This window comes from Vombatus ursinus, unplaced genomic scaffold (genome assembly GCF_900497805.2).
Source record: "Vombatus ursinus unplaced genomic scaffold, bare-nosed wombat genome assembly UNPS02000582.1, whole genome shotgun sequence".
In the NCBI taxonomy this organism is placed as follows: domain Eukaryota; kingdom Metazoa; phylum Chordata; class Mammalia; order Diprotodontia; family Vombatidae; genus Vombatus; species Vombatus ursinus.
Genome location: NW_020940360.1, coordinates 38797840 through 38942018, shown reverse-complemented (window position 1 = coordinate 38942018; position 144179 = coordinate 38797840). Strand labels below are relative to the sequence as shown.

Genomic DNA, 144179 nt, shown 5'->3' with positions numbered 1-144179 from the left:
CATTTCACCTCCCTGGACCTCAGTTTCTTCAACTCTAAAATGAAAGGGTTGGAAGAAATGAATTCAGAGGCCCGTGCCTTCCATAGTTGACCTCCCTTGATTCTGTGAGGATGATTCTTACATGGTTTGTTGTGGAAAATTCACCTTAACAAAGCAATATTACTACGAACACCTTCTAAGAAGTAAATGTTATCACATACACCATTTATTTGCAAACATCATGGGATTTTTTTTCCCATCCCATCCCATTTCTTCCCATCCCATACAAAACTTCCCCACCAAAAAGTCACCTAAAATTGTCCTAGTCTTAGGTGTTAGCAACATGAGTTAAGTACTATATGAAGCCAGAAACAAATGCAATGTGTCACTGTGTGTATCACTGAGTGTTGTGTTAAATCCAAGTTTTCTTATTACCTGCTTTCTGAATACATTAGTAGACAAGGACCTTCAGAGGGAGCAGTAATTAACCCTACAAAGGATGGACAAGATCCAAAAAAGAAAAAATAGACATTTTTATTACATAAAAGTAAGGAGCTAAGATAAAAAGGGAACCTGTCAATTGGGAGGAAAATCTTCGTATCATATATCTGATAAAAGTTTGATATCCAAACCAGGTATCAAACTAACTCAATATATAAGAACCAAAGACATTCCCTAATAAATAAATGGTCAATAGAGATGAACAAAACAAGAAAACAATTACAAACTATCTACCATATAGAAAACTATTCCACAACACTAATCAAAAGATATGCAAATCAAAACAAATCTGAGGTTTTTCTCTCATGCTCAGCAAACTAACAGATGACAAAAGCTGAAAACAGGTCATTTTAGGGGGGTTTCTGGGAGATAGGGACAATAACAATATACTATGAATGGAGCTTTTAATTGGACCATTCTGAAAAACAATATGGAATGATGTAAGAAAAATCATGGAGTAGCTAGATGGTGCAATGAATACAGTGCCAGGCCTGAAAGTCAGGAACAGCCATCTTCAAACCTAGACAAGTCACTTAACCCTGTATGCCTGAGTTTCCTCAACTGCAAAATGAGCTGGAGAAGGAAATGGCAAACCACTCCTATATATCCACCAAGAGAGTCCAACACCATAGAAACAACTAAACAACAACAAAGAAAAATCATTAAACTATTCACATCCTTAAATCCAGAAACCTCACCCTCAGGGGTATGCCCCTAAGGTAGCCAAATATAGAAAGTTCCATATATGCCAATTCAATTCAACTAGGATTTATTGAGCACTTAACTATGTCCTAAGTATTGCTTTGGGCAATGGAGACACAAAGACAAAACTTAGAACCAGGGAGAGGAAGAAACAATGTGTATACAAACAACTACAGGATAAATACAAAGTAAACACAAAGTAATTTAGACAGAGGAGAAACTGGAGAGCATTCCAAGAATGGGGCAAGTAGCTTTTGTTATACCACAGATACAGGAGATGGGATGTTATGGAAGAGAAAAGGCTAGAAGGCCAATGTGACTGGAACAGGGAGAGTAATTCAGGATGAGCCTGAAATAATAGTTTGGGGCCATATTCTGAAGGGCTTTAACTGCCTAAAAGAGGAGTGTGCATTCCTTAAGAAAGCCATAAGCAATAGCACAGTGCTTCTACTTCTCACATTCTCTTAACCCTTTGTAGTCTGGCTTCTGACCTTGTCTAACAGAAACTGCCCTTTCAAAAGTTACTAATGATATCGTAATTGCCACATCTAATCTTAATTAATCATCCTTTTTTTTAATCGTCATCCTCCTTGACCTCTTTATAGCCTTTGACACAATCACTTTCGAGAACTCAACACCATTTCCCTAGGTTTCTAGGATACTACTCTCTACTGATTCTCTTTGTACCTATATGACTGCTCCTTTTCTGTCTCTTTTGCTGCTTCATCCAGGTCTCATCCACTAACAGTGGGTGTCCTAAAGGTTCTCTCCTCCATCCTCCCCTCTCCTCCCTCCTCCATATATGTATCTGGGGGGGTGAATAGGGTGTCCAGGGAGGACTGACACCTCTGGCATGAGCACTTGCCAAGCCCTTTTCACGCTGCTCATCCACTTTTGCTGTCTACCTTTTCACTCAACTCTCACTTGTGGCTCCAAGAAGCTGTAGTACTCACAGTGGCCACACTCTGGTAAAACCACCTTAGATGGGCTAAATCAGGTCGACGGTAACCTGTCGGTTGAGTTGGGGGACGTCTACCCCAAGAATGTGAAGGCTTCCCCCAGCGGAATGGGCAGATAAGAACAATTTGTTGCAGTGGCCATGAAGGCGACTGAAGAAGGTGCTGTAGAGCTCTTAGAGCTTGGTAAGGCATTAAATTCACCAAGGTTTTGCATCCCGGGCCATTATCAGTCTTCTTGACTTTTGTCCTGCCACTGGACTTCCATGACTCAGGAAGTGAGATTGAGGCTGAAGACTCTGTGCAACTTTGCCTCACTTAAATCCAATTCGTATGCAAGTCAAGACATCACCCATGATGTCACTGGTCCTTTTTGAAAACGAAGGACTCAAAAACATGTGTATATATTTCACCTGGTGATCTCACTATCTCCTATGGATTCAATTATCATCTCTATACTAATGATTCTCAAATCAACTTATCCAGTCTAATCTCCTCTACTAACCTTTATGCTCTCATCTCCAAAAGGCCAATTGAATATCTCAAACTGAATGTCCCTAAGATTTCTTAAGCTCAACATGTCCAAAACTTAACTTGTTATCTTTCCCCAAAAACTTCTTCCTAAACTCCCTATTACTGAATCCTCCCAGTCCCCCAGGCTCAAAACCTAGCTGTCACCCCTGATGCTTCAACCTCTTTCTTTCCCCCTGCCCCACCTCCATTCTGTTGATTTTACCTTTGGAACATTTCTTACACGTCCCTCCCCACCTCCTCTGACACTGTCACCATCCTGGTGCAAGCTGTCATCACCTCCTGCCTGGACTACTGCAATAGTCTGCTGGTTGGTGTGCCTCTCCCCACTCTAGTCCATCATCCACATTTTTACTGTCAAAAGGATCTTCCTAAATGGCAGGTGTGACTCTGTAATACTCCGTCAAACTCCCTCAAACTCCAGTGGCCCCCTATCATTTCCAGGATGAAATGTAAAATCTTCTCTTTGGGGTTCAAAGACTTTCATAATCTGCCCCTTCAACTTTCTAGTATTTTCGAATTTTGCACTCCCATTCCTACTCCATATTCTGATCCACTGACACTGGCCTCTCTGTTGTTCCTCACTCAGGAGGAACTCCATACTCCCAGGCATTTTTCTCAGCTCTCTCCAATGCTTGCACTTCTCTCCTTCCTCATCTCTGCCCCCTAGCTTCCTCCAAATGCCAGCTCAAATCCCATCTTCTAGAGCAAATCTTTCCTGATTCCCCTTTAATTCTAGTGACTTCCCTCAGTAGACCACTTCCAAGATCACTTGTCTTTTTTTTCTTTATATCCTCATCCCTTAGGGCAGTGCCTGACACATTGTACTTGTTTCCTTCTTGATTAAAACCTAGAGGCAAGAAAGAGCGCTCAAGTTTCTGTAACATGGGAGTAACATGGTCAGACCTGTCCTTTAGGAACAAAAATATCCAACATTGATAGATAACTGAAGCAAACTATAAAATTGAATATGATGGGATGACATTAATCCTAACCCAAGTATTTGTTCAAATAACCTGAATGTTTTCTTGAAATGTGTTTTCCAACTGGCTTTACAGACTACAGCATCACTTTTTGTTGTTAAAAAGCCAAGAAACAAAGTGGGTGTCCCTCAATTTGAGAAGAGTCAGGAAGAACTGAGTTCAAATCTGGTCTCAAATACTTACTAGCTGTGTGATCCTGTGTCACTTAACCTGTTTGCCTCAGTTTCCTTATCTACAAAATCAGCTGAAGAAAATGGCAAACCACTCCTGTACCTTTGCCAAGAAAACCCCACATGGGGTCACAAAGAGTCAGACACAACTGAAAGGACTAAACAATCACAACAACAAAAAACAAATTGTGTTATGCAAATGTAATGAACTATTATTTTCCTGTAAGAAACAAGAAATTAGAAACTTAAAGAAACAGTAAAATTTGTGTGAACTGATGCAGAATAAATAATTAACATATATAATGACTACAATAATGAAGCTAAAGATTGTAAAAACTAACCTTAGCCCCCAAGAAGAGACAAAGAAATGTACTTCCCTCCCTTCCTTTGAAACATGGGAAACTGTGGGTGTGGAATGTTGTAAATGCTTTCAGATGTGGTCCCTGTGGATATTACTTAGGCATATTTCTTTGTTATTATTGTAGGGAAGGTTGACTGAATTGGGGAAGGGGTACATCTGGAAATGACTGATGTAAAAACAAAACAAAAAAAGGAATCTATAAAACTTTTTAAAAAATAGAACAAATCAGTGCTCTTCTTTTCCCCCTCACCCCTCCAAAAAAATGGAGTAGCAGAAGCTGTAGCTTTAAGAACAGCTAATGGTGGTATGACTTGACCTCTAAAATGATTGCTAGACTGATGGTGACTACTGCTTCTGACAATCCTGCTGTGGGCTCCTAGCTATCTGAAGAGACCAGCCTCTCCACTACAGCCAATCTGTAGCTAAAGGTACAGGGGCCTCAGATGACTCTGCTTTCTTGGCCCTACATGACAAGCTTGTACTTGAAGTGTCCCTTGGCATGGTTTGCGTTGTTGAGTTTCTTAGCTGGCTCAGGGATCTCTGTGTCAGCGCCAGCTCTAGCTCCTGTAGACTGAACAGGAACAGCTAAGAGAAACTATTTGGAGAGTAAACAAGTTAGCACCAATCCAACCACATTTCTCTCATTAGAATGTAAGCTCCTTGAGGAAAGGAACTAGGTTGTTTTTTTGTTTTGCTTTGCTGTTTCATTGTAGCTACAGTCTTGGTACATGGTCAACCTTTAATAAATTCTTGTTAATTGACCTCAAAGGGTTAGAAGTCAGCACCTCCCAGAAGAAGAAATTTTACATTTACACTTATCCACACAAAGATACTTCTACTTATGATTTGTGCTTGGAATTAAAAAGATCTGAATTCTAATCCTGACTACACTACTTAGTAGCTGTATAACACTGATTAAGACACCAACTCACCTGTTATGTACTAGTGGGCTAGGCATTAGGAATATTCTATACCAAAAAGAATAAACCAATCATTGCTTTCAAGGAGCCTACCATTTAGAGGTGAGGTGTATACACAAATAACTATAATGGCAGTACTACTAGTAATAATAATGATAATGATAATGACAACAGCTAGCATTTATATACAGTTTTGAGGGCAGCTAGGTGGCCAAGTGGATAGAGCTCTGGGCCTGGAGTCAAGAAGACTCATCTTCCTGAGTTCAAATCTGGCCTCAGACACTTACTAGTTGTGTGACCCTTGGCAAATCACTTAATCTTGTTTGCCTCGGTTTCCTCATCTGTAAAATAAGCTGGAGAAAGAAATGGCAAACTATTCCCAACACAAAGAATTGGACACCATGAACAACAATATACAGTTCTGGGGTTTGCAAATATATTCATTATCTCATTTGGTCCCCATAATAACCCTGGGAGGTAGGTACTATTACTATCCCCATTTTAGAGATGAGGAAAGTGAGGGTGAGAAAACGTAAGTGATTTGCCCTTGATCACACAGCTTATAAGTTAAAGTATCTGAGGCAGGATGAGAACTCAGGTCTTCCTGACCCAGTCCAGCACTATCCATTGTACATCTAGCTGCCTCTAATTATAATATAAAACAGACTATAAGTGCATAAGCAAGGTATATTACTAGAGTCATAGTCTTAGTTTGCTGCCTTCTTTTGGAACAGAGGCAACCCTCAAAGGCCGCGCCATTATAAGCCTCCCTCTAACACATATTGCAAAATTGCTCTATCAAGCTGGAAAGTGCTTAAAAGATAGGTAGGTACTCAAAAGAGGTATGAATAATATGGGCATGATGATGGACTGCATGTCAGTCATCCAAGGTCCAAGTCAGCTACATTTGGAGAGAGGATCCTCACCAGAAGATTAGCACCATGGCTACAGAGGAAAGAATACTACAACTGAAGTCTGAGGATCTGGGCTGTAATCCTCCATTGCTATTTAATAACTGTGAATTCAGACAATTCACTTCTATGGCCCTTAATTTCTTAATCAGTAAAATGAGGCAGTTGAACTAAATGACCTCTAAGGTCCCTTCTTATTCTAAATCTACAATTCTATCATATGATTTATTTATTGTCATAGCAACTCTCAGATATAAAGTATGAGGCTGAAGAAGGGTTCAAGTCCTACTTCCATACTTTGTGACCCAGGTCAAGTCATCTTGGTGGCCTGAGTGAAACAGACTAGTCTACAATTAAAATCAAGTTATAGAACAGTTGCTGATCTGCATTGGTGGAGGGAATTTTCTCACCAAAAGGTCCCTTTAAATCAATGAAATCACATATCTGATTTAAAAGGGAGTGAGGGGAGGACTATCACTGAGACTTGGTGAGATGGGACCCACCTATGAATGGAATATGTAGTACACAAGCTGACAACACATCTTTGGCCTTGGATAGGTAACCTAAGGTCCCTGGGTCTGTTTTCTCATCTGAAAATAAAAGGGAGGGGGGCCTAGACTAGCTGGTCTCAAAGGTCCACATTGTAGTTCTAGATCAGATTTGATCTGCAACAGCGGAGGGAATATATATATATATATATATATATATATATATTAATATTATAAAATTTATAAAACATATTTACAATTCAATATATATAATAAAATTAAGGATCTTTGAAGTAATAAAGTATATAAGAGATCTAAAAGAGGTATAAGTAAATGGTACGCAAAGTCCAAGGGATGAATTTCTAATAGGGAATATCAAAGAAGGCTTCTTGGAGCAGGTGCTAATTGAGTTGGGTCCAGTTTGGCTCAAGTATAGGGAATGTGGAGAGAAGCAAATATAAAGAAGTAGAGTACTGCCAGATGGTAGAGATCCTTGGATGTCAGGCTAAGGAAAATTGGATTATATTCAAGAGGCAATAGGAAGTCCCTGAAAGTTTTTGAGCAGACAAGCGATGAGATCAAACTTGGACTGAGGAAGAATAATATAGCAGCAATATAAAGATGGACAGCAGACAGGAGAGTATGGAATATGGAAGCCTTCAGGAGGTTACAGTACAGATAGGAATTCATGAGAGCCTATCCTGGGAAGTTAACAATGGGAACGGAAAAAGTAGAATGGATATAAAAGCAGTGGTAGAATTGACAATCATGTATCCTATAGGTTGTACAAATATCATTAGTTCCATTTACAAGTAAGAAACTGAGACTCAGAGATACTAGTGTATGATCACATGATTAGTAAGCGAAGGGATTAAAACTCAAACTTCTGACAAGAGGATCAGTGTCCTTTCCACTACAACATGCTGACTTTCTGGTAAGGTTTATCTACAAAAGTTTGTCTACATGGTGACAATTATTTTTTCAGTCACAACTCACAAATACTGTCTATTAATACAAGAAAGGATTGCAATCTGCACCAGTAAAAGGAATACCCACAGTGAGGAAAATGAGTCCTTGAAGTACTATAGCACAATTGCTAGGACTTAGCATGGACTCCAGTTTTCCCATCTGAAAATTGATCTCTAAGGTCTTGGACAGCTCCATTAAGCATAATACTTGACTTGATATCTCTGGATCATAAAGGTACATTTTATTTTTTCTTATAAGGTGCTTTAAATTACACTTCAAAGATTCTCCTAAATGATTTTCATCATATTTGGAGGTGAGGGGGAGAGAAAGGGCAGAGAAAACAAACCTTTCAGAAAAAAAAATCCCCCCTTTTCTTCTTCCTGGAAGAAAGGAGGTAGGAAGACTAAACTGATTTACTAGCAAGATATATGGGAAAGTGTCATGAAGAAAAAGTAACAGACACATTAAGTTTTTCATTTCATTAGAGTTATGAAGTTATCCACTGGCCAGAAGAGCTGTGACAATTTTTAATTTCTAAAGAAAAATGAGTTTTTCTTATCTAGATACTTACATACTCTTTTTCAATAAGAAGAATTCCATACCCTCTACCCTGCAGAATGTCTATTTTTACTCTCAGTCCTTTTATAAAAGTCATGGACTAATAAATTCATTGCTCTTTAGGGTAGTATAAGCATTCCTACCCTATTTTGCAGATAGAAAAAGTAAGAAAAACAGGCTGTACTTTTCCTATAATCAGGCACTTAGGAAATAAAAATTGGGAACCCTGGTCTCTTAGTGCCAAAACCAAGATTCTACACATTATCTTATACTGCTTCTCAATTATTCATGCTCAGTTTACTCCTAATAAGGAGGTAGAGGTGCTTGAAGCCCATTCCTTACAGAGTATCTTGTCGGCAACTGCTGGGATTCAGATTGTTTTGTATCTGTAACTATAGTGCCTCTCCATTCAGTTACATGGTTCTTCTGACTTGCTGCTACTTGGGATTCTACCTTTTTCAACACCACACCCTTGTAGTGAATGAAATACAGGCTGAAGAAACAAAAAATAAACTATCCTTACAAATTAGGTGAAGAAAGCTTCTGGTGATTTCAGGGTCCTCACCCACTTATGTGGCCAGTGCCACCTTTCTCCCCCTCCCACCCGCCACTCCCCATCATCATTCAACTGCAATAGTTTAAGAACTATGGGGCTCAAATTCTGGTGTCTACTTCCCACACAGCAGGTGTCTACCCTCTGAGATTACATTGCATTAACACTGCATATACGTATATGTCCAATAAATTAAAGTTCTTTACATGTTATTTCAACCATTAAAATGTGAGCTCTCTGAGGGCAGGGATCGAGGCTCGTTTGTTTTTTCCTTTCTTTATCTCCCCAGCACGTGTCCTGACTCGGAAGTTAGCTTAATAAATGCTAATTATATGACTGAACCCTATTAAAATGTAGATAGGTCTGGGTGGTTAACACCTTAAGCTAACAATAGTCTTTTGTAAACTAGTAGAAAACTATTTTAGGGAAATGAGTTTGTGAGAAAGGTCAAAAGGTCTCCAAGTGTCTGAAGAGATGGGGGGGGGGGAGAGAAAAGTGATATAACTGAGAAAGTTTACCGCCCATGTTGCCTAGGGTTTCAAATTTTCCAGAAGCACATTCTGTTCTTCATGTGTATGTGTTTGTGTGTGTGTTTGCTGTCACAATAACTTGAGAAGAAAGCATCCACAACACCAGTTATTACCATTTTGTGTAGCCAGCCATGGATACTAATTGGAGCACACTCCAGTGCATCACCACTTTTCGGCACATAAGGGGAAAAGGATAGATATGGAATAGAAAAAGGCAAAAGCCACAAGGCCTCTGACTTGGCTGAGTACATGACCCTGGAAGTATCCTGGCTAAAGGTGCTCAGAAAGTCTTTAAAACTTTCCAGAGGATCTTTGGATAATCCACAGAAACCGCACTCTACCTGAGGTTGGGAACCCCAATAAATATCCCATGGAAACAGGCTGTCTTCCCTTTTCTTTCTAAAAAAAATTCTTTCCTTTTTGAAAATTTCATCTAGCTCTTAAATGTGGGATATGTACCCTTATATTCATGGCAAACTTACTGAGTTCTGTGCTAGATATTATTATTTGAAAGGTAACTGAAGAAAGCAAAATGTTCAGTCAGAAAAAATTCAGCATCACACTTTCAAAAGACAAAGCCTAGATATTCCAAAGCTCAAATTGGTTATACCCTCAAAACCTTTTTAGTTAACTGCTATGAATGAAGTGCTCCAGGAAATACATACTTTGGAATATGTCATTAACAATAATGGACTTGGAAGTTACATTTTAGCCCTGTTTCATGACTTGCTGAGCTTAAATCTGCACTTTCCCCCTCTGACATTACATTGATATTTACTAGTTGTACAAATGAAGCCTGGCACTGTACTAAGTTTTATGGATCAAGAGTGAACAACATTAAGGCAAGATCCTTGTCCTCATGTAACCTGAGTCCAATTTAGGCTAGAAAGAGCTTCTAACACATAAATAACAACATATAAACAGTAAATATTTAGGTTTCTAGTCTGTCTGTAGGTATGATATGTGTTCATATATATGTACACAAATCGGAATGAGAGAAAATAAATTTGACAGGTAAATGTTGATCATAACTAGAAGGGGAGGGGTGTCAAAGAGATTAAAATAGGACTAAATGAGGTTCCTTCCCTTATCCTTCTATTCCTGGAGGAACCTGCGTTCAAAATCCCTCTCTCTGGAGTCCCCAGGCACAGACTGCTACCTTAAGAGAGAGGACTTTATTTAAAACTGAGTTAGGGAACAGCCCCACAAAAGGTTATTGGATTGAATGCTATCAACATTGGCTACACTTGTAATCTCTGTAACTCAACTCCTAGAGATCCCCAGCCAAAGAATGCTCTAGAATACACTCATCTTTTAGCATAATGTGGAAACTCCAGCCCTGCAAGTTTCCCAAACAACTATTTACCTCTTCCCTGCTCTTTTTTCCTAATGAACTTCCAAGAATTTTTTTAAAAGAGAGAGGGGAAAAAAAGGATAGATCATTCTTGCACAAAACATTCCTAATTTTACACACCCATTTGTCCTCTGGATATACTGTAGCTATTCTAATTAGTAAGCAGGGACTTTTGCAGTTTCAGGACCTATGCATGACTCTTAGAACAACACCATACTATTGCTATTTCAGGATGACAGATTCCAGGTTAACCTTAGTGCCACGACATTTTATCTCATTTCTGCAGTCTTCCACTTATGTATCCAGAAGTCAGAGTTATTAAAGTCAATTGGGAAAAACTGTAAAGATGAAGGCAAAAAAAATTTTCACATCTTTAGTTCTCTACCTGGCAGACTTTTACTTTTTGCTCAAGCAAGCTAATTAACAGGGCAAAGACGAGCTCACTGATTTTTTTTTTTTGGCTGAAGCAGCATAATTTTCATTAACTTTATTAAATGGCGAAAAAAAGGAGGGTCAAAGAGCAAAACAGGAAAGGGCACCCCTTCCTTTTTGTCTTTTCAATCCCTGTTGCCAGCTATTCCCAGCAGGCAGAGCTGAGGTGCAACACTTTGTATATTTAGTGGTTCGGGCTTCGGAACTCGCCGTGACCTTGGGGTAAGTAAATCACTTTAATCCTGACTCCTCAGCTCTCCACTTCACAGGACGTCTACAACAACCCCTTGTTAAATGATTGTGGAAAAATGATGGCTGCAAGGTGGCGTGGGTTTTTTTTTTTTTCGCCTTTTTTCAAAATTGAAAAGACTCTTTGCTGTTGGTTCTTAGTTTTAATGCTCTTCAACGCCCCCTCTGCAGGGAGGAAAACTGTAAGCGGCCAAGCAGCTCAGGGACAGATTCGAAGACACAGTAGGAAGGTTGCAAGCTACTGACTCCTCGCCACTGCATTCCCTGTATGTAGCCCGGGAAAGCAGACAGATGGACTGACGGACAAGCAGACTGAGGAGCATACAAAGACACCCCCCCCAATCTACCACACACACACTCACACACACGCACGCACACGCGCACACACACGTGTGATGAGATCATTCTGCTGGCTGCGGGGCCGGGCACGAACAGCGGGCAGATCCCGGTGCGGCGCCTCACCTGTCTTGAACACCATCGCCTTGTCGTCTTTGGAGTCGAAGGTCTCCAGCATGGACACGAAGAGCACCCCGCACGCGTTCTGGATGCCGAACACCGACCCGTTGCACCACATGGCCGCCAGCATCACCACCCAGCCCCAGCCGCCCTCGGGGGGCTCGGGCATGGCCCGGCTCGGGGACCCCGTCACCTCCTTGTCCGCAGGCACCTCGGGTCCCTCGGCGGGCTGAGAGTAGACGCCCCCCTGAGGCGGGGGGCTGGGCTTCATCCCGTGCCCCGGGAAGGGCTCCTCTTGGGCCCGCATCATCGCCCCCGCAGGACGGAGACCCTCCTTTCCCCACCCCCCTCCCCCCCCGCGGGCGTCTTCCCTCCCCTCCTCCCCCGCGGCTCGGGCGCGTGGGGAGGCGCGAGCTCCGGCGGGCTGGGCGGTCGGCCGGAACGCTCGGGACCCTGCGGCAGGCGAGCAAAGGCCAAGGTAAAGGCAGGGGGGACCGAGAGGAGGGGGAGGGAGAGAAGGCAGACGAGGGTGGCGCGAGCGCAGGCTCGAGGGCGGCTCTCGGGGCTCGCGCTCCTCAGGGTTCCAGCCCTGAGCGCTGGACAGGCCCCCCCATGCTTCCCCAGCTATCTGCTCCAGAGCCCCTGCGCCCTAGTGCCAGTCCTCTAATAGAGCGCCCGCCCCTCCCCCTCTCGAGGGGGCGTGGTCAGAGGCGGGGCGCGGCCCCTTCGCTTCTCTCTTATTGGACAATCCCGAGAGAGGGAGTGGGCCTGGCGACCCGGGGGGCGTCTCACTTGGCCTCGTGTGGCCGAGTGAGGGTTTCAGAAACACATAGTTACCTCTCCCCACTACCCCCCACCTCCAGAGGAAACCATCAGTCTCCTCCTCGGCTTCCTGTACAATCGGCGGGCCCACAACTCGAGTCTCTCGAGGGCTTCAAGAAGCAGAAAGGAGGCATCGAATTCAATGGAGGGCTCCTCGTCCACTCGCGCGCACAGACCACCCGAGCGACAAAAGCGCGCGCGAAAGCACAGGCGGTCCCAAACACGCGCGTCTACCTCACACACACACGTCACGTACACACCACCTCGCTCTGACACACTCATACAGTGTCACACACCACCATCGTCAAGATCGTTTTCTGTCCCACTCAGCCCTCTTCTGTCACGCTCGAAGGCAAACCTGTCCACGTTCATGGGGTCCCCACCCCCTCAGGTACACACCCCTACAACAACACCGCGTATATACAGCTCGGGCTGCCTTCATAGTCACAACCGTGCACACACACATACACCTGAGAAAGTTGGCACCTGAACACTGAAGGAGTGAAGTCAGTAGCCTCAGGGAATATTCCCATTTCTTCACCAAGGAAAATTAGGAGGACACGGAATTACTTCCTAGTCTGCTCCTTGTTTCATGCTGACTGCCAAAAATTGTGGACCTTTAAAAAAAAAAAAAGCAGTGCATAGGGTATCAGAGCATAAGGGCAGCGGGACTGGCCTTTGATCAAGGGATGACTTACCATCAGCAACATTAAGTAGCATAATGTTTTTCTGACCCTTTAACTAAAGGTTACCTACACAGTGTTTCAATAGTATTTTGTGATGGAATGATGGGGGTTGTTTTTGGTTGAGCTGTGGTTTTTTTTTAAGCTCTTACTAAATAATACTGATTAGAATGAATCAAAATGAGTTATGCCACCTGTCTACTAATAAAGAGGTGGTAAGGATGAAAGCTTTGCCCTTGAATAAGTACCCTATTCAGCTGGCTTCTGCTCAAGTGCTATTGTAATGTGAATAAACATCTGTCCCACTGGTGCATTGAAGAGAATAATTTTTACAGATACATAGGCTATATTGTGTACTAAAGGTTTAACCAAGCAGATGTTACTGCAATGATCAGCACAAAGTTCACGCTCAATAAATGTAACTGAGTGACAAAAAAGATTGTTAAATGAATACAGAAGGAAGATAGTTGAGGCAATATGGTATAGTGGAAATGGCACTAAAGTTTTAAAAAAAAATCTTAGTTGCTGTACCACTAAACTATTTGTATGGCCCGAAGCACCATCTGGCTTAACTTTTCTGGGACTCAGTTTCCTCATCTGTAAAGCCAAAGTGTTAGATGAGATGATATCTCCAAGGTTCCTTTTAGCTCTAAAATTATAGGGTTCAATGAACAACTTTGAGTTTTGTTTTGTTTTGTTTTACAGGTTTAAGACTGGAAGAGCTGTACTGAAACTCCTTTCTCCTTCAGTCTCAGACTTCTTTAAATCAAAAAATGGATAAGGTCATTCACAGCTTCCTGGGCCATCGACAGTCATCCTGACTTTTGTCTTGCCACTGGACTTTGATCACTCTGAAGGAGAAAGTGAGGCCGACAACTTTGTGAAGTTCTGCTTCATTTAAATCTAATTCATTCAAAAGTCAAGAGATCATCTTCATGATGTCATTGATCTTCCGAGAACAAAGGATGAACAATAACAACTATACCATATGACGTTGGGCAAGTCATTAGAACTCACTGAACTTCAGTTTCTTCATCTATATAATGGAGTTAGACTATTAGATAACTTCTGGATCCAATTTACTATGATTCTTAGGACAAGAATTACAGAATATACTATAGGAAAAATGTACTAGGAATTTCAGAAAATGAAAACCTAATTCACAAAGAACTTAACCTGCATCAATGTGATAAAGTTGACATATATATATAGTCTCATTTTCATATATTTAACATCTTTATTCCAAGACTACAAAATCTTATTTTTGTGCAATCATTTTAAAAAAGGATTCTATTCTCAAACTGCTTTCCTGTTTACAGGTAGACTTTGACCCCAATCTTTATAATGCTTTATTTTCAAACTGGGTTGTCTCATTATGGCATTGAAGGCACCCTGGAATCTCAAAAGTTATGCCAGCTAAGCAGAGTCTCCGGAATGTCCTGCCAATCTCAAAAAACTTTGAGTACAAGTGTAGCAATGAACTTTACGCTTGTTTTCCAAGGACTCAGCCTCGCTGAGTTTGGAGAAACTCATTACCACAAGATAGCCAGTATCACTAACCACCAGATGATAGATTTGGTGAGGGGAGGGGGGCAGAGTAGCACCTTCCCCTTCTCCAGTCCATTCTCTAAACAATTGCCAAAATGATATTGCTGAAGCACAAGACTGGCCATGTCATTGATCTATTCAATAAACTCCAGTGGCTCTTATTACCTCTAGGGTCAAATACAAACTCCTGTTTGGCACTTAAAACTCTTCACATCATTTCAGCCTATCACAGTTGTTTAGTATACATTACTTCTCTTATTCACAGTGGTTCTAACCAATAAAGTTATTATGCACCATTCCCCTTTACTCACTTTATGATCCAGCAAAACTGTCCTGCTTGCTGCTCCTCACACATGAAATTCTATCAGTTGTGTAAACACAAAATTCTTAGTTCAGAAAAAAAAGATACACAGCTATTTGAGTGTAGGTATTTAAAAGAAACTTTTCTTTTTTATGTATTTATCCCTTAGGACAAATTTTATTTACTCCTCTATTACTCTTTCTCTAAGTAGTGATTAGGGATAGAAACAGACACCACTTCACCAAAACCTGATACAAGGTCTCTTTAGCTTTTGTAATTTGATCTGGTAAGGTTAAGTTCTTCCAGGGCAAAATGCTCTAGGCTTTAAGGTCTTAGTCTGAAGAGTAAGCATATATAACACATTTTACTAGTAATGATGGCTTAACCTCAATTGTTCTAAAATTCTAAACTTATTTACCTTTATCCACTTCCTCAAAATATCCTCAAATATCTTAGTTGGGGGAATAGAAAATGTTACAGATTTCTATGCTATTTGGTTCTTGGCTATAATTTACAGTGAAGTTGCACAAATTTATGTTTTACATTTTTTCTGCTGGTATACAAGAGGGAAAAACACTAAAATAAAAGTGAATTTCTTGTTTTCAGTGTTTTGATGAAAAAAATCTATTTGCTTCTAAATCTTAGTTACTGAAATGAATGAAGCAAGAGATAGTGGGGTCTGGATGTCAAGAAAATATAGATTCTATTTCCACACCTGCTATACTACTTCACCTCTTGCCTCTTTTTCTTCATCTGAATGTCAGAAGGTATTTTCATCTGTCTACTCATCGTGGTGTGTACAGTAATGAGTCAATGTTCATAAACTCCTTTAAGAGCATCAGATAAAAGGTTTTATACACATGTAAGTAGGTATAATTATCTATTAAGTCTGAATGACAATGATACTTTATATAGGCTTATTCATCTAGAGTTTATATTAATCTTATTATTTATTAACTAAAAGATCCTTAGTTGACTCTTTACTGAGATATGCCAAATGTCCTTATTTAGGACAATCTAGATTTTAGCTAAATATTAACTATTTTCCACTTGGAGACTGAAAAAACTTCTTAGAGAGAAGTTCTCCCATTCTAGTCCACTTAAATATAATTATAAAACTTCTTTAACAGTACTATATGTCTAATTACAGGTTCGTAAGACTGTCAAGTCTTTATTTTTAATAATATTTTATTTTCCCCCAAATTACATATTAAAACAATTTTTAACATTTAGAATTTTTTTTAGGTTTTGAGTTCCAAATTTTATCCCTACCTTTGCCCATGCCCCCCTCCCCAAACAGTAAGCAATCTGATATAGGTAATACATATGCAATCATGTAAAACATTTCCATATTATTCATTTTGTACAAGAAGACTCAAACAATAACAAAAAAAAGAAAGTGAAAAATAGTATTCTTCAGTCCATATTCGGACAACATTAGTTCTTTCTCTGGAAGTGGATAGCATGTTTCATCATGAGTCCTTTGGGATTGTCTTGGATCATTGTATCACTGAGAACAACTAAGTCATTTACAATTCTTCAATGTTGCTCTCCTGGTTCTGCTCACTTCCCTCTTTCACTCTGTATCAGTTTATGTAAGTCTTTGCAGGTTTTTCTGAAATCATCCTGCTTGTCATTTCTTATAACACAATAATGTTCCATCACAATCATATAGCACAGCTTATTCAGCCATTTCCCCAGTTGATGGACATCCCCTCAATTTCCAATTCTTGGCCATCAGAAAAAGAGTTGCTATAAATATTTTTGTACAAATAGGTCCTTTTCCTTTTTTTTAATCTCTTTGGGATACAGACCTAGCAGTGGTATCAAAGGGTATGCATAATCTTATAGCCCTTTGGGCATAGTTCCAAATTATTCTTCATAATGCTTTGATCAGTTCACAGCTCCACCAACAGTGCATTATTGTCCCAGTTTTCCCATATCGCCTCCAACATTTATCATTTTCCTTTTTTGTCATATTAGCCAATCTGATAGGTATAAGGTAGTATCTCAAAGTTGTTTAATTTGCATTTCTCCAATCAATAGTGACTTAGAGCATTTTTTCATGTGACTATAGACAGATTTGATATCTTTGTCTGGAAACTCCTGTTCATATCCTTTTGACTATTTATCAGCTGGGGAATGATTTGTATGACTAGCAAGTCTTTAATCAATCCAACCTATAGTATACTTGGTACTACTTTAAAATAAATATGCCTTAGTTTTCCTTAATTAACATTTTAGTTGGAAATTTGAGGGGTGTAGAAGAGAAGGAACTTTTTTTTAATAATATACTAGCATAATCCATAACTTTTCTCCTTGAAAAAGTGATATATCCTGAGATCTTGGATCTGCTGTTGATTTGTGGGAACTGAGAAATTTGTCAGTTTATAAAAATGCATCTACCCTTTGATCCAGCAATACCACTACTAGGTCCGTATCCCAAAGAGATCATAATAAAGGGAAAAGGACCTATATGTACAAAACTATTTATAGCAATTCTTTTTGTGGTGGCAAAGAAGTGGAAATTGAGGTGATGCCCATCAACTGGGGAATGGCTGAACAAGTTGTGGTATATGAATGTAATGAAATGTTATTCTTCTATAAGAAATGATGAGCAGGCAAATTTCAGAAGAAACTGGAAAGACATACATGAAGTGATGCTGAGTGAAGACAGCAAAAGCAGAAGAACGTTGTACACAGTAACATAAATGTGGTGCAATGACCAACTTTGATAGACTTAGCTCTTCTCAACAATACAATGATTGAAGACAATTCCAAAAGACTCATGATGGAAAGTGCTATCCACATCCAGGGAATGAACTATGAAGTCTGAATGCAGATTGAAGCACACTATTTTCTCTCTTTCTTTTTTTCTTTCTCATGGTTTTCCTTTTTGTTCTGACTCTTCTTTTATAACATGACTAATGTGGAAATATGTTTAATATGATTCTATATGTATAGCCTATATCAGACTGCAAGGGGAGGGGAAGGAAGGAGAAAAAAAAATTGAAACTCAAAATATTATAAAAGTGAATGTTGAAAACTATCCTTACATGTAATTGGAAAAAAATAAAATACTTTTAGGTGGGAAAAATAAAAATAAAAATGCATCTCAGTTTATCAGTTTACAAAATTGATATAATCCTACTAACTCTCTTCATAGGACATTGAAATATGAATGAACCACAAACTCTTTAACCTTGTAAAAAGCAAGAAGAGTGCATTTAGTTCATATAATATGCTGTCATGAAAAGATGCTATATGAAAATTATACTTCTTATTTTTGTTCTATATTTGATCTATGATTACTCTAGTAAAAATTTGCACAGATAGGAAAGTACACATATAGCTCGGTACTTATTGATATTCTTCTCTCATCTTTTTTTCTAAACATGTTTTTCCTAAACATTGGTATTCTCTCTTCTTTTAAGATATACTGAGAATCAATTCCCTTAATACCCTTAAAATTGTGTCAACTTCAGCACAGACTTCCTCTGCATATATTTGATCTTATCCATTTACCATTCTCATACTATTATTTTAGTACCATTTCTATTCCTTATGACACATATAGTACTATTATGGTAGAGAACAATTGCGTTGCCTTTGGCTACCGTATATCTTGATTAAGTATCTACTTGCTGAGGCAATTTTTGGGTCTAGTAGTGATTTATTTACATATGTTAAGCTCCCTTATAAAACGGTGATAGTCTGTGTTTAAATCTGTTCTTAAGTCAGTTTCTCATTTTTCTGTGTCAACATTATGTTTAATTAGATCAGGTTGAAGGTGCCTTAATTACATGCTACATCTTCTTAACTGTATTCTTTCCTCTAGAGTAGTATTAATTTGAATCTTTGCTCTAAGTCAAAGATCTGACCATATAAAGATAGCTAATTTGGATCAGTGACCAGATATTTCTTGTCTAGTAGAATAAAATAAATTTATTTTTGGTGTAATGTTATTCAGTATCTCTTATGAACTCTCTCATCTTGAATGATGCATTCATTATATGTAGGTATAAGGCTTCTCTATAGTTTACAAATATTTAACCTTTCCCTTTTCTTACTCCTAAACCAGGTTTTCCAATATTTTTGTTCTCACTTTTGCCCACATTTGCACTGTCACTGAGCATTAATGTATATATTAATTTAATTTGGAAGAATTATGAAATTCTTCATAGAATCTCCCAACTTCTTCCCGACTGTTACAGTAGCTGTCCATACACGTACTTCAATTATCTTCAAGACTGGGGGGAGGGGTATTTTTTTTCCAAATGCTTATCACAAATACTATGATACAAAATAAACTAGTACCCTCTTGAAGTGGTCATTTCTTCTTGCCTTTGAACACACAATAATACCAACTCCTTTATTTTTTCTTCCAAGGAAAATTTGTGAGTCATTCTTCCATTTAGCTTCAATGTCTTTATGTCTTCTGGTTTCACATATAGAGTACATGTCAAGATTAAAATAATTTCATTCTTCCAGTAGAATATGCACTCACTGGCCTATTGGGTAAGGATTTCACATTTAGAGTACCAACAGTCAAACTAATCTTTAAAGAAAGTCAAGAAACTGGGTAATTCTTAGAACCCTACTCTTACTTTCTTGCCACTGTCACAATCACTGTAGTGGTGGAAAGGGTCCATACAGGACTGAGAGTCGTTTTGTATTTTTCTTTGATTCATACATTTCTTTAGTTGAAAATTTACTACCAATGGACCAGCCTATTCATGGTGGGCCTCTTTGTGCTTATTTTTTTTTTCAGAGAGCAGACAGTCTGTTGCCAATATAATATTTGAAGCTTTTCTAGCCTGAAGGAACCTATCAGAGTTTATACTCCACTGATATAAGTTTTTTTCTTTTTTTAATTAATTTATTTTGATTTATCAACAATCATTTCCATAAGCTTTTGAGTTTTAAATTTTTCTCCCCCACCCTTCCCACCTCCCTCCCCAAGACAGCTGGCAATCTGATATAAGCTATACATATACATTCCTATTGAACACATTTTCACATTACTCATGTTGTAAGGAAGACTTAGAACCAATAGGAGGAACCACCAGAAAAAGGAAACAAAACACAACAGAAGAAAAAAAATAGTAAATAGTATGTTTGGATCTGCATTCAAACTCCATAGTTCTTTCTTTGGATATGGATAGCATTTTCTCATCATGAGGCCTTTGGAGATGTCTTAGATCCTTGTATTGCTGAGAAGGGTTAAGTCTATCAATATTAGTCATCGCACAGCGTGGCTGTTACTAGTTACAATGTTCACTCAGCATCAGACCATACAAGTCTTTCCAGGGTTTTCTGAAGTCTGCCTGTTCATCATTTCTTATAGCACAATAATATTCCATTACATTCATATACCACAATTTGCTCAGCCATTCCCCAATTGATGGGCATCCTCTCAATTTCCAATTCTTTGCCACCACAAAAAGACCTGATATAAATATTTTTGTACATGTGGGTCCTTTTCCCATTTGTATGATCTCTTTGGGATATAGCCCTAGAAGTGCTATTGCAGGGTCAAAGGGTATGCAATTTTATAGCCCTTTGGGCATAGTTCCAAATTGCTCTCCAAAATGGCTGGATCATTTCACAACTCCACCAATAATGCATTACTGTTCTAATTTTCCCATATCTTCTCCAACATTTATCATTTTCCTGTTTTGTCATGTTGGCCAATCTGATAGGTGTGATGTGGTACCTCACAGTTGTTTTGATTTGCATTTCTCTAATCAATGGTGATTTAGAGCATCCACTGATATAAGTTGTGAAAGCCCATGTCACCTCCATATCAAAAGGAAGCACAACAGTAGGACTTTGTACAGGGAACATTTGTTAAACAGGAAAAAGAATAACACAGCTATAGTTAGGTGGCGCAGTGGATAGGTCACTGGCCCTGGAGTCAGGAGGACCTAAGTTCAAATCTAGCCTCAGACACGAGATACTCACTAGCTGTGTGACCTTCAGCAAGTCACTTAACTCTGATTGCCTTGGGAAAAAAAAAATAACACAGCTATAAAAAAAAAAATGTTAGAATTGAGATGTTAGCTATGAGAGCCTTGCTTAGAATTCAAATGGCTGCTGCTAAAAGACCAACACTTTTACTTTCTTTCATAAGACTGAAAGATGAGCTCATTTAGTCCCCATGATTTCAGGTGTAGTTAAGCCTAAAACATCCCAAGAGAATGAAAATGTATCATGATTTTATGTTTTGTTTTTGTTTTGGGCTAGGCAATGGGGTTAAGTGACTTGCCCAGGGTCACACAGCTAGTAAGTGTTATGTGTCTGAGGCCGGATTTGAACTCAGGTCCTCCTGAATTCAGGGCCAGTGCTTTATCCACCACGCCACCTAGCTGCCCCAAAATATCATGATTTTAAAGAATTCCAGAGAAGCTAAAGTCATTGCATCTGCCAACCCCTGGATAAATGGTAAGGATTGACTGAGAGAGTTTTAGTTTAGACTTAACATGTATGGGAAAGAGTGCCTACCAGATCAACATTTAGATACCAGTCTTATTATTTTTCACTTTTATTAGTTTATAGTTCATATTTCATATGAAGGATGGTAATAGTGATAAAATTTTGGTCCCAGTTAGCATTTCTTTTTTCTCATTCATTTGGTATTTTATTTTTCACCAATTACATGTAAAAACAATTTTTAACATTCATTTTTAAAATTTTGAGTTCCAAATTCTCTTCCTCCCTCCCAGCCCCCTAATTGAGAAGGCAAGCAATTTGGTATAAGTTATACATGTATAGTCATACAAAACATATTTCCATATTAGTCATGTTGTTAAAAAAATAGACAAAAAAACCCAACTCACGAAAAATAAAGTAAAAAAAGTATGCTTCAATCTGTATTCAGACTCTCTTAGTTCTTTCTCAGAGGATGGATAGCATTTTTCATTATAAGTCCTTCAGAGTTCTCTTGGATCATTGTATTGATGAGAATAGCTAGGTCATTCACAGCTGATCATCTTAAATATTGCTGTTATTGTGTACAATATTCTCCTGGTTCTGCTCACTTTATTCAGCATCAGTTCGTGTAAGTCTTTCCAGGTTTTTCTGAGAGCATCCTCTCATCATTTCTTACAGCACAATAGTATTCCATCACAATCATATATCATAACTTATTCAGCTATTCCCCAATTGATGGGCATCCCCTCAATTTCCAACTCAGCATTTCTAACTACAGATATAAGCAAATTAATCAACCCCAAAGACTGAAACTGGTTGTGTCTTAGAAAATGGTGTTTAATTTAAAACTTCCCTCTTTCCTTTTTTTCTTGAAAAATTATCGTTCACAGTTCTTTTGCAGTCTCTTGCTCTGTCAGCATTTTGGTGCCAAATGTTACAGTTTGTATGCATCAAGAAGAAAGTGAGAGACCAGCTGGCTGGGTAGCTTTACTTTGGCAAAGGAAGCAACACAGTATAGTGGGAAAAACACTGAATTTGGAGTCAGAAGACCTAGTTTTAAATCCCCACCTCTCCTACTTACATGTGTGACCTTAAGAAAATTGATTTAGCTCTCTGGACCTCAGGTTCTCATCATAAGATGAGGAATTTGGACTAAAGTTCCTTAAAGGATCATAATTTAGTTCTTAGCTTTGCAAGCTCAAGAACTTTTTACCCAGAGATGATCAAGATCTGAGAGAACGAATTTACCCTGCTTAAGTTAACAAAAAAGTAATTCATAAAGCAAAAATAACAATTTATTTATTTACACTGAGAAATAAAACTTCCAAATGGACTTAAGTGGCTGTATCACCTGTTTACAGAAGAAGGAATTGGTAACTCAATTTGGGAAATCAAATTAATATAAGAAATTAATTTGGTTAGCATGAGGACAGGGCAAAGGAAGTAGATCACCTTAAAAGGTAGTCAATCAATCAATCAAAAATTGTTCATTAAACCTCTAGGTGGCACAGTGGATAAAGTGCCAAGCCTGGAATTGGGAAGACTCATTTTCATGAGTTCAAATCTGGCCTCAGACACATACTAGCTGTGTTACCCTGGGCAAGTCACTTAACCTATTTGCCTCAGTTTCCTCATTTGTAAAATAAACTGAGAAGGAAATGACAGACCAGCCTAGTATTTTTGCTAAGAAAACCCCAAATGGGGTCATGAAGAGGCAAACAGGACTGAAAAATGACAAACAACAACATGTGCCAGGAACATGTGCCAGGGATACATAGACAAATGAAAAATAGTCCCTACCCAGAAGGAGCTCACATTCTTGTGGAGAAGACAAGATATACATATATAGCTAAATACAAAATGATTTCAAGGTAACCTTGGAGAGGTTACATCTCTGGAAAACCAGGAAAGGGATACTTGAGCTTAATCTTGAAGGAAAAGCAGGGTTTCCTAGAGGCAGAAAGATGAGAAGGATAGCATTCCAGGCATAGGGGATAGCCAATAGAAAGGCATAGAGATGAGAGATGGAGTGTCATGTGTGAGGAACAGCAAGAAGGCCAGTATAGCTGAATTGTAGAGTGTATTGAGGGAGTAATATAGTAATACGTAATAATGAAATAATCAAGCTATGATAATCTGTGGAACCTTTCTTTAATAGAGGGATATACGTGCTCTCTAGAATACTAGATCACAGATTGTGAGAGTTGGAAAGATCTTTGATCATCTACAGCTCCTTTACTTTATAGAAAGGGAAATTGAGGCCCAAAGATATTTGAATGACTTGTCTAACGCAAAACTGGTCAGGTTACCCACTCACGTGGACTCAAGCTCAAATCCTAGCTATGTGACTTACTGTATGATGTTGGGTAAGTCATTTAATCTCTCTGGACCTCAGTTTCCTAAACCATAAAATGAGAGGAGTTTTAATGCTTCTAAATCTGTGGTTCCCTGAACAGCACTAGACAAACACTAAACAATTCTTACTCTTGGGCACTTCACTTTCTAGACTCCATGCAGACACCCCCACTACATACTTCTATTATGACAATGCCATTTTATACATATACATATTAGCTTCTGCTAGTTCTTTTTTTACAACTCTGAGGTTTCACCTCTCACCCAGCAATTAGAAAAAGATGGCAAAATATGGGAAGGAAATGGTTCGTATTGGAGGGGATTATAGAAGGACGGGCACACTAATACACTATGTAACATCATTTCCTCTTATAAAATGTTATCAGTTTCTGATGTTGAATCATTTGACAATGCCAAAGACGTTGGTGGAAAGAACTTTCTTTTCTGGATCTTAAATAGATGTGGCTGTAGTACCTGTGGGGACAGATACCAGACTACATCTCTCTTTACAGGGAAGTTGCTTCCTGGGATGATGGCTGAGATCACTGGACTGGAAGGGTTGTTATTCCCAAAACTTTTGGGCTCAGGATCCTGGGCTGTCTCTGTTAGGCCCTGAGACAAGATGGTAGCCAAAATGATGGTAGTAGTGTGACTTTTCTGGCACATGCTGCAATCTCTCTCTCCCTCAGGGTGCTTTGCTTCTTTAGTTAGGCTAGCTCGCCTGCCTTTGGTGTGGCAGTTGGTTGGCAGTTGCTGGGTATGGTAGGTCCCTTCTCCATACAATTTGCTTGCCCAGATGATGGCTGCATCAACTGATATGGAAAGGAATATGTTACTACTCCCAGAGCTCTTGTGCCTTATCTATCTATTGCTAGCAGTTGATCCTCAGCTGTTGCTGGTGATAGGGAGGAAAATGGGCCCTGTTTCTACAATGTTTTCTTTCCTTAATGATGTTTGGGCGGTGGGGAAAGGAGGATGGAAGCAGGACTAGTGATTTGGGAGATACTACTATCTCCAAGGCTCTTGTGGTCAGGTTCTTATTATGTCTCCATTGAGGTCTGAGGGGAGATGGCAGTCAAAAATAGTAGTAGGTGGTTCAATTGCCTAGCACGTGCTGCCTCCTATTTTTCCCCTAGGGTGCCTTGCTTCTTCAGCTACTCAGCTACTGCTCTTTCAGTAGAAGTAGGCTGATCTCTTTTTCATAGAAACTGCTTGCCTAGCTAATGGCTGTGGGGGCTGGACTGGAAGCAGGACCAGTGGTTTTTGATTTGCTGGACATTCTTATAACCTTCAATTCCAGAGGGTGACATTGTCTGAATTCCTATCTAGATACTTAGGTTCATTGGAACCTGCATTATGCTGTACCTTATTTATACCAAGTACCTCAAAAAGCAGAGATGGAGGTGGAGACAAGCATTTATTAAATACCCACTATGTGCCAGACACTGTGCTAAGGGCTTTACAAATATTAGCTCATTTGATTCTCAAAAGCATGACTGCTAAGAAAATATAGAGCTCATGTCCTCAGACCCATCATGAAAAGAAAATTTATATTTGCCAATTTATTTTCATTGCCAAGAATCAAGACCTTTTTCTGGAATTAGCTCATGGTTATATTTTTCCACGTTCTCTTATTCTTTATACAATTCCATTATTCTTCATAAAAATCTTAAAATCCAAAGAACATCAGATGTCATCTAATCCAACCTCAGATCCAATACACTAATTCCTTTCACAGTAACCCTGAAAGATAGTCTCCTTCAATATTTCCACTAAAAAAAGAGATCACTATTTACCTAGATAGCCATTTCCATTGTTGGGGATTCCTACTTGTTAAAAAAAAAGTTTAGGATTTGTTTTTCTCATATTAAGCTAAAATCTATCTTCTCGTATCTTTCACACTTGGTTGCTGATTCTGTCTTCTGACGCACTACTGAACAAGATAATTTTTTCTTCACATTTTTAAGACAGCTAGCTAAAATGTTCCCCCTTTTCTGCTACTCCCTTCTCAATGTTACTAGTTTCTCCACCATTTCTTCAAATGAGATGATGTTGAGATTCCTCACACTCAAATTAACCCTTCTCTGAACATATTAGTCTGCCAATTCTCTCTTACAATATGCCAGAATTTAACACAATAAGTGGCAACACTTCTCATTATTCTTGAGATGATAAATCTAGAGCTTTATTTCCTATACAAAGTACTACAAGACCTATTAAATGTGAAAAGAGTATTGACCTGGGAATCAGAAGATCTGAGTTCTAATCTCTGTTTTGCCACTAACTTACGATGACAAAATGAGAAGAGACAAACAAAAAGGGAAAGGAAGAGATCAAAAGGGGGTGAAAATGAATAATAGCTGGTATGACATTATTTGTCAATTAAAATGTGAAAAAAATGTGGTTGCAGGGTATGCTATTGGAAGGAAAGGGCAGCTAGCTGGTGCAATGACTAGAGCGCTGGGCCTGGAGTCAGGAAGACTCATCTTCATGAGTTCAAATCAGGCCTCACATACTTATTAGCTGTGTGACCCTAAGCAAGTCACTTAACTCCATTTGACTCAGTTTCCTCATCTGTAAAATGAGCTGGAGAAGGAAATGGCAGAGACTCCAACATCTTTGCTGGGAAAACCCAGTCAGGAAGAGTTAGACACAACTGAAAAATGACTGAACAACAACAATAATTGAAGGAAAGGAAAATCTGAAGTCAAACTTTGCTAATCACTACTTCACAGATGGCTGATTATGTTATTTGTGTTTGGAAGGGACTAACACATTTGGTCCCTTATTTTTAGGAGAATTACTTTTAAAAATGCCTTTATTTAGTGAATAAGTGAAGTCAGGGGCAGCTAGGTGGCGCAGTGGATAGAGCACCGGCCTTGAAGTCAGGAGGACCTCAGTTCAAATCTGGCCTCAGACCAAACACTTGACACCTACTAGCTGTGTGACCCTGAGCAAGTCACTTAACCCCAATTGCCTAAAAAAAAAAAAAAAAGAAGAAGAATAAGTGAAGTCAAATCACATGATCATTGATTTAGAATTGTAAGAAACCTTAGAGGTCATCTATTCCATTCCCCCTCATTATATAGATGAGGAAACTGAGGCCAGGAGAGGGTAGGCGATAGAGACCGGACTTGAATCCAAGTCATTGGACACCAAATCCAGGGCTCTTTCCCCTGCATCATGCTGGGACTAGTAAGATTATATTCCCCTCAACAAATTAATAAAAATATGAGCCATTCCCCGAATGATAAATGGTCAAAGGATATGAATAGGCAGTTGTCAGAGGAAGAAATTAAAGCTATCAATAGTCATATTAACAATGTTCTAAATCAGGGCAGCTAAGTGGCACAGTGGATAGCGCGCCAGACCTGGAATCAGGAGGACCTGAGTTCAAATCCAGCCTCAAACACTTGATACTAGTTGTGTGACCCTAGGCAAGTCACTTAACCTCAATTGCCTCACAAAAAAAAAGTTCTAAATCATTAACAGAGAAATGCAAATTAAAATAACTCTGCCTTACTACCTCACCCCCATCAAGTTGGCTAAGATGTCAGAAAAGGAAAATTGCAAATGCTGGAGGGGATATGGGAAAATAGGTACGCTAATGCACCACTGATTGAGCTGTGAACTAATCGAACCATCCTGGAGAGTTATTTGGAACTATGCCCAAAGGGTTATAAAACTGTACATACTCTTTGACCCAGCAATACCTGTACTAGGTCTATATCCCAAGGAGAGCAAAGAAAAGGAAAAAGGACCCATATGTACAAAAATATTTATAACAGCTCTTTCTGTGGTGGCAAAAAGTTGGAAATTGAGGGGATACTCATTAATTCAGCAATGACTGAACAAGTTATGATGTATGAATGTCATGGAATACTTTTTTACTGAAAAGAAATGATGATGCATTGTTTAAGAAAAAAACTAGGAAAACTTAGCTCAAATGATGAAAAGTGAAGTGAGTAGAACCAGGAGAATAATCTACACAGCAACCACAATAGTGTAAAGCTAATCAACTGTTGGTAATTCTCATCAATACAGTAATCCACTACAACTTGAAAGGACTTATGATGTAAAAATGTTACCACCTGTAGAAAGAAAACTGATCATCTCAGAGTGTAGATTGAAGCATATTTGTATTTCCTTTCTTTTCCTTGCCTTTTTTGATCATGGCTAATGCAGAAATATGTTTTGCATAACTTCATATTTATTTCTTGACTCCTCAGTGAGTGGAGGAGAGGGAGAGAGGGAGGGAGAGAACTTGGAATTGAAAATAAAAATTTAAGAAGATCTATTATTTTTTAAAAGAATGTACTCTCCTTTAGTTACAAGACAATATTAGCTCTGTAAAATGGAAGAGGTAGGAAGAATGGAGATTTTTAGAGCCTGAAGATGCCTCATAAGTGTCCAGTCCAACCACATCATCTAAAGATACAGGAACTGTGAAACAATGGCTAGTCTGTGACAGAATCAAGGCTTGAAGCTGGGCTTTCTGGCTCCTAGCTTGGTGCTCATTCCATGTCACACTCCAAGGCTTCTGAGCTTATGCAGCAGAGTGGATAGATTGCTCATTAAGATGCAGCTTCTGATATTTACAAGATTGTACGCCCAAGGAAAACAGCAAGTCAATCTTTCTGAGCCTCAGTTTCCTCATCCATAAAATGAATATGTTGCACTAAGTGGCCTCTAGAATTCCTTCCAGCTCTAAATCTCTGATCCTGTGAGGATCTTTAGTTTGAAATGTTATTTTGGGGTTGGAACTCCCTCTTATCACTTATAAATAATCTCTTGAGCACATAAGAGACATTCAACAAATACTTGGCGATGGATTGATTCTAAACCATCTGTTGTAGAGAGGATTCTATTAAAGGCTGAAATCATAGCTGGGAAGATACTATCATCCTCATCTCACCAGCAAGAAGCATTGTCAACCCTCTTGCATAATAGATGAGCATAGGCTTATGTCTAAATGAGGTAATAACAACATTAAAGCTTTCTAAGTGCACAGATAAAGTTTCCCCTACGTGACATATTTGAACATTCTGCTCAGAAGTCCACATTGCAGAGGCCTTTTCCTTTATCACTGAAATATTATAAAAAGAAATAATAGACTAGAATTATTTTTTTAGAAATGAAAAGACGCATATATTTCATTTTTGTATTGGTGGGAGCTTTAAAGATATATTAATCTTCATCTATAAAATTGAAATCAATTGACCCATAGTAGTAGAATAAAAGGGGGGTGGTGCAGCTAGGTGGTTTAGCTGTTAGGAGTTCAGGCCCGGGAGTCAGGAAGACTCATCTTCATGAGTTCAAATCTGGCCTCAGACACTTGTTAGCTGTGTGAACTTGGCAAGCCATTTAACCCTGTTTGCCTCAGTTTCTCATCTGTAAAATGAACTGGAGAAGGAAATAGCAAACCACTCCAGTATCTCTGCCAAGAAGATCCCAAATGGGGTCATGAAGAGTCAGACACAACTGAAACAACTGAACAAAAACAAAAACAAAGTAAGAGCTTTAAGCTATTGTAGGAAGGCATATGGGGAGCTAAGACACCTGAGTTTCTTGTCCTGGCTCTACTACTAACTAGCTGTGTAACCTCAGACAGATCACTTCACCACTCTGGGCTCCTGTTTCCTCACCTATAAAATGTGATGGTTATCTCTAAGTTCCCTTCTGAGACATATGCTCTAGGATTCTACATTATTTTTCCAGTTGTGGGGATTTATTTGTGCCAAACCATCTTAGATTCTTTTATTCCCCCTTGAGGCCAAGGGGGTGTGGAATGGATCTTACAGACAAGGATAAATGTTAACCCAGTGTCTGTGGAATAGCTTTTTCCCAGCACCATAGTTTGACCAATTGCATTATCTGGCCTAATCTAATCTAAAAATAAACTCTTGTTTATATGGTATGGAATTTTACCCAAATTTCCTAGTGTTTTGAAGGCTACACTTTCTGAAAGTAGATCAAAAGTATTTTCAGAGACACTGATGCATGAGCTGCTAAAAAAAAAAACCCACACTCCCCCATATTTGCAAGGATTAAAGACAAGAGAAATGAACTTTGGTCTCTATTTGAGTGCAGTAATCTGAACTAGCTCTTTCAAATGGTAGGTGACACTAAAAAATATCTTCAGTCATTCAGCAGACTTTTATCCAGTGCCTCCTCTCTGCATACTTGTCCTATGTTGAGTGATGCACACAGAGAAACAAGATAGTGCGTGGAAAGAGTGCTCACTCTGGATTCACTGGACCTGAGAATGAATCATGACTCTGCCATTTGCTACCAGTGTGACATCAGGGAATTTACATACCTTTTACTTTCAGTTTCCTGATCTGCAAAATAAAAATGTTTAAATGATTTAACTTCTCTGGGCTTCAGTTTTCTCATCTTAAATGAGGGGTTACAAACTAAGCAACTTCCAGGGTCCCTTCCAACTCTGCATCTATGATCCTGTAATAATAATGACCCCCTTCTAGCTCTACAGTTCCTAATTAGAAGTAATACTGTGTTTGAATATAGGAACTATGTCCAGAGTGCCAGAAAATTACCCTTTTTAATAAAAAGAGAAGGAAAATCAAGATGAATTTACCCTCAAACTAGTTCATTTTTATTTGTAAAGAATATAGTTTTCAGAAACCTTAAAGCACCCTCATTTCACACAGGTAAATTATTTCAACTCTAACCCTTATTAGCTCTGAACAATAGTTGTAATCATAACAAGGATATGGTCGCATGAACACCTTGAAGTTTAAATGTTGCCACCTTACTGACTCACTGTAGGAATGACTGAGCAAATTGATAAATTCTTCTGAACCTTGGTTTTTGTCTGCATGTCAATCTGAGATTTCTGCCTTAACTTAACCAGTGATAAGGCGTTTGCTGATTGGCAAATGAAGGGCTTTTCTTAAAAAGCCTTTTTTAAAAAAAATTTCTTTTTATTGCACTTGCCTAGTTCTTGGTCACTTTATGATGGACAGAGCTGATGGAGTTCATAGGATCATGGGATGGGATTCAGAACCAGAAGAGACCCAAGAGATGACCTTGGTCAAAGATTCTTAACCTGGGATCTGTAAACTCATTTATTTAATATGTTTTGATAGCTGTTTCAATATAATTGGTTTCCTTTGTAATGCCATACATTTTATTTTGTGAATTTAAAACCATTATCCTGAGAAAGAGTCCATAAGCTTCACCAGACTGCCAAAGAGGTCCATTACACATAAACTCTTAAGAAACCCTGCTCTACTAGCTGTGTGACTCTGGGCAAGTCACAACCCCGACTGCCTCACCAACAAAAAAAAAAAGTTTTTTAAAAAAAGAAAGAAACCCTGCTTTAGTTCCTTTTATAGTTGAAAAAACTGGAGAGATCTAGAAAGTTAAAAAAGACATGCCCAAGATCATACAGTAAAAAGAAAAAAAAGAATATCTGAACCCAGGTTCAGATTCAAGCAGGTTCTCTGACATCAGATATGGTGTTTAGATTTGTTGTGATCATTTTTGGCCTCTTGGGACACAAAAGGTAATGAATTTGCTACAAATTAGCTGTTTAATAGCTACCACTGCTGAATAAGCAGAAAACAGGATGGGGGGGGAGTGCCATGTGACCATAGCTAAGTAAGCACCAGAGTATATAGTTATAATTTAACTAGTGGCTCTCATTTGTGATGACAACATTCTCTACAGAAAGGGAATGTTTGTTCAACACCATTATCTATTTTCTCCCCAGAGGGATTTGGAAGTACTTTGCAATTGGGAATTTGCATCCATTATGACAATGCAGCCATGTTTCAGGGCGACAGTCTCCATATAAAGAATGAATTGTACACAGATGTGGACGTCTAGTGATATTGTTACAGTATTTCATTTAACCACAAAGAGATTAAGTTGCCCAAGGTCACACAGGGAAATACACGGCCAGGATTGGAACTCTGAGTACCAAATTTCCAGTCTTAACCTAGAGATGTAATCTTGACTGAGATCTGATCCTTTGGGGTAATTCACTAAAGCTCTCAGAGACCTTCCCCACCCCCAACCCTTAACCCCTCACCCTGCCCTTTTCAGACCAAGCTCCAGCTCTCTAGACACAGTTCTTTTGTTTCTACAGTATCCTCAATATTCATTCTTGCTTCCTCTTATACCTTCTCATATCCTGCTCCAGACCCTCTGACTCCCCCACCCCCACCTCAATGAGTCTAGTTTCTATTTCCTCATCTTTGTGCACTCACATCTGCTCCTGACTCCCGTAGGAGCCCTACTAAAGTCTCGGTCTCCCCCTGCACCTGCTTTTAGAAACAGGCTTGTTCCCCTGAGTCACATTACCTCTTTGCTTCTTGATTAAGGATCCCGCCCTTGGCAGAGTGGGAGTGAATTAGGTGTTCTTGGCTCTGACTCCCAGAATGATCTCTGTGACTTAGCTACATCATGAAAAAGTGCTTTTACTTGTTCATAGTATAGCCTGCACTACTCCGCTCCCCCACTGCTTCTGGCAGGAAATATTTACCATTGAGGTCATACTCTCACTAGCCGTTACTAGCTTTTTTTTCTTGCTTTTTCTTGGAAACCAAGAAGAGATGAACCAAGAAACTCCAAAAACCAGAGCAGAAGCTGGAAACCAAGGAAAGGTATATGTCCAGTTAGATATCAGAATAAAAATCTAGAGGCATCTCAGTGGCAGAAAAAATAGGCATAGTTCAAAAGCTTCTAAAAACACACCCAGCAAGCTATCTATCAGGCTCAAAGACAGTGCAAGAAGCAATCAATAATTTCTAGATTGCTCAGATTTTCCAAATCTTTTTAAAGATTAGCTTTAAATCTGCTATGCCCATAGATATGACCTCCAGAGGGCAAAGCATGGGCACCAACCTACCATGAAATGTAAATGTGGCAAATGCAGGAGCAAGAAAAATAGAAAATCTTTGTCATAAGGGAGGGTTTGATTTCTGGGGTGGGATTGGGGAGTGGAGTGCAAAATCTATCAATTATTGTCAAACAAAACTAAAAGGCATCAGAAACAAAAAGGAAAATCAAAATATCTCGAGTGGTATAAATATTCAAATACTCCCAGAAAACATTCAAAGCTCAGCTCAAATGCCCACTTCTATGAAACTTTGCTTGAGCCTTGACCCTCCCACCACTGTAATGATCCCCCCCCCCAAAAATTACCTTCTATTTCCTTTATATATACTTATATTTGTACAGGTCATTTTCCTGATAGCTTTTAAGCTCCTTGAGGGAAAGAAATATTTGTTTCACTTTCGTCTTTGTATCATCAGCACCAAAGCCCAACACCTAGCATATAGTAGCTTTTAGATAAATGCTTGTTGATTGATTGACTTCACAGCGTGACCACTTTGGTTTGATATCTGCTTTAATGTTGACTATTAGAGCAAATTGGGGCTATGCCCAACAGGCTATGAAATTATGCATACCCTTTGACCCAGCAATAGCACTTCTAGCTCTATAACCCAAAGAGATCATACAAACAGGAAAAGGACCCACATGTACAAAAATATTTATAGCAGCACTTTTGTGGTGGCAAAGAATTGGAAATTGATGGGATGCCTATCAATTGGGGAATGGCTGAACAAGTTGTGGTATATGAATGTAATGGAATACTATTGTGCTATAAGAAACGATGAGCAGGCAGAATTCAAAAAAACTTGGAAAAATTTAAATGAACTGATGCAGAATGAAACGAGCAGAACCAAGAGAACATTGTACATTGTAACAGCCACACTGTCTTTGATAGACTTGGTTCTTCATAGTAACGCAAGAATCTAAGACAACTCCAAAAGATTCATGATGGAAATTGCTATCCACACCCAGAGAAAGAAACATGGAATCTGCATGCAGATTTGCTCTCCTTTTCCTTTGTTGTTTTGTTTTACTGCTTCATTCTCATGGTTCCTCTCATTAGTTCTAATTGTTCTTTACATCAGGACTAATGGGAAAATATGCTTAACATGAATGCAAATGTAGAACCTGCATCAGATTGTACACCGTCTCAGGTTGGGGGGGAAGAAATGAGAGAGGGAGAAAATTTAAAACTCAAAATCTTATACAAGTGAGTGTCGAAAACTAAAAATAAATAAATTTAAATTTAAAAAATAGTGTTGACTACTATAGGTAGCAGGGTGTAATTTGGAACTTGGAGACAGAAGACTTGGGTTTATATCCTGGCTCTGATACTAGAATTGGCTAGAATTGGGACTGGAGTAGGAAAGTTACAGATCTAGAGTTGGGGGGACCTCAGAGGCCATTTAATCCAATTTCCTCAATTTATAAATGAGGAAACTGAGACCCAAGGAGTCTAAATGACTTGGCCAGAGTCATACAAGGAGTAAATTACATCAGAAGTTGGATTTGAACCTAGATCCTATGACTATAGAACATGTACTCTTTCATCCTCACCACACACAACCTCTCATAGTCTCCATTTCTGTTGTCTGTAAAATGAAATTCTTACTCTGCCTACTTTACTTCACAACGCGGTTATTATGAGGATAATGCTGCATAAACTTTAACAGAACAGAAAAATGTGAATTGTTATTATAATTATCAATTTATAGCAGTATTTTACTATGGAAAGAGAAGTGGATTTTGAGTCAGGAGACCTGGGCTTGAGTCTCTGCCTGGACAATTAATTAGTTGTATGACTTTAGGCAAGTCACTTCTCACCTCTCTAAATCTTAGCCCATCATCTGTAAGAGGGGATAATAATAACTGCATTACCAGTTTTTTGGGGTTGTTTTTAGGATCAAATGAGATCATGTTGGGAAAGTATCTTGTAGGCTTTAAAGTTGTATATGAAAGGCAGTCATCATTAAGGCAAATTCAGAGAATGTTGCCTTTGGAAGAGGCCTTTCGGAATTTTTCAGTCTAATCTCACAATTTTACAGATGAGGAAACTGAGACCCAAAAGGTTAAATGATCTGCCTACGGTCAGACAGCTAATATGTTTTAGCATTTGGATTTAAATCTAGTCTGAATAAAAGTAACAGGTAGCATGAGAGGTATGTGAAATGAAGGATGGGACAGTTCTCCTTTTGTGTAGGGGTGGGGTGGGTTTTGAGCATTATAAGCTAATTATAGTGGTATGGATATAGTGTAACTTTAAATGAGCAAAAGTGATTCTATAAGCTAGAGGAAAATCAGTCATTTATGAGCCTCAGGTGGTCCTTTTTTTTAAAAGCACCTTCTAGCCTTCCTTCTATCATACTCTTGGTCTCCCCCAGTAATTACTCATTTGCCAGATTCTACTAGGGGGTAACAAAACTCCCTGAGTGATCACAACTCTGCACAGGAAGAGGGAGCTGGTAGATTGCCTCTGGCTAGATAGTATGTCCAGAAAAAGGCATGGAGTTTTGTTTATTTTATTTTTTTTTAATTAAACTGCTACCTATCCTTCAACATGACACCTTGCCCACTCCATCTATCCAACTAGGATAAGGAAAACAAACATTTCCATCTGGGATTTGTGGTAATACTGCATAATCCAGAACCAGGTGACTTTTAAAACAGATCAAAATCATTCTACCAAAACAATAGAATTGCAGTTGCTGGGCAAAAAAGATTTATTCAACTGAGTTGGAACAAGATAATTCTTAGGCCATCTGGTATTCAATTTGACCAAGAGTTATTAGAGGTAGCCTATTGCTAGTCTGGAGATTGCTTTGTTTTGTTTATTTTTTTTAAATAAGTTTTTATTGACGTCTTTTTTTTTAACATCACCATGGTTTCTCCCCAGTACCTCTCCTGCTCCTGAAGAGCTGTCTCACATAACAAATAGTATTTTTAGAGACAAAAGAAGAAAAAGAATTGAAAAGATCAGCATAACTGACCAATACATTTTTAAAAGTCTGAACATTGGGTACCTCCTTCCCTCTGCAAAGTGGTGGAATGGGCATGTCCATTCATATCCTACAGGATACTTTGAAGAGAGAATTCCAAGATTGTGTGGCAGAGTGGAAGAATCCTGGATTTGGAGTCAAAGGCCTTAAGTACAATTAATTCCCAGCCCCTTTAGTACTTGCTTTAATATCTAGGTTAAATGAAGAGGTTGGATTAGATCAGTGGTACTTCACCTAATGTTCATGGACCACAAAAGGGTCTGAGAACTTGAATAGAGAAAAAAAAATTATATTTTTATTTAAATATAATTGGCTTCATTTGTAATCTTATATATTTTATGTTATGCACATAAAAACATTATCATGAAAAGGGTCCATTTGCTTCACTAGAATACCAAAGGACTCTGTGATGAAACAAACATATATTATGTACCCATAGATTTAAATAAAGAGATTTGGGTTCATTTCCAACAGGGATTTTCAGAAAAATCTTGATTAATAATCTTAAAAACATTATTTTGAGAAGTGGTTCAGAGGCTTCAGCACACTGCCAAAGAGGTCAGTGATACAATACAGATATGTTGGATTAAATAATACCTTCCAGACAATAGTATGCTGGAGTCAATTCATATCACTCAGAGAGTTAAAAGTCAAATTTTTAGTGTGGGCAAAAGCTACAAATCTAGGCTTGGATTTATTGTTCTGTTGATTGTTCAGATTTAAGAAAGTGAAGGAAAAAAAGTTAATGCAAATTAAACTTTAAAATGTGTCGTGTGTGTTCCCCCCCCCCCTACTTTTTACACCTGAGACCAGGTGCCTCCAGCATACTCCACATTGGACTTCCACCCTTGCAGGGGCTAGAGATGTGATGGAGTAGGGCATCACCAGCTTGCCCAGCAGTAAGGCAGGGTGAAAGAACTCTGGACTCAGGGGCAGGGAAGTCTGGGTCTAATCCCCACTCAGCCATTAACCAGCTAAAGAACTTTGGGCAAATACTTCTCGGATTTAGTTACCTCATTTATAAAATGGGGGCATTGTACTAGATAATTCTAAGGATCCTTTCAGCTTGTTCTAACCTTGTGTAGTTCTGTAACTCCATAATCAGGACTCCTGAGTAGAGTAGAGAAGTTATACCCAGGACCTGGTATGCCCTAGTTCAGCATATCTTCAGGAAAAGATGGTTATGGAAATGAAATACATTGAAATAAATAGATTTCCTGGACCATTTCATTCCTGCCTGGTTGTGGAAAGAATATTAACATCCTTCTTTCTGAACCCATTGATAATTACTACATATTCATCGGGGGCCCCTCAAGAATATGTAATTAGTTTTCTCATCTCTGCACTTCAGTATGCCCTACTTACTAAAGATTTATCTTATGCTCACCAGAACCAGAATTACACTCTCAAACCTCCCAATGGCTATTATTAAATCCTATACATGAGGAAACACCTCTAGTGCATACAAGAGGCAAGAAGACAAAGGGAACTGATAGAAGGAGTTGAGGGGCTGGGTACTTGTCCAAAAGAAGTGAGTCGATCTTCTCAGAAGGAATAGATTATTATCTCCCTTCCTTCCCCCTTCCCATCCTACACACATGATCATCAGCTAGAAATTCAGGCAGTCCTAGATAACAAAGACTTCCCCAGTCCTCCAGTCCTAAGAAGGTTTCTCTTCTAGATGAGGAAAGAAAGCGGTACCTAGGACTAGCCACAATCATGAAGGTGCTTCTTTTTTTTTTTTTTTTTTAATCATTGGTCAAGATTTTTCAGAAAATCCTTGCTGGATGTCGACCCAGTCTCCTAATGTCTTGTTTATGTCTGACTCTTGCAGTAATTTGTTCTGTCTTTTCAATTTCCGTGGTTTTACTAAACTCAGACTCTTGGCTGACAATCCTGGCACAAAAACAAAGGGCTGGAGGGAGGCTAATGCTTAAGCTTGGCGGGACCCCTTCAGATCAAAACTGAAGAATTTAAGTGGTCTGCTTTCTTCCAAGTGCTTCAAAAGCATTTTCTTTTCAACATTCTATCCTTTTCTTCCTTCCTTCTCTTCCTTCTCTTCCTTTCTTCTTCCCTTCCTTCCTTCAAAAAGCAAGTTTTAAGTACCTACTATGGTAAAGGCATTGTGCTAATCACTCAGGAAGATATAAAAAGATAATCCTTGATTGCTGTTTGCAAGAAGCTTACACTCTAGTCCAGGGTTCTTGACGTTTTTGTGTCATGGACTCCTTTGGCAGTCTGGTGAAACCTGTGGACCTCTTCTCAAAATTAAGTTTGCTGTCTACATTCATAATTGAAAGAAATTCTCATTTTCAGTTAAAGGCTAGTGAAAATAAAGATGTCTTTTTCCCCACCCAAGTTCAGGGATTCCCTGAAATATATCCATAGACCTCTTTTGGCCTCTGTGGATCTTAGATTAAAAACTCTTTCTCCTTTGTTTAACACGCTAAGAATGGTATGTGGCTATTCCCTCCACTGATGGGAAGAGACTGATCCTTAGGGAATACACACACACACACACACACACACACACATGTATGTATGTATGTATGTATGCACACATACATGTATATGTGTGTGTATACACACATATTTATGGAATACATCCAATACAGGGAACTACCAATGAGAGTGCTCCCTCTACTAATGCAGAGGAGGCAATTTTCTTTGCGAGTTCTAGTCTTAGAAAGTTGTCTGGGACACCTAGGGGTTAAGTGTCTTGCCCAGCTTCACACAACATTGGAGGCAAGGAGTCAGGATTTCCTGAATGGGAGGCCATCTCTCTACTCACTAGACCACAATGCCTTTCTCACTGACTCAGTGTTACTCCACTGTAACTGCTAAATGCCCCTTCTGTGCCCTGATAGATGTTTTTCATCATCTAATGACCAACCTCTGTTAATGAGCCTCCAAATTTAGCTAGGAATAGCATGTATACAATCTCTTTTAGAAGGCCATTATACTCTTTCCAGCTTGGCAGGCCCTATGTTCCATTGGCATAGACTTTAAGAACCCAGGGTCATCTCCATGCCACAATGAAACAATAGGGTTGAACTTTATTAGAAATTACAATCTAGTGGAGGTGATAAAATTGACCTTGCTCTGAAAAAGGCTATAATAGATAAAAATAAAAATAAACTTAAAATATTTAAAATTTAATTCAACAAACATTTTATGTACCCATATGAAGCTGTTCCTGATCTTCTATCTGCTAAGTGTTCTTCCTCCCAAACTATCCTGTATTTAACTAATCTGTATTTATTTATATCTATAAACTTTATATTTATTCTGTCTATATTTTATATGCACTTGTAATTACCACCATTAGAATGTAAATTCATTGCAAGTAGAAATTATTTCATGCCTTAAAGTTGTGTCTTCACAGTACTTAGCTCACAGGAGGTACTTTCTAAATACTTACGGATTGATTCATATGTGCTAGGAAACATATGATATACATATTAAGCATATACAAAGATGGAACAAAAATACCTTCAAACAAAGATGCCTTCAAAGATACACTCATACACATGAGATAACATTGAACACAAATGCCATTATTTTCTAAGTGCCCACTGTGTGATAGGCAAAATAAATAGCCTAAGAATTGTGGAAATTCAAAAGAGAGAGAGGAAGAACAATGAAAGCTACAAAATCAAGAAGAATTCATGGAGAAAGCGTATTTAAGCTGGACTTTGGAGGCCTTGAAAGACGAGTAGTCAAATACACACATAGTGCTTTAAAGAACTGAGGAAAAAGGGGCAGCTAGATGGTGCATGGATCGAGCTCTGGCCTTGGAGTGAGAAGGACCTGAGTTCAAATCCAGCCTCAGACACTTGACACTTACTAGCTGTGTGACCCTGGGCAAGTCACTTAACCCTGATTGCCTCACCAAAAAAGCAAAAAAAAAAAAAAAAAAAAAAAGAACTGAGGAAAAAATATATTTCAATGATACATCCCTCCTTTGACGGATTCATCTTCTTACGCTTGTAGCTACTTGCTTTGCCAGTGTTGCAACCAGGGGTATGCTGGAGCCATCTTGAAGACTCTCACAAGATTTAATTGTTGGGGCAGCTAGGTGGCACAGTGGATAGAGCACCAGCGCTGAAGTCAGGAGGATCTGAGTTCAAATGCGGCCTCAGACCAAACACTTGACACTTACTAGCTGTGTGACACTGGACAAGTCACTTAACCCCAACTGCCTTAAAAAAAAAAAGATTTAGTTGTTAGATTTTCAGTGTGAGCATTTACAGCTCAGAAATTGGTAAAGGCTACAGATCAGGTCTTGGTTTGTTGTTTTGTTGATTGCCTAGATTTTTTTTTTTAATTCTGTAGAAGATATTTAAATTTAGATTAAATTTAGAATTGTGCTGTGCATACATTATTTTTTTTTTCAGAGAGCTGGTTACTAAACATTTACCAAAACACCTCTGATTGCAACCCACCTATGCCTTCCCTCTGTCCTGTATAATTCTTGTCCCCATCTTTCTGTAAACATTCCACAGAGAAGTCTCTCAATATTCTAGAAAACTTATACAAATATAATGTTATAGATTTAACTATATAATTTAGTGATTTAGAGGAGCAGCATGGAATGTTGGTTAGCATGATGTATGAACTTGGAGTCAGGAAGATCTGGGTTCAAATGCTACTTTTTAACATTATTTTTATTTAATATTTTTTCTTAATTACATATTAAAACAATTTTAACATTAATTTTTAAAAATTTTTGAGTTCCAAATTCTCTCCCTCTCTTCTTTGTCCTCTCATTAAGTAGGCAAGCAATTTGATATAGGTTATACATGTGCGGTCATGCAAAATAGTTTCATATTAGTCATGTTGTGAGAGAAAACATGGACCCAAAAAAACTAAAATAAGAAAAATAAAGAAAGTTTTTAAAAGTATATTTCAATATTCATTCAGACTCCATAAGTTCTTTCTCTGGAGGTGGATAGCATTTTTCATCATAAGTCCTTTGGAGTTGTCTTGAATCTTTGTATTGATGACAATAGGTAAGTCATTCACAGTTGCTCATCATATAATATTGATGTTACTGTGTACAATGTTCTCCTGGTTCTGCTCATTTCACTTTGTATCAGTTAATATAAGTCTTTTTAGATTTTCCTGAGAGCATCCTGCTCATCATTTCTTATAGCACAATAGTATTCCATCACAATCATATGCCACAACTTGTTCAATTATTCCCAAATTGAATATCCCCTCAATTTTCAATTCTTTGCCACCACAAAAAGAGCTCCTATAAATATTTATGTACTTATAGGTCCTTTTCCTTTTTTTTTATCTCTTTGGGAACAGACTTAGTAGGGTTTTTCTGAGTCAAAGGGTATGCATGTTTTTATAGCCCTTTGGGAATAGTAGCTCTCCAGAATGGTTGAATCATTTCACAACTCCAACAGTGTGTTAGTGTTTCAATTTTCCCATATCCTCTCCAACATTTGTCATTTTCTTTTTCTGTCATATTGGCCAATCTAATAGGAGTGAAGTGGTACCTCAGTTGTTTTAATGTGCATTTCTCTAATCAATAGTAATTTAGAGCATTTTTTCATATGACTATAGATAGCTTTGATTACCTTGTCTGAAAACTATCTGTTCATATCCTTTGATGATTTATAAATTGGGGAATGACTTGTTTTCTTATAGATTTGACTCAATTCCCTATTTTTGAGAAATGAGGCCTTCATCAGAGAAGTTTGCTGTAAATTTTTTTTCACAGTTATGATTACCATGTATTTCCCTCTATCCTCTATCCTATTTTCAACATGTTTTCCTTCTCTCTCTCTCTCTCTCTCTCTCTCTCTCTCTCTCTCTCTCTTGCTTCCTCTGTCTCTGTCTCTGTCTGTCTGTCTCTCCTTTCACCCAGTCTATCCACAAAACTGTTTTGCATCTGACTATTGCCTCCACCAATCTACTTTCCCTTCTATCAGCCCCCACTTCTCTTAACCTTTACGTCTCCTGCTTTTTTGTAGGGTAGGAGAGATTTCTATACCCAACTGAGTGTGTATGTTATTCCTTCTTTGTCTTCTTTGAGCCAGTTCTCATGAGAGTAGCCCCCCATCTTCCTCTACACTGTAAAAGCTTTTTTCTGCCTCTTTTATGTGAGATAATTTACCCCATTCTACCTCTCCTTTCTCCATTCTCCCATTTTCTCACCTTTCAATTTAATTTTTTGTATATCATCTCAGCATATTCAATTCCCCCCTGTGCCCTCTATCTACGTATACTACTTCTAAAGGCCCTAACAATGATAAAATTCTTAGGAGTTAGAAGTATCAATTTCAATATCAATAGGATTGTAAACAATTCAACCTTATTGAGTTCCTTATGATTTCTCTTTCCTGTTTACCTGTTTATGCTTCTCTTGAGTATTGTATTTGAAAGTCAAATGTTCTATTCAGCTCTAGCCTTTTTATCAGGAATGCTTTAAAGTCCTCTATTTCATTGAATGTCCATTTTTTCCCCTGAAAGACTATATTCAGTGTCACTGGGTAGGTGATTCTTGGTTGCAATCCTATCTCCTTTGCCCTCTGGAATATCATATTCCAAACCCTCCAATCCTTTAAGGGAAAAGCTGCTAAAACTTGTGTTATCCTGACTACAGGGATTGCACATATATAACCTACATCAAATTGTCTTAGGAAGTGGGGAGGGAAGGCATGGAGGGAGAAAATTTGTAACTCAAAATTTTAATTTAAAAAATTAATGTTAAAAGTTTTCTTTATATATAATTGGAAAAAATAAAATACTATTTAAAAAATAAAAATATTTTTTTCTCCTTGACTTGGGAACAATTTAGCTATAATATTTCTGAGAGTTTTCATTTTGGGATCTCTTTCAGGAGTTGATTGGTGGATTCTTTCAGTTTCCATTTTACCCTCTGGCTCTAGAATATCAGGGCAGTTTTCCTTGATAATTTCTTAAAAGATGATATCTAGTCTCTTTTTTTATCATGGATTTCTGGTTGTCCAATAATTCATAAATTATCTCTCCTGGGTCTATTTTCCAGGTCAGTTGTTCACTCAGTGAGATATTTCACATATTCTTCTATTTTTTTCCTTCTTTTGATTTTGTTTTATTGTTTCTTGATGTCACAAGGAATCATTTGTCCAATTCTAAATTTTAAGGAATTATTTTCTTCAGTGAACTTCTGTACTTTTTTTTTCCATTTAGCCAATTCTACTTTTTAAGGAGTCCTTTTCTTCACTGAATTTTTGTACATCTTTTTTTCCATTTGTCCAATTCTGCTTATTTAATTCTTAAATAAGATAATAATAGTACCTCTCTGCTTTAATCTTCTCTTCTATGGATGTTTTTGTGTCTTTTACTATTTGGCCTATTCTGTTTTTTAAGATGTCACTTTCTTCAGTATTTTTGGTACCTCTTTTACCAACCTGTTGACACTTTTCTCATGATTTTCTTGCATCACTCTCATTTCTTTTCCCAATTTTTTCTCTACCTCTCTTACTCTGATTTCTTTTGTGTCTTCTTTACCAAGCTGTTGACTCTTTTCTCATCATTTTCTTGCATCACTCTTATTTCTCTTCCCAATTTTTCCTCTACCTCTCTTACTTAATTTTCAAAATCCTTTTTGAGCTCTTCCATGATCTGAGACCAATTCGTATTTTTCTTGGAGGCTTTGGATATAGGAGCTTTAACTTTGTTGTCTTCTTCTGAGTGTGTGTTTTGATCTTCCTTCTCACTATAATAACTTTCTATAGTTTTCCATTGTTTGCTCATTTCCCCAACTTATTACTTGACTCTTAACTGTTTGTTAAAGTAGGCTCTTCCTGGGTAGAGGGTGCACTGTCCCAAGCTTCAGGGGTTTTGCGCAGCTGTTTTCAGAGATACTTCTAGGGACCTGTAAGTTTTTAATTCTTCCAAGTGTTATGCTCTAAGGAGAGGTGTTTACTACTTTCCTGGCCTGTGCTCTGGTTTGTGAGTGACCACAAACACTCTTCTCTGCCCTGGAACTGTGAGGAGGGTCCCACCCTCCACTGTGGCTTCATGCTCTGGTGTGCTGGTGCCCCTCCTTGCCTGGGACTGCCACCCAGGACTGTTACCCAGATCCAAGTATGGGCATAGCAACAGAGTCCTGCCTCAGTGCTAGCAAAACGATCCCTGTAATCTCCTGAGCAGTTGTTTGACCCCCTTACAAGCTGTGGGCTGAGATCTCCGGAAGCAGCCACTGCCACTGCTGATTCAGTCACTCCCAAGGCCTGCTTCTGGTTTGCTGTAGCCAGGGCTAGGCTGGTGTGGCCTGCACTGGACTGCACTCCACGCTCATCCAAGTATGACAGACCTTTCCTGCTAACCTTCTAAGTTGTCTTTGGCATCTGTGAGCTGAGAGTTATAGAAACCACCACTGCTGCCAGTGATTCAGTTGCTCCAAGGCCTGCTCTAGGTTTGCTGGGGCCTGGTCTGTGCTGGCCAGCCTGTGCAGGATTGTGCTGGTCTCTGACCCTGGTACAGCAGATCTTTCCTTCTAAGTTGTCTTGGGCTGGAAAATTGTTTCACCTTCTCCTTTTGTTGGTTCTACTACTCCAGAATTCATTTTGAGGTGTTATTTTTAGGTTGTTTGGAGGGGAATTTAGGAATGCTCAGGTGAGCCCCTCTCTGCCTTTTCTCTGACATCTTGGCTCCACCACCACACTGTACCCCATGCCACTTCTAACAATAACTAGGTGACCTTTAGCAAATCACTTAACCCCCATTTGCCTCTTTCCCCAACTATAAAATGAAGATAATAATAGTCCCTCCCTGACAGGTTTGTTGTGAAGATCAAATGAAATAATATTTGTAAAGTGTTTAGCTGTGAACATCTGTTAAGGTACAGTTGTTTTATTTGGTTTAAAGAAAACATGTAGTCTTTCAATATTCCTTTTCCTTACATTACTATAGTAATGTAAGAGACAGCATATGGACAGTGTAAAGTTGAACTGGTCAACTATCAGGTCAAGATTTTGGAAGGAAGAAAAAGAGGCCAGAGCAGGGATAAGAGCCTGAGAAAGTGGGGAGGGGTGGAAATACTGGAATAAGGGGTAAGGATGGAAAATATGTTTCAGAGAAGTGTGGTACCAAGAGAGATGTAAGTTAACACCATGATAAATGAAATTAGTTATATATTTCAAAGTTTTCAAAGTAACTTGAATTATAATCTTTAAATTACTACTTTACAAAGTAAAAAAAGTATTTAAAAGGCTTAAGAATTACAACACAGATGATGAGATGTCAGTATTGTAAAACATATGATAAGAGTTTCAATTCAAGATGTAACAGTGCTTTATACTTTATATTTGGTCTTCACAAGTTCAGTAACATATCTGAAATATTACTTAAAACTAGTCACATTTAGAATCTTTCATGTCTAGAGAGGTCTTATTAAAGAATTTTAATAAGACATTTGGTAGAGAAGAGAGAATGGAAAAACTTGTGGCTCCCATCATGTATCTCTGTGAGGTTCACGTTATATAGAATTCAAGGACAAGCACCTAGGTGGCCAGTACTAGTAAAGGTTGCTTGAGATATCAGCAGATAAGTATAAACCTTCAATAAAATTTGGAAGTCAAAAGCTGTTAAGTAGATCCCAAACCCAAGTTTTTTGTGTTCAAGACCTGGGTGGACCCAAAATAAGACCTGAGTAGCACCTTCCTGTGGTCTCTGGCTTCCCTAGAGCCTCTCTGAGGTCAGCTTGACTTCTATAGTATTTGGGTTAGACAATTTCTAGCCACATAAATGTGGATTCAAACAATATTAATAAATGATAAAGTATTTTCCCCACAGGTTATGATCAGAGAGAGGAATATCAGAATTATGAATAGTGAATGCACTAGACAAGCAACATTGATTGTGACGGAGAAATCTGGAAGTTGGTGGAAAATTAGCATTTCTCTTTTCCTTTCCAACTTCACTTGCTTCTTTGGGAACTTTATTAGAAAGGTAAGAGAATACAGAACTGAACTTTGGATGAAATCCAAGCTTTTCTGGATGTGAAGTTGGTCAGTATTTTTGTGGAAGAGTCAGTCCTTTTCCATCTAATTTAGCAGCTGTGGGCTGGGAAGGAAAAGCAGTTGCTCATCCAGTAACAGGTGATTGTTCTCCCAGGAGGGTGAAACTCTACCTCAGGCAGGGTAGTAAACAGATGGCCTGACTCCCACTGCCCTGACTTCACACTTCCAGAAAATGACATATCCGAGGTTTCTATGTCCTAATTCCTGTGATCACCACATTTTATGCATAAAATTATTGGCACATGTGATCTAGCAAAGGATAACCCTCTTGCAAAGCTTCATGAAGAGAGAATATCTGGTTTGTTTGTTTGTTTGTTTTTTAAAAGAATTGTATTAAGGGCCTCATCCAGAAACAGCTCCATCTCAGAAAATCCAGCGACCTCTAGCTTAGCCCAAAGCCTGTGCCATAAGGAAGGTGGCTATTTCCATCAGGAGCCACAGATATTTTATCCTGAAGAAGAAAAGCCTCAGGAAGGACACAATAATTGCCTTCGTGTATGAGAAGGGTTGTCATGTGGAAGAGAATGACAGGTACAGAGTTGGAAGGACATTTGGAGGTTATTTAGTCCAACCATAACCTTGGAAGGTAACAGGCTCCCTCTCACTAGAGGCCTTTAAGGGGTGATTGGATGCACATTTATCAGCTATGTTGCAATGAGGATTCCTCATTGGACTATGGTTGGACTAGATAATCAATGAGGTCCCTTCACACTCTAAAACTCTATGAATCTGTGATATCCTAAAAACCCCTGAGATTGGAAAAGTGAACTTTGTTTCTTAACTGGGGACTCTAACCAAGATAAGTCTCTCTTTGTAATTTCTCTTTGTATCGTCCAGCTCAATTCTCTGAGAAAGGCCTCTCATCAGCCGTCATCCCCCCAGGTGTGGATTTGCCAATGAGGGATGATAAAGTGCTTGTTTGATAGTGTAAGGAAGGTGAATTTTAGTGTGTGTAAAGTGGATTTTTCGTTGCTCTTTCTTAGAGTTTTCTTCCCAGGATCCATAGCCATAACAATCTCTACTTCTCAGGTGTTAGATATGAGTTCTCACGATGATGGTTCAAAACAGTTTCTACTGCACAGTTGCGGTAGATATAGGGGTGAAGTGATGTAAAATTGTGAGGCTATCACTGGCAATGTGCCTTCTTTGTCTGTTGCCCTGTAAAGCAAGTGGGCACAGTGACTGGGAACCCTCATAGAGGTGAATGTGCAGGCTGAATGCTGTGCGTGCCTTGATCGGCCCCCATCAAGGCTTGGGAGGGGAAATCTGTGTGTTTGCCTCATTGAGGCTTGAGAGGATTTAGGGGAGTGTACAAGTTGTGCTGGTCTTGACTGACCCCATAGTGACAGAGGGGTAGTTGCCCCCCCCACTTCACTCTGGTCCCTGCAAGAAGGGTTATTAGGGAATGCTTTAGGAGTTGGTGCTCCCATTCTCAGCAAACTCCCTTTGAGAAGACTAGACCAGAATAAAGTAAGCTTATTTAACCCCTTATTATGACTCCATTCCTGTCTTCCTGTCTAACTGGATCAAAATTGAACCTGCCATTGAGAGAGATGCTAGAAGCCCTCCTGTGTCTCTTTCCTACGACTGTGTAGTCGATGTGTTTACTTGTCCAACAGATAGGTTTAAAAAATGCTTCCTTATATGTAAAAATGGTCCTGTCTGTGATTGCCCAGCCCTACTGCGGCTATGGACTATGGGACCAAAATGGTGTCATGAGTAAAAGTCTAGGTAGTTCAACCAGGAAATAACCAACGCAGGAAATGGATAAAGGAAGTGAGAAATAAAAGGACAAGGTAAAGTGAAACATTATCAAGTCTAGGCCAGTATCTTTTGTAGTGATTCAGTAGCTATTGGGGAAGGAGAATTAGAAGTGAAGTGTCTAAAGGAAAGACTGGCATCATTAAACTATATAGTCAAGGAACAACCACAGCAAAGTTAGAGGAAGGTTTAACAAGAAGATAAAATGGAAGAGAGATTTTTGTTTGCCCAAGGATTGGTGGGAACCATTTGCTTTTTTAAGTCTCCCTCCCACACGGAGTGGATAGACCTCAGTGAGGCAGAGTAGGAGTATGATTTGAGGGTTACTGCTAGGCCTTAGATACCACCAAATACATCTCTCCTGTTTATTCTTTAGCTTGTCATGTTATCAGAGAAGTAGCATAGTACAGTGTTGGATTAAGAGTCAGAGGTCTTCGCTATTAACCACCTGTGTTAACTCATACAAAGTCACTGAATTTCTCTGGGGCTGTTTCCTCACTTGCAAAATGAAGCAATTGGACGAAATGACCTCTTAAGTCCTTCTAGCTCGGTAATCCAGTGATGCTAGAATTGTAACAGGACTGAAATTCCTTGGTCAGCAAACTTCTCCTCTAGCCCTATCTTACTAACACATCATGATGAGTTTTCTAGGTTAGAGAGTTGTTACCTTGGACGCCTTAAAGGAAGGCACAAAGAATCCGAGACCATGAAATACAAGGCAGGTACTTTTCAGGTAGGGGGGAGGGGAAAACCATAGCAAGGACAATTCCTGGGTGGTAGCTTAGAGTACTGACCAGGACTCATTGGTGAAGTGCTTAAGGTGTGTGTGTGTGTGTGTGTGTGTGTGTGTGCATGCATGAACTCTAGCTCGTGCACACGTGTGTAGGAACTGGAAGCCTCTGAGAACAAACTATGACTACTTTTCAGTTTTGCGCGGGACTGGCACTGCTCTCCCAGCACTGCACTCCCAGAGTGAGCAGGCTATGTGGGCTCTACATCTCCTGAAGGCATTGTGTTGCTGATAACATGACACTTGACCTGCCATCATGCAGGTCCCTGCCCGACTCGAGCTCCTTACTGTGTCCACAGTCTAAACTTGCAGTTTCTGCTAATGTTCACTCAAAATTTTCCACTATGGACCAAAATTACATTTAGCGAATGGATTTTGTGAGATAGAATGCTGGAGTAGCTAGCAAGCTACTCTCAGCATCGAGCCCAGGATTCAAACGCAGCCTCTGACATACTGCCAGTTGTGTGACTCTGGGCAAGCCGCTTATCCTCCCACTGCCTGAGCCCCCTAAGACCATGACTTGTAAAGGAGGTAGCAATTTGTATTGGTAGAATAAATTTCTTCAGGAGGAGATCCCTATGTTAATGAAATTCAGGCTGGGGGGGGGTTGTGCTAAGGCTTTCATAAAAACAGGTGCAATACCAACGATACTATATAGCCCATTAAGACAGCTAATTGATCATTAGCCATTTCTGTGTGATAATTCCAGAAAGGAGGGTTCCTTTCTAGAAGAACAAAGTAAATCACTTTGCCTCTCTGAGATTCAGTTTCCTCATGTGTAAAATTAGAGATAATACTGACACTTCCTCCACCTTTACATGAATATATTCCACATATAAAGGGACTCTCTATAGGACCTTCATGTTTCCATGATGCTTGAGGGCTTAAGGAGAAATCATTCATTATGAATGTCGGGACTCCATCCTCCAGAAGGTTATCTGCAGACTTCGCAGTATAGTAATGCCTACCTAGTTCAGACTCTGATTAACCAATCAGGTGAACTGCAAGATACCAATATTTTTTTTAAAAAAGATATTAGGAATGTCTTGTGAGCAGAAACTGGCTGGATATTTTTTTTTCTTATAGGATAGTTGGAGCAGCAGAATGCAGGAGCAAGAAAGAGAGAGAGAGAGAGAGAGAGAGAGAGAGAGAGAGAGAGAGAGAGAAAGAGATGGCAACTTCATCTGGCAAGAGTGAATGGAGAGACACAGGATGACCAGAGGACTAGGGCATTGCAAAGAAAGGAACTGATGACCATTTATAGAGGCAAAAATAATCATGACTGAATATGATGTGAGCTTCCTGAACTCTAGAATCCTGTTATAGAGTCTGATAGTAGCTCTGGGCCATGACCAAGGGATTGAGAACACTCCAGTAGGATGTAGTAGCCCATAGCTATCGCTGTTTGTCCTTTTTAGAAGAGGACCAAGGACCAAAGGCATCACTGGTGATGTCTTGACTCATGCACTAATTGCATTTAAATGAGGTAGAGTTGTACAAAGTCATCGACCTCACCTTCTTCCAGAGTTATCAAAGTCCAATGGCAAGACAGAAATCAAGATGATTGGTAATGGCCCAGGATGCAGAGGATGACCTTGGTATCTTCAATGTCTGACCAAGCTCTAAGCACTTCATAGCACCTGCTTCCGCTGCCTTCATGGCCATTAGAACAAATTGTTCTCATCTGTCCATTCTGCTGGGGGAAGTCTTCACATGCTTGGGGTAGACATCCCCCAATTCATGGTTACCCTCCAACCTGGTTTAGCCCATCTGCTGAGACGGTTTACCAGGGTATAGCAGCTGCATAAGCTTCTTGGAGCCACATGGGAGAGTTGAGTGCCAGGTGGACACCAAAGGTGTCCTGAAGAGCAGTGCTGAAAAGGGGTCAGCAAGCCCTCATACCAGAAGTGCTAGACCTTCTTGAACACCCGTACACCCCCATAGCCCACAGCTGTTGTCAAAATGGAATGTAGAAACACCATGTTAGGTCTGCTCTCTATCTCTTTGTCTGTCTGTCCTTGTCTCTGTCTTAACATATAGATAAACTGACAGAAACATGAATACTGCTGTAATTTCTGGGCCACTCCAGTCCTCTTGTCATCCAGCATCTTTCTGTTTGTGATTGCCAGCCTCAGACTACAAGTCTGAGAGTGAAGTAATGAAATAAAGGAGGAGCTAATTAGGTTGTCCAGCTTCCAGGACCAATGCTGTGAATTTAAACTGTGCCCTGTGGATGAGTTAACTTGCAGTATCCCTCAGAGGCACAGGAGGTAGCTAGCTATCCAGGTGTCTTTGCCAGGAATGTTTGCTTCTCAATTTAATTTCTTGGTGCCTTGCTATTCTATTTCATTAAAGGCTTTTTTTTCTCCTGGAACGCATGTCTCATATAGCTTGGTCCAGGAAAAGAATATTATTGAATAGGGGCTCATAAGCTGCATCCGCTTATGAGAATAGATGTTGACTCAAAGAGTACCTTGGACACCAAAGCTAGCTTTCAGGGAGTCACACTAAGGGTGCCCTGAGCTTCTGGCCTCACCTCTCTTCTTTCTCAACATTCTCCTGTTGATATTTTATCCACTCTCATGGCTTCAACTAGTATCTCTTCATGGGTAATTACTAAGTCTTACGCCTCCAGCTCTACCCACCCACTCCCATTAGATTATACCCCTATTAAATAATCCTAACTGCTATTTCTGTTAAGGGTTTTCTCTCAGTCACCTAAGCTTAGAACTTCGGGAAAAGAGAGAAAGTAAAATTCGCTTAATAATACAACTTGTTAACAACCTCAAGAAATGCTAGCAAAGGTGGGATAAGAAAAAGGTTATAACTAGTGACATCTTGCATTTGGGTATTTAATCATTCCCAGTCCACCACTGACCCTCATTACCAAACACTATTTAATCTTTTTCTCATTTCATGAAACCAGAGGAGCCATTTCCATTCAAACATATATTAATAATCCCTGGGTACATTCCTCCAGTAACAATCCAACAGCAGAAATTTTTCAAAAAATCTTTTCACAAAGTTTCACAGAGAAGAAGATTGTTCCAACCATAACATGTCACGAAAGCCGAACTGTTCAATAAGGAGCTGTCGGATGGAAACTGGAAAGGTTTCCAAGTCTCTTACCCTGTGCCAGAAGGGAAAGGAGGGGGTTGGAGACACCACAGCATTGAATGCAAGACTTTGAGTTGCATAGCAGTGATTGCATTGCCTCTGTTGGCTATAAATATTCCTTTGACTCAAAAAAATCGAAGATCCTGCCAGCTTGCTGTAACAACACAATATTGTTTCAGAATGTCCACAAACTAAACCGCAACCCTAGGCTCACACACAAGCAGAGAGCTTGGAATCGAACAGAGGAAACCTATTGAGGGCACTGAAATTCTATTAAAAAATGGTTTCCAAAGGTACTCATAGCCCCTGGGCCCAAAGGGGCCATGTGTGCTGCTGGAGAATGAAGAGTGCCTGCATGTTTCCACTAGATGAATATAATACAGTCAAAATTAACCAGCGGGCTCAGGAACTAGATTTGAGCTGATGCCCTCACAATTGTATGTCCTATTTTATAAATTGCAATTGTGCTATACCACAATGGGCTCCAAATAGATGCATGATCTATAGTAAATATAAAAGGGCATATCACTCACAATGAGAAGAAAATTGAAAGTAGGTACCTTGTACAGCTATGGCTGGGGGTGGGGGGAGAATTATTTTTTTTCCTTAAAACTCTTTTTTTAGATATAAATCAGTTAACAACAATTATATCACAAAGTTGGCCCTGGGCTCTTAAAGGCTCTAACAGTGCAGCACAAACTCAAATAGAAGCACTTCATCTAGAGAGGTTTTGAGTGTCAGCCCAGCAATTAACTGCCTACCTGCCCTCTATGGATCACCATAGCTAGGTTCAGGTTCTTTGCTACTTGGCCAAAGGGTGATGAAATTTTCAGCAATAGCAATTAATCAAAATCATCTGCCAAGGTCATTGGGTCACTACTGACGCAAATCTAGAAGTTTAGCTTTAGAAATCATGCAGTCCAACTTCATCTCCTTAAAGATAAGTAAAGGGGGAGCGACTATTCTATAGTCATAGTCAAGGGGTACCAATTGTCTGTGTCATGAAACCAGAGAGGCCATTTCCACTCAAATATTTATTAATAATCTCTGTGTGAACCTCTATCTCCCCCCAAAAAAAATCTACAAAGTACAATGCACAATGCAGATTAGGTGTAGGACAACTATTTATTTCAATACAAAAGAAATGCTAAAAAAAAAAAAACCAACCCTCAAAAGCACATATTTTAAAAAATTATTTATTTGTTTATTTTTATATTTTATTCTAAACTTTACAAACACCAAAAACAAACCACATAAATAGAACAACAAAAAGATTGTACTTTAAAATGCAGATCTCTATCACGTACAACTTTTTTATTTATAATTATATAACTTATTCAACCTGTTGCTTTCAAAGTTGTCCTGCTTGTCTGTGCTTTTTTCTAGCCTTTCTTCTGTCCTCTTCTCTACATTTTAACCAAAAGATACCTCTATGATTTTCTTCTCTTCCTTCCTTGCTATCCATGTGTCATTGCCAGGAATGCTTGCTTCTCAATTTAATTTCTTATTGCCTTGCTATTCTATTTCATTAAATTATTTTTCATCTCTTGGAACTTATGTCTCATATGGTTTGCTCTAGTAAAAGAATAATATTGAATGAAGGCTCTTTTCTTCCTTTCTACAACTGTTTAAGGAGGGCTTAAGCATGAGCCAAACCTAAGCTTCAAGTGATTTTTTTCCCCCAGGACTCTGGTGTGGATTAATAAAGAGCCTGAGAGTTTGAGAAAGAAGCAGACTCTGCTCTTTAGGGGCCAGGTTTCCTCAGGACTGAACATGATCAGTGAGTGTGGATCCAGAGCTAAGAAGGACCTCTTAGTGAGAGATGGAAAAGGTGAGTGCCCAAGCCTCTGTGTGCACAATAGTGGTTCTGTGTTGTTACATTAGGGAGAAAAAAGCAGATATCTTTGATAAAGGTGTTATAGCCAAGATATATAGGAAATTGATTCAAATATATAAGAACAATGGCCATTCCCATTGATAAGTGCTCAAAAGATATAAAAAGGAAGTTTTCAAAAAAAGAAATTCAAGCTATTAACAACCATGAAAAAATGCCCCAAATCACTAATAACAAAATAAATGGAAATTAAAACACCTCTAAGGTTTCACTTAATACTCACTAAGTAGCCAAAGGTAATAAAGGCATGAATATGCTAAATGTTGGAGATGTGCCTTTGTGAGGATGGGCCCAGTAATGCAATGTTGATGGAACTGTAAATTTGTCCAACCATTTTGGAAGACAGTTTGGAACTATTAAATAAAAAAGTCACTAAGCTAGATTCTTGGACTCTCAAGTATAGATTCTTGAACCTTGCAATATTGCTACTAGGCATATATCTCAAGGATGGTAAAGACAGAGGGAAAGGATTTATATATACAAAAATATTTGTAACAGCGCTTTTTGAAACATCAAAGAAATGGAAATGATCTTCACTCAAAATAGATACCTAATGATTGGGGAACCTAATTAATGTTGAACAAATTATGATATGTGAAAAAATACCATATTTTTGCTATGAAAATGATAAATATTATGCTATATTGCTATAAAAATGATAAATATGAAGCATTCAGAGAAATGGGAAGATTTGTATGAACCAATGTAGAACAAAGTAAACAGAACCAGAGGAACAATTTAGATAATGAATATTATTATGGAAGGTACTGTTAAAGATTTCAAAGCTCTGATCAATGTAGTAACCCAGGGGTGGGGAACTTGCAGCCTTGAGGCCACATGTGGCCTTCTAGATCCTCGGGTACAGCCTTTAGACTGAGTCCAAGTTTTACAGAACAGACGAATTATAAGGGCATTTGTTCTGTGAAGTTTGGATTCAGTCAAAGGGCCGCACTTGAGGATGTAGAGGACCACATGTGGCCTCAAGGCCACAGGTTCCCCACCCCTGTAGTAACCAGTCATGACTTCAGACAGCTGGTAAGGATATTTGCCTTCTGCCTCTAAGGAGAGGTGAAAATATAGATTTTCAGACATGGTTTAATATGATGACTTATTTATTAAAGTGATAGAGGCTTCCTATTATGGGAGATGGTCATTGGAAGGTTATAGTAATGTAAAAAAAGAAAAGGAAAAAAAATCAATAAAACATTTAAAAACAAAGAGTTGTAATTGTGCTTCATTTGAAAAATACCTGCTTCTGAAATTGTAAACAAGTACGTTTTTTGTTTGGTTGGTTTGTTTTTTGCAGATTGAAATCTTTTTCATTCATTCAGCAAACATTTATTAAGCACCTAGTAGGTACTGAGAATACAAAGACAAAAAAGAAAAAAAAACAACCCTTACACTCAAGAAACTTAACTATATATGGTGAATCCTTTTGTAACATGCCCTTTGAGTCATGCATTAATTCACTTATTTGTTCAACACATTTTATTAAGGACTTGTTACACATAAAATAGTTTGCTATGTGCTGGAGGTACAAGGAGATATGGAACAAATATTACTCTCGGAGTGGTTTTCAATTTAATATGAGGAAAGACATTTATAAAAATAACTTTGTTGCAGGAGATAGTGAGAGAAGTAAATAGAGGAATACTAGGAAAAGTGCTATGAGAAGTTTAGGGGAAAAATAGCTTTAGAAAGGAAAAAGATGACTTCAGATTTGGATGCATTGAATTTGAGGTGAGAACCCAGCATCCTGGTGATGTCCAGCAGGCAGTTGGAAAGGCAGTTCTGGGGAAGGGTTTGAAATAGAGATATAGAATTGGGAATCTTCACAGAGGCGATCACTGAAGTCTATTTGCAGTAAAAAGTCCTTGTAATGAGAATAATTATGTCTTAATAGATCTGTTTTGCAATTTCAGACTTTTTATGTCAGCTTTTTTTAGACAAGTCAAATCTGTACTGAAAGCTTTTTGCATTTTTAGAGCATTTCTTAATATTTTATTTTTTCCCAATTACATGTAAAAACAATTTTAACACATTTTTTTATTTTGAATTCCAAATTCTCTTCCTCCTTTTTTCCTCCTTCATTGAGAAAGCAAGCAAATTGATATAGGTTATACATGTGTGGTCATGCAAAATGTATTTTCATATTAGTCATGTTGTGAAAGAAAACAGACCAAAAAAACCCACCAAAACAAAGGTGAAAAATAATACTTCGATCTGCATTCAGACTCCATCAGTACTCTCTGTGGAGGTGGATATCATGTTTCATCATAAGTTCTTTGGAATTGTCTTGGATCATTGTATTGATAAGAATACTAAGTCATTTGCAATTGCTCATCATACAATATTGATGTTACTGTGTACAGTGTTCTCCTGGTTCTGCTCATTTCACTTTCTATCAGTTCATGTAAGTCCATCTAGGTTTTTCTGAAATCATTCTGCATATCATTTCTCATAGCACATTAGTATTTCTCTACAATCATATACCGTAACTTGTTCAGCCATTCCCCAATTTATGGTCATCCCCTCAATTTTCAATTCTTTAAAGAGCTGTTATAAATATTTTTGTACATATAGTCCTTTTCCTTTTTGTTTTCTCTGTCTTTGGGACACAGAGCCAGTGGTGGTATTGCTAGATCAAAGGGTATGCATGGTTTTATAGCCCTTTGCGCATAGTTCCAAATTGCTCTCCAAAATGCTTAGATCAGTTCACAACTCCACCAACAGTATATTAGTGTCTCAGTTTTCTCATATCCCTTCCAACATTTGTCATTTTCCTTTTTTGTCATCTTAGCCAATCTGATAAATGTGAGGTGATACTTCAGAGTTGTTTTAATTTGCATTTCTCTAATCAATAGTAATTTAGAGCTTTTTTTCATATGACTATAGGTAGCTTTCATTTCTTTATCTAAAAATTGCTGGTTCATATCCTTTGACCATTTATAAACTGGGGAATGATTTATATTCTTATAAATTTGACTCAGTTCTCTATATATTTGAAAAATGAAGCCTTTATCACTTGTTGTAAAAAAAAATTCCCCATCACTAAAAAAAAAAAAATTCCCCCAACTTTCTGCTTTCCTTCTAATCTTGGTTCATTGCTTTTGTTTGCGCAAAATCTTTTTAAATTTAATACAATAAAAATTATCCATTTTATGTCTTGTAATGCTGTCTCTTGTTTGATCATAAATTCTTCCCTTATCTGGCTCTTTTTCATTATGACATCACTATATAAATGTAAGGATAGAGGAGTGGTAGAGTGGGCCTCACATATGTAGGGAGGACTCCATGTGTAAGGAGAGGGTGCTGTCATAAGAGTGTGGCTTGAAAAGAGGCAGAATAAACATTTCTAGCCTCTTCTCCCCTACCCTTCTCCCAGAGAGACTTTCATTTCTGCCAGAAGAGGAATCTGCTTATTTTTTCCCAACACAAACTCTCTCTTCCATCCAGTCCCCCTGTCTCTTCTCATTAGGACCCCCACCCCCACCCCAGGAACCTCCCTTCCATCCCTTTACTATAATTTCTCTCTGCTGGAATTCCCTTTCTCCTTTCCATTGTCCATCTGAATTCTCCTCGAAGACATCAGCAACTTCCTTCTTATATCCTGACTTTCTCATCTTTATAAAATCTTTACAAGTCAATTTTTTAAATGTATTTTGCTTGGCTATATTTATGTATTACAAGAGAAGGCTTCTGGGGTGAGGGGAGCTAGTGGGAATAGAGGGAAGAGTAAAGATAAAACATCAAAAATACACCAAAGAGAACAAAAATAATTTCGGAAGGGGGCATAAACAGAACAATTAGTGGGACCTTTTTGGCCAACAACACTCCCAAGCATTAAACCACATTAAAATGTAATTGAGAAATATTTAACAAAATAAATGAAAATAGAATATAGATGTTAATATGTTATTTTTAAGTCCATATGAGACCCAAGGATCCTTCAGTAGTGGGTAATATTTAAACTGATGCAGAGTGAAGTGAGCTTCTGATCAGAAGAAAAATTTATATAACGATGACATTGTAAAGAAAAACAACTTTGAAAGACTTAGAAATTCTGATCAAACCTATGCTTGTTTCCAGCCAATGTCTCCAGAGCACCTGTTGATGAAGCATGCTGCCTATCCCTTGACAAAGAGATGATGGATACATGGTGCAGAGACACACATTTTTGACCACTGTATGGATTTGTTTTCCTTGCCTATGCTTATTTGTTACAAGGGTTTTTACCCCTTTCTTAATTTTGGTTAATTAGAGGATGGATCTTTATCATCGTAAAGAAAAAAATATAAACTTCTGATCCTGACATTTCAAGCCCACTGCTATCTCATCTGACTAAGCTTTCTTTCCATTCTTATTTCATAGCATTGTTTCATCTACTCATTCCAGTCAAACCAGAGCATCTGCTCCTCCTTTATCTCATCCTGATTTGTCTCCATATACTTTTGCACACGGTATCCCATCCATGGAAGGAACTCCTACTCTCCCATCCCCCTTCTAGTGGAATTCAGGCCCTGGAAGAAACTGGTGAAGGAACACTGGTTTCTATACCTGTAGAATCCAAAAGATACCTTTAATAGCTTCAACTTACCCTCCCCAGGATAGCAACAGGGCACAGGGGTGGGATTATGGAGAAGGGCAGAAAGGGAAAAAAGGTATGAAGCATCCATTCTGACTCCCCTCCCCCTAGAACTAAGGAAGTAGGCTTGATATAATTTCTGGGACACTCCTGCTCCCCCAGCATCTTTCAACCTGCTTGCTAATATTGGAAATACTTTTTACCAGGATCTAAAGCCTTTTATTTCCAAATGACATAAGTCTTAAAGAGTAAATTTATCTAGATATTTAAATATCTTCATAATAATAGCTACCATTTATATAGGGCTTTACCGTTTGCAAAGCTCTTTTCATGTCAACATATTTCATCCTCTCAACTTCCCTGTGAGGTAGTTACTATTATTATCCCTATTTTACAGATGAGGAAACTGAGGCTTAGGGGGCTAAGTGACTTGCCCAGGGTCACACAGCAATGAGGGTTTGAGGCAGGATTTGAACTCAGGTCTTCTTGATTCCCTGTCCCACATTCTATTTATTGTAACACTTTGTTCCTTCCCAAATACCTGAATATTTCAACTGCGTTGCAATCATTGGTCACAATTATAGCAGACATTTTGCTATTTGGATGGGTGGGGAAGGGGAGAAAGTTGAAAGCTGTAGATCTTAAGGATATGGGATTTCCGCAGAGGAAAAGGGTGCAGAAAGAAATGGCTAGGCAGGAGACACAGTCTACTGATATAAAAAACTTCCTGTCTAGGGAATTCATTCATCAAAGTATCATTATAGCACCATCCTCTTGGCCACTGTCACTTTCAGATCCTTTCTCTCCACCATCACTAGGTACCTCTTTGAAGCTCCAAGACATCTGTTAGATCACCTCATCCATATTCTTTTTGCTACCAGAAGGCCATTTTTCCTTCTTTCTCAAGGAGTTCAGAATGAGGCTCATAGTTTTCTCTTTGCCTCAACTCTTCCTTTCTCTCTTTCTCTATCTCTTTGTGTGTGTGTGTGTGTGTGTGTGTGTGTGTGTGTATGTATGTGTCTTTCTCTCTCTGTCTGTCTCTGTCTCTCTCTCTCTACCTCTGTGTCTGTCTCTTTCTCTGTGTCTGTCTGTCTCTCTTTCTCCCTCTCTCTTTCCCTCCTGATAACCCTTTGAACAACTTCATGTTATTCATCAGTCTCTTAAATTCTATGATTTCTACTTTCACCACTCAACAGGGGTGAAACACAGTCAGCCAACAAGCATTTATTCAGCATATTTATTACTATGTTCAAGGCACTGTGTTAAGGCACCAGGATACAAAGAAAACAAAAAACAGCTCCTGACCATGAGGAGTTCACATTCTAATAGACATAGATTTCACTATCACCCAAACTCTTCCCCCTTTGAAATTGTGAATTCTGGAATTTTTTTTACCTCTCCCGCTGTTTCCATCACTCACCCTACTAATCCTCATCCTCAGGTCACTCCCACCATCTGCCTTCTCTGTTATGATGTCCTTCGTGACAAATAAGCAGATTCAAGCAAACCAAATACACATATAATGCAATTTCTCCTGTTTATATCTTTTAATCATGTCTATTTTTATTGCTGTATTGTCTAAGAGCATGATAGCTACCTCCTGCTTTTTTTAGTTCACCAGAAGCACAGATTCTGCTGCAGCCTTTTATTTGAACTCTATGTGAATGTTTCAAGTGTTGTCAACAACATCTTATTGGATGTTGCTTCCTAATATAGTATTTTCTCTTCCGTTTTATGAGTTCATTTCATTCACATTCTCAGTTATGACTGTTATTGTGCATTTCCCTCTATCCTATCCACTTATACTTTTTTCTCTATTCCTTCCACCCATGTTTCCTCTTTACAAAGAAAATAATGAGAGAGGACTGTTGTTCAGTCATTTCAGTCATGTCTGACTCTCCATGATCCCATTTGGGGTTTTCTCAGCAAAGATACTGGAGTGGTTTGCCATTTCCTTCTCCAGCTCATTTTACAGATGAGGAAAATGAGGCAAACATGGTTAAGTGACTTGCCCAAGGTCACACAGCTAATAAATGTCTGAGATTTGAACTCAGGAAGAAGAGTCTTCTGATTTCAGGCTCAGCACTCTATCCACTACATCACCAAGCTGCCCCTAGTGAGAGAGGACTGTACCCAACACTAATAATCTATAATTGAAGTCACCTGCTTCTGCTCCACTCTCCCTCTTCCCTTCCTACCAAGATCCTGATCAGGTCTTTACATTTTCTTTCTTTCCTTTTAAGCCTCCCTTTCAGAATATACCTTCTGAAGATGGAGTTTATTTTACTCATGACTAATCTCTCCTTGATTCTACCCTCCATCTTAATCCTTGTCACTTTTTCCTGTTCCTACCCAGAAGTTTCCTGATCCCACCCTTGAACTGAAACAACTCTCATAAAGATTACCAATTATCCTGATGACTCCTTCCAACAGCATTTTCTGTGTTCATCTTCCTCAATTTTCCAAGGCTCTTAACATTGTTGACTACTGCATCCTCCCACGTACTCTATCATGTACTCCTTTCTCGTTTCTCCTATTTGTGTGGCCAATTGCTTTTTCATCTCCACTTATTCATCCCCTTCCCAGAACCTAACCATGGGATGTTCATGAAAGGTTTATCTTGAACCCTCTATGAAGTATCTTGTGGTCGTCTCATTCACTCCCATGGTTGCAATTATCATCTCTATGAAGATAACTCCCAGATCTGCATAATCAACCTGAATCTTGCTCCAAAACCCCAGTCCTATATCACTAAGTGACTTTTGGGTTTCTCTTTGTAGGTTTTTTCCCACTGATATCTTAAACTCAGCCTCTGACATATATTAACTATGTAACCCTAGCCAAGTCACCTGGCCTCTCAATAATGTAGACAACTCTCTTATATTACAAATGGCAGAGATGGTGCTGAACTGCATTGGTAGTTTTCTCACCAGGGAGTTCCCTATGCCAGTGAAATAACATATCCAGTCCCTATTACTATCTTAAACTTAATATATTCAAAATAGAACATTTACCACTAACTTCCACCCAAACATGCCCATTTTCTGTTTATCTTGGTAGTCCCAGTAACTAGCATATAGTAGGTGTTTAAATGTTGAATGAATGTCAAAGTAGCAATGTCAAAGTTTGGGAATGAGAGGGCAATATAGTGCAGGATATAGGCTTTCTCTGGACACATGGTTGCCAAAAGCAATAGAAATAGATGAGGCATATCTTTGTCTACAACATCTGTGAAGGGAAGGGGTCCACCTTCCTTGCCACTACCACCACCAACTGCTTACTGATGGGTGGGTAAGCCTGTGAATAGCAGCCCTCCTTAGGCCACAGATCTTGCTTCCAGTCTAGCCCCTACAGTCAACAACTAGAAAGCAGGCCATGGTGAGAGCCAGAAATTATTTTTGCAGGTGCTATAGTAACACCCTCCCAGCTGCCACAACTACTGAAGATACAGAAAAGTTCTTTGCCATCAAAGTCCTTGGCACTGTTAAATGGTTCCATTCCAGAAACAATCAGTAGAAATGACAAGAAAGGAAACTCATGGGACCTTTCCATTTGAATTATGGTTGAAATTTCCTATATGCTGTTTCTGTTAAAATGTGAGCTCACTGAGCGTAGGCACTGTCTTGCTTTTCTATCTGTATTCCCAACACTTAGCACAGTATTTTGCACATAAGTGATTAATAAATGCTTCTTTCATTCAGTCATTCATCCTTCCATTTATTAGTGGCCTTTTTAACCTGGTCCGCCATGTTATTGTTGTTTTCAGTCGTGTCTGATTCTTCATGACCCCATTTGGGGTTTTCTTGGCAAAGATACTGGAGTGGTTTGCCATTTCCTTCTCCATATGGTCCCCATAAGAAATGACAAAAGGGATACTTTTCAGAGAAACATGTAAATACTTGTGTAAATTGATGCAGAGTGAAGTAAGCAAAACCAGAATAATTTTACAGTAAGAGTAACACTGTAAAGACAAACAACTTTGAAAGACTTAAGAACTCTGATCAATGCAATGACTAACCACGATTCCAGAAGACCAATGATGAAGCATGCTACCTACCTTCCGACAGAGAGATGACAGACTCAGTGCACACAATCAATTAGACATGTTGTTTGGACATGGCAATGTGAGAATTTGTTTTGCTTGACTACGCATATTTGTTATAAGGGTTTTCTTTTTCTTTTTTCAGTTGCAGGGGTAAGAGGTGAAAGGAGAGAGAAAAGAAATAATTTGTTAATTAAAAAAAACTAATTTGGAAATCATGTATGCTCAATACTAGCCTAACTACCTTACACAACCCTGCCCTCCATTTTCCCTTACCATGAATTACTTCATCCTCCAAAATTACCTACTTCTACCTCATGCTTTTCCCCTCAATCAAAACTTACTTTTCATTCGTATAGATCACAGCAAAAGACAGAAAATAATTCCATTGAATTATACTGTGAATTAACTTTTAAAATTTTATTTTCTTCAATTAACAAAAATCTACTTTCTATCCATCCCACCTCCCCACCCCCCATGAGGGAAAAATAAAACCAAAACCCTATTAACAAATATGTGTAGTCATGTAAAACAAATTCCCACACTAGATGGGCCTGTCCAAAAAATTTATGTCTCTTTCTGATCCTCCAGTCTATCACTTCTCTGACAAGAGGATGGGTCCTTTTCCTCTTTGTTTGATCTTTTTGGGGCACAGGCCTAATAGTATTGGTGTGTCAAAAGGTACATATATAAATGGTAACTTTCTGAGTGTAGTTTCAAATTGCTTTCCAGAATGGATGGACAAATTGTGAATTAACTCAACCCTTCTGCCAGAGATAGTAGTAGATTTTTAGAAGAATTTGCTTGTTAAATCAAATTAATTTGTTGGACTGTTGAATAACTGCTGGACTTTTAGGTGGTATAACAACTAAAATGAAAAAAACAAACAAAAACCACTCAGTGTGACAGCAATACTTTGGAGTGGGGGGCAACCATTAAGCAGATGCTTGAGATGTCACGGCCCACAGTCAGCTTTTTTTTTCCTACGTTGCACATTCCCCCTTCTCCCCCCCCCCATTTTGAGTCTACAGATTCTCTCTTTATATACACATATAAACGTGCATGTATTTACATATGGGCAGACCCTGCAGAGGCTTAAGTAGTATAGATGACAAATAGGGCAAGGGTACACATTTATCCAAAAAAATATAAAGCAAACTGCATTTTAAGCCCTTACATCATCATGTTCTTTCCATATCAATAGTTATAAGAATGATCATAACAAAATTTTATTTAGCAAGCATTTATTAACTGCCTTACTATTTACAAGGCACTACGTAGGCACTCGAGATACAAAGATAAAATAAGACAGGTCTTGCCTCAAGGAGTTTACAATATGTTAACGTAAATTATACATTTCCCGTTTAATAAAAAACACACACACACACACATAATAGATCCGTGTAATAATTTTTATAGTATTGTTTACATCTGACAATTCTTTCCTGTAAAATATAATAACATCCAACTGTAGACTAAATTGAATCAATTTTTCTCCTCTTCATTTTCTTAGGTTTATTTTCTTGATTATCAGTTAACTTTTCTGCAGGTCTTTTCTTCAACCCCTTCATTTTTCTTGTTTGCAATTTACTCAGATCTTGTTTCTGCATGTGAATTCTTCCATAAGTTGCACCAAAAGTATCATGGGAGATATTTTTCTTCTTCTTTGGCTGCAAAATAAAAAAAAATTTTATTTTACAATTTCTACTAGCATTAAATAGTAAAGGCTTAATTAGTCTTTGGTGGAACACCTTAGCAGGGTTTCCATTAATGAACATTTATTGAGCATATTCTGGGTGCTACAGGGTGTCCAAGGCATTCACAAATATAGAGAATCTTAACTAAAGAGGTTCAAGAAACCTATCAATATCCCCGCCCTTACAAGGACAGCAAATATCCAATTTATTTTTAAGCTTGAAAGATAAATCTACAAATGAGGCCCACATGTATGATTGCCTACAATTCCTAGTCTCCACGGGTCCCAAAACGATCTCCACTGCAGTATTTGATTACTCACTCACCACAGCACACTAGAATACCCTCTTCTCTCATATCACACAGGCAATTTTTATTCTATTCTATTGAGAGTCTGAAGAAATTGGGCATATCTCATGATAGGAGTACTACCTGGTAGTACTGTTCTATCAGCCTAAAATAAAAATGATCTTTTAGTCAGTTTTCAGTTATGTCTGAGGCAGGCAAAAATATGAGGTTTGCAGTTCAGTGGAAAGAGAACTGGATTTGGAACCACAGGATCTGCATTCAAAAGTCAGCTCTGCCACTTGGTTCTTGGGCAATTTTACTTCTGGAGGCCTGAGTTTTCCTCATTTCTAAAGTTAGGGGGTTGGTTGAGATGACCTCTGAGGTCCTTTCCAGATCTAAACCTTAGCTCTACATCTAAGATCCACAATGTCAAAAACAGTTCAGGAATGTTATGCCTAAAAAGACGACGATGCTGTAACTTCTTAAGACTACGAACTGCTGAGCTGGGAAGCACTCTCACACCAACCACCCAGTCCCAATTCCTTCATTTCAGAATATAGGAAACTTGAGATTAGAGGGGTTACAGGATTCACCTGGGAAGGAAGAAAACTGGCCCCAGAAGTCAGGACGACTGACTCCCAGCTCTTTCCGCTAATGGTGACCAAACTGTGTTTTCACAATTATTCTGAAAGCTAAGTAAACTCTCAAAAAAACGCCCTGAACAAATTCATGCACGGGAGCTGGAATCACAAGGTTTCTCAACACCACAGACAAAGTCGAGATCAGACTTTACAATCAAGTGGCTGCCCAACTTGGTCAGAGAAAATTCAAGAGTTCAGAGGAATCAATTAATTATTTATGAAACACCTACTAGGCCTTAACAACTGTCAAGACACAAGAATCATCAAATCAAGAGGGCTTTTCCAGTCATTAGATAATAACCAAATTATTTATCTTCTTCCCTGTTCTCTTTAAAAAAAAATATACCATCTTTCCAAATATTCATTCAGTTTATACTATGCCTCTATAACTTCTATATTACAACAAAACAGTTATGACAGAAGGTATATAGCTGGAAGTCAGCATTCCACAAACAGTGACCACAAGATGGAGTTAAGTCTTCTCATAATCTGGCACATGGCAAGAAGCTTGTCCAAAGGCCTTCTCTCCTCCTCCTCAGAAGCCCTCCATTGTCCTCCTTATGGGTCTTACTCTTTATTTACCAATCTAGAGACTAAACCTTGAAAAGATATGTGGGTGGCTATAAAGCAATGAGGCCTATTCTGTGCTCCATATGATAATCAGTCCCCTATCTGTTCCACTACCCACCAGAAAATGCCATTCCTGCTGTTACACTTTTCAGTGTAAAGATACCATCAACATTATGGGATTCCAACCACATTCTTTTTCTGAAGTTTATTTTATAAAACCCAAAAAACCACAGGCCATATTTTGCAAGAATCTGCAGCATTTTTTTTTTGCAAGTTACATACCTTCAGGGCTTTAGGCAATTTCATGGATAACTTATAAAGATCATCTGATGCCAAATAGGTTCTCCTCATAATCAGATCCAGTGATGGTCCCATTTCTTCCAATTCAATTCGTGGTGTTCTGCAACCAGATTTCTTCAACAATAATCTTTATAAAAATGAAAAAATAAATACTAATGCTTTTTCTCTTATAAAACTTTCCAGAAAAAAAAGTCAGAAAATCTAAACTTGGTATCTTACAAGTTTTAGTCAAATGTACTCTTTGATTAACATATAGACTTTTTTAGGGCAGAATACAATTAAATACAACTGGGAAAGAGCAATTCAAACAGAAAACAAACAAACAAACAAAAAAAACCAAAAACTGTTTTCAGGAAGAAATCACTGCCCTTCACAGTTCCCCAAGTATGAAACATTCAATGTCCTCATGCATTTATGTACGTATAAAACTTATTCCACATGGATTTAAATGTGAAGTTATAGTACAGTCAGACATCAGGCTTGTGGAAGAGCACTGGATAAGAAAATAAGTGAGGGGAAGTGACAGCAAGAAACCCACATCTGACCATTTGAGACTCAGAAATGAATGAATACAGTTTAAAAGACCTGACAGACCACTGAATCACAGGAATATGATGACAATCAAAGAGTTCGAGCTGGGAGCCATCTAGTCTAGCCCCTTTACTGCACAATTGAGTAAGTAAGCTGAGGCTGAGAGAGGTAGGTGTGACTTGCATGATTCTAAGAACCTGAGGGGGGCAGCTAGGTGGTGCAGTGGATAGAGTACCGACCCTGAAATCAGGAGGACCTGAGTTCGAATCTGGCCTCAGACCAAACATTTGACACTTACTAGCTGTGTGACCCTGGGCAAGTCACTTAACCCCAATTCTAAAAAACAAAGCAAAACAAAACAAACAAACAAAAAAAGAACCTTAAGTCTTTCTGACACTCAATACAGCCCTCTATCCCTTATACTATGCTGCTTCTCCGAAAAAAAAAAAATTAAATTAAATTTAAAAGACACCTGTATGGGTCAGGTATTGAATCTAGTCCTTGCTCGTAAGGGAATGCTGCCTCTGAACTTTCACTGAGACCTGATTGGAATTCTGATTGGCTGGTGAGGTCTACATAAGGCTGACCTTTCTGAGCAAAGGCTAAGAAGAGAAGACAAGAGATAAAAGAAAAAGAAAACAAAAATGAAAAGAGGATAAGGATGTTATCACAGAAAGAGTGCCAAACTGTGGATCAGGCAGCCTGGGCTCCTCTGGAGCCATCTCTTACACCTACCCTATTGCGTAACCACTGCTGAATCACTTAAGCTCCCTACTCCTGTTTTCTCATCCGTAATGCTAGGGGTTGGATTAAAATGATCATTGAAGTCTCTCACAGTTCATGGGTTGTATGATTAGTTGCAAATGGAGGAAGAGGGGAAGATAAGGGCAGGAAAGGGAGGAAGAAAAGGAGGGAGGAACGGAACAAGAATTTATTAAGCTCCTACTATGTGCAAGGCACTATAGTAAGCTCTTCACAAATACTATCTCACCTGATTCGCACAACAACCCTGGGAGGTAGGTGCTATTTTTCTCCCCATTTTACAATCAAGGAAACTGAGGCAGACAAAGATTAAGTTGACTTGCCTAGGGTCACACACCAGTCAGTATATGAGCCTGGATTTGAACTTAGGTCTTCCTGAATCCAGGCTCAGTGTTCTATAAACGGGGTCATCTAGCTGAGGAGACTAATAACCAAGATTTTGGTGACAGAGAAGACAGCAAACTGCCACTCACTCTTTCACGCTATAATTCCTGAAGGATAAGGAATCTTTACAATGTGTATGGCTGGGGGAATGTGGTGGGGAAGAATAAACAGCTGGCCTGTGTTGTACCTCAAGAACTCCTGAAAGCATCAACTTGCCAGACTGAAGCAACCAAGGTAACTAAGGAAGGAGAGATCCGCTGAACATACCACAATGCCAAGCTGAGCTGTAACACAGAACAGAGAAACACTATGGTCTGTTTAACAAAGTAAGCATGATCATGGACGAGTCACTGTCAGCAAAGGTCTGACCACATCACCCCTAGTCAAACTCCCATGTCTCCCTGTTACCTCCAGAAGCAAATCTAAAATCCTGTTTGGCTGTGAAAGCCATCGTTGCATTGCCTGGCCTCTTCCCTACTTTCCTCCAAGTACTCTAACATACAGCAACATTAGCCTTCTAGATTCTCCTCACATATGATACTCAATCCCTCCTGACTCTGCCTCTTCTGTGGCTGCCCCCCAGGCCTCCAATGCTCTCTTCATCACCTCTGCCCGCAGGCTCATGCTTTCCTTCAAGACTGAGCTCAGTCCTTCCTTCTGAAAAGGGCCTTTCCCATTGATCCTGTATATAGCTGGTATGGATGCAGATGTCTGCATGTTGTCTTCCCCATTAGATTGTGAGCTCCTCGAGGGTAGGGACTGTTTTCTGCCCTCCTCTGAATTCCCCAGTGCCTAGCATACAGAAAGCACTTAATAAATACTTGCTGACTGACTTCAGCTCTCAAAGCCCCCAGAACCGCTCTAAGGCTACAAGTTACAGATGAGTTGCTAATCTGACACCTTAGAGGGGGTTTCCCTACATCAATGAAGTCACAGGTCCATGCTGGGAAAATATCAGTATCTGTACATAACTGTGAAAAGGTCAACCAAGGAGTTTTTAATACATCAGTACAAGGGTGGTCTACCTATCCTAAAAGAATCCAAAAGGGGAAGCTTTTGGAATTCTTTACAGATTCTGAATCCTAAAGCTATGAACACAATGCCATATAGCATACCTGCCTAGATTAGACAGTTCTGCAAAAGTGCTTCTCTTAGGCAAAAAATAGGAGGCCTCCCCTCTCTGCCTTGCCACAGTTATTGACAAGGCCAAACCTATTCCTTAGGAGTTAAGATCCTAACCTGAGCTAGGATCATCTTCAGTGGGTCTTCACACTAAGACACAGAACTAGAATGCTGGAAAGAACTGGTGAAAAACAGGAGACTGCAATGCTGCAAAAATTTCTGTGTAGTCCATCTCCCACACAGGCTTAGACACTGATGAAATGAGTGGGTCTGGGCAATGCTAGCCAATGTTGACATTGGCTAATGAGCCAGGCTTCCAGAAAGCAAAAGTTCCAATTTCACTGTTATAGGGCTTTTGAAAATATCAAACCATCACCTGTTACTTACACTGCGTCAGCTCCACAGAATGGAGAGATAAGAAAAAATAATCATCAATCCTATCATCTTTCTGTTCCTTCACTGATTAATTCTGGAACCATGGCCTTCCCTGGTGCCTGAAAAACTATTTGATTGCTATCATGCTGCAGAACTCACCTTACAGAAACCGGGCCAAGGAAATATTTCCCCCATGTTCTGGTCAGCCTATGAACCAGGATGTTATTTAGAATGTAAAAGGTTATTATGGAAGAGTTTTGATGAGAAACCCGACCCCTCATGCAAGTACTTTACAAGGCTTTCCATTTCATGACACATTAAAGACATCATTTTAAAAAGTGCTGCTTGCACTTAAAATTCTATTCGGTGTCTTAAAAAGAAAAATGTACCATTCTTCTTTGCAGAGTTTGGGAGACTGCGGGGGTGGAACATTAAATATACTGTCAGACACAATTAAGTTTTGCTGAACTGCCCCCCCCACCTCCTACCTTGTTTAAAATGACTAGTTCTCTCAATAGAAGAAGTGGGAGAGATATATTTGGAAATGAAAGTGGTATTGGTATAAAAAACAGAAGCTATCAATAAAAATTAGAACATTAAAAGAAACTATTGTGGCTTGGTATTTCATCTGCTGGAACCTCACCATTATCATGTTATAATGACAAAGAATATGCTGGCATTGTAGTCATTCACTGCCCAAAACACGAGCACAAATTCTCAATATGCTAAGGTAGCAGTCACAAACAGTATATGAGAAAAAAACACAGGTTCAAACTGACAAGGAGGTATGTCTAGTTCCTTGGTTGAGTGAGGTTGGAAATGCACGCTTGGAATAGTTTGGACAAGTCCAAGGACTTGCTAGGCACCTGAACAGGATACGAAGTTTCCAAAGCTTTGGGGGGGTTACGTAATCAGTACTCCTCCTGTCCAGGCAGCCTTGTTGTTTGTCCTCAAAGAGGACTATGACATCAGGAAGGAGTTGGTGCGACTTGCAGGTGAACTGGATTTAAGTGAGGCAAGGCTGTGCAAAGTCATGAGCCTCACTCTCTCCTCTGGAGCCATCTGGGCCCAGTGGCAAGATATAGAGCAGGCGACTAGAGATGGCCCCAGACAGGGTGGGAGGCCTTGGCCTTTTTAAATGCTAGCACAACGTAGGCATTTAGTAAATAGTTGACAAATGAATCCCATTACAGGCTCCTTTTCATGCCCCCAGCATCTCCACATGGCTGGTTTTTAAAAGAGCACCCACTGTACTTACATTAACAAAAGTTACTCAATATGATATTACTGTTAGTCACTGTGACCTGAGGTTCACAAGCTGGTAGCAATGAAGAGCTATAATGGACCTTTGGAGACCTACACAAGACACTTTAACAGGGGCAGCTAGGTGGCGCAGTGGATAGAGCACTGGCCCTAGAGTCAGGAGGACCTGGGTTCAAATCCAGCCGCAGACATGTAACAGTCGCTAGTTGTGTGACTCTGGGCAAGTCACTTAACCCCAACTGCCTCACCAAAAAAAGAATACAAAAAGCCTTAACATTCCTAAAACAGATCAGTTATTAAAATTGTAGGATGCTAAGAAATGAACTGAGAAAAAAGTTAACTGATTGTTGTTTTCTGACCTTTTCTGATGATCACAAGTCAATCTAATCAGTTTCATGATCTCCAGACCATCTTGCAGCCAGATCATGCTTTCTAAAATTGTTTTCTGTGTCTTAACTTGAGGCTCAAAAACCTTCAATAGTGTTCCACTGCCAACAAGATAGCCAAAATCCTCAGCACAGAATAGTGTGGTGGCAAGAACAATGGAACGGTTATCAAGAGACTTAATTTATAATCGACTCTCTCACTAACTTGTTGGAGGACTTTAGACAAGCCATTTATGTACTGGTCTCTCTGGAAAACGCTGCTCAGTAGCTCATGTTTCAGACTGGCATCTCCAACTGCCTACAAAATATTCCAATTGGTATTGTCATACCGGCACCTTAAACTACTATGCCCAAAACTAGGCTCATCATTTCCCCAGAAAATACTTCTTTTGGTTTTAGCATCTTTGTTTATAACACTAGCACTCATCTCCATCTGAAGCTTTGGCATTTTCTTTGCCTCTTTCCCTCCCCTTATTATTCTTATCTGAATGAATCTACAGTCCTGTCATCTCTTCCTCAGCAATCTTACATCTGTTCTTCCCTCACCGTTCTCATTGTCATCCCCTTGGGCTATCACACAAAGTTCAGAAGAAGTCTTCCCACCTTCACTCCCTCTTCCCACCCCTAAAAGATCCTTTACTTTCCTGACAGATTTGTCTGCCTTGTAAACATACCTGATCCTATCACCCCAATGCTAAAAATGCTATTTCCTACACCAAATTCAAAACCCTTTGTTTAACATTCCCTTCCAGTCAAACTCCACCATTCCCTGTGCCTCCTCCCTCTCTACAGGTCTGTACTTCCCTGTGTACCTGCCTTTACTTTTGCTATTCTCTAGGCTGGAAAGAATGTCACCCCTCTCCTCCTTCCAATACAACATATAACATTTTTACCTACCCTTAAGTCCAACTTAAATACTACCTTCCCCCACTGTGTCTCCACTCCCCTGCCCTCTGCTAGAGCTCAGATAGAGCACTTTACACTTTTCATGCATTTATCATGTATTATTTTGTATTAGAGTTACAAGGGGTGTGTCATATTCTTCCCATTTACCCCCTTACTAGTCGGTAAGCTCCACAGGTGCAGAGGTTAAGTGTTAAACTTTACTGCCCTCAGTGCCCAAAAGTATATTACACACAGGAGGCACATGATATGTTTGCTGAACTGCATAAGATGCTTTAGTCTTTGATTTGCTAATAAATTTTGCAGAAAGGCAGTTATATTACATTGGTTGGGAGGTCAAGCTATATGATTCAATCCACTTTTGTGAGAAAGAAGCAAATGACTAAAAAGTAAGCTGAAATGGAGTTTTTCAAGAAGGCTCAATGAGTACTGCTTTTTTTGTCTTATGTCCCACATCTTTTATATCCTCAGCACATCACAGAAACTGACATTTTCAATGATTACCCTGAATCAATCAGAAAATATAAAAAAATGTTCAGCATCCTCTATTTATGAAGGCAAAGAAGCATTCACGATTATTTTAGAAAGATTTCCATTCTATACCATAATATAATAATTTATATTTTGAGTATTTGGAGTGCTTAGAGTAATCCTCATTATCTGGAAATCTTGGAAAGATTCATCCACTAAGCAATCTAGATAGATGTGGTTCTATTATATTTAACCAATCCTTTGCTGTAAATTATATTTCCTTGTCTCATCACAAAGCAAGAATACATTTTCCTATATAGACCAGGAATATCTCTTTCCAATAACTTTAAGCAAATTTTATATCTTGTCACTTTGCCAAGGAATTAAAATGTGGATGTGGGTATATACAGACTTACCTCATTTCATTAAATGTCTTTAATAAGTGACTATGACCAAATAACAGTGGTGGTTCTTTATACACAAGCTTCATGATCTTTTTACTTAGGCAACTTTGAAACAAAGAAATCTAGGCATTCTTTCAAAAGAATGCTGTGAAATACCTCTACGTTAGAGGTTAGAATTTTTTCTATAGGTTTAAAATAGTCTGGAAGAAGGCCACCTAAGAACTGCCTTCCAAATACTTAACTACCTAGTTGGCCTTTCGAGAGGACGCCCTCCAGTCAAACTCCAAACTCTTTTTATCTCTGTGTTGACTATAGCAACCTCAGGTTTCCCCTGTGAACCAAGCAGCTGTTCTGATACAGTATTTGTAATGAACTGAGTTTTCTCTTATAAAATTAAATAAATCCCTCTTTTGTATTGCTCATTTTGTGCTAGCAAATCTGGCTTTCTGACCCAATTAAGCTGATTACAACTACTAACCCTTTTGAGAAAACAAAATTCGTATTTATTTTTCTCTCATAGACAGGACTTCTCCCTAAAATTCTCAATCACTTTAATCTATTAGTTTCCTCAGGAAAATCCAATCAATTAATAGCCTTTTTTGTGGGGGAAGGGTTGGAGAGTGGGGCTGGGGAAAAACCAAATAGACAGAAAAATAGTCTTAATTGGAAGCAGACATATAGTAAGCATAAAATTGTAAAGGAACAAAAAACCCTAGAAACATTAAACACATATACAATTTCCAACAAATCAAAACCAGTTTTCCCAAGGATTTTTTCCAGAGTCTACACACACACACACATACCCCCCCAAACATCTAAATTTTCAATGGTAATTCTAGTATCTACATCCCAAATACTAAACCTTTTTTCTACAATATTAGAAATAAAACACGAAGAGAAGGCTATATGCTAATGTCCATCATCTTTTTTATTTGCATATTTCTCAAAAACATTAACAGATATGCTTATGATAGCAATCTCTTATTTCCTCCCTCACATCCTCTCTTCTTTCTTTGCTATTCCCTACTCTTGTTCTTCTATCTCACCAAGCACTTGCTTTAGCTCTTTTAGCATATTCCCTTTAAAGGTATTCTCCTCACGGCCCTGATGACCACAGGTCTTTTGAAGATTTTTTTCCCTACAACATCTACGAAAGCCACAGCAAACACATTTATTATTATTAAGTAATTAAAGATTTTCTTTGTTTCATAACAATGGCTCTCATTCTACAATGAGTAAACTAGTCTCTGGTTGTACAATGTTCATTTACGTATGATGAATTCTTTTATGGTTCCCAGGAAGAGGTAATTGACCCTATACATGTAAATAGAGTTACTCATCAAGGTCAGACGAGATACTATTAATATCACTTTATATTCAGAACTCCTTTAACCTAAGCATCTTAAAAGACATTAATCCTTACAACTAACAACTAAGTCATAAATGCAGGAAGTACCATTACTATTTATAGGGAGAAATAGCTTAATAGTTCTGTATGAAATAACAAGAGACAAAACAAGGAATTTCCACAATGAGCTTATGAGAATGCCTCCATTTTAGATTTACCCCAGGTATTTCTGCAATCTCCCTGCTTACCCAATCCTGTCCACATCATCTATTCATTAACGTTATACCATGTTTCCTGTAATTATATTCTATTCCGAATGCTTTCTCCAATTGAATGATGTCCTACTGTTTTTCTTCTACAAGTGAACTTTCACAAAAACTACTAAGAGAATACCTTAATAGAGAATATACTGAAAAAGCTAAAGCAGTGCTTGGTAACAAGCTCCCTTTAGGAAGCTTGAAGTATAAACTACGAATCATCTTGGCATTTCACCTGGCTGCTTCACACATTTATTGATTTCCTGCCTGCAGCAGAATTTCTCAGCACTACACTTCCTCATGTTTTATGTCAAGGTTAACAGCATACAGGTATTACAGCCAACACAATAGTCTCAGTTTCCTTAGCTGGATCATCAAATAGACCCTTCCCCCAAATGTGGTGTGTTCCAAGAATCCATGTTGGACTTTCTTCTCTCTATGCTCTTTGTAATCTCTGCTCAATTGGTTTAACTATAATCTCTATGCAGATGACTCCCAGATCTATCTACACAGCTTTAGCCTCTTCTCTGAGCTCTAGTCCCAAACACCAACTGCCTCCCAGACTGTCCTACAGGGACAGGCCTAAGGACTGGATCCAATGTCATTGGTATAGGCAACTCTTTCTACCAAAGAAGGTCTGTACCTTCTCTGCCACTGAGAGTCTTAAAGAGGTACCTATGGTACTGAGAGAATACAGGACACACATACAGTTAGTATGTGTCAGAGATGGGCCACAGACATCTCCTAGGCTATCTCTAACTCAATAAGACCAAAACAGAACTCAGCAGCTTTCTGTGAAAGGTCACCCCTTTTCTGAACTTCCTGATTTCTGTCGAGGGGACTAACATCTTCCAGTCATGCAAATGAGCATCCTCAGTGTCATTTTTTTACTCCCCACTCACCCCATATATTCTACAATTTGTCAAGTCCTATGAATTCTACCTCCATAACATCTCTCCCATCTGCCCTCTTATCTCTGGCTCACACTGCCACCACCCTAGTCCAGGCCCTCACCCCCTCTCTCACCTGAACTATTGCAGGAACCACCTAAATTAGTCTCCCTGCTTCAAATTTTTTCCTCTCTCCATTTTCAGGCCTTTGAAGCCCTTCACAACTTAGCTCCAGCCTTCTTTTGCAGGTTTAATATTCTGTTCATGCACTTGAAGGTTCTGTCAAACTGGCCTTCTGACTGCTTCTTCCATGGGAAACTCCATCTCTCTTCTCCCTGCCTCTGCAGAGAACGTCCTCCACGCCTGAATTCCACTTCCTCCTTACCTCTATCTTTAGGAATCCCTGTTTTCTTCAAATCTCAGCTCAAACACTACTCCTATATGAAGCTCCTAATTCTTCAGATTTTGCTAGTGCCCCACTTGCCCCAAATTATATTTTGTTATTATATTATATATTTTATATATATTATGTTTGTACACATTGCCTCTTGAGAGAATATAAGCTCCTTGTGCAGTGACTATTTATTTTTGTCCCTATTGACCAGTACTGTGACTGATAAAGAGCAGAGACAACTGCTTCCTGATTGATCTGGAATTAGTTTCTTGGAGTAAAACTTAAAAAAGACTTCAAATTTTTGGTCCCTGAGATTGAGTGGATGGAAAAAAACAGCAGCTTTAGTTACTGAGTTATTTTCTAGTTCCTTCAGATCTAACCTTTGTTTAGCTCAGGGTTTGGAGGTTTAGGCTGGGCCTAGAGAGGGTGGCTTAGAGTTCTTTATCTTTAATTTCAGTCTATAAGGGTGAATGATGAGGCCATATAAAAAACCAGGGTGGTCTTATGGTTTTACTAAAATTTCAGGCTCAAAGAGATTCTATACTGGGATGTATCCCTCCTACTGGCAACACTGAAGGGGAACATAAAACATTCTGTTATTTTTTAGTGAGTTAAGGCAAGACACAACCAACATATAGCACAGAGCTGGTACCCCACACATGTTCCACAAAAGCCTGTGGTCAATTTGAGCAGTGGAAAATAAGCACAAAATATTCCCCCTAAAAATAAATAAAAACATGCTGAGACACACACTTACTTATAGGTCCGAAAGTAAATCTTCCCATCCAGTGCAGTGAAATGCAAGACGTACTCTAAACCAGCGAGACGAATATTTGGTACTGTAGGGCCTCTGAAGAAATCTAAAAGCAGAATGGGAAAAGGACCCACATGTACAAAAATATTTATAGCAGCTCTTTTTGTGGTGGCCAAGAATTGGAAATTGAGGGGATGCTCATCAATTGGGGAATGGCTGAACAAGTTGTGGTATATGAATGTGATGGAATACTATTGTGCTATAAGAAATGAGAGCAGGAAGGCTCCAGAAAAACCTGAAAAGACTTGTATGGACTGATGCTGACTGAAGTGAGCAGAACCAGGAGAATGTAACACTAACAACCACACTGTAAAATGACTAACGTTGACAGACTTAGCCCTTCTCAGCAATGCAAGGATCTAAGATGACTCCAAAAGTCTCATGGAAAATGCTATCCACATCCAGAGAAAGAACTATGGAGTTTGAATGCAGATCGAAGCACACTATCTGCTATCTTTTTTCTTCTGTTTTGCTTTGTTTCTTCTTTCTTGTGGTTTCTCCTATTGGTTCTAATTCTTCCTTTCAATATAACTAATGTGAAAATATGTTTAATAGGAATGCGTACGTAAAGCCTGTATCAGATTGCATGCTATCTTGGGGAGGGAGGGGGAGAAAACATTTTTTAAAAAGTTTATGAAAGTGATTGTTGATAAATCAAAATAAATTAATAAAATATAAAAAAATCTAAAAGCATATTTCATGACAGTAAAGAAGAATCTCAATAATGAAAACTTTTTTTTAAAATTCAGCTACAAATGGAACAAAACCATCAGCATGAGAATGCAATTTATTCTAAACACAAATCTAACAATAACATGAATATCAGAAAGATAACAGGTAGTACAAAGAAAAAAAATCCCTGATTAAGCTTCACAAGAGCCCCTTCTAGCTCTTAATCTAATGACTCTCTGTGGTTAGTTCACTGAATCATGCTGCTTTTCAGTTTTAATGCTCTCTGCCAATACTTGGCATGGGGTCGAAAGTCATGTTCATCATGGACGTTAGCTTTAAACAAAAACATACAAAAACACAAAAAATGCAGTTGACAGATGTTTTTCTAGCCTAAGCAGACATACAGGTTAACTAAAAAAAAAGTAAAGTGTTATATAAATTCTTGTCTAAACAACACTAAATGCTGTGTAATCATAATGACCAACGCTTGGTCCCCAAAATGTAATGCACTGTATATAACATCAGACTTTTTGAGTATGCTGGTTAGTTTTGCTGAACTTTTTTTCCCCTTCTTCCTTATTATAAAGGGATCACTTGCTTGGGAAGGGGTGAGGGAAAAGATACAGTAGAAAATATAGGTGATATAAAAACACAAGCTGTGGTAAAAATGTATTTTAAAAGAAAAGCTAGTAACCCAAGGTGACCTTTATGATAAAGGGGAGGTCTACACTAAAAGTAAGCCCCCCAAAGGGTTTCCAATTATAGAAGAAAAAACTACAGTGTTTTAGGGAAAACATTTGAACAAGACTAGACCGAGAAAAATACAATCCTGCCCACATGCAGAGTCTCTCTTCCCGCACAGAAATCAGGGCAAATAGAATAAAACAATCAATCTCCCAAGAGAACATCAAGCAAATTTCACGACTAATAAAGAGAAGGTATAGGATCTTGCCCCAAATTCACCATACCAGAGCTACCAAATCAATAAAGCTCTGCTAACTCAGTGTAATAGTATCATCACTGAGGTCAGTTTTGTTCTGGGAACAGTAAATATTTCCCTCTACTCTGAGACAGCAGAACCATTTTCAACACATGTTGTTTTCCTAAGTTTTTTAAGAATGAATGATGGATTAAGAAAAATACTTGGGAAAATAGAATCATATTTTCTACCAGGCAAAAGACTTTAGACATAAAATAGCTTGTGGGTCTGTGTCTCACAAAAGTCAATGCTTATCTTCCCTTCAATGACTGATTGCCCCGAGAACTAAAATTTCATTAGAGTTCATGGTACTTCAAGATAATAGAAAAATATACATAAGGGAAAAAAGGGGAAGAAATATTTGAAAAGTACACCAGTAGCATAAGTGGCAAATTTGCCCAATGGAATATGAAAGTCTGCCTAGACCTAGGGGAAAAAGAAACAATTCTTAATATTTGTAGTCTTGATAATTGTTGATTCAACAAATATTCATCAAGTGTCTGCTCTATGGGAGGGGGGGAGGTATAAAAACTGAACCCTTAAAGAGCTTACAAATATACTAAGGAAGTTAAAACAACACAGAAACAAAAATAATAATATAATCCAAATAGAAAGAGAGGCAGGAACAAAGGTTCCAGGTTGGAAAAATAAGGGGTACTTTTGGAGGAATGAAAGGACCACAGTTTGGAAGAATAAAAAAAAGAGTGGTAGGAATAGTTGATAATACAGGGAAGGCATGTTGGGAATGAATAGTAAATTCAGGGGACTGATAGTGAAAAGCATGCCTTCTGCCTCTCTTAGCTGAGAGGTTCTAGAATATTAATGTAGAATGACGCGTACATTTTCAGACAAGGCCAGTATGTTGATTTGCTTTATTTTACTGAATTAATCTATTACAGGTTCCACTGTGGAGAAAGAAGAGTCATTAGGAGATAGCAATAGTGATATATTTTAAAAGAGTGTCAATAAAACCTTTTTTTAAAGTAGGTTTAGAGTCAGATCATAGAAGACCTTGAATACCATTGACTATCGACTTTATTTCTCAGGCAATGGGAAGCCACAGAAAGTTTCTGAGTAAAGGAAGCTATATGATCAGAACCATGCTTTAGGAAGACTGACCTTGTATTAGTCCACAGGGTTGTTTGTAAGAAGAGAGAAAATCTGGGGGCAGCTAAGTGGCACAGTGGATAGAGCACCGACCGTGGAGTCAAGAGGACCTGAGTTCAAATCCAGTCTCAGACCAGACATTTGATACTTACTAGCTGTATGACCCTGGGCAAGTCACTTAACCCTCCAACTGCCTCATTATAAATAAATAAATATGTATGTATGTATGTATGTATGTATGTATGTATGTATGTATGTATGTAGGACTGGAGACTAGTAAAGAGGCCAGGCCTGAATATATGGATTTGAAGCTGTGAAAACAATAGTAACAGCTGGCATTCAATAGTGCTTTAAGGTTTACAAAGAGCTTAATGTACATGATCTCACAAATGAGGTCGCCAAGGGTAATGAAGTAAAGAGAGAAGGAGTATGATGAGACAGAATACTGAGGAAATCTAATGAGGAAATTTATTTAGGGGGAAGGATGAAGAAAAGAGAAGCAAAGGGGGTAAGAGTAATGAGGGGTAACAGAAGAGTCAAGATGGTGCAGGATCACAGAAACCAAGGAAACAGAAAACTTCAACTAAGAAGAATGGACAGAAGTGTCAAATGCTTGTGAGAGGTCAAGGAGGATGAGAATTAAGCAAGTAGGTGAGCACTACTACTCCCTGGGAATTTTAGGAGTAGAAAAAAGATGAGAGGTGGGACAGCACCACAAAAGAATATGATAGAAGGCAAGTTGTTTACCATTTGGTTTTTAAAAATCCACAGTGGATTACACATATGAAGAATTCAGAGAAACTTGGAAAGATTTATATAAGTAATGCAGAGTAAAAACAAAAAGCAGAAAAAAAAGAATAAACACAATAACTATAACAATGTAAATGAAGACAATAATAAAGGGTGACAAAATTCATGCCAAATACAACAGACAACACTAGTACCGAATTACTCAACCAAAAGCATACCATCCTTTCTTTCTGTTAAATAGTAAAGCATCAAAGTAGAATAAACAACATGTACTATCAATTGCTAGCCACTCTTTTAGGTAGTTTTGCTTAATTTTTAAAGTAATGTGCTTTGTGGAGAATTTGTATGTTTAGGATTGGTTAGTTGAGGGGCAGCTAGTTGGCACAGTGGACAGAGCTCTGGCTTGGAGTCACGAGGACCTGAGCCAAAACCAGTCTCAGACACTTGACATTTACTAGCTGTGATCCTGGGCAAGTCACTTAACCCCAACTGCCTCACCAAAAAAGTGGAAAAAAAAAAAAAAGGACTAGTTAGTTGTGATAAAACAAAAAGATATCAATGTAATTTATAACGTTTGGTTAAATAAAGAGAGAGTAGATCTCTGTGACAGCAGATGGCTAGTTGGTTTGCATGGAGAAATAAGTGCAGTGTTTATCTAATAAGACAACTCTTTCTAATTTTGTCTGCAGAAAGTTAGAGGTAACAGCCTTACTCAGGGGGTGCTGTTAGTTATTTCCCCACAACACGAACATCAAGAAGAGCTCAATCAAATGTAATAGATACATGAGGATGAGAAGATGATATCTTAGGGAGCTCCCAACCAAGCAGATAAAAAAAAAAGTAGTACCCACACACTTTGTGGTATAAAGTTGAACCATATACTTACATATTAAGAGTGCATATGGTAAGCAGATAGAATTCAAGATCCCAGAAGATTGTCTAGCATGAACACGCACAATAAAGACAGAAGGGATTCTCAGTTTTTCTTTAATATAATCACTAGCCAGGCCAGCTAGGTGACGCAGTGGATAAAGCTCCAGCCTTAGAGTCAGGAGGACCTGAGTTCAAATTTGACCTCAGACACTTACTAGCTGTGTGACCCTGGGCAAGTCACTTAACCCCATTGCCTAGCCAAAAAAAAAAAATTGATCACTAGCTATAAGTGACTGCCCAGAGAAAAAACTGTTTACGATCTTTTCCCCTTCCTATCACCATGAGTTCATTTGCACAAATCTGTATAAACTATACACAAATCTACCCTTTTCTTATGCTTTTATATTTTAAATTATCATGTGGTATCATGCATTCGGATCTAATGCTCCTTCTTTTTTTTTCCCTTCTTCCCCACTCTACTCTCTCCTTTTTTCCTTTTGCATCTCCTGGTCCCATCACTAAGGAGAGAGCCTCTGCCAGTACTTCCTGGTCAGTTCTGCCATCTGGTGGCTGAATCAAAAATAACAATATGACACAGAAGAGGCAATTTAGATTTTTAGACAAACTAGCAAAACCCTCTGCTATAACTAATTTCAACACTGATGAAATATGGCACTGATACCCGAGTAAGCCTTCAAATAACTGAAAACATAAATGTGACCACAAGACCAAGAACCAACAGTCTGACAGCTGCTAAAAGTAATGCAATCTTAAAACTACATCAACGCAGAATCAGAGTAAGGACAGGCGTAACAGTGCCACTCTCTGCTCTGCCATGGGCCACAAATGGAACAGGCAGTCCTGGAAAACACACTTTTAGGACCTACGCTGGCAAACTAAAGAGAATTCAGGAAGGTTCATCTTCTTTCTTGGTCCTCTGCTCTTTTTTTTAGCATACACCACAAAAGATCTAGACCCTCTTGTATAAGGAATGATCAAAGAACTGCTGATGTTTCGTGTACAGGGTAGAACTAGGTCCACATATTGGGAATCACAGGGAAATATCGATTTTTGGCTGAATATAAAAGGAAGAAATTCCGCTTCTGGACAGTACAAATGTCAAACAAGCTGCCTCAAAAAGCAGTGAGCTTCCTATCACTATAAGCACTTCCAACATTCCTGCTGAGGCTGGATGACATTGTTTCAAGGCTATTGTAGAAGGTATTCCTGAAATGAGAAAATGGATACATCTGACAAATTCTAAAGCACCTTCTCTATCTCTAAAGGGTCTATGATTCTATAAATGGCTCCAAATAATTTTGTTGTATCAATTATATAGTGAAATAAGGACTACTACTTGAGGTTTTAGCTTTTCTTCATTATAGAGGCAAAAATACATCTGTTCACATTCTGTGGCTTCCTATTGCTTACTAAGTAAAATTCAAACTCCTTTCCTGGGTACTCAAAACCCTTCACAATTCTCATTCACACTCTACTTTTCTGGGCTTATCTCAAATTTCCTCCCTCTATACACTCATGACTTACCCAAACTACCACTGTCTACCCTTCAAACATGAGCTGTATTCTGCTTTTGCCCATACTGTTCCCTACGGTTAGGAAGCCCTTTTCATCAACCTCTTCATGCCTGGAAAGTCCTTCTCCATCAGTCTTTTCAAATGTTAAAACCCAGCACAACTCAAATGTTACCTCTTGCACTGAAATCATCTCTGATCCTTCTAGTAAGGTTCTCTCAGATATAAGACAGGACTTCATTTTTTCACTCTAAAATCAAATGATATGTTTGTAAGCATTTAGCACAATGTCTGGCACATAGCAGGTGCTTAATAAATGTTTGTTCCTTTCCCTATCCCTCTAAAATAAAAGAGTATATAAGTGCATTGTAGGGCAACACTGGAAGAATACTGGTGGTAACAAGATGAGATTTTGTGGCTGTGAGCAGCTTGAGTTCTCTGTAAGTGTATAAGTTTCCAAATGTAATTCAGAACTAACTCCGCTGCCTATTAAATTCTAGGCTGAACTCAACAGGATTATAAACAAAACAAATTACAATGAAATAATTTTATATATACAAATACATGTGTTAATATATACACACATGTTTTATATATACATATGTGTGTCTATGTATAAACACATTATCATTTCTGAAGAGAATTAATGACATCACAGGGTGATATCTTGATTTGGGTGTGAATATAAACAGATATACAGATACACACATACGGAAACACAAGACAATAGAGTCCTAGTTTAAGAAACCCTGCTACAGAAGGACTGACTCACAGAGAAAGCCTGAAAACATTCTGGGGCTTGATGCAATCAGCACAATGTTATCTGCAAACAGAAGCATTTGTAGAACTTCCCTGTAAATAAGAAATCCTACTTCCACTTGGACTTTGCAGAAGCCATCATCCATGACACTGGTAAATATTTCTTCCTATTTTAAGTGTTGCATTTGAGAATAGTTCAATGACCTGCTATTTCTATGTCTGCATCTGTCATAGAATCTTGTATTCTCTTAATATAGTCATGGTAGAAACCTTTTTTTTTTTTTTTTTTAAAAAAAGAACTTACAAAACTGAATTTTGCTCTGAGTCAAATGCTCTGTTGTAAATCAAATAGAAGGATTTTCTGTTTTCTCATATAGATCAGTCAGGTGATGTGTCTATAAAGATATGAACTTCTAGGGAAATCAAAAATGAAGGGCTGTTAATTCACTTCTTGTGACGCTTTTAAAAATTCATTCTTAAAAATTTTGTAGAGATGAGAAAACTGAAATAGAGTTGATAATCTCTGATTTTTTTAAGCAATTTTAAAAATTATTTTGGAATCATCTCAGATATCATGAAAATTGACCTTTAAGTTCCCTTAAAAGTTGTCACCTCCTATACACATTTCTCTTACACTGATCTGGTCAGACCTAAATTCTTTGTCCCTTCATCTTAGAGGTGCCACTGCCACTTCTTCAAAAGGAAGAGGGAACTGAAATGGTGTTCCAGTATCACCAAAAAGAAGAGATCTGAACATCAATGATGAGACTGGATCAGAATAAAAATGACAAAGATTTGTTTCATTTCCCATTTCTTTTGGTCCGTTCAGTTTTATCTACAGATGTTCTTTGGTTGGTCTGGCTTATCTGAGTCTCATATGCAATGCTCTTTACAGCTTTCCTCTTTTCAGTGTGGGAATGTAGTTCCTCCTTGTTATTTTCTGTTATCTTCTGCAGTAATTTATAAATGAGATTGTAATCTAAACCCACACTGTTCTTGACTGCAATATATCTGTTTGGTAACGATTCAATTCTGTTTTTATTATGTGCCAGGACACTGTGCTAGGGTCCACAGACATAAAGGACAAAACAAAACAGATCTTAATCCCACAGAGTTTACTATTTTCTACTGGAAGACACAATGTATACCCACAAAAGTAAATAGATAAAAAGAAAGCTAAGGATTCTATAAGCCATAAGTGAGGAGGGAGAGCATTCTAGGCATGGGAATAGTAGATGTAATGACAGTGAAGATAGAGATGGAATGTCACATACAAGAAATAATGCTGAAGGGGAAAAAATAGTAATAATAATACTCCATAATAGTAATAGAAATACTCTGTATTTTAGGTACAAATCTGCCAGAAATAATTTTTATTAACTTATCAGTACTCTTCATGACTTCTGGCCAAGCTGACTGCTCAGGTCACACATGCCAGTAAAACACTAATGTTCAAGCCAGACTGAATAAAAGATCCAGAAATCTGATGACTACATTGATATCTTCTACCTTAGAACTACAACAACAACAGCAACAATAAAAAGGCAGCCAAAAGCTCATCAAGAGGCCTTATAAGCCTCACAGGAGCAGCATCAGTCATCACGGGGCCACTGAACTCAGACAAGGACAGCCCAGGCCCAGGAGCTCTTTGTTCCCTACACTAAGTCCTAAGATATCTGAAGATCTAACACTTTGATCATGGAAGATCCAGGGACGCCTAAACCCAGGTGGTAAAGATCAACTCAGGAATCTATGGAACCCTGAACAAGACCAAGCAGGGCTAACCACTTCCATCCAAGAAGGCAGTCAAAGGAAGTACCTGCATGTGGCACAAAGTCCCAACTCAGGAACTAAAGCTAAATAAATTGGTAAAAAAAATACCAACCCAGATAAAAAACTATTGCAAATCTGACTTTGTAAAATCTGCAAGCAGAGACCCAAAGGGGGGAAAAAATGGATTGTCCACAAGGATTTCCATATGAATACCTAGAAGAAATAAAGCAAGACATCAAAAGTGCAATGAGAAGTATGGAGGAAAGAAATGGAAGGAGAGTAAGTATCTTAGAAAAGGCTAGTGTTAAACTTTTCTCAAGAAATGAAATCCCTGAAAATTATAATAGATAATAGACTAAACAAATCCATGATAGCAAGAAATAACAGAAAAAATCAAAAACCTGAAAAAAAAATGGAAGTAAATATAAGAAATCTAATATCATAAACAAATGATCTGGTAAACAGGTAAACAGATAATTTAAGAATCACTGACACCACCCTCTCCCCAATAAAAAATCATGGACTAGACACTATATTTCAAGAAATCATAAATGAAAACTGCCCAGCTCTAAAACTGTCTTTCTTATGGTCCAGTAATATTCCATTAACATTCATATACCATGATTTGTTTAGCCATTTGTTTAGGACAAAGTTAATGTTAAAAGAAACCACCAATCCTGAAAGAACACAAAAAAATGAAAAATCCTTAACAATGGCACAGCCAAAAGCCCACAGTTGAGAAAGATGCTGCTAGCAGCCATAAAGAAGTAGAGTTCAAATATCAAGGAATTACAGTCAAGATCACTCAAGATTTGGCAACTTCTACTAAAAACAAGAGATTTTTAGAATACTATATCCCAGAAGGCAAAAGAGATAGGCTTATAACAAAGAATAACTTACCCGGCAAAGTGGGTATCTGACAGAAGGGGGAAAAAATGCAACAGAGGATTTTCAAGCATTTCTGATGAAAAGACCAGACCTGAATAAGAACTCTGAAATAGAAACCAGAGGAATCTAGATTTGAGCTGTTGGAAAGTCTCTGATACTATAGTACTAATATTCTAATGGGAGAGGGGAAACAAGTGTCTTCAAAACCTTAATGTCTCAAAGTGTACTGAAGGAGATATAAGAAAAACAGGTGGGGGAGGAGTAGTCATTCTGTTCTGAGTCTGAAGAGGGGAAAGAGAAGGCAGGGTACAAAGACAAATGATATACAAGTGGAGAAAAAAAAGGGGGGGTTGCAATTTGCTGATTTTCATAAGCAGGATTTATGAGAACATACAAACATGGAGGACAGGAAGAGGGAGTGAGCCTCGTTATCTGAAATGGGCAAACACACACATAAGCAGTTCAGTGTAGAAATACATCCAGCCCTACAGGAAAACAAGCAGTGATATAGATGGGGTACGGAAGGAAATTAATAAAGAGATTAATACTGAGAGGTGGGTTTGCCAGGGTGTGGCTACTTTGCATGTTATAGTTTCCTGCAGTCACAGGTGAGAGTTGGACGACAGGTGGACACCTGTGGATGATCAGCGCCAAAAAGGGTTCACTAAGCCCTCACCAGGGAGGTGCTAGTTCTCCTTGAATATTCCATACACCCCTTTAAAAAATTAAAGACCTATGAGAAGGAGTGCTGACATGGTGGAGCTTGTAGTGGTGGTGGAAAGGAAATGCTCCTCACAGTTCCAAGGCAGAAAAGAGCACTTGTGTTCACTCATAGACCAGAACACAGGCCAAGAAAGGAGTAAACACCTCTTCTTTGATCTTACCATCTTGGAAGAATTGAAAATTTATAGGTCCCTAGAAGCACCTCTGAAAACAGCTGCACAAAACCCCTGAAACTTGGGACAGTACATTCTCCACATTGGAAGCAGACCCTACCTTAACAAAGAGTTTATAACTCAGGAAATTGGCTGGGATTATGAGCAAACCGCAAAAAAAAAAAAAAAAGTAAGACCACAGAATCTTTCTTTAGTGACAAAGAAGATCAAAATATACAAACAGAAGAAGACAACAAAATCAAAGCTCCTACATCCAAAGCCTCCAAGAAAAATATGAATTGGTCCCAGGCCATGGAAGAGCTCAAAAAAGATTCTGAGAAGCAAGTAAGAGAAGTAGAGGAAAAACTGGGAAGAGAAATGAGAGTGATGCAAGAAAATCATGAAAAACTAGTCAACAGCTTGCTAAAGGAGATTCAAAAAAACACTGAAGAAAACAACAGGCTATTAAAAAATAGCCTAACCCAAATGCCAAAAGAGGTCCAAAAAGTCAAAAAGCTGAGAATGCCTTAAAAAGCAAAATTGGCCAAATGGAAAAGGAAGTCCAAAAGCTTACTGAAGAAAATACTTCCTTAAAAATTAGAATAGAGCAATTGGAAGCTAGTGACTTTATGAGAAATCAAGACATTGTAAAACAAACCCAAAAGAATGAAAAAATAGAAAACAATGTGAAATATCTCACTGGAAAAATAACTGACCTGGAAAATAGATCCAAGAGAGATGATTTAAAAATTATTGGACTATCTGAAAGCCATGATCAAAAAAAGAGCCTAGATATCATCTTTCAAGAAATTATCAAGGAAAACTGCCCTGATATTTTAGAACCAGAGGGCAAAATAGAAATTGAAAGAATCCACCTATCACCTCCTGAAAGAGATTCCCAAAGAAAAACTCCTAGGAATATTGTGGCCAAATTCCAGAGTTCCCAGGTCAAGGAGAAAATATTGCAGGAAGCCAGAAACAAACAATTCAAGTATTGTGGAAACACAATCAGGATAACACAAGATTTAGCAGCTTCCACACTAAGGGACTGGAGGGCTTGGAATATGATATTCTGAAGGTCAAAGGAGCTAGGATTACAGCCAAGAATCACCTACCCAGCAAAACTGAGTATAATCCTTCAGAGGAAAAAAATGGACATTCAGTGACATAGAAGACATTCAAGCACTCTTGATGAAAGACCAGAGCTGAGTAGAAAATTTGACTTTCAAATACAAGATTCAAGAGAAACATGAAGAGGTTAACAAGAAAGAGAAATCATAAAGGACTAATTAAGGTTGAACTGTTTACATTCCTGCATGGAAGATGATATTTGTAACTCATGAGACCTTTGTCAGCATTAGGGTAGTTGGAGGGGAAAAAATTATATGTATATATAAAGATAGATAGATAGATAGATAGAGAGCACACGGTGAGTTTAAGATAAAGGGGTGATATCTGGAGAATAAAATTAAGGAGTGAAAGAGGATTATACTGTGAGGAGAAAGGGAGAGGTAGAATGGGGTAAATTATTTCACATAAAACAGACAAGAAAAGGCTTTTATAGTGGAGAGGAAACAGGGGAAGGTGAGAGGAAATGAGTGAATCTTATTCTCATGGGACAAACATCAATACCAAGGGAATAGTCACAAGCAAAACGGATTTCTTAGGGGCAGCTAGGTGGCGCAGTGGACAGAGCACTGGCCCTGAATTCAGGAGTACCTGAGTTCAAATCTGGCCTCAGACCAAACACTTGACACTTACTAGCTGTGTGACCCTGGGCAAGGACCTGAGTTCAAATCTGGCCTCAGACACATAACACTTATTAGCTATGTGACCCTGTGCAAGTCACTTAACCCCACTGCCTAGTCCAAAAAAAAAAAAAAAAAAAAAAAAAAAAGACATCATAAAGAAAAACAATTCTGAAAGAACTCCGATCAAAGCAATGAACAATTGATTCTGTCTCCAGAAAATCTAGAATGACACATGGTTAGCACCTCCTGACTGAGAAGTGATGGAACACAAGATGCAGAGACATATATTTTTGGACATAGTCAATGTGTAGATTCATTTTGCTTAACTAAGCTAAATTTTACAAGGGTTTTTCTTCCTTTCTCTTTGTTAATGGAGTAGGGGTTGGGGCAAGGTTAGCAGAACAGAAAGGTTAGCTATAATGATGCCAAAAACAGGCAACCACTAAAACATTTTTTAAAATGTGTAGAAGAGAACAGAAGGAAATTTTAAAAGAACAAATAGGGCAGTTTTGAAAGTAACATACCCTCAGATACATCTCTAACACAAGAAAATTAGAAATAACATCTCTTGAACGAGGAAAAGGTCACAATAGGTTAAAGTAACAGTTTAGAATTAACATTCTATTTCACTTAGTAGAACAGTATTCACTTAAATCTTCTAAAACTATTCAATTCCTTCTTTAACCACTCTTCTTGACTCAAGGGACCTCCCCCTCTGATCAATACTCTAAATCCAGGCGTGGAAACCTGCAGTCTCAAGGCCACATGTGGCCCTCTAGGTCCTCAAGTATGGCCCTTTGACTAAATCCCAACTTCCCCGAACAAATCTCCAAGTTCAGTAAAAAGGCCACATGTGGCGTCACAGGTGCCCCACTCCTACAATCCCTTCAGAATGGCGAAAGAGGGTACTGTCCTTAGGTAGGTCACACCCCTAGTACCTTCAGGTAATGCCTGTAGACCCTGCAACTGGGGAGGCTGAGACTGGTGGATAACCTGAGCATGGGAATTCTGAGCAGCAGAGCTGAAACCAGTAAGTGTCCATGTTAAGTCCAGCACACACAACACGGAGTGCTTGCAGGAGCAGAGAGCCAATAGACTTCCTAAGGTAGGGTGAATAGGCCCAGGCCAGACGTAAGGAGCAACAGATTAAAGCTTCCATGCCAGCAGTAATGGGTTTAGGCCCATGAGAGAGACTTTAGCACTTCCAGTCTGTGTGATAAAACCCAGTATCAAAAAATAAAATAAAATTTTAAAAAACTAGTCTCTGGAGCCTAAGGTTTTGTCCTTGACCTTTTCACATTCCTAAAAGGAAAATTCTTGAAAGAATTTGTGATTAAAAAACACTTGTGACTTAGTATTTTCAGCTGAACTAAAAGAAGGTTTTCTATATGCTTCCACCATAGTAAGTCAGTTTGGCTGGAAAACAGAATATGTAAATGGAAAACCACATTGCAAGGGATTGTGAAGTGTATGGGTGGTAAGGAAGCACCCCAAGGCAAGAAGTATGATATAAAGATCACAGTCCTGATGAGAGGCTATCCAGGAATCATACAAACTGGGCACAAAGCCCCATAGCTCTAAGCTGATCTTAGCCAAACCATGACAAACTATGAAGATGTTTACAGACTGGAAGGAATAAAATAACTGGTTTTGGAAATATTAAATTTGAGATGCCAGCAAGACATCCTGGAAATATCAAGCAGGTAGCTGGAACTGTGTCCAAGTTTAGAGGAAAGGCAAAGACTGTGGGTATAAATTTGGAAGTCACCTATATCAAGGTTATAATTACTAGGAAAGAATAACAAAAAAGGGAATTAGAGATAAAGTTGGACATGGAAATAGAGGCTAGACTGCAGAAGACCTTAAATACCTAGTTAAGGTGTTTAGACTTTAACCTATAGGCAACAGGGCACAATAAAGTGTATGAGCACTTTTAAAATTTTAACAATGTGTTTTAAAATTTTAACAATTTCCTAACAGGTTTTAATTTAGTGACCTAATTTTAAATGATTTTAAATACTACTTCCCAAAATAATAATCCAGTCTTTGTAATCTATAGCAGAGGTCAATAAATCTTAGCTCTGGATATCCTATACAAACGTTAACACCCATAGAACACAACAGCAAAAATACTTATTAAAGAGAAGTTATTTTGGAGTGAAAATATTATGTGAAGCCTGTGGAGGGAAATGTCTTTATCAATTTGGGAGAGTGCCACTGGCACAGGAGAGTGACAAAAGTAAAATTAAAGGGGAGGAGGGACAGAGGGAGAGACACAGACAAAAGTGAAGAAAAGCAATAGAAGGAAAAAAAGACAGCAAAGGAAAAAACAATCTACTTGGTTGGAGGTTGGCAAACTATCATCAACAGTTGCTTAAATTTTGATAATGAAGATTAAAAAACCACTTACCAATAAGAAGACTTTTCAATCTTCTGTAGTCTTCACTTACATCAAAAGCATCACCAGCAAATATCAACATGGGTTTTGTTCCCTCAGGGCACTTGCTGTTCTAATAGAGAGAATTTTTTGTTTAAAAAGTATACACCATTCCAACCCTTGGTTGACCTTTTAAGCTTCCCATCCTCCCACATGATAAATTAAGCCTTAGCTTTTTATTATTACTATTAGCTATTATAACCATTTCTGTGAACATTTGCAAAAACAAACATCCTTTGTCTTACTACCAGAGTTTATCCTTTCTTCCTTCTTCCTGGCACCCCTATTCTTCCCTCTGACATTTTAGATCAAGACTTCTCATTTGATCAATACTGGATATGTATTAGACCGTTCCTAGCCAATTCTGTCCCACTGCTGCCTATGCATAGGTATGTTATCTGTATTTTTTGTTCAGTCATTTCAGTTATGTCAGACTCTTCATAACCCTATTTGAAGTTTTCTTGGCAAAGATACTGAAGTGGTTTGCCATTGCTTTCTTCAGCTCATTTTACTGATAAGGAAACTGAGGCAAACAGGGTTAAGTGACTTGCCCAGGGTCACACTGCAAGTAAGAGTCTGAGTCTGGATTTGAACTTAGACCTTTCTCACTCCAGGCCCAGCACTCTATCCATGGTGTCACCTAGCTGCCCCACTTATCTATACTGATTTTTTTTTTGTTACTAAGAATGAAATAAGAGCTTGTATGGATACTTAAATAACTGGAAGGACAGTAAGTGCTCACAGGTGTGCTGAGCCAATATAACAGTGAGAATGAACCACCTAAATTAACTTACAGATTTAGTGCTATAGCAATCAAACTACAAAAGGATACTTCTACTTTACAGAAGTAGACAAAATATAAAAATCTAGGGGAACACTAAGTCTAGAATCTCAAAGGAAATAATGAGTAGAAAAAGTTAGAATGAAAGGGGAATCATAATTCCAGCCCTCAAAATTATATTATAAACAATCACCCAAATGAGTAATGTCAAACTCAAAGAGAAATGGATCCCTTAGAAAACTACAAATTAACATTATCTATGTTATATTGTATTTTCACTTATTTTTTTAAATTTCTCAATTACATTTTAACCTGGTTCACGTGGGAATTTTGTGGCAGCCAGTGAGAGTTTGACAACTTTGATCTAAATTATGTGGTACTACTTAAAAAATAGAAAAGTAAATCAATTTAACTCAATAAATCAGTGTTCAGTAAATTCAAGAATAAGAATTACTTGGGAAAGAAATCCCTATTTGACATTAACTGCTGGAAAAACTGAAAACCAGTTTGGCAGAAATTACATTTAGACCATAATTTTGCACTACATACCACAATAAACTTAGAATGGATAAATGACCTAAGTATGAAAGGCTACACCACACAAAAAATTAGAAGAGAACAAGATCACAAAACTGATGCCTATCAACTGAGGAACAGTAAACAAATCATAGTACATGAATGTAAAGGAGTTATGTGCTATAAGAAATGAAAAAATATGATAAATACAGAAAAACATTCAAAGACTTACATGAACTGATGCAGAGTGACGTAAGCTGAGTCAAGAAAACAATATATTACAATGACCACAACAATGTTAATGGAAAGCACTACTACATAACATTAAAAAATGAATGTTTCCCAATTATAAAAAACAAGCCTAGGGGTAGCTAGGTGGTGCCGGATAGAGCACCGGCCCTGAAGTCAGGAGGACCTGAGTTCAAATCTGGCTTCAGACACTTGACACTTGCTAGCTGTGTGAACGTGGGCAAATCACTTTACTCCAACTGCCTCACTGAAAAGAAAAGGGGAAAAAAAAAAAAAGAACAAGTATAGCCTGAAACAGAAATATAAAGAGACACTTCCCCTCCTCCTTTTGCAGAGGTGGAAGATGTACATGCATGAAACACTGATCTTTTTTCAAATTTTTCTGATATATTGATCAGTTTTGATGATTTTTTTCTCTCCCTTTTTTTTCCCCTTAGAAAATAGTCTTTATTACATGAGATTGGTTCTCTAGGAGGAGCACAAAGGAGACACTGGGAGAAACTTAGGACATATAAACACAAAAGACATCAATTTTTAAAAATGTTTTTAAAGAAGAGAAGCAGATCAGGTACATTCTATAGGAAGATCAACAAGCATTTATTGAGCAACTACTATATGCTCAATAGCATAAGTACTGTACAACTACAGAGGATACAAAGAAAGGTAAAAATATCCCGTTCCCTCAAGAAGCTCACAATCTAAAGGAAGACAAGGAACAGCAAGGAGGACAGTGTCGCTGCTATGGCAAGGGGGAGAATTCTTAATCAAACAAAGGATAGCGGTAGTTAAAAAGATAAAATAGACAATTTGAATTACACGAAATTGAAAAACTTTTGCACAAACAAAATCAAAACAACTAGGATAAGAAGGTACATAGGGAGAAACTCTTCGCATCAGACATATGATAGAAGAATAAGAATCATTGCCTTACCAATAAGTGATCAAAGGATATGAAATTTTTGAAAGAAGAATGTCAACTATTAACACACGAAGCACTAATAATATGAGAAATTTGGATGAAAACAATTCTGAGGTTTCACCCCACACCCAGCATACTGGTCAAGATGAACCCCTCCAAAAAAAAAGAGGTGTTAATGAAAGACAGGCATACTAATACACTGTTTAGAACTGTAAATTGGCTCAACCATTCTGGAAAGCAACCTGGAATTATGTGAAAAAGTGTCTAACATGTCCCTCTGCCTAGAAGTAGAGATCCAACTAATAGGCATAGACTCCAAGGAAGTCAATGATTAAAAAGAAAGCTCAGGATCTGTATACATCAAAATATTTACAGCAGCTCATTTAGCAGAAAATAAAGCTCTAGAAACAAAGTAGATGGACATTGACTGAGAGTGGCTCAACAAATTATGGCACATGAATGTAATGGAATATTTCTGTGCCGTAAGAAAAATGAAGCTAAAGAATATTGAGAAGCATGAGAAGCCTCCTATGATACAAAGTAAAGTAAGCAGAACTAGGAATTGAATAAACACAATGACTATAATAATGAAGATGGCGGCAGTGAGAAGCTAAGATCATTCTGCCTCTGCCAAGCACCCCTAGACTAATCTCTGAGCATCAAAGACGACTAGTCAGCCTCTCCCTAGCACTTCTACTCCTTGCTCATTTGGGTAGTCTGATCAGGCCTGCATAACATAAGGCCCGCACGGCCCACAAAAGCAGTTCACAGGTGGTATGTTGTGCAGGCCTGTTTTACATCCTCTGCATTTTTCACAGGCCACCTGAAATCCTCGGGTGGGTTGCAAGGGAAGCACAGGCTGTATGTTGTGCAAGCCTACCCTTGAGCCTCAATGATAACTAGAAGTTCTGTATATTTGCTTTGGGGTACCTAGCTACTCCTTGTACCTTGGGTTAGATCCATAATAAAAGGTCAACCGCTGGTCCTAGGTGGAATGCCTCATGACCCAGGGAAAGAAAAACACCTTAACACAGGTATGATAGTTTCAGTAAATTATTTAGGTGTTACACCTGTACTGAAATATTTATAAAAGGTTAATTAGTTCTGTTGGGGTTGTTTGGGAGTTAACTGAGGGAAAGTATAGTCTGAGTAGCTGCTAAGTAGCTTGGTACAATGGAAAGAGTACCTTTATTATCTCAGAATATTTAAAGTTCAAACCCTAACCCTGACACAAAGACTATGTAGTCACTCAGTCCTTCTGTGCCCAGTTCCTCACAAGATGCTTTGAAAAAAAAAGTGCTCTATAAGCTTTAAAGCAGTATATATGGGAAGGCTGCAGTAACAACAATCTAGTCAATTATTATTTTATTATTACATAGACCTTCAGATGAAAGGAATTATTACTTAAATGAAATCATCCCTGCTAAGCAAGAAGTGTGACTGCTAATCTAGATTATTTTGTACATAAATAGAAGTTACATGATTATAGCAATTCTATGATCTATTCGGGTCAGGTTCAAGTGAGAGAAAGCAAGTAACAGTTAAATGAATAAAAATTAAATAGGGCAGTAAAGCAGAAATATTTACAAACTGCAGACCCCTTCTGAGAAGTCAAACAACTAGAGCTACGCTCACTTGGCAGGAAGGGCCTCTCCCGACCCAGAAAATAATAAGTCCCACTTCATTAACTTCTTGCTGCGCTTGCAAGCCTTAGGTCATAGTCTAATCAGAAGGCTTCATTCAGGGTGTGACAACTTGAACTAACCTGATAAGGAGAGGCAGGTTCTCAATATCCAATAGAGAAGTCAAGAATGCTTGTTAAAACTGAATATTTCTCAAAACTTTTATTTGGTAATGTCTAGGGGTTTTGTGATGTTTTTCAAATACATTCTGCCACTTGGGGGCTGGTAGGCCTACAGAGGCTACTAATCACAATCAACATCTGGAAGAGAAACTATGAAGTGCCATTATTGGCCGTGTGAATGATCACAACTAAACTAAACAGGCAGTATATCTCTCTTCCACCCATCCCCTGGTTTCTATTGCCCTGACCCCAACACTAATCCAGGCCTCCATTCTTACCTGCCTGGACTGGTTCCATTCTCTGTCCATTCTGATCCACCCTTCACCGCTGCCACATTTATCTTAGGATCATAGACTCAGAGGTGTAAGGAACTTGAGAGGTTAGAGAGTCCAATCTGAGGACCACATAACTCTAAAGTCAAATCTTCCTGACTCCAAGTCCAGCATTCTGTATACTTCTTCTTCCTGACATGTAAATCTGGTCATGCCACAATCCTGCTCAAAACCCTTCAATAGCTCCCTAATCAGTAACTCCTTAATCTGGCATTCATGCCCCTTGATAATACACAAAGAGTCAACAACAACAGTAGGTTAACATTTATACAGCACTTACTACGTGACAGCCGCTGTGCTTTACAATTTTTGTTTCCATTTGATCCTCACAACAACCCTAAGAGGTAGGTGCTGTTATTATCCTCATTTTACAGTTAAGAAAACTGAGGCGGACAGACATTAAGTGACTTGCCTAGGGTCACATAGGTTGTGAATGTCTGAGGCTGCATTTGAACTCAGAGCTTCCTGACTACAGGTCTGGTGCTCTATCCACTGAGCCACTAAGCTGCCACATCACACACAACTCCCCTCTTCATATTAAAGTCCAACTCAAATATCACTTCCTCCATAAAGTCTTCACTGCAGCCTCACCAGCCTCATCCCTGAAAGGAGAAAAGAATGGTTTTTCTCCTTTGGACTTCAAAAATGGCTTCTTTTGCACTTCATTCATGTATCTTTTTTTGGTATGGATTGGTGATTTTTCCAGTGTGGGGAGCTACTGTCCATAACTTCTAGAATTATCTAAGGGCACTGAGGATATAAGTGATGTGCCCAGTGTCACAAAGCCAAAATATGTCCGGGGCAGGACTAAAGTCTGAATTTTCCTTCCTTTCACAAGACCAGCATTTAGACAGCACTAGTTTCTAAAGGCTTTATGAGTTACCTTCGTGCTCCTCTATGTCTGCCTTCTCCATTCCCATCCTCTTCAGTGAGCCTCACACTGTCACTAATGTTTGATTTTGCACTACAGTTTTATTTTTAATGTGATATGTCTTTCTACTAGACTATCAACTTAATAAGAGCAGGTAAGTTCTACTGAAACTTTGGGTCGCACCCCTCACCACCTAGCTTTGTCCTCTGTACACAGGACAGAGTTAATAAATATTCAACTTAATCTCTTGAACCATTAGCAAAAATGAGCAAGATCCCAGGTCTCTATTCGGTGCTGGCCCAAGGCCCTCTGAACTTAAGAGTCCAGAATAACTCTCAAACCATAAATGCTTTACAAAATATTCCCTCATTCACCTTTTAGGCACCTCAATCCCTAACATATTTTGAAAAACATCAAATTTTATTAAGCCTATCCTATACTACATTTAAATTCATTTATAACAGAAATTACAAATACATATTGTTGGTGTTGGTATTCAGTCGTTTTCAGTTGTACCCGACTCTCCGTGACCCCATCTGAGAGTTTCTTGGCAAAGATGCTGGAGTGGCTTACCATTTCCTCCATCAGCTCATTTTACAGATGAGGAACTGAGGCAAACAGATTAAATGATTTACCCAGGATCACAACGCTAAAAAATGTCTGAGGTCAGATTTGAACTCATGAACACGAGTCTTCCTGATTCTAAGTCCAGTTCTCTCTCTACTAAACCACCTAACTGCTCCAAATACAGACATAGCAGTACTTATCTTCTTGGGCACTACTGCTTCAGGACAAGCAAAATATTCTTTCCCATTTGCAAAATGCTTCCTTTCTCCTCAATTTGTTACTGTTTGAAAATGGCATTTCTTAGTGCTCTAGGAAATGTGATGGGTGAAATCTAAAATAACTGAGGAAACAAAGGTTTGAACTTCCAAGCATATCAATTTATTAAGCGATGCATGCCAATTGCATAACAAATCAGGACCAGGCCTCCTTAGCTTGTCACTAGATCCTCAATACAGGGAGACAGATTTTTTATGCACTAAAGGCAAATAATTAACAGGATACAAACCAGGCGACAAGATTAGGTAATCTGATTTCTAATTGGAGGAAAGATTAGGGGCTTTCCAAGTTGGGAGGGGAAAAATGAACTGCAATTTCCCAAAATCAGAAAAAGAACAAAGAAACATTACCTGACTGACCAATACAGAGCCAGTTTTCAGAGAAGACACATGGGTTGCTTGATATGTCTAACTATGAGCAAACTCCCTGCATCAATCTTCAGATCTGACTTGGTTTCCACTCAGCATAATCTAGGTCCTTAGTTAAGGGTCTCTATGCAACAGGTAGAGGTGGCCCAGCTTCCCAGCCACACAGGGCTAGGTTCAAACAATGTAATAAGGTTTTTTCACAAGACAGAAATTAGACTAGATCCATAATTGAACAGAAAAGGAACTGAGCTAGATCCACAAGATGGCGTCAGTTTGGTTCACATAATTCTTACAATTCCCTCAGCGACTCTCTAAGCCTCTAAGTCGCAGAAAGGTAATGCCTGGCATTGACTAGAGCCAAGTTTCGTCATCTGAGGAATTCTCTCTACCAATCTTCATAGATCTAATTCCAATCCCTATCCCTTCAAAATGGCACATCCTGGACATCAGCTTTATGTTAGTGAATCAATCAATCCTACAACTAATCTTATCTACCCCATTCCCTTCCTTTGATAGGTAACAGTATCCATGCTAAGGAAGTACTTAAGTATTTATAGATTTTAAGTATTAAGAAAGTATTTAAGTATAAATTCCATTTAAGAAAACCAAATATAAATCTGATGTTCCTTTAGGCAAAATTTTTGAATATGTAATTTCATTTATCAACACAGCATTTCACTTATAAACACAATATCCTTGTTATATAAAGAAACATACACAGTACGCTTTTAAAAAAACATAAGACGTACCATCTACTCAGGAAGATGCAGAGGGACAGTGTCTAGAGAAGCCCCAGACTTCTGATGGAGTTAGACATTTTTTCCTGGCTGCTCCCAAAGTCCCGTTTCTCCTTTAGGTTCCCCAATCCTTAAAGGATCTCAGAGCAGACTAGATCCTATGAGTACCTGTGGATTGCCCATGTTTGTCTGCTCTCAAATATTCTAGTAAGTGAGAATCAACTCAAAGTAAGCAGTAGCATCAAAAGCTGTCTTCCTCGTCCATCTTCCTATCATCTTTTTTTCTTTTGCCAAGAGGGGAGCAGATGGTGACTCATCACTACATCCTGATCATTATTCTTTCTATTTTCTCTCTTCCTGTTGGGAGATAACCATCACCTTCTCAGAGCTAGACTAGGAATGCCTAAAAAAGGATCCCTGAGCAAAGAGTGAAATATCCAATGGTGTTCTCTCCTTTGCAAAGCCTCCCAGATCTGGACCATTCACATCATGAAAGAGGAAAAGTGTCTAGTGAGACAACTCTGATGTACAACTGAGAAGGAGCATGGCACTGACAGCTCATTCAAGTTCCCGGAGTGTCCTTGGGTATTCGATAGACATCAAATGGTCTAGCTTTTAAATTGACACGTGGACGTTATCTAGGAGAAGTAACGAGCAAAGAATCTTTAAATCAAGGATAGCTGGATTTGACAGCAGCTGATAGTTTTCAGCCCTTTTTGAAAATCAAATAAGAAGGCATATAATTTCTGTATCCTGTGAACTAGATCAACATCAGCTCTTCATATCAATAGTAAATCTTAGGTTAACACTAAAAAACAAACAAACAAAACAAAAAAACAAACAAACCATAAGATGAAGGAGCTAAGGTAAAAAGCTACTCAAGGTCACCAAGAGAAACAGAATGTAATTTTCAGGATTCTCCACTAGTTACAATATCTGTGTGTCTTCAAGCAAATCAACCAAAACTCTCTTCCTGCCTTGGCTTTCCCATTTATGAAAACCTACACAAGAAACACTCCACATAGATGTGGAGTGAAAGCTGTACTCCAAAAGACAAGTAATCAAAGGACATGTACAAGTTTTTGAAAACTGATAAAATATGATCAATAATTATATGAAAAATCTTCCAAAGCACTAATAAGAAAAATACAAATTAAAAAACTCTTGAGGTCTCACCTCAGACTTTGAAATCTCTAAGATTTATAGAGTCTTTCAACTCTAAATACCCTATGATTCTATAATTATGCAGATATATCCATTTCTTATGCCTTATAGTATGTTAAAAGAAAATAACAAGTCTTTCTAGTCAGTTTAGTTCACAAAACTGTAGTGTTAACTATTCACCAGAAGATGTCACTAGAGCCATAGCATCAATGTTATAAAAGGAATTTTTAAAAATCATCTTACCTTAATATCTTTAAGTGAGACAAACTTCTCAATACCTAGTTCAATCATATCCAGGACGTGATAATCATACATACGGCCTAAAAAGGCAACACACAAAGATTCTACTTAAACATTCACTTCCATACATAGCTTTTTGTATACACCAACTGGTACGCACGCTCAAGGTATCCAATGACACCAGCCTTTCCCACCCCGCTTCATTCCTGAATGAATGTCTCTTATTTAACCCTTTACCTCCTCTGTTTATGAGTTACATTACGTGGACAAAATTGCTAAATAACAAGTTAGAAGGATTTTTAAAAGAATTATATTATTGCTGACACTTACTAGCTGTATGACCCTGGGCAAGTCATTTAACCCTGATTACCTCACCAAAAAAAAAATTATATTATTGACTTAGCATTTTAGGTGTCTTCATTTTTGAAAACCAATTTGTTATCATGTATACATGTATACCTAAACTCTTTTGAAACCATATATGCCTGAAAACCATATATACCTACTACCATATAAGGGAGATATGTCCATTTTGTAGATGAAAACTGGAAGCTAAGGAATTATATGATTATATTCAATGGCATACAGAATGAGCTTTATAATATACTATCTATTCCTAAATCCAGAACTTCAGAATACAACCTTAAAGATAGGGCATCATTGAGTGATGATCGTTCTTACATTCTGATGAATCTTACCTACGATGAGATTATTTGGTCGCTTCTTATTATGACACCCAAACATGAATAAGGAGCAGTCTGACTTCTTCGAGAAAAATTCCTATAAAGCCAAAGAAAGGAAAATGTAAAAGTTTATACATAACAAAATCACTGCATCTAGAATAAAAGGGAAGCAACAGATTGTGAGGAAAGTCTGCATTAAGCAGCTCTAATTAAAGTCTGATATGATACCTAAAATCAACAGGCAATTGAGACACATACATAATAAAACCAAGAACTATTCTCCAATAGATATGTGGTCTAAAGTGGTCAAAGTACATGAACGGTTTTCAAAAGACAAAATATGACCTATCAGACCCATAAGAAAAAATGTTCCTAATCACTATTAAGAGAGATACAGGCCAATAAATTTTGAGTTTAATCTCATACCCAAATTGGCAAAGACTTAAACAGTCAATGCTTGAGGGTTTGGGGGGGAAGACAGGTACATGCTGTTATTTGAACTGTAAACTGGCTCTGGAAAACAATATAGAATTTGTTGAAAAAACTACAAGCTGTTCATACCCTATGACCCAGTCATCTCACTGCTGGGTACATAAAAGAGGTTAATTACAAAAGAAAGATAGTATATAAAACAAAATATTTACAGTAGCACTTTTTTTTTTAATTGAAACACAATAGCACTGGAACTAAAGCAGATGTCCATCAACAGGAGAATGGCTAAAGATACTGTCATATGAATGCTATAGAAGCCCCAAGAACAGATGCAGATTAAAGAAAGTAGAATCAGAACAATATACAAAATGGTATTAAAATGTGAATGAAGAGAAGACTAAGAGGCAACAGAATTCAGATCAAATGCATTGACCAGTGATGTTTCCAGAAGGTTGATTTCGGAACACACTTTCTTCTTGGCAGAGAGGTTACACACTATTGATCACTTTATCTGACAGTCTAGTTTAACTTTAAAAAATAATGAGGGTACTAGGTGTTCCAAAAACACAGTGAATCAATGAAACATCTCAAAATAAAATCAAATAAAGGGCTATTTTTGTTTTGACATCATAATCATTTTGGATTATCACATCTAACAGCAATGCAGTATTTCCCACACACCTACCTCCTCATTTCTATACATCCAAGAAATCATTATAATCATAGCACTCAGCTATAGAACATCAATTTTAGATAATGCACACACACATACATGCACACACATAAGGCCTCTGTGCTTCAGACCCGCTCATCTCACTTCTCACTCTGGGTTCCAGATACTCCTTGTCTCACCCCGACTAAATCCCTTTTCTGTCTCATTTTCCATCATGCTTGAGGGGAACATACTATTCTCCTCATGGTGGAAAAGCTCACCTTGGCCCCTACATCAAGAACCATTTGCACTTGGACACTGTGCTCTCCCACTGCACCTGATTTGGCATGAGTTTCTTCCTATTAGTTCATGATTAATTTCCTTTTCTAAACGTGATGTCAATAACAACCATAAATACTATATAAAGCACCTCCCAAAACAGGATTAATACCTGAACTAAAATATTTTTCATGAACTCCCCACCCTTAGTGCCTCACAGTGATGTGGATATCAATGTGGACTTCTGAAGGATAACCCTGCAGATACAAGGTCTGGCAGTTCCTATCCAGATGGAAATGGTTTCTTCCACTATGGACTTGGTGATATACCATATCTGTCATCTGAACATCAGCCTTGTGATGTCTGATGAGACATCATAATGTTGTCTGCATGGTAATGGATTCTTCAGCTGTAGAAACTACCAAGAACTACCTACTAAGTCACATAAGAGTTGCAATGTGTATCAGTGGAGGGATTGTTGAAAGCAGAGGTGTCAAAAACGTGGCCCATGAAGCCCACAACATTCCCCAGTGTGGGATGAACCAGATTAAAATGCAACTGGGTAATTTTTAACAAAAGAAATAAAACTACAATAGAAAACAATGTTAATATGTGGTTTATGAAGTCAATATCCTGCCCAAAGGGATCCTTACACACAGTTTGGTGACCTCCATTTCTGAGTTTGATGTGTCAAAGGTGATGAACTCACAGATCGTTTAAATGAAGGAAATGGCTTTTCTCCAAAACAGGTAACCACCTGTTCCATACATTCTATATATTGCATATGTAGCATGATTTGTAATTCCCCTAACCACAAATGACGATGTACTACATTCAGCTATCCCAGCAACTGCATCAGGCCCTAATACATTAGAGAAGCTGCTTTATACTTACCAGTGATGTCTGATCCTCAAAAGGTCTAGTAATGTTTTTTCTGAGGATATAAAAATAATATGTTATTATATTTTATGCACCTTATTTTTCCAACAATGACACTCAAAATTTATAACAATGAAATATGGTATATTGAATATATTCCCAGTAATATATTATTGGGATAAAAGGTAAGATTATTTGGGTGACTTACTGTGTATTACCAGACTACCCTCTAAAAGATATTACTAATTTGTAATTCTTCCAGCAGTATACACTGTATGTTTCTCGACAATCCTGCCAGGATTGAATTTTATCCTTTTTAATTATTTTTTCCCAGTTTAATGGATGTAAACTGATACCTCAAGTTACTTAATCAGTAATTTAAACATTTGCTCAAGAGAGAGCTTATAATATGTTCATCCTCTTTCCTATTTGTTTGCCTCTATCTTTTCACCATTTATCTAATGCAGGCCTGCACAACATAAGGCCCGTGGGTTGCTTACAGGATGCCAAAGGATTTTGGGCGGCTCATGAAAAATGTAAAGGATGTAAAACCGCCTATAAGTCATATGTTGTGCTGGCCTGATCTAAAGGTATCTGGGTGATTCCTTTGAATATACACTTTAGTTTTAAAGTTTTTATCTATTAAATTTATAACATGTACTCTCCAACATAACTTGTTTAAGCTTTATACTGTTTGTTACGCAGAACTTAAATGTTGTGTAAAGTCAAGCACTATATCTCATCATTAGTTCTAATAGCTTAAAACGACTATCAATTACGAGGAGCTAAAAAAAGGTACACCATTCCCTTTTCTTCTAACTTTTTATAGTTTGCTTTCTTATGCTTAATTATAAAAGCTCTAATATTATTTATAAGCAATTTCACCTGTAGCATCATCTTACCATGTGGAAAGAGGCTGAATTATTATTCCTTTCTCCCCCTATGTCATCACTGTACTTACAGGATATGGAAACTGTTTTGCGCCAAACAATTCAACTCAACACAACAAACATTTATTAAGTGACAATCATCTCCTCTTGTTGTCTCATCCCTATCCTCCTTAACCCTACTGACCTATGTCCCAATCCAACCTCACCTACGACCTTCCCTTCCTTCCACTGTGCCCTCTAGAATTTTCGTTCTATAGTGAACAAATTCCTCTTCATCCTGGACCTCACTTACAATGATTCCTATCTATTAATTTTCAGTGAGACTAGTTCCCCTCTGACAACACTGTATCCCCTACTATACTCTGTAGCAACAGCTGTATTTTCTCTCCCAACACCCTGGTCCACATTGAAGGGTAAGTCAGAATACTCCCTGTCCACCATGGTTAGTGCCAGACTCCCCTTTTACCTCCTTCAGTCAGCTTCCTCTTTTGAAGCCCACTCAATCAAAATTTTCTACCCAATCCAAATTATAGTGACTGTATCACACCTACCCCTAGGTCACTGTCCCTCCTGGCTCACTATCTTTCTTTCCTCCCCAACTCTTATCCTTTTACTAGAAGACCTTTAATATCCACATAGATGTTCCTTCAAACCCACCTCATTTCCCAATTCCTCAGGAACCTTAAATTCTATGATCTACTCCTTTACTTCACCTCAAACATATGGGACAAACACACTCTGAATCTCACCATTAAGCACAAGTCTTCCACTTCCTTAATCAGAAACTGCAACATTCCCCTATCTGACCATAACAGTTCTCACTCTACTTCTTCTTATGCCTCACTCCTCCTAAATTTATTCACCCACTATATCTCCAATGTCTTGATTTCCTCCTTCCCCCTAAGAATGTTCTCAGGTCATTACTCCTTAGGCAACTGAACGACTCAGTAGTGAGAGCGCTGGGCTTGGTGTCAGGGAGAGTTGTATTCTAATCCAGCTTCAGACACCAGCTGTATGATCCTTTTTTGGAAATGTTAAAAGTTTCTATTGTACTGGTAGATTCTTAAATTAGGTGTCAGGCTTTACCTTTAAATCTATTTACTACTTTACTATGAGGTTTGTATGAGTAAATAAAATGTCTGCCTGTGGACGAAGTTTTTTGGGTTTTTTTTGTAAACTTGAAGTAGAGAATATAATGAATTACAAAAACTGAACTCACTATCTTTCTCCCTAAACCCTATTTCCAGACACCCCTATTTCTGTCAAAGGCATAGATAGCATCCTTTCATTGTTCCCAGGTTCATAACCCTGACACGAATCTTAATGCCTCACTTGCCCTCACCCCACAGATCCAATCATTTTGCTAAATCTTGCTGTTTCTACCTTCACAACATCTTTTGCATCTGAACCGTTCTCCTCATGTACAAAGCTACCACTCTAGTTCGGATCCTCATCACTTCTTGTCTAAATTATTACAAAAGATTCCTAATTTAATTGGTCTACCTGTCTCGTCTCTCACCGCTCCAATCTATCCAACACATTGCTTCCAAAGTAATTTTTCCTGAATCTCCTATTCCATCAAATTCTTTGGCTTCCTCCTGCCTTTAGGATAAAATAAACATGAACTCCTCTATTTACTTTTAAAATCCTTTATGAGCTGGACCCAATCTAGCTTTCAAGCCTCATTGGACATTAGTCCACCTTTAGCACTCTGCTATCCATCCAACTGGCCTTCTCTCTGCTCTTCACTCAAGACACTGTATCTCCCACCTCCCTGCCTTTCTACATGACTAGAACTCAGTTCTTCCTCACTTTGCTTCAAAGTCCCTCTCTTCCTTTAAGAAGCAGCTCAAGGAGGGATAGCTAGGTGGCACAGTGGATAGAGCTCCAGCCTTGGAGTCAGGAGGACCTGAGTTCAAATCCGACCTCAGACACCTGACACTTACTAGGTGTATGACCCTAGGAAGTCACTTCACCCCAATTACCTCAGCAAAAAAAAAAAAAGCAGCTCAAGCACCATCTTTGGCATAAAGCCTTTCTCTGATCCTTGCCAACTCCCAAACTATCTTGCATTTAATGACTTTGTGTATATTTGACTTTATTCATTTTGTAATAATAACAATATTAGGTAGCATTTATACTAGTTTTGGGGCTTGCAAAGCACTTCCACAAATATTATTTCACTTTATTCTTGCAAGAACTCTGAGAGATGGGTGCTGTTATTATCCCCATTCCATAGGTGAAGGAACTGAAGCAGACAATGGTTAAATGACTTGCCGAGGGTGACAGAGCTAGGAAGTGTCTGAGGCTTACTCTGGATTCATCTATCTGACTCTAGGTCTAGAATTCTATTCACTGTGCCACCTAGCTATATATTTAAAATATGTGTATATCTTTATTGCCATCCCCATTAGAGTGCAAATTATTTGCAATTAAGAGGTTGATTCATAATTTTTACTTGTATTCCCAATATTTAGCACAGAACGAGGAGCACACGTAGACACCTGGTAAGTACTTACTGAATGATAAAATGTGCCAGATGTTAAAGATTGGAAAAACTGACAAGTCACTGCCCTCAAGGAGCATACAGTTTACAGAGGAGATTATTTAACCAAAAGCTAATAACCATAACCTGGGTTTTTTTTCAAGCTATATAACAATCAAATTTCAATTTTTTCTTACAGATATTCTTTCTTATATTCCATATTACACCCACAGTTGTCAGACATTTTTTACATTATAAGATTCAATTCCATGAGGGCAAGAGATCTTCTTAAATCTTTGTAACTCTCTCTCGGTACCCAGCCCAAAGCAGGTGCTTAATAAGCAGCTGCTTCTTTCATTCTCTAGTTTACCTGTAAAGAAGTTGAAAGGAAATAAAAGTCAACACAGTGAGAATGGTCCTTATATGAGGAGAAGAAAAAAAAGAACAAGCCTGTAGTGCAGGGAGTGAGCTGAAGTGATTCCAAGGAATAGAGGTTAAGATAAAAGAAAATAAAGGAATGCAGAATGCAGGACCAAAATGGCAGGGGGAAGAATGTGTGAGTATGAGAAAGGGAAAAACATTAATGAGGGTGTAGGGAAAAGTTAAAAATGGAGCTGTAATGAGGATTAATATGGAGATCATGTAGAGAGAGAGTAAAAACAAAAAACAAAAAACCCTTGCAGTGGATAGAGCACTGGCCCTGGAGTCAGCAGGACCTGAGTTCAAATCCAATCTCAGACCAGACACTTCACACTTACTAGCTGTATGACCCTGGACAAGTCACTTAACCCCAATTGTCCTGCTCCCCCCCCCCCAAAAAAAACAACCCTCACAAGAAGCTTATTCGGCCTGATCTAGGTCCATTAATCCTCTTTAAAATGTTTTTTATTTGACCTGTCTTAAAGAAACTAGTGCTTCTTACCCTCTAATTCTACTTTTCCCAATATATATCAGATATATAATATCAGATGCCAAATTGCATACTTGATTTTAAAAAATATTAAAACATTACTCACTTTTTATATAAAACACTATAAGGTTTCTTCAAAGCATACTGCAAAAGAGAATTTAGAGTCATGAAAACATCAGAATGATCTGAAATCTCAGCAAAAATTAAATTATTATAGTATTTATCGTTCAAGATTACTCCCATCCTTAGAGCCATGAGTTATATCTTATCTGGACTACTAGATACTTCTGTCACCAGATTTGTTTGCTACTAAGACCAAACATTGCATCAATATTTCTTTCACCTATCATTCTTAAGGTGTCATAATTTTTCAAGTATCATCCTTCTTCACATCACTTTGAATTTCCCCTCACTCAAGGTTTCAATACTCTTCAATAGTACACCTAGTATTAATATGCCCTTTTATTTCTTGAAAGTAAAACCTTATTCTAATGAGAAAATTTAAATTAAAGAGCCATGTTGAAAACGTTCTCAATTACTTTCAGTAACTACAGAAATAAAGTTTTAGGTTTTTAAAATGCACTCACCACATCTCTGAGTACTTGGGTAATTGTTGCATTTGCATTTCCTCCTTTAATAAGCATGGCATTTTTAACATTTTCATTGAGTTTAGGCTCTCTCTTCTCAAGGAATCTCTTCGCCCGTTTTGTTTTGGGCTTTCTGTACAAAGAAATTGGACAGTTTAGAAATCACACTAGAATATAAGCACCATTTTTCACATTTAGGTCAAAATAATCATTTAATTAATGTGCATACGATTTCAAAAATTACAGGAAAGTTAAAATATATGCTTACATTGATATTTACCAATCATAAATTACATTAATATGAAAAAAATGTTTTTAAGGGAGATCAACTCTTATAAAATTGTGAAGGAGACAAATTCTCCACTGAAATCCTATAATGAGGGCAGGTAGGTGGCAAAGTGGATAGAGCACCGGCCCTGAAGACAGGAGGACGAGTTCAAATGTGGCCTCAGACCAAACACTTGACACACTTACTAACTGTGTGACCCTGGGCAAGTCACTTAACCCCAACTGCCTTAAAATAAATAAATAAATAAATGGAAATAAAATCCTATAATGATGATACATTGTGGAGTGAATATGCTCCAAGCCATCAAAGTCTATGAGGCAGAGAGATCAGGAGACAGTGCTTTCAAGATATGGGACACAGAGCAAAGATACAGAAATAGAAGATGAAGTGCAATGTATAAAAATAATGGTTCTTATGAATATGGGAAAGGGAATAATATATAATGAGGCTGGAAAGACAGGTTGGGGCCAAGTCCTCTCACTCCAAATACTCTTCCCATTGTACCACATACTGTCTCTTTTTAATAGACACAAGTGGAGCAACAAGAGAATGACATAAGTATACTTTATCTAGATTTTGGAAAGCACTGACAAACTTTCTGAGGCTATTCTTGAGGACATTATGGAAAAGTGTGGGCTATGCACGAGTACAGTTAGGTAGATTCAGAACTAGGTTGAATGGCCAGACCCAGAACAGTAATTAATGATTCAACCAACAAACATCTATTAATTGTCAAAAAGGACCATGTGAAAAGAATTATCCTAAATATTAGGCATACAAAGACAAAAATGATAGTCTTTGCCATCAAGAAGAATATACTGGAGATGAGGTGAGGGCAATATACATAGTATATATGTGGAAAAGCAAATATAAAATAATTTCAAGAGGGAGAACTTTAACACTAAGGGGATTTTATGGTACCATTTCAAAATAACTTTCATAAATTAATCTAATCAAACAAAAAACAGAACATCCCCCACTAAATTCTTCGTTTCAGTTTGACAAATTGCCCAAGACTCAGCTCTCGTGCTCTGTTTCTGCTAGTCATCTACTCCCATAGCTTCAACTAGCATCTCTAACAGGTAACTCCTATATCAGTATTATATCTTTATCCTTAGTTATCTGCATTCCAGGCCTGCATTTTCAACTAGTAGCTAAATTTCTTTTCCACTTAGATTTTCCCCAGCATTCTTCAAACTAAACCCATTCAAAACCAAATCTATCTTCCTAAAACTGAACTGCCCCTTAACTTTCCTATTTTACCATGACCCCAGTTACAAAGGAGTATAATGCCGGAATCATCTCTGATTCTGCTCTCATTCTGCACATCCAATCAGTTGCCGCTTTTGATCAATTTTACTATTACACTCTCTTTCCTATAGGTCCCTACTTCTCCATTCTGACCACTGTACTTCAGGATCTTTCCACCTAGAAGAGAGTTAGGAATTAGATTTGTGATTTCGCTAGTATAGTGAACTCCACAGTGAGAAAACTCATACCAATGTACTTTCTCGGCAATTCACAGTCTGAGAGCGCTGACTAGAGCACTTAGATTTACTTGCTCAGGATCACAAAGCTATAGTGTTAGAGCCAGGACTTCAACCTAGGTCTTCCTGGTTCTGACGGAAATGGGAGAGAGGGGGAGAAGGGGAGAGAGAAAGAGGATCTGAAAATAACACATATAATAATAATGTTAAACAATTATTTAAAATTATTCAATTAAATCAATAATTTGATAATTCATAAAATGATTTTTTAAAACGATCTTAACATTTGCACTACCTACTTGGATAGGTTTAATTTTAAGGAAAGGCTAAGGATGGACAGCCATTCTATGAAAGGAGGTAGAGGAGGCGACATTATATGTTCTGCATCTCTAATCTCACATCGTGATGGAGTAACAGAGTAAAGACTTCATTCACTTATTTATTCATTCATACATCCAACAAGAACTGAAGCGCCTGTGACACACCAGGTACTCTGGGGTAGGGCCTTGGAATACAAACACAAACACAGTCCGGTCAAACACCACCAGCTCTTGCCTCCAAAGGCTTCTCCAGTTAAGGATCGGACACTCCGCAGAACGGGGGCACAAGTTGGGGAGGCCTGGGTTGTTTTTCTACAAGGCAGTTGCGTGGGGGCGGAGGGAGAAAAGTGGAGGAGGAGCACGGCATGGAAGGAAGGAGTCGGGTAAGAAGAAACCAACATTTCCCTCAGCTTCCCCATGTCATTATTCTAAGTGCTGGCGTCCGCCAGAGACCCCCAGGTCTGAGGGATCGCGTCATCCGCGGGCTCCCCCGGGCTGGCCACTGCCGGACACCCTCAGGGACTTGAGGAAGGAACAAGAAGCGGAGAGGCTTGGAGGATTAAAGATAAAGCCTTCCCCACCACCTCCCACTTACACCACGCGGTCCAATTCGGCCATCGCTCCAGGACGCCGACATCCACGTGCGCCGCGGGGAAGAGTCAAGCCACTACGGTTCTCCCAGCTCGGACTCCTGGAGGCGGAACCGGAAATTGCTTGGTGACGTCACACCCGCCTACTCCGGACCAGACTTGGGCTGCAGCGTCCAGTAAGGCTCCGTGGGAGAATGAGAGAACTAGACATGTGCTGGCGGCCATTTTTAATGAAGAATGAATGGCGGCCCCTGGTTGCTATGGATGCCAGTAGCCTTCTTCCCTGCAACTGCGCAGTGGGAAACAGCCTGCTTCTCAAAGTCACCTTGGGTTTAAATACCTCCATCTGTGTGAGCTCGAGAAATGTCATGTTTTATGTCCGGTGTGTTTTAACATTTCCTGTAGGGAACGAGAATAAGTATATCACGCCTGCTACGCAATCGGCATTGTTCTAAGAGCTTTTTTTTTATTGCTACAGTAAAACACGGTCATTTTATTATTAACACCTTTCATTTCTGATTTTAACTGATTGTCTTATTCTGCTCATCCGTTGTAAATTTTCATGTGAGCAAAATGTTTAAAAATAATTTGGAGCACATTTTTTTGTGCTATAATCACAGTGAGAAGTATAGAAAATAAATTTGTGTGACATCAGGCCTACTCCTCTATTTTCATCATGAGAGAAATCTTAATACTTATAAAGAAAAAAAAATTTACAGACAGAACAAATATTTTTAAAATTGGGAATGTTCATTTTTGATGCCTTTAGGAAGGAAAGTGAATACTGAATTGCATTACATTTCAAAAACTGTGGCATACCTTATACAAAGTACATTCTCAGATAATTCAGCATTCTAAGAGTTTTTTTAAAATGTTATCTGATTTGATTTTCACAACAACCCTTAGAGGCAGGTGCTGTTATTACCCTCGTTTTGTGTATAGTACCTACTATGTGGTTTGTAGATTAATAAGTGATTTTTTAAAACATCGAATTTGATTTTTTAAAAATATTTTTATTTATTTTGTTAAATATTTCCCAATTACATTTCTTCTTTTAACTTTCATTTATTCTGAATTGATATTCACAACAACGCTGACAGGTAGGTACTATTATTACCCTCAGTTTGCCTACCACCTTTTATGTGCTAGGTACTGTATTAAGGGCTTTTAAAAAAAATAACTAATCTGATCTTTTTGATGTATATTTTTTATTTCACTAAATATTTCTCAATTACATTTTTAAAAATTTTAACATTTGTTTTTTTAACAACTTAATTTGATCTTTACAACAACCGTGGCAGGTAGATGCTATTATTATTCCCATTTTGTATAATGTGATAGGCGCTATACTAAGTGATTTAAAAAAAAAAACCTATTTGATCCTCACAACAATCCTGAGAGGTAGGTGCTATTATTATCTCCATAAAGCAGTTGAGGAAACTGAAGTAGACAGAGATTAAGTAGGATAAGCTGCCCAGGGATAGGCACCTAGAAAGCATCTGAGGCTGGATTTGAACTCAGGTTTTCCTGACTCGAGACCCAGCATTATTTACTGCCCCACCAGCTGCTATCTGTAGACATCTTAAACTCAACTTGTCCAAAACTGAATTCATTATCTATCCCCCCAAGTCTCCTTCCAAAATTCCCTGTTACTGTCAAGGCCATCACCATCCTCTCAATCCCTCAGGCTTTCATCCAGAAGTCGTCCTGGATTCCTTACTATCTCTCATCCCTCCCCATATCCAAGCTGTTGCCAAGGCCTATCAATTTCTCCTTTGCAACATCTGTCCAACACATCCTCTCCTCTGACACTGCCACTGGTGCAGGCCCTCATCATCCCACATCTATCCTCCATTTAATCACCAAAGTGATTTTTTGTAAAGCACAAACCCAACTATGTCAACAGCCCGGTAAACTCCAGTGCTTCCTGATTGCCTCCAGGATCAAATACAAAATTCTCTGTTTGGCATTCAAAGCCGTTCATAAACTAGCCCCCTCCCACCTTTCCTGTCTTCTCACACCTTATTCTCCACCACCTACTCTTCAACCCTGTGACACCGGCCTCCTGGCTATTCCACAAACAAAACTCCGGGGATTTTCTCTGGTTGCCTCATGTCCACAATGCTCTCCCTCCTCATCTCTGTCTATTGTCTTCGTGGCTTCATTTAAGTCCCAATTAAAACCTCGCCTGTTGTTGTTTAATTGTGTCCAACTCTCTTCATGGATGGGGAGGGAGAAACAAGCATTTATTGTGTCTACTATGTGCCAAGCACTGTAGTAAGTGCTTTATAAATATTATCTCATTTGTTCTTTTATGATACGTTATTAAGGACTGATTTTGACCATGATATAAATTATAACAGGCCAAGGGTGATTACAGCTAACCAAAGATTTGTTGTTCAGTCGTTTTTCTTTTTTTTCCTTTTACCTTTTTTTTTGTTGTTGTTCAGTATTTTTTAGCCGTATCTGACTTTTTGTGATTCCATTTGGGGTTTTCTTGGCAAAGATACTGGAGGGGTTTGCTATTTCTTTTTCCAGCTCATATTACAGGGGAGGAACTAAGGCAAACAGGATTATATGATGTGCCCAGGGTCACATAGCTACTAAGAGTCTGAGTCCAGATTTGAACTCCAGGCCCAGCTCTCTATCCACTGAACCACTTAGCTGCCAAACCTCTCAGTTCTAGTGTCATCCCTCTCTTAATTATTTCCTACTTATATATTTATATTTTCTGCTATAGTTTACGTGTATATGTGTATGCGTGTGTGTGTGTGTGTGTGTTTGTGTGTGTGTGTGTGTGTGTGTGTGTCTCCCGTTAGATTATGAGCTACTGCCTTTTGCCTCTTTTTGAATCCCTAGGGCTTAGCAACAATCCCTGTGTGCTTGGCACATAGCAGGTACTCAATAAATGTTTATTGACTGACTGACATCCTATGACTTGAGAATTCTGACACATACTTAAATGTTAAAATTCAATCTAATCTATGATAATCAAGAATCATTTATCAAGTGCCTTCTATGTGCCACAAAATGGGAATAGAAAAATAAAAAATGAAACATTTCCTGCCCTCAAGAAATTTACTTTTTTTCAAGGAATAGACACCATATGCACAATAAATCAGAAACACCAATGCAAGTCAGCAATACTCTGCAATTTACAGCCTTATAATGGCTGTCTAGAGCAGTGGCATCAGACTCAAATCTGGGGGCCACATATTTACTTAGAAAACCACAAATTAACATTATATATGTTGTATTTTATGATTATTTTGTTAGACATTTCCCAATTATATTTTAATCTGCTTCAATAGTCCTGAGAGTTTTTTAAGGCCCTAGATTACTGAGAGATTATACAATTTGCAAGGGTGATGGGGACTTTGAACCTTGTCCAGTCTTTCTTGCTCAGAGACCAACTCTATATGCAGCAGATCATGTTGTTTCCCTTTGTATAAACAGAATATATACTAAATAAATAAAGTAATTCTGAGTGTGCCAGGCCCTGTAGAATTAGCTTGAGAACATAAAGCCTATTGTTTCTTCCCAAGCTAAGCATAGTGTGGATTATTTTTTCCAAAAGGTGATTATCATTATGAAAGGGGAAAATTCTAGGTCATAATAATTTAGTCTTTCCAAAATAGGATAGAGACCTTTGGTAGAGGAGGTTAAGTACTTCTTTAAAAAAAAACATTTATTTTTGTTCTGAATTTAACAAACACTAAACAAAATGGACATCTGTATATACATACTAGAAAAGACAGAGGATTGTGTAAGAAGCTAAGGATTTCTATTACATACATCTTGCTTTTCTTTTGAAATATGTAATAATTTAACCTGTAATTTTCAAAGTTGTTCTGCTTGTGCTTCTTTCTGACTTTCCTTCTGTTGTCTTTTCTGCATTCTTTATTAAAGGAAGCCTCATTGGTCCTCTTTTCTTTCTTTTCTTTTTCTTTCTTTTAGCTATCTTGTCTTCTTCTTTTTGTCCCTTCTCCTCTACAGAAAGAGAAAAAAGAAAGCCCTTGTAACAAATACACATAGTCAAGCCAAACAAATTGCCAAATTGACTATGTCTAAAAATGTATGTCTTGAGGCAGCTAGGTGGCGCGGTGGACAGAGCACCGGTCCTGGATTCAGGAGGACTTGAGTTCAAATGTGACCTCAGACACATAACACTTCCTAGCTGTGTGACCCTGGGCAAGTCACTTAACCCCATTGCCTAGAAAAAAAAAATGTATGTCTTATTTGAGTCTACCGCTTCTCTGTCAAGAGGTAGCAAACAAATTTTATCATCAGTCCTCTGGAATCTTGGTTGCTCATCCCATTGACCATGTGGCCTCAAGGCCACATGTGGCCCTCTAAGTCCTTAAGTGCAGCCCTTTGACTGAATCCAAACTTCACAGAACAGATCCCCTTAACAAAAGGATTTGTTGTATAAAACTTAGACTCAGTTGAAAGGTCTCAGCCAGGGACCTAGAAGGCCACAGGTTCCCCACCTGTGCCCAAGTCCCACTTGCATTCCCAAGTCTTTCAAAGTTATTTTCTTTCTTTTTTTTTTGTGGGCAATGGGGGGTAAGTGACTTGCCCAGGGTCACATAGCTAGTAAGTGTTATGTGTCTGTAGCAGGATTTGAACTCAGGTCCTCCTGAATCCAGGGCCGATGCTCTATCCACTGAGCCACCTACCTGCCCCCAAAGTTATTTTCTATATAATGTTATTGTTACTGTATAAATTTTTCTCTTGTATTTGTTCGTTTTACTTTGCATCAATTCATACAAGTCTTCCCAAGTTTCTGTGAAAGAGGCCCTTCATTATTTCTTCTTGTTGTTTGGTCGTGTCTGATTCTTTGTAACTCCATTTGGAGTTTTCTTGGCAAAGATGCTAAAGTAGTTTCACATCTCCTTCTCCAGCTCATTTTACAGATGAGAAAACTGATGAGGTTAAGTGACTTGCCCAGGGTCACATAGCTAGTAAGTGAGGTGAGATTTGAATTCAGATCTTCCTTACTCCAGGCCTGGTGCTCTTTCTACTGTGCCACCTCACTGACCTTTATTATTTGTTACTGCACAATAATACTTCATTACATTCATACTCTATTATTTGTCCATTCCCCAACTGATAGAAAACCCCTTAGTTTCCAGTTCTTTGCCAATACAGAAATATTTCTTCTACAATGTATTTCTCCTAGAAATATTTTTGTACATATGGATCCTTTCTCTTCTTTATTTGATCTCTTTAAGTATTGGCCAACCAGTGGTATCAGTAGGTCAAAAGGTATGCACAGTTGAGTGACTTTTTAGACACAGTACCAGATTGCTTGAATGGTTCCAACAGTTCATAACTACACCTGCTGTGCTTTAGTGTGCCTGCTTTCCCACACCCCTTCCAACAACTGTCATTTTTTCTTTTTGTGATCTTTTTTCCAATCTGATGGGTGTAAGGTAGAACCTCAGAGTTGCTTTAATTTGCATTTTTATAATTATAATTAAGTATAATTAATAATTTGCCATTTTTCCACAAGGCTTTTGATATTGATTGGAGGATAGCGAAACACTATGGTACATGAAATAATGGAATATTACTGTGCCATAAAAAAAAGCAAATATGATGAATACAATCATAAAACACTTACATGAACTGATAGAAAGTGAAGTAAGCAGGGCCAAAAAGAGATTGTAAAGAATGTAAAAAAAAAAAATGTAAACAGAAATGTAAACAGAAAAACAACCACAAAACAATAGTAAATGAATGTTGCAAAATTCGTAGAACCACCTTGGTTCCAAAGAAGAGATCTGAGAAAATACTCCCAAGTTGGGAGGTGGAGGATGGGGAAGTGGTCCACACTTGTGGAACTCTGCATATATTGTCAGCGTAAATAGATAGATCGATATAGATATATAGATTGTTTTTGCTGATCTGGTCTCTTCTTCCTCTTGTTCTTTTAAAAAAATGATTTGTTATAAAAGACAGCTTTCTAGTAGGGAAGAGGGAGTAGAACAGAGAGTAATATAAAATATTAATATAAAATAATAATATAAAATATCTAGGTAATATAAAAATAAAGGAAATCAATTAAAATTTAATTTTAGAAAGTGTTTTCAGTATTATTGGTATAATCATGTGTCTTTTATTTTTGTTGTTACTAAAATGTGTGGTCTACTATGATTATAGTTTTCCTTACACAGAATCAACTTCCTTTTCTGAATTTGGATTACTTAATATCTGTCATTCTTGTTCTATTAATTTGGTATTTTATATTTTTGTAGATAATCCTCTGTTTCTTTTGAAATCTCAGTTTTGCTAGCATATAACTCCAGATTGTTGATTCTGATAATTTTTTTTAATCTGTTGATTTCACCTTATTAATTTTTGTTAATTTGGTTTTTCTTTCTTTTTTAACTTTCACAAAGATGATTTCTTTCTGAACAATGTAATATAGCTAATATCATTTTTCTTTTTTAAAATGTATTTTAGACTTAAATACTAAAACTTAAATACACAGTAAGTTGATTTTCCTTTCTTTAATCAGGCTGACTAAAAGCTTATTAATTTTGTTAGTTTTTTCAAATAACCAGCTTTTAGTTTTGTTTATCAATTCTGTATTCTTTTTGTTTTGCAATGTGTCTGTTTCTCCTCTAATTTTCAAGTTTTCATTTTTGTGTTTATTTCATTTTTTAATGAATTGTCTTATCAATGTCTTATTTCACATAGTTGTTGTTCCTTTGGCCCACTCATTGTTCAGTATGTCATCATTAAATCTCCATGTAGGTCTCTGTCTTTTGCTTTTGCTCCTTGTTTTGATTACTAATTTTATTGAATTGTGTTCTGTAAAGTATTTCTGATTTTTTACATTTATTTACAATTTCTCTGTGTCCTGATAACATGGTCTGTTTTTTGTTTTTGTTTTTGTTTTGTTTTTAAGCTGTAACTAGTTTATTTGTTTTCTTGTATTTTTTTTTTATTTTTAGTTTTCAACATTTACTTCCACAAGATTTTGAGTTCCAAATTTTCACCCCATGTCACCCCTCCCCCCACCCCAAGATGGCATGCATTCTGAATACCCCTTCCCCTAGTCTGCTTTTCCTGCTATCTCTCCCCCCCTTCCCCTTCTATTTTCCTGTAGGGCAGGATAGATTTCTGTACCCCATTTCCTGTATTTCTTATTTCCCAGTTGCATGTAAAAACATTTTTTTTAAACATGTGTTTTTAAAACTTTGGGTTCCAAATTTTCTCCTTTCCTCCCTCCCCACCCACCCTCACTGAAAAGGCAAACAACTCAATATAGTTTATATATCTGCAGTTATGCAAAACACTTCCATAGTAGACATGGGTGAAAAACTAACTCTATTTCCTTAATCTTATCCCACCCATCTATTTATTCTGTTCTTTCTTTTGACCCTGTCTCTCCTCAGAAGGATTTGCTTCTGATTACCCCCTTTCCCAATCTGCCCTCCTCTCTATCATCCCCATACTCTCTTGTCCCCTTCCCCTCCTATTTTCCTGTAGGGTAAGACAGATTTCTATACCCAACTGAGTGTGTATGTTATTCCCTCCTTAAGTCAAATCCTATGACAATAAGATTCACTCATTCCCTCTCACCTTCCCCCATTTCCCCTCCATTGTAAGAGTCTTTTCTTTTCTGTTTTTTTTTGTGAGATAATTTACCCTGTTTTACCTTTTCCTTTCTCCTTCTCCTAGTATAATCCTCTCTCACCCCTTAATTTTATTCTCCAGATATGACCCTTTCATCTTCAACTCACCCTGTGCCCTGTATCTATCTATCCATCCATCTATCTATCTATATATATATACATACATATAATTTTTTCCCTCCAACTACCCTAATACTGACAAAGGTCTCATGAGTTACAAATATCATCTTTCCATGCAGGAATGTAAACAGTTCAACCTTAATAAGTCTCTTATGCTTTCTCTTTCCTGTTTACCTCTTCATGTTCCACTTGAGTCTTGTATTAGAAAGTCAAATTTTCTACTCAGCTCTGGTCTTTTCATCAAGAATGCTTGAAAGTCCTCTATTTCACTGAATGACCATTTTTTCCCTGAAGAATTATACTCAGTTTTGCTGGGTACGTGATTTTTGGTTGTAATCCTATCTCCTTTGCTCTCCAGAATATTATATTCCATGCCCTGCGGTCCCTTAATGTAGAAGCTGCTATATCTTGTGTTATCCTGATTGTGTTTCCACAATACTGGAATTGTTTCTTTCTGGCTGCTTGTAATATTTTCTCCTTGACCTGGGAGCTCTGGAATTTGGCTACAATATTCCTAGGAGTTTTCCTTTGGGGATTTCTTTCAGGAGGTGATAGGTGTATTCTTTCAATTTCTATTTTGCCCTCTGGTTCTAAAGTATCAGGGCAGTTTTCCTTGATAATTTCTTGAAAGATGATGTCTAGGCTCTTTTTTTGATCATGGCTTTCAGATAGTCCAATAATTTTTAAATTCTCTCTCCTGGATCTATTTTCCAGGTCAGTTGTTTTTCCAATGAGATGTTTCACATTGTTTTCTAATTTTTCATTCTTTTGGATTTGTTTTACAATGTCTTGATTTCTCATAAAGTCACTAGCTTCCAATTGCTCTATTCTAATTTTTAAGGAAGTATTTTCTTCAGTAATCTTTTGGACTTCCTTTTCCATTTGGCCAATTTTGCTTTTTAAGGCATTCTCAGCTTTTTGACTTTTTGGACCTCTTTTGCCATTTGGGTTGGGCTATTTTTTAAGGTGTTATTTTCTTCAGTATTTTTTTGGGTCTCCTTTAGCAAAATGTTGACTTGCTTTTCTTGATTTTCTTGCATCACTCTCATTTCTCTTCCCAGTTTTTCCTCTACTTCTCTTATTTGCTTCTCAAAATCCCTTTTGAGCTCTTCCAAGGCCTGGGACTGATTCATATTTTTCTTGGAAGTTTTGGATGTAGGAGCTTTGACTTTGTTTTCTTCTTCTGGTTGTATGTTTTGATCTTCTTTGTCACCAAAGTAACATAATATAGTCTGACTTTTTGCGCTGCTTGCTCATGATCCCAACCAATTACTTGAGTTTTAAACTCTTTGTTAAGGTAAGAGTCTGTTTCCAATGTGGAGAATGTACTGTCCCAAGCTTCAGGGTTTTGTACAGCTGTTCTGAGAGATAATTCTAGGGACCTGAAAAGTGTCAGTTCTTCCAAGGTGGAACGATAAGGAGCGAGGTGTTTCCTCTCCACCGCCACAACAAGCTCCACCACACCAGCGCTCCTCCTTACCAGCACTCCTCTTTGCCCCAGGACCGCCCTTCAGAACTGTGACCCAGATCCAAGCACGGGCAAAGCAAGAGATTCCTGCCTCAGCACTGGCAAAGAGATCTTTGCGATCACCCTCTGATCAGCCACTTGATTCCCCCTCAGTCTGTGGGCCGGATGCTCAGGACGCAGCCGCTGCCCCGAGGGCACACTCTGGACTTGCGGCTGAGACCTAGCTTCTTCTCTCACTGCAGTCACAGATTTTTCCCACTGACCTTCTAAGTTGTCTTTGGCGTTCGTGGGTTGAGAAGTCTGGAAACTGCCACAGCTGCCCGCGATTCAGTCCTCTGAGGCCTGCTCCAGGGTCGCTGCAAGCTGTGCGCCCACACCGAACTGTGCTTCTCTCCCTACCCGGCGCGATATACCTTTCTGATCAGCCATCCAAGTTGTCCTGGGCTGGAAATTTGTTTTACTCTGTTTTTTTATGGGTTCTGCTGCTTTAGAATTTGTTTAGAGCCATTTTTTATAGGTATTTGGAGGGGTTTGGGGGAGAGCTCTAGCAAGTCACTGCTTTCCCTCTGCCATCTTGGCTCCGCCCCCCATGGTCTATTTTTTATAAAGGTAACATGTAGTATTGAGAAATAGTTATATTATTTAATGTTCTTATTCAGAAGACACTATAAGTCTTTTAGCTCTAAATTCTCTAACATTTTATTTAGTTTGATAGTTCCCTTTTGATTATCTGTTGAATTCGTCCAGCTCTGAGAAAAGAACATTAAAGTCTCAGGCTTTATTGTATTACTGTCCATATATTTTTGCAATTGTTTTACTTGTTTCTTATAAATTTAGATACATTGCCATCTGGTGGATATGCATGGTATTGCTATTCATTCATTGATTTCTTTAAGAATAATATAAATTCCTTGTTTATCTATTGCAATTATGTATTTTGAATTTTGCTTTACCAGATAGAATTATTGCAAATCTTGCTTTTATAAATTCTCCTGATGCATAGTAAATTTTGTTCCTGCCTCTTATTTTGATTCTGTGTGTGGTTTTGCTTTTTAGATATGTTTCTTATAAATAATAAATTGTAGGGTTTTCTTATGTGTTCCACCATTTTCTTGGATTGCTAAGTCCATTCACATTTAAAGTAATAAGAATTGGGCTTGTAATTTCCTTCATGTATTTATTTAGTATTTCCTTTCTTTATGCTTTTTTTTTTTTTTTTGCTTTTTGGTGAGGCAATTGAGATTAAATGACATGCTCGTAAGTATCAAGTGTTTGAGGGCAGATTTGAACTCAGGTCCTCCTGATTCCAAGGCCAGAGCTCTATCCATTGTGCCACCTAGCTGCCCCTTTAGTATTTTCTTAATCCTCTTCCTCTTTTATTTATTTATTTATTTAATTATTTTTTCCTCTTCCTCTTTTAAGTTAGTTCTTACTCCTACAACTTTGCTAAAACTACTCTAGTGTGACTCTTCTCTCATGGGCTCCCAACCTTCCCTGATCCTGTTTGCCTATTCTCTCCCTAGTGTAGGGGTTTTACTTTATTGGTTTCTTTTTCCTTCTTTTATTTTAGTTATCTGTTTCTTCCCCTCTTTTGACCCTTTCCCTTCCCAGTTAAGTGCTTAGTTCAAAATCTCCCCTTTTCTTCTTTCCAACTTCTTATGATTATTATTTTTCTTTTTACTTTGTTTTTTTTATAAGAAGTTTTCATTTTCTTTGCTCTTTTCATTAATTCTCTTCTTCTCCAGTCAATTCTGAGGTGTCATTGTCTTATCCTTGGGCTATTATACTCAAATGGATCTATGATCTCAAGTTCTCTACAACGATGCAGCTTACAACTCCTCCATGCCTATCCTGTGATTCTTGTCTATGTCTTTCCAAAAGTTCACCACTCAATGTGGAGTCCTTCTTTGCTTTCGTCCAACATTAAGAGTGTACTAGAGGACTCTGGCCATCTATATCATATCCTCCCTCTTACCACATGATGAGCCCATCTTCTCGTTCTATCATACAAATCTTAGATGACACCTTTTCCTCCTGTTCTTTGGAGCTTGTTAGATTATATGTTGTAGCCTGCTCACACTCACCACATGCGTTTCCATTGCTTTCTGTGTGATGGTCATCCTAGCTCATCAGAGGCAGTTGTATTCCAGATCTTATTGTTCTACAGCAACACCAGTAAAAATGTTTGTATTAAAAAGATGAGCCTGTTTGGAGTTAGTAACAGTGCTTTGTAATTTCATAAAAACAATCCAAGTCACTCACCATTTCAATTCTGGGTCCAGCTCAACATGTATATGTATGTGTATATATGTATATGTGTATGTATGTATATGTGTATATATATATGTATATTATATATATATATTTGATGGACAAGTTCTGCAGGGTGTCCCATTAGATACATGTTGAAATCTGACTCTTTTTCCATTTGGTCTTTCCTGAATGAACTACAGACCAAACATCTTTGAATGATTACAAATCTATTCCAGGAGGCTCTGAAGTGCTTTGGGATTTATGCAGTCAACACATCGTCTACAAACAGACACATCTGAAGGAGAATCTCTGTTCCACTTGGACTCAGTGATGGTTCTTCTCCATTCCTGTAGTGAATATTTTTATCAGACATATATCTATATCTATCTGTCTATCTACATATCCATATCTATCTATCTATATAAGTTCTATACTTCACTTAATGTTTTTTATCAGAACGTCGTTGAACATATCTGTTGTTACTTTTTCCAAGGAATCTTGAATTATCTTGCTCTATGGATGGAAAACATTTTGTGGTAAAAAGAACTTAGAAGTCAATGTTTTACATATTGTTTGTGAAAGCCTGCTTGTTTCCTATTAGCCCTCATTGAGGGTTAATATCCTTAATTTATATATAGCTGACTCTCATAAAACTTTAAATAAAAGGGAGAGGAGGTTTATAGTTTTCTAATTGTTGATGTTTTCTTAGTCACTTTGAGAATCATTAAGGTCCTTGATTTTTTTTTCTACCCCTTGGTATCTCCACTTCCTTTAGATACTTTGTAAATTGGGCCCTTAAGGCCTTTACAATTGTACTGCCTCTGACACAAATTTCCTCTTAAGCACCTCAAGGATTTTAGGATCCAAGGGTCCAAGTGTAGTGGTTCCATTATTCTTGATGGAGAAAAGTTTGTTGTAATAATTTTTGGAAATCTTTTCCATTTTTCTTCTGTTTGTAATCTCCTTTCCATTTTCATCCTTGAATGCCTTTGGGATGACTTACCTTACTTAGTTGGATATCTTGCCAGCCTTTCTAGAGATTGGTTTTATCCTCCACTGCTTCACTCGATAAGATAATACTATTCACAATCATCCATCATCCTTCTTGGTAGGATTTTACAAATGAGTTTATATTGTAACCTGGTGTTGCATTTGTCAGGCATCTCTCACCATTTGGCAAATAAGTTGAATATCTGGTAAATAAGATGATTTCTGGGCTCTTCTTGTAGCAATTTACATTGGTTTAACTTCTGGATGAAATTATTTACCCAGTGTAAACGTATTTCTGTTGTTCATTTCCCATTTTTTATTTTCAATGGCTTGCTTGAAAAATTCAGAGTTAAATCTTAATTATGCACCACATGCTTTCTCATTACTATTCTTTGTCTTCATTTTAAATTCTGATCTTAGCACTGATAAGTCAGTGGTCTGACTGTGCAGATAGTTGACTCGGGGATAACTTCCATGTCCAAAATTCTTTTCCTGTCTATGAAAATGTAGCTATTTCCATTCTTTTTTTTTTCATGCAATTTGGTGCTTACTAATTCTAGAGCCTGCTAATTCTTTTTTTTTAAACAAAGTATTTGTGATACAGAGACATGAGGCTTCTGTGTAATCTATAAGTCTTTTGCCTTATTCTCTTTCTTGTCAATCATATTTTCCCATATTTCTCCCCATCCTCACCTTATTCCACCTTTGTATTTAAGTCATTAAGTATGGAGAATATGTTAATTTAGTTTGGAAGGTTTTATAAAATTAATAATTAAATTTCTCTACTACTTCTTCCTCAGCAACTTATACTGATATATAAGGTACAATTATTTTCATGGGTTTTTTTGCAAATATTTATCATTAATACTGTAATATATGATGACCAAATGTCCGACAAATATTTTTTAGTAAGTACTTTTTGATTTGGCTTTTGTGTGCTGAAATAATCGGACTGATCTTGTATCTTTTTTATTGATCTTATTTATAGTTAATTTATTTTATCCTGTAACTGCCTAAGTCATGATTCTTTGTCTCTGAACTTAGTTCAGAAATTCAACTGGCCTGTAATGAGTTAAGAAATTCAATTCTTCAGCTAATCACTGTTCCGTTCTTGTCTTACCTCAGGGAAATTTGTTATCCTTGAGGGATGCAGATAGACACCAGGTAGTCTGGTCCAGTATCCTTTACATCACCAAGCTATCCTTCAAGGATGTCTGGTCTGTTATCCAAAGAAGTCTATTTCTAACCTTACAGGTAGACTCAAATAATGAACATGTCTTAGTCACAGGAGGGAGAGGGGGTTGTTGCTACCCTCATTCCCAATTTCCAACAACATTATCAGTTTTGTAACCAATCATACTGATTTTGCCATTCATGATACTGAGTTCTTTTAACAAATCCTAACTTGTTCACTGCCTATGAAGTCCTATTCTTTGTTATGCACTGCCCAAACTGTAAGAGCTATCCCTCTCATTAAGGGTCTTAGCTTAGCTGGGGAAGCTAAGATCCTATTTATTGACAAATTTGTCCTATACTAATAAATTGATCATACTTGGAACTTTGTGCCTCAGTCTACCTTAATTTTAACTGTTACAGTGCAAATGATAAAACCCACTGTGTCAGCTCCTTTCCTTGCTTCTCCAAGTAGTACCTCTAAGGGGGAGCCATCTCCAGTTGTCTTGATTTATAGCTTGCCCCTGCACCCAGGTGGCTCCAGAGCAGAAAATGAGGCTGCTCACTTTGCACAGCCCTCCCTCACTCAAATCCAATTCACTTGTGAGTCATGGCCTTCACCTTCTTGATGCCATGGTTCTCTTCCAGAACGAACCACAAACGACAACCTGTAAGTAATCCTTCTGTTTAAGTACAACTTCATTCTTCTGGAGTCAGGAAGACCTGAATTCAAATCTGACCTCAAGCACTGACTAGCTGTGTGACCCTGGACAAGTCACTTAACCTTGGTCTGCTTTAGTTTCCTCAATTGTAAATGGCGATATTAATAGCACCTACCTTATAGGGTTGTTAGGATCAAATGTGATATTTATTTAAAAAAATAAAAAGTGCTTAGCATAGTGCCAGGAACATAGACACACACAATAGATGCTTTATAAATGCTTATTCCCTTCCTTTACCTTCCTTTTTTTTTGGTGGTGGTGGTGGTGATGGGGCAATTGGAGTTAAGTGACTTGCCCAGGGTCACACAGCTAGTAAGTGTCATATGTTTTGTCTGAGGCCGGATTTGAACTCAGGTCCTCCTGACTTCAGGGCCAGTGCTCTAGCCACTGTACCACCTAGCTGCCCCCTACCTTCCCTTTTAAGACAAAAATATCAAAAGATTATGAGTCAGCTCCTCCAGCAATATGTCCACTTGATGATCACTGGACAAGGATCTCACTTTTTAAGTACCAACAGTCAACTTAAAGTTTATGGACAACCTAAAACCTGAGGAATTTTTAGCAGCTTCTGCCCCCTTTCTGCTACTCTTCCACTGTCACTGAAGAAACAGAAGAGGGCTTCACCAGATTGAGGATCATTTTTTATTCTTCTATTTCATGGGATACCACGGCTATAAAGGTTTCATTACTGGATGACCAGTCTAACGGTGATATGTCTCATCATGACTAACTAGGCTGGTCTTTGACTCGTTTGTTTTTTTGTTTAACCATGCCTCTACTCCAAGCCTTTCCGTCAGGAGCTTTCCTCCCAGAGTTTGTGCTTCCCTGTGTAGCCTCAAGCACTCAGGGACACCTCCACACCACAGTAAAATAACGGCATACGACTTTAGTGAACAACAAAAGATGGACGTGAACATTCTAAGTGATATATACATAAATTAATGGGCACTTAGGCAGTCATGTTTTTCCTCATTTTGTGCAACTGCACCGTTGATTCCTGGTGTTTTAATCCCTCACAATCTAGGTAAAGTGGATGGAAATGCCTTCACATTTGAAATAGGTCAAGTATATAGGCAGACCCCTGTCAAAGTCTCCCATACTTACTGCAGAAAGATTCATCTGGATGACAGATCCTTTTTTAAAATCCTTAAGCCCTGTGAGCTAACCTATTTCACACCCTAGTATCCATTACTTTAATCTGATAGTAAGATTAGCATTTAGCTGATTATTGCAGCTTTCCAGGGGAGTTTGGACTGGATTGGGAAGGGAGAGGAAGGGAAAGAGAAGAGGCATTAAATCTAAAAATAACTAGGGTATGCAAGGAGAACAGAAATTCTGGAGGGTAGATCAAAGGGGGGTGAATTACTTAGGATAGTCATTGATGAGCATGAAGGGAGCAAAAAGGGAGGAAACAAAAATGACAGAGAAACTAAAATGCTGTACTTTGTCCTTTTCTTTTTCTGGCCATTTTTCCTAAGTCCCTAGTGGCAGCTCGTGTGCTAATGGTTAAGAGATGAGGATTAATTTTAAAGACTGAAAAACCTCAAATCTTTAATTCAGTTTGTATCTCCCTATCCAATATCTAACCTTCCTCCATTGGGAGAGGAAGACTTAAGGTAAAAAGGACAAGAGACATTCCATTAGACAGTTGTCATGTGGCTATAACTGAGCCTACATCTACCACCTTCCAAATGGTTCATTTGGAGTAAAAATGTCCTCAACACTCTCAATCAAAGGTTCCCTGTAACTGGGTTCAATCTCCCCTTTCAAGCCAGGTTGGAATCTTTGGAGCTCCTTGTCATCACCACCCCTTGCCCCAAATAGTCCTCATCAAGTGCCAACTTGCATTAAGATAGACATGGTCCCTAAATGCTCCTGCCTTTCTGCCAAAGACAAACACAATGACATGAACACACATCAACCATGCTTGCACATAGTGGAACAAAACTGCATTTGTGCCAAGTAAAAATCAGCAGAATACTAGGAGTCTAGATGTAACTCTTTGTGGCCAAACCCTACTCTCAAGAGAGTAGGGGATGAAGATGGTAGATAGTTAGGGACAAGCAAGACCACAAAGAGGTCAGAGTCTCAGGAGGAAGAAAAGACCCAGAGGTTTTGATGAGATTCAGCAGCAGCAGACATGGCTCTGAGAAAGAGCTTTTACAACGAACCTCTTGTGTTCCCTACTAAGTGAAGTCTATTAGATGGGAAGATTAAGAAGACAGAAAAATGAATAAAATATCAATCCCTGTGGAAAATAAAATAAAAGGACAAGAGATATATGAAAATGTCTCCCAATTCCCATAATTAGTATAGAATTTAAGGAATTTGTTTTTTGTTCTCACTGAGTATCCAACGGCTTGTCCCTACATTGACTACTGTTTTTTCTGGAAGCAGTCATATGCAAATTTCCATTACACATTTTAGGTGCTCAATAAATATTTGGTGACTACTACTGAATTTAGAAGTTGATTGCTTTCTAAGAAATCTCATCTTATCTTTCTATAAAAAAGTCCTAAAACTTGCCTTTTCTCTGTTCAGAATGCATTTAGTTGTGAAATGCATGCCTTTCCAATTAAAATTCTATGATATTTTAAAGAGGAACTTATGAGAAGATAGCAATCTGAAGAATCAGTAAGAGAATACTTTCCAAGTGGCATACTACAGTTGGCTACATGGTCTGGCTCTCTGAAAATCACTACTACATTTCATGTGACTATAAAGGATGAGAAGGAAAAACTCAAAGTAGGCACTGTGACAAAGGCATGCCAGAATGTTAATGGAATAATGGATTGTTTGCACATTAATTAGGCTATAACATAATTAGTCACATAATCGTGACAAAATCAGTTGAACTATGGCTTAATAGGATAAACTACTATTAGATAATATTAAAAAATTTCTGAAAAACAAGACTTTATTTTGCTATATACCAAACATTATGATAAACAAATGAGAAGATAGAATGCATCCTGTTCTCCAGGACATTTATTACTACATTTTCATGTAAATAGCCTACATTTATCTGACCTTTGTTTATCTGGAATGGTTTGTTATACAATCTTAAAAAATGATCCTCTACACTTTCTCACATTATAGGAATAAGATATATATGCCCAATGTCACAGAATCAGAAGTCTGTAATAATTCTGAAAATTAAATTTCTGCCAACCATTCCAAGACAGAGCAGAATCATGGTACAGAGGAGAGAGCCTTGACAGTCAGGAAATCCCGTATTCCTGCCTGACATACAAGCTGTATGACTCCTGGACAAATCACTTAACCTCTGAGGGCCTCTAAAATTAACTTGGGGTTGGGGGGTGGGGAGAGAGGTAAAAATGGGGATTATCAACAATGTGGAAGGGATTTCCATACTTGGAAAAAATGTCCAATCGTTGCTGCAGAACAAATTGCCTTGATTAATTAGCAGGACCAAACAATACTTTCTAGTAACTACTAGAATTTCCAGGTTATCCTCTTAGAGGAAAGGTTTGAATATGTAGCTATGTTTTGCTCAGGATCCCTCTATCAAGCTCCCAGAAGTCCTTTAAGCCCCCTAAAAATTAATGCCTTTACCTACACACAATACCCACGTCAGCCAAAAATCTCTAATTTAGAGAATCTGAAGGAGAGGAATAAAAAAAAATTTTTTTTTAAAGAACTATCTGGTTATTGCTTGGTCCTGACTTATCCAATATGTAGTTATACTATGTGTATGGTCAATAGTCATGGAATCCATGAATAAATGAAAGCTATACATTCAATTCTCCAAAATCAGAATTCCAGTTATGCATATGCCTAAAACCCACAAGAATGATGTCACCTAGGAGTGGCTTCTAAGGCAGGCTCCTGAGTTTCCATAGAAATAGAATCTTCTGTTTCAGAAGAAGGGCTATCAAGAAGAGGACAAGCATCCTCTATTTCCAAGTGGTCTGATTTCTCCAGTTCACTGCCCATGCCCGTGTTCTCTTTGGCTTGCATCTCCTGCTCTTCCATTTCCAAAGTTTTGTCTGGGGCTTGAGCTGCAACTTCCTCATCTTCCTTCTGCTGGGCAAAGTTACAAATCATGTTGGGTCTATATGAAAAATCATTGTCCTTGATCTGCAGCCATTCCACACCACCTATTCCAGAAAAGAAATAATTATGCCAAGAAATAAGGATGGAGAGGAGGGAAAATTTATAAACTAACATTTTCCTCAATTAATACAATCTTAAACTGATATTCCCAAACAAACATGTCAAAGGAAACATACTACCCTTAATACATCAAGGCATATGTGTCATTGAATATTGTGTTCACCTGCTAATCTTGGAAATGTGAATGCCTACAAAGAAAAACTATATAAAGCCAAAAAGAAATTTCAGTTACTTTTTTTTTAAAAAGTAGGAAGATGACATTTTACCTGTCTATCACAGGCCTTTTGCTAAAGCGCTTAATCCATTATCTCCAAGCGATATCTTCAACTAGAGGTCTCCTGAAACTATCTCTGACACCAATGATCTTCTAATCATCAAATCAGACGATCATCTTTACAGCCTTCATCATGTTTGACTTCTTTGGAGCATGACACTACTGACACATTCTCCCATCCCCAAATATTTTGGATACTCAATCCTCCCTTAGTTTCTGAAATATAACATTCTCTCCTGGTTTCCCTACTTCTTTTACTCATTCCTTCTCTCAATTATTGTTACTTCATCTTCTTTCAAACCTTTTAATTACAATACTGCCCAATGTTACGTCCTAAGCCCTTTTCTCGTTCCTCTCTACATTTCAGTCTGTGGCTTCAGCTTGCCTTTAAGCAGATCCAAGTCCTCACTTCTGGCCAATTCTCCCAAACACCAGATCCAGATACCCAAGTACCTACATAACATAGGTCTGTAAACCTATAGGATGATATAGAGCTGGAAGAATCATCAAGATCATCTAGCCCAATACCTTCATTTTATAGTAAAAAACAAGCCACAGAGAAAAGAGGTGACTTGACTAAAATCACAAAGATAATAAATAACAGAACTGGGATTTCCAAATTAATGTCCTACTGGCAGACACCTCAAACTCAATATGTTTAAAAAGCTCATCTTTCCCTTAAAACCCTTTCCTTCTTTTATAACTACTTTTATCAGTGTCACCACTGTTCACCTAAATTCTGAGATTCAAAATCTCAGTGTGATATTTTAACTTTCCTCTTCCTCATCTTACTATATAAACTGTTAAGATTAAATTTTTTCAATCCTACCATTGCAATTATTCTCACATTCCTTTCTTTCTCTCTATTCCCACTCCCACTTTCTTAGCCTCACTGTTACCTAACTGAACTATTGCAATAGCCTCCTGAAGGTCTTCTGCTTCTACTCTTTCTTGTCTGCTTAATCCATTTTTTTTAATTGCTCTCATATAGATCTTTATTCACAGCTCTGGTTACCTCACTTCTCTGCTCAAAATCCTTCAACAGCTCTCTATCTACCACAAAAGTTCAAAGTCCTTTGCCTAATGTTTAAACTGTCCTTCCTACCTTCACAGTCTCCTCCTATTACACCCTTTCATCCACTCTAAACTCCAGCCAAAGAGGACTACTTTACAAACTCTGTGCTTTCCCAATTCTATGCCTGTTCTCATATTATTTTCTATCCACAGAATGCTTTTACCCCCACTGCCTAATGAATTCCTAATCAACTTTTAAAAGCCCAATTTAAATGCCATTTCCTCCATGAAGCACTCCTCTGGTTCCCTAACAAAGTACTTTGCACCTCTCTGTTGCACTAATGTGTTTATAAATAACATATCATATCATCAAAACACTGTATCTTCTCTAGCACAGAACTCTGGAAACTAATTCAAATATAATTTCTTGGTAAGCAATGAAATAACTTGTATGCTCCTGATAGGTTACCTTTTATTGAGATTTAAATCTGTAGGTTAAACCCCAAGTTGTATATTTGTATACAGTGCTCATAGCTACTTCACTAATTATGAGGCAATATGCTTGAATTAAGTATTATCCAGACTTTACTATGCTAGCTCCTTGAAGGCAGGGACTGTTTTTGCTTTTTCTTTATATTCGTAGTTCTTAGAATAGTGCCTGACACAGAGTAAACACTTAAATATTTTTTGATTAACTGATACAATATAAGTCAAGTCCAAATCACTGTTTTCTGAAAATGAGGTATACTAACCTATGTTGTCTTCTCCCTCCTTCTTCTCAGTCAGAAGTGTTCTCGTCATACTCAGCTTCTTCATTGTGTGGCACTTATATTTCAGCTCTGTTTTATGGTTACCTTCTGCATCGACTATAAGCAAAGTTGCCTCAATTACTATGATGTTCAATTTCATATGAAAAGTTTAGGCTCTGTGCCCCTGAATTTAACCTGGGAAATCAGAGTAATTACTTACCCTGATCTGTATTTTCTTCAAACACAACACAAGTCCCAAGAGTGTCTATAGGAAAAATATAGGACAATTTACTGAGAAATACGGTTCTTCTCTGAGTCACATAATTATAAAGGAGCTTCAGCCAGTGACCTCTTCCTACCTTCATATTCCCCAGCAAAGACATAGCTGTCCACTTGAAGAATAGGTCTCTCTGTATCAATGCCCTATGAAGTGAACATAATAAAACACTGTCAGAACTAGAAGAGACTTTAGCAGGTTACCTTGTGGGAAACCTTTAACATATACATTCTCCAAATAAGTACTCTAAGAAATGGTATTGCTCTAGAAATAGTAGTTGCGGTCCAGAGAATACTTCTTTGGTGAACTTTCTATCTATTCCATGTAAAATCAACTCTGAAAGATTAACTAAAGGACAGTTAAAAAGTTGTCAACAGTACCAGTTAACTAAAATTTCAAAGGGAGGTTGGGAATAAGTGACAACTCACTCAGCAGCAAACAGTCAATAAACATGTATTAAGCACCTACCACATGCCAGGCACTGTACTAAGCACCGGGGATACAAAAGGAGGCAAAAGACAGTTCCTGCCCTCAAGGAGCTCATAATCAACTCGAGGAGACAAATAAGCAAACAAATATGTTCAAACAAGCCACAGACTGGATAAACAGGAAATAATGAAGAGGGAAGGACTAGAATTAAGAGGGTTTGGGAAAGTCTTCCTATAGGAGATGGGATTTTAGTTGGGACTTAAAGGAAGCCAAAGAAGCCAGAAGGCAGAGATGAGTAAGGAGTGTATTTTAAGCATGGGGGATAGCCAGAGAAAATTCACACACCCAAGAAATTTCTAAGAGGTATCTTTTCTTACACAGTCTCCCCATTCTTCTCCATGCTTATCTCTGTTTCTCACTGTCTCCTCATGTATCTATCCCCCCCCCAATTCGTTCCTCTTCAATAGCAGCTCAAGACTGATACAAATTTTATATTTTCTATTGTCCAAATAAATTGTCTTTCCTATTCTTAATGTAAAAGAGCAGAACACTTAATATTTTATAATTCCCTTAAATACAGTTCTGATATATGGCTCTTAAATAATTCTGAGGAGGCTAGTAGATAGAGAAAAGGGTTTACCTCAGATAAAAAAAAATGATCTCTAGCCCTGACTTAAATTATCTGCTATGGATGACTGTTAATTTTAAAGATTTATAGGAATACAAAGTTCACAATTTAGGTACTTAATCATATTTCACAGTGATTTACTATTTTAAGGATAATCATTATCTCCTACCACCTATAATTAATTTTACATAGCAATTATCACACTTAATATAGAAATTCTCTATAAACAAAATTTAGCAATAAGCATAATTAAATATTTAGCTGACAAAGTACTTTTGATAATTGCAGCTTACATTTATATGGTTCAAATCCAGCCTTGGACACTGACTATATCTGTGTGACCCTGGGCAAGTCATTTCACCTCTGCCTACTTCAGTTTCCCCATCTGCAAAATGATGATAACACCCACCTTGTGAAGATAAAATGAGATAATTGTAAATCACTTCTCCAACCTTAAAGTGCTACAGAAACATCAGTTACTGTTATAGTGCTTAATGGTTTACAAAATGCTTCCTTGACAAGAATTCTGTGATACACGCAGAACAAATATTAATTCTTATTCTCATTTCACAGAAGAAGAATCTGAAGCTCAAAAAATTGTGACTCTGCCCAGAGTCACACAATTAGGGCCTCTCAGAACTAGGACTCAAACCCAGCTTTGCTGAATTTAAATTGTTTTCTTTTTCTTTTCCCTACATTCCGCAGTTAATAAGATTTTAATCCTGTTTTTAGTTTAGGAACAGTTTAAACAAACCATAAAATGCTAGACACTCACCAAAATCTTGCATTTGTTTCCACATCTTGTTAAAAACTCTGAATCTATAATTCCTGATAATTCCACCATAACCAATTGCTCCTGGAGGGGGAAAAGGAAAAGGTGTTAAAAGCTAGTAGTCAACAAAGTAGATGTCCATTTTGGGGGGAATGGCTAAACAAACTATGGTATACGAATGTAATGGAATATTACTATGCTGTAAGAAATATCAAACTATGAATACAGAGAAGCATGGAATTTATGAGGAGGTAATTGGAGCCAATAAAACAATATGAACAATCACTATAAAAATGTAAATGGAAAGACTCACAGAACAATTACAATGAATGTTGCAGAAATACCAAAAAATAAGCATAGTTACAAAGAAGACAGATGAGAAGATACCTCCTTCCACTCTTACAGAAGCGGGAGATCCACAGCTGTGGAACACTACATATATTTTCAAACTTCTTTAATGTATTGATGGATTTTGCTAATTTTTTCTCTTCTTCCTCTTGACATTGTTTTTCCTTTAAAAACTATTCTTTACTATATGGCATTGCCCTCTGAGAGAGGGAAGGGGAAAGAATACTGGGAGAAATGTAGATAATGTAAAAACAAAGCTATCAATAATTTTTTTTTTTTTAAAAAAGCTTGCCACTGCGGTACAATAGAGCTGATGTGAATTCAGAAGAGTGGAACTCTGCCATTCACTATGTATGTAACTTCTTCTATACAGCAACCAAATTCACACTCTTAAGAACATAAATCTGACCACATCATTCTCCTAAGCTTCAATTACTCCCTACTACCTTCAGGATAAAATATGAACTCCTCTGACATTTGAAGCCCTTCACAATCCAGCTCCAACATGTTTTTACATTGATTTCTCAATACTGACTCTCAGTCAGTTCCCATTCTTGCCACTCCATCTCCTTCCTCTGCATCTTTGTACAGGTTCTCTAAATCAACAAGTATTTATTTAGCACCTACTATGTGTCAGGCACTGTAAGAGCTGAGGATACTGTACAAAGACAAAAAAGTCCCTGCTCTTGAGGAATGTCTAATGGACAACATGCAGACATCTAGTTACAAACAAGATATATAACAAAACTGCAGATATCTCGAAAGGAAGACACTAGAATTAGGGAAAGCAAAAGGGCTTCTTGTAGAAGGTGGGGTTTTAGTTTAGACTTGAAGGAAGCCAGGGTATCCAGAGAGAGAGTTCCAGTCATGAGGTACAGTGAGTGAAAATGCATGGGAGTTGGGAGGTATAGCAAGGAGACTAGTGTCACTGGATCTCAGAGTACTTGGGAGGAGAACAAAGAGTAAGACTGGAAAGGAAGGAAGTGGCTAGGTGATGAAAGACTTTAAACGCCAAAGGATTTTCTATTTGATCCTGGAGGGAACAGGGAGCTACTTGGAGTTTATCCTATTAAGGGGATCAAATCTGCTCTTTAGAAAGATCATTTTGATAGTCAACTTAAAACAGGGAGATGAACCAGATGGCTATTGGTAGTCCAAATGTGAGATGACGTTGGGCTCTACCAAAGTGGTGGCTGTGTTAGAGGAGAGGGGGAATGCACCAGAGATGTTGCAAAAGTAGAATCCACAAGACTTTGCAACAGATTGAAAATGGGAGGTGAGAAACAGGAGTCAAGGATGATACCTAAGTTGTAAGCCTGGGTGACGGGGAAGAAAGTGGTATCCTCAACAGTAATAGGGAAGTTAGGAAGAAGAAAGGGTTTGGGGAAACATGATGAGTTCAGTTTTGGACATGTTAAGCTTAAGATTTCCATGAGACATCTAGTTTGAGATGTCCAACAGGCAGTTGGAAAAGCCAGACCATCATCTTAAAATGCTTTCTTTATTCATCTCTCCCCAAATAGATACGGGCAGCTAGGTAGGTGGTGGTTTGGGGTAAGGAAGATCTGTTTTCAAATCCAGTCTCAGACACTTACTACCTGTGTAGTAGTTTAAACCTGTTTGCCTCAGTTACTCATCTGTAAAATGAGCCGGAGAAGAAAATGGTAAACCACTCCAGTATCTCTGCCAAGAAAATCCCAAATGGGGTCACAAAGAGTTGGACACAACTGAAATGACTGAACAAGAAAACAACCACCCGTATTAAGATCCCTAGCTGTTTTTAAAGCTCAGCTCAAGCGATACCTCCCCTAAGAGCCTTTTCCTAATTGTGCCAGTTGTTATTGTTCCCAAACACACAAACTGTTTTATAATTTTGGGGGGTATGTATCTCATATCTATTTTTGGACATGTTTCTCCTTTATAGAATGTAACCTTCTTGAGGGCAGGGACTCTCTCATTTCTATCTTCATATTTCCAGAATCCAGGAGAGCTCTTGGCACATAGTTATGACTTAGTAATAATGCTTATTGTCTTGAACTGACTGGAACCCAATTACATCATGGTACGGTAGAAAGAGTTCTGGATTTGAAACCATAGGTCTGAATTTCAAATCCAGGACCTGCCACTTACTCTGTGACCTTTGGCAAGTCACTTACCCTCTCTAGCCCTCATTTGTAAAATGAAAATTTTTGACCCAATAATCCCTAAGGATCCTTCTAACTCTAATAATCTCCATAAACTTTCTAAGGATCTTATTGAAAAATTAAGGAAAAAGTTATATTTCTACATAACATATAATTTCATTAACAAATTAAATCTGTTAAGTTAGGTTAAGCACAATGACCTTACAATAATTTCACTATGACTTTTTCACTTTGATTACAAATGTACATTTAGGACAAAGTGCTAAGCCCAGTATAATGGAAAGGTTGTTGAGTGGAAGTCAGGATATCTAGATCAGAGTCCTTCTATTGGCTAGTTGTATAACCTAGTCAAATCATAAAAAAAGTCTAATTATTTTTATCTGTAAAAATAAGGTGGGTTGAAGAGGGGTAAGGGAGATTATACTAGATTAGTATTTCTCAAAACATGTTTTACAAAACCTGTTCCCAATATCTGTGAATAGAAGGGTTTCATGAGAATACTCTTGATGCTGACCATGTTTTTCCAAGAAAAAAAAAAAACCAAAACAACTTTCATTCCTGAAAATGGTCCTAAGTTCTAAAATATCATATTGCATTGTAGCATTAAGTTCTGGTAGATCCAAGCAGGAAAAGAATATGGGCTGATCCCACATCAACAAGAGGTAAAGACAGTAACACGGGTACCCAAGAATCTTAAGAGGTAGAGAAAAGGAGTCCAATCTCATGCTAATCCTCTAAGTAGAAGGAAGGATTGATGACAACAAACAGATGAATTGTGATCTACATGACCAGAGAATACCATGTTCAAAAAGATTTCTCGATATATTTAAAAAAAAAAAAAAGAACTTATTGTGTTCCAAATCTTCATGACTTTACCCCTAGACTAGACCACATTTATGACTTTCATCAATATTTCATGCCCTAAAGTTCCATGCTAGTCAAGGAGGAAGATACCATTGTGGAGAGGGGGTCTCCCTCCCTTATCACTAGCAACAATTGCTGAACCAACTCCTGCACAGCAGCCCTGGTAGAGGGCAGCACCCTCCCCCCCAGACCACCAGACCTGCTCGCAGCTCAACCCTCACAGCCATCATCTGAGGAAGCAACTCCTATGGAGAAGAGGCTAGTCACCCTAACTACCAATCCCCAGGCAGGCAAGTCAGCCTAGCTAAAGAAGCAAGACACTGGGGCAGCTAGGTGGCGCAGTGGATAGAGCACCAGCCTGAGATCAAATCTGGTCTCAGACACATAACACTTACTAGCTGTGTGACCCTGGGCAAGTCACTTAACCCCACTGCCCAGCCAAAAAACACAAGAAGAGGCAAGGCACCAAGAGAAAGTCATGAGGTAGCACGTGTGGCAAGTTAAACCACCATCACCACTTTGGCCACTATCTCTCCTGATGGAGACAACCTCGGACCCTGAACCCAAGAGTCCTGGGAATATCTTTGCTGCCAGCTCAGTATCCTCTGTCATTATCTTGGGAAGCAACAGTTATGGAGTTGCAGCCTGGCCACTGCTCCTGCAGGTGCTAAAGTCATAGCTACTTTTTTTTTGGCTAGGCAATGGGGTTAAGTGACTTGCCCAAGGTTACACTGCTAGTAAGCGTTAGGTGTCTGAGGCCATATTTGAACTCAGGTCCTCTTGACTCCAAGGCAGAAGCTTTATCCATTGCACCATCTAGCTGCCCCCTAAGACATAGATACTTAGGACCTTGTCACCAAAGTCCTTGGCAATGTCACATGGCTCAGCATCACAGACTGATGCGATGGAGGCGTTAAGATGTACTTTGTCAAGAATACACCCTAAAGGCCACGGGTCCTTCCCATCTGACTCTCTCCCCGTTTGAATGGGGAGCTCCTTGAGGGCAGGGACGGCCTTACTTTTCTTTGTATCTCCAGCACTGAACACAGCGCCTGTTGTCCCTCGCTGCTGTTGTTCAGTCATTTTTCAGTCATGACCCCATTTGGGGTTTTCTTGGCAAAGGCACAGGACCGGTTTGCCATCTCCTTCTCCAGCTCATTTTACAGATGAGTAACTGAGGCAAACAGGGTCAAGTGACTGGTCCAGGGTCACACAGCTAATAAGTGTCTGAAGCCACATCTGAACTCAGATTTTAAAGATTCCAATGGAGCCCAGCGCTCCATCCCCTCGCTGCCCCGTTTGGCAACTAGTAAGCGTTTAATGAATGTTCCTTCGTTCGTTCCTTCCTCCATTCACGCGGCGCCCTGGAAGGAGCACCGAGCGAGGCCCCATCTCCCCGGAAATGCCATCCTGCTCCTCTCCCTGGGCCCCAGGAAACCCGTTCTAAAAGCCAGGAAAGGAATTCCATCTTCCCGAGGCACGCTGTACCCCGCGGCCTGGGCCGTCGGCCGCCACTTACCTCCTCTTCTTCGTCCTCTTCTTCCTCGCGCCCCGGAGCTAGCTCACCCAGGGCGGTAGCCGCCATAGTCCCCGGGCTTAGGACTTGAAGATCCTTTTCCCCCCAGCAGCCTCCACTAGCATCAGGTGACCGCGCACGACCCCCTGCGCCGCCATCTTGAGGGCGGGCTGCTGAGAAGCGACTTCCTGGTTCTCTGGTTCCGGCTCCGCCTCTTCCGCTGAAAAGCCCTTGCCCCGGAGCGGGAGGAGAGGCGTTCCGGCAGAGGGCGGTCGTGCGCTTGCCTGCTCGAGTCTCTCTCTCCTGCGTGTGCAGTCTCTGCCTCCTAAGCCCGGCTTGTGTCCGCCTGAGGAAGTGCCGGACCTGGGGCGGGGTGGGCCTTAAGCCCTCCTGTCGGGAATAAATGAACAATTGCTCAAGCATTCATTAAGCGCCTACCACGTGCCCTGAGAACTAGTGTATCTATTGGTAGTGTATCTAGTCAGCATTTATTAAGCACCTGCTGTGTGGGAAAGGCTAAAATAGGGTCTCGTACATCCCAAGATTACATACATACACACCTAGGGAAAGGCGATGGCGGCCGGTGGGCCCCCTACAAAAGGCGAGCCGTGGAAGAAGCCAGAGGCAGAATGCACGAGGAGAAGCACAGAGCACCGGCCTGGGCTTCCCCAGCTCTAGTCTCCGCCGTCTCCGCCGTCTGCGTCAGAGATTCGAACCCCGAACTTATGACTTCACCTCCCGGCATTCGCTCAAGTCAATGAGCTTTTATTAACTGGCAGACACTCTTCTAAAGCCTTGAATTACCCCCCCAAAAAAGAAGCCAAATCAGCCCCCCCTTCGTCCCCAGTCTAGGCTGCCCTGATCAAGTGGGATATTAGATGAATCGAAAAGAAGACGAGTGAATAAGGAGAGAAAAATAAGGAGTCTGGGCAATTTGTAGAAGACTGTTGGTATTGTATAATTCAATAAAACTTGTATTAACCACCTGTTTTGCACCAAGATCAAACTAAATGATGTATATCAAGTACTTTAAAGTGCCATATAAATGCTAATTATTATTAGAGTTGTCATTATGCCCTGAATGGCCCCTGGGATGCAAAATGGAAAAAAAAAAATGACGTGTCTTTGCTTAGCAATAGCTTACAATCAAATTGGGAGGGGTCCAAGCAAAGATAAGCATGATATGGAGTGGAGTGTCTCGTGATAGGGCCAAAGGAAAGGTCCAGGCTGTGCTCTGAAAAAATTTCAGGGAGAGATATCAATTTCAGCTAGGGGATTAGGGAATACTTCATGGAGGAGAGGACACCTGAACTGGGCTAATAATAGACTTCTGTATATTGAACTACTGAAAGGATGTTAGAAAAAAAGATCTTTTGCCCATCTGGCTTCTAGGTTCCCATTCCATTCATGGCAACCTCATTCCAGCTGAGATTTCAGATCATGAGATACTGTTTAAACCTTGTTAGTAAAGCAAGATGATATCTTCAGTTTTGGCGAAAGTTCTGATGTTCTACTTATCTATGGTTCTGGGCATAATGCTTATGTCTAGAACTATAGAACACAACAAATCAAAAAGGTAATCCTCTTAAGACTTAGGCAGAGATGTGAGCTAATGGAATAGAAATGATTTAAGTTGAAGGAGGTGAGGGGGTATACATAGGCCCTGGAAACCCTCCCAGCCCAACTTCCCCAGAAGTCTCCCACAAGGCCCTGGTGTTTGCCTGAGCCTCAACCCATACAATCCTTTCAACTGTGCTTGTATTGTGGCTTTGACCCTGCCCCAATCTCCAATTCTGTTACCTCCAACCTCGCCCAGCCCTTCATTGTCTAGATGGCCCAGACCACTTCCCACTCTAGATTCAATCTAGACCCCTTCCGTTTACCTGGGGCACCCAGTCCTTCCAGATCATTCTTTGTTACCTCCCAGTACCCAAGCTATTGGTCACATCCTTGATCACATCCAAATCCTCCATTAAATTGCTCAGACTGCTTAAGAGTCTGGCCCACTTCTTTTGGCAATATGATAAACCTTGTCTCTGCTCAGATTCTTAAAATCTGGCCCATAGCGCAGACTCATTAGGAATCTCGATCACCCCAATCAATGTTTTAATAAACTTTGTCTTTGACTGAAAGAAGGCTTGGGTGGAATTCATCCGAGGCTGGACCCGCATCTTCTGTCCTTGAATTTTGGGGTTCCTAGCACCCCTAGACCTCAGGGGGAGTGGTGTACAATTGACAGCCCTGGGTAATGTAATTCCATTATCTAAGAAATGAAATTAGTGTTTAAAACAATATTTTAAACTCTGCCACTAGGAGGAGACAAATGAATTAAAGATTATTGTGGTTCTGCTGTTAAAGCACTTGAAAACAATAAAATACACGAAGATGTAGTTCATCTTAAATCAGTATTTCAAATATCCATCATTTCACTAGTGTGGATAGACAGCTCATCATTTCTCCTCTGCTTTAGTAGACAGTCTTACCAAACTATTCTGACAAAAAAAAAAAATCACCTCTTGGCCGCCCTTCTGGTAATGATATTTTCTAAATTTAGCCAGACTGTTCTACAAATGATTTAGACTTGTAGCCAGTTCACTACTCCTTTCAGTTCACTAGGACCTGCCCTAACTTAGCTGACTTAGCTTTCAAGAATCCAGAGTCTATTTTTTAGATAAGATAAAGCATTAGCATGGGACTTTAGTGAAGAGCAGTACCTCATTTTATTATTTTGTGCGGTAAATCAAACATTACCTAAGATTATCTTTTAATTAAGGTTAACATTTCACCTTAAAATCACATTTTACATTTGTATACCTTTTATTTACTTTAAGGATCCAGTCTTTCACAATAAAATGAAATCAAAGGAAACATATTACTTTGTAAACATTAAATCACCCTATGAATGCCAGCTAGTATTATTAATTTTATCAAGTCTCATTGCCACAGTTCAGTGAACTAATATTTAGAGCTAAAAACTGAATGTAGGACATAGTACAGAATTATATAGCCCAAATCCCATTTTCTAAGTGCTAAAGCAGTGTTTCCTAAAATGTAATTTGGAGGACTTTTAAGAGTTGGAATTCATAGTCTGGAGAATGATCAAGGGTGGGAGCACTAGTAATGGGTGAAAATGTGGCAAGTAGAAGACTGGAGACTATGGCATTAATAACCAGAGATATTCTAAAGATAGTTATTTTTGAGGATTTGGTTGCATTAGCTCTATATTGTATATTGAGACTATAAATTGCAGAAGTTGTCAGTCTGCATCAGTAGAGAAAGCTTACAAATTGGGAGTTTCCTAACTGTGTGAAATCACAGGCATATACAGCTTCCCCCCTTCTTCCCCCATCCCCACCAAAAAAGAAAAATTACTGCGTAAAAAGACAACCTCAAAGTCAGAAAGATTTGGGTTCATTTCTCACCATCAGGCTGTGTGACCCAACAAGTCATTTATCTCCCAATTCCTCGGGCAACTAATTTTCTAAGACTATAATTTGCAGAACAATTGCCTAATCTGCATTCCATGAGGAAGTTTCCTCAGTAGGAATTTCCCTACATCAGTGAAATCACAGGTGCAGACCATGATTATTACTACATAATTTGGGGAGAGATAATAATTATTTACCAAGGAGAGAAAGGATGCGCAACAGCCCAGAAGTATCCCAACTTTGATTTAAGGAAAAGAGAAAATTATCAATAATACTGAAATTAAAGCTGGTTTAAGAAAATTTTGTGGTATCCTTGATAGCTTTAAAAATTAGAAACATCTTACAAGACAACACTGCCTTCTAATATGTGACCTTGAGCAAGTCACTCAGCTTCTTTTAAAAATGTTTTATTTTTAAATTTTGAACTTAAACTCCAAAAAAACATTTCCACATATATAATAGAACACAAAACAAGGATTGTATATTAAATCATGAATTTCATACTGCTTTTTTAAAAAGTTATGATAAATTTCATAAACATTACTTTCTTTTTCATATTTAAAATGATTTATTGATTAAAACATTATTAAGCACTTACTATTTACAAAGTACTAGAGATATAAATATAAAAGGAAGACAATTCCTGCTCTCAAGAGCTCTCTTTCTAATGAAGAAAATAATACATATGGAAGGTTTCATCTGCAACTCAGATGGAAATGTTCCATTGTCCTTAGGGTGCATCAACAAAGCAGATATTTGATACTTCTTTAATGTCATTAAACTAGGAAAATGGTAGCAGTTTTGTATGTTGAACTACTTGACAATGCCAAGGACTTTCTTTTCTAGGTCTTCTCTAGCTGTGGCTGTAACACCTGCATGAGCAGCGTCCAGGCTGTTTTACCACAAACGTTGCTTCCCAGGATGATGGCCAAGGGCTGTAGACTGGAAACTTGTGGTCAGGGTCCTGGGTTGTCGCCATCAGGATTTGAGAGAAGATAGAGGTCAGCATGGTCATGGTGGTTTGACTTCCCTGACAAGTGCTGACTCCACTGCTAGTAGCAATAATGAAGGTGAGTCCTTTCTCCACAATTTCTTTCTTCAGCGAACTCAAATATTACTTTCAAGACTGTTCTGCATCTGTTTTTTTCTTTTGAACTTCCTTCTATTCTATGCATTTAAAAAAGCCTGTTTCTGGGGACAGCTAGGTGGCACAGTGAATAGAGCACCAGCTGTGAAGTCAGGAAGACCTGAGTTCAAATTCAGACATGTGATACTAGCTGTGTGACCCTAGGCAAGTCATTTAACCCCGATTGCCTCATCAAAAAAAAAAAAAAGCCCATTTCCATGACCCTCTTTTTTTTTCTTTTGGTATCAGTCATTGCTAATGTCCCTCTCTACTTCAAATTCCCCCCAATATAAAAAAAAATCAAAGAAAAAACCCTGATGTCACAAATAAGCATAGTCAAGCAAAATGAATCCAAATGGAAGCATGTTGAAAAATGTCTCTCTGTACTTTGAGTCCCTCTCAGGAGGGGACTGGTAAAGTTTTTCTTTCTTTTCTTTTTCAAATTAAATTTTTTTCAGTTATAAAATTTCATTTTTCTCTTTCTACCAATTCCCTTCCCACTGAAAAGAAAGAAAGAAAAACAAAACTCTTGTAACAAATATGAATGGTCAACAAAAACAAATTCCCACATTGGCCACGTCCAAAAAATATATGTCTCAATATGTACTGTGAACCTATCACCATTCTGTCAAGAGGTAGATATAGGGCAATAAGCCTGGAATCAGGAGGACCTGAGTTCAAATCCAGCCTCAGACACTTATTAGCTGTATGACCCTGGGCAAGTCACTTAACCCCATTGCTTCAAAAAAAAAATACAAAAGAGGTAGATATGATGGTTGTGTCATCTGAAATCATGGCTGGTTTCATGCATTGGTCATAAATCTTAAATCTTTTCAGAATTATTTGTTTTTACACTGTTATTTTATACATTTTCTTTGTTCTGTTCACTTCATTCTGCATCAATGTGTCAATGAAACATTCACTGTAATCATTTCTTGTGACACAATAGTATTTCATCATATTCAAATGCCATAATATATTCATCCATTCCCCAATTGGTGGACACCCCCTTAGTTTCCAGTTCTTTGCCATCACAAATACAGCAGCTATAAATATTTTTGTATGGATGGGTCCTTTTCCTCTTTCTTTGATCTCTTTGGGATATAAACTTAGTAATGGCATCACTGGATTAAAGGATATGCACAATTCAGTAACTTTTGAGGCATAATTTCAAATTGCTTTGCAGAATAACTATATTAATTGACAACTATACCAGCAGTGCATTAATGTGCCTGTTCTCCTGCAGCCCGCCAACATTTATCAATTTCCTTTTTAAAATCACCTTTGCCAATCTGATCAGCATGATGTGGAACCTCCGATTTCTTTATTTTCCATTTCTTTAATTATTAGTGATTTGGAACGTTTGGGTTATATGTTTCACCAGAGGCCTTCTGGAGATATACTTGGTTATTGCATTGATTAGACTTAAGTCTTTCCATTATTTCTCTTTACAATTTTGTTGTCCTGGTCTAAATTTCTCTTGGTTCTGCTCACTTCATTTTTTAAAATTAATTTATTTTGATTTATCAACAATCACTTCCATAAGCTTTTGTGTTTTGAATTTTTCTCCCCCTCCCTCCCCAAGATGGCACACAATCTGGTTATAGGCTATACATATACATTCCTATTAAACATATTTTCACATTAGTCATGTTGTAAGGAAGAATTAGAAGCAATAGAAGGAACCACAAGGAAGAGGGAAAAAACAAAACAGAAGGAAAAAAAAGCAAATAGTTTGCTTTGATCTGCATTCAAACTCCACAGTTCTTTCTTTGGATGTGGATAGCATTTTCCATCACGAGGCCTTTAGAGCTGTCTTAGATCCTTGTATTGCTGAGAAGGGTTAAGTCTATCAGTATTAGTCATCACACAACATGGCTGTTACTGTTTACAACTTTCTCCTGGTTCTGCTCACTTCACACAGCATCAGACCATACAAGTCTTTTCTGGGACTTTGAAGTTCTTTCAGGAGGTGATTGATGGACTCTTTATCTTCATTTTGTCCTCTGGATCTGATAGATCTGGACAGTTTTCTGATTTATGATTTCTTGAAAAATGGGGTCCAGGCTTTAAAAACAACATGTCTTTCAGGTTGTCCAGTGATTTTTAAATTATCTCTTTTTGACTTGTTTTCCAGGTCAATTTTTTAAAAATATCAGATCTCTTACATTTTCTTCTATTTTTTTTCAAACTTTTAATTTTGTTCTAATATTTCTTGCTGTCTCATGGGGTTATTTATTTCTTTTTGGTTCATTCTAGTTTCCATTACCTGGGTATGAGAAACACATAAAGGTAAACATGAGTAAGCAAACGTAAGAGACAAGAGTAAATTGTTTACATTCTAAAATTGGGAGTTGATATATGTGTTTCCTCAGAATCCTAGCATCATCAGTTTGGTATGGAAGTCTAATTAGAGGTCCCAAGAATGATCCTGTTATGTTTTTAATGATCTTAAAATAAGATTGAGAAAGGGGAAAAAGAATATACTGGTTGGGGGGGAAGTAAAGAAGAAGGATGGGGGAAATTATCTCACATAATCAAGATGCATAAATAGAAGTCTACATAAACAAGGAGGAAAGAGTGGGTGTATGGGGGTGGGGGAAGTGGTTGACACTTGAGCCTCACTCTCAACAAAACTGGCCAAAGGAGAGAAAAATGCACATACACACAGCTGGGTTTAGAAATACATTTTATTCAATAGGGAAACAGAAGGAAAGCTGAGAAGAAAAAAAGGGTGAATAAGAAGGAGAATAGATTTAGGGAGGGTCTAGTGTTAAGCCTAAC

At 38.3% G+C, this 144179-nt stretch overlaps 3 protein-coding genes across 4 annotated transcripts in view; all 3 read right to left on the bottom strand.

Annotated features, from left to right (window-relative positions):
• Positions 1-11913, bottom strand: part of SLC16A10 (solute carrier family 16 member 10) — a 141397-nt gene extending 129484 nt beyond the window's left edge. The window contains exon 1 of the mRNA XM_027854756.1: positions 11610-11913. Coding sequence (XP_027710557.1) covers positions 11610-11913 — 304 coding nt within the window. The remainder of the gene's footprint in view (positions 1-11609) is intronic.
• Positions 11914-63207: 51294 nt separating this feature from the next.
• RPF2 (ribosome production factor 2 homolog) lies at positions 63208-109499 on the bottom strand. Of its 2 annotated transcripts, XM_027853584.1 has the most exons (10): positions 109323-109499; positions 106632-106764; positions 106151-106188; positions 101775-101814; positions 99533-99614; positions 98838-98914; positions 89984-90083; positions 75558-75660; positions 65293-65437; positions 63208-63486 (listed from the first exon to the last, which is right to left on the bottom strand). In XM_027853584.1, the coding sequence occupies exons 1-10, from the start codon at positions 109343-109345 to the stop codon at positions 63292-63294; spliced, it is 936 nt and encodes a 311-aa protein (XP_027709385.1). In that variant the 5' UTR covers positions 109346-109499; the 3' UTR covers positions 63208-63291. The 2 variants fall into 2 exon arrangements, with proteins under 2 accessions (XP_027709385.1, XP_027709390.1); XM_027853589.1 differs by lacking the exons at positions 106151-106188; positions 106632-106764; positions 109323-109499 and adding an exon at positions 105332-105454.
• Positions 109500-124317: 14818 nt separating this feature from the next.
• GTF3C6 (general transcription factor IIIC subunit 6) lies at positions 124318-137024 on the bottom strand. Its single transcript, XM_027856407.1, has 6 exons — positions 136845-137024; positions 131973-132053; positions 130223-130286; positions 130084-130128; positions 129867-129980; positions 124318-127810 (listed from the first exon to the last, which is right to left on the bottom strand). The coding sequence occupies exons 1-6, from the start codon at positions 136908-136910 to the stop codon at positions 127509-127511; spliced, it is 672 nt and encodes a 223-aa protein (XP_027712208.1). The 5' UTR covers positions 136911-137024; the 3' UTR covers positions 124318-127508.
• Positions 137025-144179: the final 7155 nt, after the last annotated feature.

Coding starts and splice junctions, on each gene's coding strand:
- RPF2 (XM_027853584.1), bottom strand. CDS start 109,345: ATGGCCGAATTGGACCGCGTGGT. Junction 90,084..98,837: donor TCTCACTTAAAGATATTAAG/GTAAGATGATTT, acceptor TCTCTCTATTAG/AACAGCAAGTGCCCTGAGGG. Junction 63,487..65,292: donor AATTGCCTAAAGCCCTGAAG/GTATGTAACTTG, acceptor TTTATTTTGCAG/CCAAAGAAGAAGAAAAATAT.
- GTF3C6 (XM_027856407.1), bottom strand. CDS start 136,910: ATGGCGGCTACCGCCCTGGGTGAGCTAGCTCCGGGGCGCGAGGAAGAA. Junction 132,054..136,844: donor AAGAGGACGAAGAAGAGGAG/GTAAGTGGCGGC, acceptor TTCCCCCTCCAG/GAGCAATTGGTTATGGTGGA. Junction 130,129..130,222: donor CTTTGCTGGGGAATATGAAG/GTAGGAAGAGGT, acceptor TTTTTCCTATAG/ACACTCTTGGGACTTGTGTT.